General features: G+C 43.8%; 2 protein-coding genes across 2 annotated transcripts; one reads left to right on the top strand and one right to left on the bottom strand.

The window, feature by feature from the left end:
* Nucleotides 1-30,153: 30,153 nt before the first annotated feature.
* On the bottom strand, nt 30,154-50,361 carry Etfb (Electron transfer flavoprotein beta subunit). Its single transcript, XM_080272458.1, has 5 exons — nt 50,223-50,361; nt 46,552-46,710; nt 40,963-41,202; nt 32,847-32,987; nt 30,154-31,878 (listed from the first exon to the last, which is right to left on the bottom strand). The coding sequence occupies exons 1-5, from the start codon at nt 50,274-50,276 to the stop codon at nt 31,708-31,710; spliced, it is 765 nt and encodes a 254-aa protein (XP_080128584.1). The 5' UTR covers nt 50,277-50,361; the 3' UTR covers nt 30,154-31,707.
* A 622-nt stretch (nt 50,362-50,983) lies between these two features.
* PTPMT1 (protein tyrosine phosphatase, mitochondrial 1) lies at nt 50,984-65,042 on the top strand. The gene is made up of 5 exons (XM_080272457.1): nt 50,984-51,051; nt 53,555-53,705; nt 56,972-57,052; nt 60,657-60,854; nt 64,658-65,042. Exons 1-5 carry the CDS (start codon nt 51,032-51,034, stop codon nt 64,778-64,780), a joined length of 573 nt encoding a protein of 190 aa, XP_080128583.1. The 5' UTR covers nt 50,984-51,031; the 3' UTR covers nt 64,781-65,042.
* The last annotated feature ends 79,137 nt before the right edge of the window (nt 65,043-144,179 follow it).

Below are 144,179 nucleotides of genomic sequence, written 5' to 3'. Positions count from 1 at the left end.
ATGCAAGCGGGGTTAGGTGGGGTGCAGTGGGATAGGATTAGGGTTGGGTGGGGTGCAGTGCGGTAGGAGTGGGGTTGAGTGGGTGCAGTGGGGTAGGATCGGGGTCGGGTGGGGTGCAGTGGGATCAGATCGGGGTTGGATGGGGTGCAGTGGAGTAGCATCGGGGTTGGGTGCAATGCGGTGGAATAGGATCGGGGTGGGGTGGAGTGTGGTGGGGTATTGTCGGTGTTCGGTTGGTTGCAGTGGGGTAGTAGCAGGGTTGGTTGAGGTGCAGTGCGGTAGTTGCGGGGTTGGATGGGGTGCATTGGAGTAGGAGGTGGGTGGGGTGGAGTGTAGTGGGGTGTTATCGGGGTCGGGTGGGTTGCCGTATTGTAGGAGGGGGTTGGGTTGGGTGCAGCGGGGTAGGATCGGGGTTGTGTGGGGTGCAGCATGGCAAGATCGGGGTTAGATTGGGTGCAGTGGAATAATGGAGTGTTTGAGTGGGGTGGAGTAGGGTAAAAGTGGGGTTTGACGGAGTGGGATGGGGTTGGATCGAGATTGGGTGAGCTGCAGTGAGGTTGTACAAAGGCTGGGTTTGGTACAGTTGGGTAGGACCAGGGTTTAGTGGGGCACAGTGTGGTAGGTAAAAGGTGTTGTGGGGTGCAGTGGAATAATGGCGGTGTTTGCAGCGGGGTAGGATCGGGGTTGGGTGGGGTGCAGTTGGGTAAGATTGGGTTTGTGTGGGGTGCAGTGGGGTAGGATCGGGGTTGAGTGGGGTGCAGTGGAGTAGGATCGGGGTTGAGTGGGGTGCAGTGGGGTAGTATCGGGGTTGGGTGGGGTGCAGTGGGGTAGGATCGGGGTTGAGTGGGGTGCAGTGGGGTAGTATCGGGGTTGGGTGGGGTGCAGTGGGGTAGGATCGGGGTTGGGTGGGGTTCAGTGGGGTAGGATCGGGGTTGGGTGGGGTTCAGTGGGGTAGGGTCGGGGTTGTGCGGGGTGCAGTGGGGTAGGATCTGGGTTGGGTGGGGTGCAGTGGGGTAGGATCGACGTTGGATGGGATGCAGTGGGTAGGATTGAGGTTGTGTGGGGTGCAGTGTGGTAGGATCAGGGTTGGGTGGAGTGCAATGGGGTAGGATAGGGGTTTGGTGGGGTGCAGCGGGGTAGGATCGGTGTTGGGTGGGGTGCAGTGGGGTATGATCGGGGTTGGGTGGGGTGCAGTGGGGTAGCATCGGGGTTGGGTGGGGTGCAGTGGGGTAGCATCGGGGTTGGGTGGGGAGCAATGGGGTAGCATCGGGGTTGGGTTGAGTGCTGTGGGATAGGAGTGGAGTTGGATGTGGTGTTGTGGGGTAGGATCGGGGTTGGGTTGAGTGCAGTGGGGTAGGATCTGGGTAGGGTAGGGTGCAGTGAGGTATGGTCGGGGTTGAGTGGGGTGCAGTGGGATAGGATCAGGGTTGGGTCGGGTACATGGGGTTGTAGTGGGATTGGGTTGGGGGGGTGGGGTGCATGGGGTTGGAGTGGGGTGCAGTGGGGTGCAGGGGGTTGGAGTGGGGTGCTATTGGTTGGATTGGGGTTGGATGGGGGTGATATTAATTTGAACTAAGTAATTAATTGATCGTTCACAGTCTGGGAGTTATTGAAGTCTGTTTCTGTCCCATCATCTCGACAGGGTTTCCTTAAGCTGCTTGAAATCGTCTTAAAAGCAAGAATGAAAAAATATGACGTCAAGAGATGGAATGCGCTGTGTTCTAGGCGCCAAGGATCGAGTCCCCTGAGGTGGCCAGATGATTTTTATACCAAGTGAGTGTTTTATATTTTATTTTTGAGATCTCCAGACGATTTTGTTCAGCTTTAGGTAGCCTTGCCTTATGGAGGACTCGTGAAATATTTGTCTAACTCTTCTAGTTCAAAAAATTACAGATATGTGTCCTCGTACTGAATGGTGTTGAGTTCTCGCATTCCACGCACGAGATGGAGCCACCGCTGCTTTGCTGCGACGAGAGGAGATCAAGCTAACTACACCTCTCTTTTTACTCTAACTTGGCCTAAAATTGCCATCTCTGTCTATTTTGGAGGCTGAGTCGTAAGGATGGATTAACTGGGTGGAATTTCTCGTTCTTTTGCAGGTTATTTCCCGTAGCTCAGAGGCAGAGTGAGACATTACTAGGGCCCTGCATCCTTTCTAATGCATTTCTTCGTTGACTAGCATCGTATTCTAGTGCTGATGTATTGCTGCAGGGTCAGAAATGGAGATGGGGAGATGGCAAGTGCATTTTTAGCCAGGTTAAAGTGTGTAAAGAATCGTATTATCTCTCCCAGGCTCCTATGAATCTCTCTCAGCCGAACAACATAGTCCCCCCCCGTCAGCTGGACATAGAGCATTCCGAGCATTAGAGGGTTAGCTTGGGTATGTATTAATCTCTTGATGCTCGGGACAATTCTAGTGACATTCCAATTAAACCAGACGATTTTACTGAGCTGGGAGTGAATCGTGGGAGCCTTAGAGAGTCAATACATTGCCAGCAGTAATTCCCGCTTGACTGGAATAACTCTAGCATTTCTTTACGGCCGACAACGGGTGATTTGGTCCAGCCGAGTGTCATAGGAGCCTGAGAGACACGGTAAATAAAAATAACACAGGGAAGGTAAGGTAAGTATTGTAAATTATTGAAAATAAAAAAAGAGAAATGAATACTAAGTCTCGTTTTTCTTTGCTTCCTATGCTGTATACAGGTAGATACACGATACTCTTCACTGTTTCATGACCAGCATTAAATTTCAGTCTTATGTATTCTAAGTGGTTCTAGATCATAACAACACTTCTTTAGCAACTTACTCTGCATGTTACACTTCACTATTACCTTGTTTTTTGCAGGTAACAAGTAAGGAAAATACAGTAGATGTTCCAGACACTATAAGTGTGACCGTGATGGCTAAGTTTGTATAGGCTTGGTCTGGCAATTCACATGACCCGGGTTCGATTCCCGGGAGGTTTGAGGTATTTAAAAGTATTTGTGGCTGGTCCGAAGTGACCTGCTAAGCGCACACGCATACGCTGAGATACACACAAAGACATACACTAAGAAACGCACATGGGACATATTGCATAAGGGTAGGGCGTGGAAGGGTGGGGGTTTTATTTCTAAGTCGAAAAAAATCCAATTGGATTTTTTCGACTTAGAAATAAAACCCCCCAACCTTCCACGCCCTACCCTTACGCATATGTTATGTGTGTCTGTAGGTGTATGTGTGTGACGTGACCTGTGTGAATGTGTGTGTGTTTAAGTGTAGACTTTTACATTCCCCCCCGACAGTCAACTACGTGACTGCCCACACCCCCACCAGGCAGGCCACTAAGTGACTGCCAAGCAACCATCAATTAACCCCTATAACAACCGGGAGTGGTACCCGGGTACAAATGATAGGCCACTGCGGACCGTGTCACATTTTTAAATGTACCTCTATCTCCCAGGAATCGAACCCGGGTCCAGTAGATTGGCATGCCGCCTCTCTACTCACTCTGCCACCATGGCCCCGCTAGGATTGCGGCTGAAACTGGTACTGTATTTTAGTTGTTTGGTGTCAGTAAGAAACAAGGGGAAACTGAACTGTATTGCATTACTTAAGTTGCTAAGGAAGAGTTATTGTGATATCTCCACAGCCATTTAGAATATTTAAGACTAATGCTGGTCACGAGGAAGTGAAGGGTATCGTGTATCTGTTTATATGTATGGAGAAAACAACACTGGAATTTTTTGTTTTGTTTTTCTCTCCTTTTCCTTCTCCATGGAAAACCCAGCCTCACTACCACTCCCTAACTACATCAATCCAAGCGTCCCATCCATCCATCCATTCACCCATCCATCCATCTATTCATTCACTCATCCATCCATTCATTCACTCATCCATCCATCCATTCATTCACTCATCCATCCATCCATTCATTCACTCATCCGTCCACTCATCCATCCATTCATTCACCCATCCATCCATTCACCCGTCCATCCATCTATCCATTCAACCATCCATCCACCATCTAAATAAGTTCAGATTTACTAGTTTCTGCGTCACATTCAGAGCTGGTGATAAGCTTTCATAAGGGGACAGTGCCTACCTGACTGGAAAAAAGAAAAAAAATGTATTTTGGCAAGGATGACAATGAAATAAGCTTGGAATTTTGAGAGTTTAATGTTCCAGAATGGCTTTAAAAACAGGGTTAAAGGAATCGGTATTTAGATCTCATTTAATGCGTTAGTAAAAGGAAGAATTATCAACTACACTGAAATAGGCTTGGATAAAAGTGTCGGTCTCTCTCTCTCTTTCTCTCTCTCTCTCTCTCTCTCTCTCTCTCTCTCTCTCTCTCTCTCTCTCTCTCTCTCTCTGTAGGCAGGCTCCTTAATCCTGTAAGGGGTGGCCACAGACAAATAGCCTCCATGTTGCCCAGTCCCCTACCCTGTCGCTGCCCTCCTCCCAACGTACACCTCTCTCTCTCTCTCTCTCAAATCTCTCTCTCGACTGCATCCCTCCATCTAATCTCGGTCTCTTCTGCCCTCATCCCTCTCTCCACCTCACTCATACATTCTCCTAGTTAGTCGCTCTCTCCCTATCCTTTCCAATCAACCTCCATCTCATCCTCTCCCTCATTTTCCCTTACTCTACCTCTCACATACTGTACGCTCTCATAGTCTTACTCTCCATCCTCTCCTAGTTAGTTTCTCACTCCCCATCCTCTCCAATCTATCTCAATCTCATCCTCTGCCTCCTCCTCTTTCTCCCCTACTCTACCTCTCACATACTGTATACTCTCCTCCTCTCTCATTCTCCTCTCTACGTGGCCAAACCATCTTAGTGTATTGCTCCTAATGCCCTCTATAACAAAACAGGCAATTCTGTTCCATAGGCAGCAATGGACCTTTTGGCGGTATTTTTGTTCCACTCTAGACCTAAGTTATGACATTCTGTATACACTAGTGACTGAACAACTTTGAACAGGAGCTTTGATACACACAAATGCAACTGCTGAAGAGTCCGGAGAACCTTACTGTACTGGCACAAAGCACGTTAGAAATAGTGATGGTATGAAATAGTACTGTTAGGCATAAACCTGAGTAAGAGAAAAGTAATTAGGGGATAAAGGTAACCAAGATAAAACTATGAGAAAAATAACCGATCTAAAAGTAACTAAGATAAACACAACGGATGAGATGAAAATTAGATAAAAAATGACCTGAAGGACTAGTTTACAGGAGCATCACTAGGTACCTCCCCTATTCGGTATGAAATAAACCTGGTACTGGCAAGAAACGCTGCTGGGCCTGCGTGAAACTAGCCTTGTGGAGGATTATAAAGTTTAGCCAAGACGAGGCTATTAGGGCTAGTCACTTAAACATGCCAGTAAGTGAAACCTGGGACTGAAGAGGTCATAACTTACAAATTACTAGTTAATCATTAAGTAGTGGAGGTCCCAGTTTTGCTATCCTAATCAGTGAATATTTAACGCTTTTTAGTTGAAAGGGTTTTACACCCGTTGGGTTTGTACCACATATCACTGGGTCACGAAAAACAATCTTACCCCAAGTTGAAATGGGATGCAAAAATACTAACCATATCATAAAAGGTCGAATAAACTTAGTATACAACTTTTTATTATTTTACACTTTCATATCAATGTTTACATGTGCAATGCATATTTGCGAAGTTCATTAGTACCTATGGCGGCAGCATGTAAAGTTACTCTGCGGGGATGTAGTGTTATTATCTAAAAGTCTATTGAAAGTCCATCCATCCATCCATCATCCAATCCTATGTTGCCTCATTAGAAGCGTAGGAGCCCGGTGCTAGGCAAGTTGGTCCTGACATTTAAGATGAGAGTGACCAGCCTCACTCATCCCCAAGGCGCATTACATGAGCAATAAACCCCAACCACCCCTTGGATATAAACCTTCACATGCTCAGTCCGATTGGAGAGCCTTAATTACCCACTAAACCAGCAGGTGCCATAAGTTGGTTATATGGTTACCACCCAGCGAAGTAAATGGCTTCCTGGTCGTACAGGAAACCATTTGGCTTGTCACTCAGTGTAGTCACCCATAGGCTGAAGGGAGAGAAAAGAACTGAAGGAAAGAAAGACAGAAGAGGGAATGTAAAGTCACCCGTAGGCAGAAGGAATCTGGAAAGAATGAAAGCAAGAAAGACAGAAGAGGAAGGAAGAGAGGAAAGGGCAGTCACCCAAAGCAGCACTACATCGAGTGAGTGGATGGTGGACACCCCCCCCATTTACCACCTTATACCGCAAAGAAAGAGATTAAAGTATGTCGCAAAATAGTTCAGGTATTATCAACGTATATAAGTGTATGTAGTGCAATAAGCTATATGCATCTCCAGCTCACTTCTCTCTTACTCCTCCCTACTCTGCTCACTCTAGAACAGCGATTTGTAACCAGTGTGCCGCGGGAGTTTAAGATGAACACTGTGAAAAGCAATAACAGGTCGTGGCTTCAAACACTGGAGGAGGACTTGAGGGTATGCCTGTCAGCCATTCGACCTCGGACGAGGAACGTCATGAGACAATACCAAACACAGGTTCCCACTGATATCTTTATGTATGCAAAGGCTTTTTGTCTTTACTCATGTTTGTATTTGAATACAATCCATATATGAGAGTTTCATATTATTTCTTAATGAATGGCATCTTTTTCAATGATATCTTGTTCCAATGAGTAATAAAAAATATGCACAAAACTTTCAAACTCTTTTGAAACCACGATCAACAATATACTTTTGGTAATACAATGAATATATTATTAGCTTTTTTAAATTACGAACACGTTCTTATCTTTCATTTTCTTTTAAATGATCAAAACTATCCTTACATAGTGTTGTAGTGCCTCGATCGTTGTAGTGCCTGGCTCGCTGTGCCGTGAGATGAAATAGGTTGAAAATCACAGCTCCAGAACAACACACACACAAATCACATTCTTAAGGGAAAATACAAAGAAAATACAACCTGCAACCTGTCCTGACTGGTGTCTCTCAGCCGACTCAGATTCCCTCTCTCCTCTCTCCCTAGCATCAGTCTGTCAATCGTCTGGGGAAATACAGGCACATTAAAGGTGCCTAAGGAGTGGATTGCCTACCAGAAAATGGGAGAAATGGAGTTCCCCCGAGCTAAGCCCTGTATTGGACTATATAGCCCCGCTAGGGTTACAGGAGCGAGCTACCACTCCCGGCACGGCAGCCCGGGCGAGGCTCGAACTCGCAATCCCCCGATTACGAGTCCGGCGCGCTACCACTGTGCTACAGCGCCCCCCGATTGCCTACCAGAGTAACGGTATACAAGTGCCGCCATAACTGCGGCAATCATTCTTACTACATCACCTACAAATACACACTACAGGTTCGTATTCTATGTGGCTTTGAAGACTTCATAACAACTCTTCTTTAGCGATTTAGTCTACATTTTTCACTTTAATCTTGTAACTGATGCAAACTATCGATATTAAAACTATAAACAGAAAGCGAAAGAAAACTTGGCTGTAAAGGAAAATGAATCGCTCAGGGAAAGATGCTTCGAAGCCTCCTACGTCACTCTGGACCAAGAAGCTGATGTCTTGTCTGGGTTGCCAGTGTTGTTCTCCAAGGTTTTCCATCTTATTTTCTTGAGTTTTCTTCTGTTGTTGCTATCTCGCCATCCAAGGTTGCCATTTGTCATCCTAGGTTGCCACTTGTCATCCTAGGATGTCATTTGTCATCCTAGGTTTCCACCTGGTCTTCTGCTGTTGCCGTCTCATTCTAGGGTGCTATCTCTGTCTGCAATAGTTTCGTTGTCATGTAGTAGTAACAGTAGTAGTAGTAGTAGTAGTAGTAGTAGTAGTAGTAGTAGTAGTAGTAGTAGTAGTAGTAGTAGTAGTAGTAGTAGTAGTAGTAGTAGTAGTAGTAGTAGTAGTAGTAGTAGTAGTAGTAGTAGTAGTAGTAGTAGTAGTAGTAGTAGTAGTAGTAGTAGTAGTAGTAGTAGTTCTTTAGGCAGTCTGGCTGAACAGCCCCGAGTCCCTAAGGAAGGCTACGGCTGTCACCGGGCTTTCCCACAGAACTCTCAAAGAGTGAATATTGAGTTGTTGGCGCAAGCGATTGTGTCCAATGCAGTCTTCCATAATGTGCTTAATGGTATGGGGTGCTGTGTTGCTTCCTGGACAGGCATCAGCGACTGCGTCATCCAGCCTCTGATAACTCAAGAAGGCTGCATGATGACCACATCTCAGCCTGGCCAGGTGGACCCTATCCTCGCGAGGGAGGTAGGATTCAGAAGGGTGGACATCAGGAGGCCATAATTGCAGTTGTGTGTTGTCTTTGAGTGACTGAACGGAGCGGCGAGTGATCTGAGCATGGATATGCTTCTGGATGCTGGTCGCAGGAGGGTGAGGGGAGACAGATGACAGTATTTGTGTATGTTATCGTGTGCTGGGTGTTGTTTTTGATGTTCCTTGTGTGTGGGGATGTGCTGCCATGTAGCGCAGTGGAAGGTGTGGGTTTATGGAGGCTGCGGCAAGAATTTGTGTGCCTCTCATGTCTAGATGATCCTTGACTTTGAGGACTTTGGTTTCTTGGTTTAGGTGGTCTGTAGGTGTAGTAGCTGTGCAGCCTGTGATTATCTTAAGGACCTTGTTATGTATGGCCTATAGAGTGGTGTTGTGTGCTTTAGTGAGGTTAGAAGCTCAAGCAGGGTTTGCATAATTCATTACTGAATGTACATATTGTTTGTATACTGTGGTTGTGGATTCTTGGTTGTGTCCGAATGTTGTATGGGCAAGTGACCTTAAAGAGTTGAGTCTTGGTGTTAATTTATTATTAATGTTTGAAATCTTTAAATGAAACTGATGTATGTTACACCAAGGATTTTGTGTGTGTGTGTGTGTGTGTGTGTGTGTGTGTGTGTGTGTGTGTGTGTGTGCGTGTAATTCACCGGGTCGGTCAGGATCACTTGATGGTCGTGATGGTCAGCTTTTACCCTGCCGGAAGGGAGCTGAGAGCTCATATAGTCCGATCTAAGGGCAAGGCTGTGACCTTCACACACGCACCCACCCGTCCCCTTGCTCAAGGGGGACAGTAACCACCCACTTCGTCAGTGAAACTTTTCGCAACCTGAGCGAGGCGCGAACTCCCGTCCACCAGTTGGCAAGCGGGAACGTCACCACTGCACCAGCGAGCGGTGTGTGCGTGTGCGTGTGTGTGTGTGTGTGTGTGCGCGCGCGTGCGTGCGCGTGCGTGTAAGTGTGTGTGTGTGCGTGTGTGTGTGTGTGTGTGTGTGTGTGGTGAGGTGTTGAATGTGACTGTTCTGCTGTCCAGTTTGTGAGAAGGGTCACTGTAGATTTGACTGGGGTTATATGGAGTCCGTAGTGAACCATTCATGTTGTGTGTTGAGGTAAGGTTGGAGGATGTGTGCGGCTGTGTTTGCGTTTTGGTGTGTACATGTAAGTGTTATGTCGTGCATGTATAGGTTAAAGAGTGTAGGGACAAATCAGATCCTTGAGGGACGCCTTTTGTGAAGTTTCTGATGTTCAGTGACTGACTAGTAAATGTTACATGTGCACATCTGCCTGCTAAGTAGTTTGCCAGCCATTTTTTTGTGTTATCATGTGTGTTTGTGTTGAACATTTTGCTTGTGAGGTTATGGCGGGGGATGGCATCAAAAGCTTTGCTAATGTCTAGTGTGACTAGGAGTGTTCTGTGTGGTGGCCTGGCTGAATTGATGCTATGAAAAAATCTCTGTGTAAGGTATGTAGGAAGAGTGTTTGTGGGGTGTAGCGGCTAAAACCATGTTGTGATGGGGCTAGGGGGATGTGAGGTTTTACTAATTGTAATACTAGTCGTTCAGTGACTCTGGTAGGGGTGCAGAGGAGTGTGATGGGGCGGTGTGAGGAAGGCAACGTGGGGTCTTTGCTGGGTTTGGGGATAATGATGATAGTACCATGCTTCCAGATGTTGGGTATTATGTTGTGTGAGTAGCTGTAGTTTGATATGTTAGTGCGTGCTTGTATGCCTTGTGGTCCAAGATGTTTAAGGTGTATGTTGGTTATGTTGTCTGGGCCACAGGCAGATGAGTGCTTAAGGTTGCTAATGATGTGCTTCGTCTGGTTGTAAGTGAAAGGTGCGAAGTCTGGGTCTATAGTGAACTGTTTCTTGCGCCCGATGACATGTCGGTCATCACGGTGGGGGTTTAGATGACTGACGTGTGAAAAGTGATTGATGACAATGTTTTCTTGTTGTCTGTTTGAGGGTATGGTGTCTGTTGTGATGGCACCGTGTGATTGTGTAGTGTTGCTGTTGGTGAGTGTGATGCTGTTTAGTGCTTTGTAGAGTTTGCTGGTGTTTGTTTTGTGATCAAGTGTTTGGAGATAATTATTCCAATTTAGTGTTTGCTGCTCTGACATTTTATTGTTTAACTGAGTGTTGAATGCTTATATTTGTTGTACGGTGTCTTGAGTATGGGGTGCTGGGGAGTGTTGCAGTGTGTCGCGTTGACTGATGAGACCTTGAATATCTTGTGTGAAGTTTGGATTGTGTCTCTTTCTGTGTCTGTGTCATATGTCAGCGTTTTGAATAATTGTATTGAAAGTGTGCACAGCTGTGTTGATGTCTGTGATGGGTGTACTGTTTAATGATTCGAAGTGTTGTTCTGTTTCAGTTGTGAAGGCCTACCAGTTGGTTCTCTTATAATTTGTTTATGTGTGTCTGTGTCCAGCTGGGGTGATTCTAGTTTTGGTAGTGATGATGATCGGGAGGTGATCAGAGCCAAGGGTTTTGACCACTCTCCAGGATGTTGGGGTGAGGTTTGGGGAGCAAAAGGTAATTTCTGGGGATGATGGGAGGAAGAGGGTTTCGTGTGGGATATATGTTGATGGAGACTGTTGAAGATGAGAAGATTATCTGTTTAGAATTGTAGTACCAGCCCTCTGTGTGTGTCAGGGTTGTTGACATGCCAGGCCGACGCCTTGGCGTTGAAATCAACACCCAAGATGACGATGGGTATGTTAGTGATGTGTATTTGTGGAGAAGAATTGTGTGGTACTGTAGAGGACGATTAGGCGGGAATGTACTGTATGTATTGGCGATTGTTACGTGTGATCAGTTGCCAGTGCGTATTTAAATAGACTATTTCTGTTGTAGTGTCATATGGTGGGAGACGTGATTTCGTGTTTGCACTAGTATCTGAAAAGTTGATAGTTTGGTGTACCAGGGTGATGAGTCCACCGTCACCGCCGTCGGCCCGGTATTGTCTGATGGTGGTGAAATTATGAAATGTAGGTGTTTTTTGTGTTCTGCGTAGTTTTGTTTCTTGTAAGATGGCAAAGTGTATGTTTTGTTGTTGAATTGTGTGAGTTCTTGTTTTTTGGTGTTCATGCCATTTATGTTTTTTTTGAAGAATGTTAATGTTGTGTGAACGATGTCTGTTGGGTGTTGCAGCTCGAGGGGGAGGTGGGGGTGTGGGTGGAAGGTTGTCTTGTCTTCTGAGGTTTCGATCTTGTCTTTGGTTGCCGTTCTTCTAAGACTGAGGGGTTGATACTCTGCTGTTGCTGTCGGTTTCTGTGGGGGAAAATACCAATTAAGCAAACACTTTCCTCTGTCTTATGTTCTACACTACAGGTACTTGACACACCACACACTGTACCCTACTGTGTCACAGGGGTTGACACCAGCATGGGGATGCGGCCAGAAAATTGTCCCCGCTATCTAGTGGTGGACCTGACGAGAGGCGTGATGCAAGCTATGCCGGTGCAGTTCTGGGGTCAAGATGGGATGGGGCTCAGATCTGTGCCAGAGGGTACAAGGCATTGTGGTTTCCGGACTGCAGCTTGTACCCAATAGAGAGGGGTCCGAACCTGGGAGTAGTGCGGCAGGATGCTGCGCTGTCAGTGGGTGTACAATGGCAGGGCAGCTACAGTGTCAAGGTGCTCTGGGGGTATTCCTGTAGTTGTCCTGGCAGGGTGCCCTGAGGCCACTGGCAGAGTGCCCTGAGGCCACTGACAGACACTGGCCACGGCTGGTGGGCTATGGGTCCTTGACCCCCTACCTGGACCTGGGGCAGTGTTGGTGGGCAGGGCCTGCGCTCCATCCACTCCTTTACTTACCAGTCATGACTAAATCAAAGCAGAGGGTAAAAAACAAGCCTGAGGAATCCAAATCACCCAAGGAATTCAGAGCGGCATCTTGGAAGGTAGGTAGCTTGAAGGGTAAAGGTGGGAAAGTGGTGAAGACCTTGACCAGGAGGTAGGTAGATGTCTGCTGCTTATGGGACGTTAGGGTCAGGGGAGGGTCAGCTAAGTTGATTAATAGGTAGGGTTGTAGAGATAAGTTATTTTGGAAGGGGAGTGTGGACGGATATGGTGTTGTGGGTGTGCTGGTCGAAGAGAAATGCGTGGAATATGTTATGGATGTAATGAGAGTAAAATGAAAGGATAGTAGTGTGGAAAATATTGTCTGGAAACCTCCAGGTTATATTTCTTTTGGCGTATGTCCCACAGGTTGGCTTGGATGAAAAAGAAAACGACAGATTTTGGGATGACGTGAGATATGGAGATGGTGGTATGGAGGATGAAGAGACTGTCATTTTGGATGGGGATTTCAATAGTCATGTGGGTGCTGCAGCTCATAGATATTGAGGGGTGTAAAAAGAATGCGCAAATGGTACGAGAAATGTGGAAGGGGAGAGGATACTATACTCTGAGGAGGTAAAGAACATGACTGTGTGCACCACGACTATTAGGAAAACAAAGTAGACGGACTACATATGAGCCTGGGGGAAACAGTAGCCAGACTGATTATTTCCTGGTCAGGGGGGGTTGATTGGTTAGGGAAGGATGTAAAGGTTATACAAAGCGAAAAGTGTGTGCAGCAACACAGATCACTGATATGGGACATGGTGCTGAAGGAGCGAATGGTGAAGAAGAGGACTTACGCACCAAGGAGGAAAATATGTAAGTTGAAAAAGCAATCAGTAAGGAATGCCCTCTATAGCGAGATGAGTAGTGGCTGAACACCACTAAGAACAACTATTTAGTATTTTCCTGTTCAGTTCAAGTTGTTTTACCCAGTATAGGAGAAAATACTTTGTATTTGGAATTAAATGAATGTTAGAGTGGGGGATGGAAACAGAAAAGGTGTTGAAGGTTGAGGTTGAAGGAGGAAGTGGTGGCAGCAGTGAAGTTGGAGGGGGAGGTGCTGACAGCAGTGATGTTAGAGAGGGATGTTTTGGCAGATGATGGGTGAGGTGGTGGCAGCAGTAAAGCTAGAGAGGGAGGTTTTGGCAGTTGGAGGGTGAGGTGGTGGCAGCAGTGAAGTTGGAGGGTGAGGTGGTGGCAGCAGTGACGTTGGAGGGTGAGGTGGTGGCAGCAGTGAAGCTAGAGAGGGAGGTTTTGGCAGTTGGAGGGTGAGGTGGTGGCAGCAGTGAAGTTGGAGGGGGAAGTGGGAGCAGCAGTGAAGTTGGAGGGGGAGGTGGTGGCAGCAATGACGTTGGAGGGGGAGGTGGGGAGAGTGTATTGGGGGTGAAGTTGGTGAGAAGACATGAAGTATTGGATAGGAGAGATGAAGAATATATTGTTTTCTGCCAGTTACTAAGTGTGTGTGTGTGTGTGTGTGTGTGTGTGTGTGTCTGTGTCTGTGTCTGTGTCTGTGTCTGTGTCTGTGTCTGTGTCTGTGTCTGTGTCTGTGTCTGTGTCTGTGTCTGTGTCTGTGTCTGTGTCTGTGTCTGTGTGTGTGTGTGTGTGTGTGTGTGTGTGTGTGTCTGTGTGTGTGTCTGTGTGTGTGTCTGTGTGTGTCTGTGTGTCTGTGTGTCTGTGTGTGTCTGTGTGTGTCTGTGTGTGTCTGTGTGTGTCTGTGTGTGTCTGTGTCTGTGTGTGTCTGTGTGTGTCTGTGTCTGTGTGTGTGTGTGTGTGTGTGTGTGTGTGTGTGTGTGTGTGTGTGTGTGTGTGTGTGTGTGTCTGTGTCTGTGTCTGTGTCTGTGTCTGTGTCTGTGTCTGTGTCTGTGTCTGTGTCTGTGTCTGTGTCTGTGTCTGTGTCTGTGTCTGTGTCTGTGTCTGTGTCTGTGTCTGTGTCTGTGTCTGTGTCTGTGTCTGTGTCTGTGTCTGTGTCTGTGTCTGTGTCTGTGTCTGTGTCTGTGTCTGTGTCTGTGTCTGTGTCTGTGTCTGTGTCTGTGTCTGTGTCTGTGTCTGTGTCTGTCTGTGTGTGTGTGTGTGTGTGTGTGTGTGTGTGTGTGTGTGTGTGTGTGTGTGTGTGTGTGTGTGTGTGTGTGTGTGTGTGTGTGTGTGTGTGTGTGTGTGTGTGTGTGTGTGTGTGTGTGTGTGTGTGTGTGTGTGTGTGTGTGTGTGTGTGTGTGTGTGTGTGTGTGTGTGTGTGTGTGTGTGTGTGTGTGTGTGTGTGTGTGTGTGTGTGTGTGTGTGTGTGTGTGTGTGTGTGTGTGTGTGTGTGTGTGTGTGTGTGTGTGTGTGTGTGTGTGTGTGTGTGTGTGTGTAAGCACGTGCGCGTGCGGAGGGGGCGTTGTGTTGGATGTGTGCTTAAAAGTCCTTTCATAGTGTGTTAAAATTGTTCGTTGTGCAAAGGTAGGTGATATACAAAAAAAATAGTCTTATTGAATAAAAACAAAATGAAAAGTCAGTTCTATAAAAATTTATGAAAAGCAAGGCCAACCCAGAGTACAAAATACCAGCGTGTGGCTCTGGCGATACAACTCACTTCTACAGGTGGTGGTGATGGTAGCGGGTGATGGTGGCGGGTGGTGGCGGCGGGTGATGGTGGCGGGTGATGGTGGTGGTGGTGGTGGTGGTGGTCACGGCAGCTGTGGCGGTAGGTGAGGTTAGTCGTTCTTCCCTATTTCTCTCCTCCAGTCTGTCATCTTCAACTCTTCAGGTCCAAATCAATCTGATAGAATAGTCAAATTAATGCTGGCTCTTCAGTGACCTTACACGAGCATGATATCTTTCTCCATAACCATCCTTGCAAACTCTTAGTAAATTTATACTTTGTCCTACTTTAACAGAGCTTATCATTACGACACTAATTGTTTAATTTAAGTGACAGGTACAATAACCATCTAGAATCCACTCGCTTCATGTAGTGCTGCCAACTTCATCTTTATCATTCTTTTTCTGTCTATCTTTCTCTCTTCCTATGTCTCCTGTCTTTCCTGTCAATTTTTATTACTCTTCTTTCCTTTTCAGGTGGCTTTACGTTGAGTGAGAAGCTTAATGGTTTCCTGTGAACCAGGAATCCATTTACAATGCTGGGTGGTAACCATATAACCAATCCATACGTGTTCCTTATGTGTCAACTCGTGGGTTGGTGGAAGGGTTAGTGCCCCTCCCCGTAAAACTAACTGAAAGAAACGGCCACCTTAGGGGATTATGGCCTCTGGCTGTGGATGGTGAGTAGCAGTAGTGGACAAGTACGGAAAACAATAATAGTAGTGGTAGTAGCAGTAGTAATAGTAGTAGTAGTAGTAGTGGCAGTAGTAGTAGTAGTAGTAGTAGTAGTAGCAGTAGTAGCAGTAGTAGTAGTAGCAGTAGTAGTAGTAGCAGTAGTAGTAGTAGTAGTAGTACTATTACTACTACTACTGCTATTACTACTACTACTACTACTAGTACTACTACTCTTGGAATGATACATAAATCCTAGATAAAGTAGATATCAAAGTAAAGCACCATAAATGAAGACCCTTGCGTGTGAAAATCCTTAGGAGTGACCCACTGAGAGGGCCGCTCCTCTAGGTGCTCCCTCATCTAAAAATTTTCTACAATAAAGGTATTAAAGGTGACCAGAGAATGATGATGATGATGATGATGATGATGATGATGAGTGATGATTGATGATGATTGATGATGATGATGATGATGATGATGATGATGATGATGATGATGATGATGATGATGATGATGATGATGATGAGTGATGATTGATGATGATTGATGATGATTGATGATGATGATGATGAGTGATGATGATGATGATGATGATGATGATGGTTGCCGTTCTCACTTCTGTCCTGTCACCTCTTTTTCTTCTCTTCTTTACTATCGTCTTATCCTCATTATTTTCTTCTTTAGTTTTCCTGGTGTCAATATATCTGAAAAAGAAGGAACAATCAGCATCGGAACTATCAATAAAATTAACAGTAGTAATAACAGTATAACAGAGGTATTCAGTGCAAAATCTGACTTTTACCGGATAACCTGAATAGCACTGAAAGGAAACATACGGTCTTTAGGGTGGTAAATCAGATGAAGAGGGAAAACAGGGATATCATAGGTGAGTAGTGTGTGAAGAAAGTTGAATATAAGGTAGTGGTGGACAGTGAGGCTATTAAAGACGCCTGGAGAGAGAGCATTATAACCGGTTGTTGAATGAGGAGTTCAACTGGAAATGGGAAAGTCTGGAGTCAGTGGATCCAGAGTTTGGGCCTCGGTCTTTGATGCTGCTACTGTGAGCAGGGCAATAAGCAGAATACAGCTGGGAGGCGGCAGGTGTGTGTGGGTTGACTACTGAAACGCTTAAGGCCTCAGGAGATGTAGGAGAGGGCTTAGTTGCTGAGTTGATAAATACGATTATATACGAGTGTGTTGTCCCAGATGATTGGCTGAAGAGTGTGATTGTAAATGTATACAAGGGAAAGGATGATGCCCTGGAAAGAGGAAACTAGAGGTATAAAACTTTTGGACCTGATAAGGAAGATAATGGATAGAGTCCTAGAAAGTATGATCAGGGAAAGAGTGAACAGTGATGAGTTGCAGTTTTGGTTTATGCCAGGCAAAGGGACCACTGATGCCACATTCATTAACCGACAGCTTCAGGAAAAGTATATAGGAATGAAACGGGAGCTGTACTTTGATTCTGTTGATCTGGAGAAGACCTTTGACGGAGTACCGAGGGAGGTGGTAATGTGGGGAGTGAGAAATCTTGGGATCGAGGAATGGCTGGTTAGAATGGTTATGACCATGTATATGGGTGCTAGTACACCGGCGAGAGGGAATGGAGATTTGAGTGATGAGTTTCCATGAATGCTGGTTGGCATCAGGGGTCAGTACTGACCCATTAATTGTCATGGTGCTTGAAGCTCTCTCACGTGACTTCCAGAAATGGACTCCCATGTGAAAGGCTGTATGCTGATGAATTGGTATCGACTGCCGAGAAAGAAAGGGTGGCGGAGGAAAGATCTAGGAAGTGGAGTGATGGTATGGGGCACAAGGGCTTGAGCGTGAATGCGGATAAAATAAAAATAATGGTGTTTAGAGCTGGTGGCGGTACTGTCAAAAATGAGGGAGAGTGGTCGTGTGCGGTTTGCCACAAAGGTGTGGGAAGTAAATCCATCGAGCAGTGTTTGTGATAAGTGGGTGCATCAGAATTGTACTGGTATTAGAGGTAGGCTGAGAGAAATTGCTGATTTCCAGTGTGCGGTGCATGGAGCCTCCATGGTGCGATGTGTCGGGGAGAGCAGGTGGAGATTGTCAGGTGTGAAAGGGCTGATCTTGCTAGTGAGTCTCGTGTGTGAGGAAGAATTCTGTTACATGGGAAACATGTCATGTGCTGGAGGTGTAGCTGGAGTGAGGAGTGGTTGGAGGAAGTACAGGAAAGGATGCTGCTACCTCTCCTGACACTGAGAGGGCTCTTCTTCCGTGCTAAGGGATCGTTGCATGCGGCATATGTTTAGAGTGTAATGCTGTATGGTAGTGAGACCTGGTTAGTAAAGGAAGAGGATATCTGTAGGATATACAGGACTGACAATGACTAGGTGGATGTGTAGTGCGCTCTTGAATGCGAGGCCTGGGGGGGCTAGGTTTACGTCAAACGTTGAGAGGAAGGATGGGACTGGAATGTATTGGTGTTGTGCTGAGGAGGGGTAGACGGAGATGGTCTGGGATGTGAGGGCATGGAGGGTGACAGCTGGGTGAGGAAAGTGAGAAGTGTGAACGTCAAGGGTATGGCTGAGGGAGGCAGACAGAGAAAAACCTGGGACGAGGTCAGTGTGTGACCCCAGGGATAAGGAACTGAACAGGGAGGCTGCCAGAGACTGAGTAGCTTTGAGAGCCGCCATTAGGTGACCAAGGCCGAAACATGTAAGCATGCTGGAGCCTTAATAAACAATATGATTAATAGCAATGGTAATAAAAACAATAATGGTAATGAATGACGCTAGCAACAGCAATAATAGCAGTACCAGTAATAGTACAGCAGTAGCAATAATAGCAATACCAGTAACAGAACAGCAGCAATAAAAGCAGTAACAATAAAAATAGTAATAACAGTACTATCAACAGTAAAAGCCAATAATAACAGTAACAGCAACAATACCACATTCTAGAAGGAGCTTTCAGAGTGCAACACCCGCGTCCACCAACTGGTTTAAATGCCGAATATTTGACTTTGACCATAGGCAGATTAACTCAAATTACTTCGTTCTTGCCCAGCTCCTTAACCCTTCCACCATTTTGGGTTCACAGCAGATAAAGGTCTTTTGAGTTGGATTGCCCTGTGAAATTGATAGTTGGCCCTTCCCTGTGATCTTGACCTTATGCTGCTTGTTCAGTTTTATGTTTTGTAAATCATGTAAAGGTAACTAAAGATGTAATAATTCAAATAAATCGCTCCGCCATAGGTGCTACGAAACCTCCAGTGCCACGTTCAATACCCACTATGTAACTACCAGACGACCATACACCGCCACAAGCTCCTCTGGCTTTCAAAATGCCGCAAGACAAACTAACCCAGTAAGACACCTTTCGTCCTGGCTTAAGTCCATCTATATTTACTCAGTTGCATATCAGTCAGCTCTAAGTTAATATATCCTGATTATCATGACATATACTTTGCCTTTAAGGAAGAAAAAATGCCCCGGAAAAAACCTTCACAGTTTTCCTCCTTCACAACCCGGCTTCAGGTCAAACTAACCCACATTACACCTGTCTTCTTGTCTTAAATTAACCCCTACTGGCTCACACGTATATTAAACTAGTCTAGAATAACATGCTATGAATTTTTGTTCATATATTTACCGCCAGTGAAGAAAAATGTCCCGGAGAAGCCCTCAGCATCCTTCCACCTCCACAGCTCGGCCTACACCGGACACGTTACCTGAAATTTACCTTATTTCTTGGACGCCTCTCTCGGAAAATCTAAATTTAACGCCAAACCAGCAACTCAACCAGGTGACGAGAGAAAACGGGAGGTTACGGGAGAAAATGGAAGGTTGACCCCTTAAATCCTGAAGAAAACGTAAGCTTCGACCGCGATCTAAAGTAATTCTCCATCCAGGCGTGTTCAAAAGCTATCTATCCATTCAAGTATCTATCTATATTTCTATCTACCTACATATCTATCTATATGTCTATCTATATTTCTGTCTATTTATTTATCTATCTATCTATCTATGCATCTATCTATCTATCTGTCTATAACCAGACACTTTTAGGGCAAATTTTTTAATACAGAGTGCAGAGGTGTGGAAACAATCATCTTTTATTTAATTTCTGAAAAAATGTGATGATGACTGAACATGTCTGGCTTTCCTGTGTCGCTGCTGACCACACTCTGTAATGTGGGATGCAGGCTAATCCCATCTAGCTATTAAAAGTGGTCCATAAGTCTACCTATCCTAATCCTGTGAGGCAGGGGTCGGCAACCCTTGATGGACTGGGGGCCGGAACTGCACCGTTACTCAGCAGGCGGGCCAGATGTTTTGAACTGGTTAGAGACTACACCTCTCTCCTCAATAATAATAATAATAATCATAATAATAATAATAATAATAATAATAATAATAATAATAATAAACGAGAAACAAAATAACATAGCAAAAGCTCATGCAAGTTGCTTACCCAGGCTGGCTGACAGAATGATTGGTGGGAGCCAATATTATCTTTTTTTTTGGGGGGGGGGGCCGCAGCATTTTTAAATTATAGTTTTTTAGCAAAATTATCACATCAACTTAAATAAAGGCATTTCTTTTAAATAATCATTAGTTATTAAATATACCGCATGCATGTTATCGTTTATCGCACAGGCCAAATGAACACACTGGACAATATTTTTTGCACATCAGACAAAGCTGGATCACTGAGTGCTGAGCACTGGGTGCAGCACGTCATAGCCTCCTAATGTGAGCTCAAGTCTGTTCTAACACACACATTTTCAAACACACTAACTAGTGTTTGCCATTGTGATGAAAAGCCAGCATGACTTCCTGGGTTTTCACTTACTGAGTATGTGAAAAACTGGAATATTTTAGTGAATTTTTGGAGCAGTTACAGTGCCAAGGTGCGCTTGGAGGGTGTCCCTGCGGCTGTCCTGGCAGGGAGTCCCGAGGCCACTGCCACAGCCACTGGTCACCACGGCTGGTGGGCTATGGGTCCCAGAACCCATGCCTGGACCTGGGACGGTGCGGATGGGTGGGGAGTGTGGTAGGTCTCCCCTCGTTATTTAAAATACCGGTTATGACAAACAAGAAAGAAATTCAAAACAAGCCTGAGGAACCTATATCACCCAAGGGGATTAGAGTGGCGTCATGGAATGCGGTACTGTCAAGGAAGTGGGAGAATGGCAATGTGCTATTTGCCACAAGGGCATGGGAAGTAATTACATTTTGTGCAGTGTTTGTGATGTGGGTACATATGAGATGTAATGGTATCAGAGGTGGACTGCGAGATAATTGTTCATTTCTTGTGTGCGGTGTGTCAGGGAGAGCATGTGGAGACTGTTAGGCGTGAAAGGATTGAACCTGCTGGTGAATTTCTTGAGTGTGTGGAGGAGTTCTGTTATTTGGGAGACATGTAATGTGCTGGAGGTGGGGCTGGTGCTAGCTCTGTGGCTAGAGTGAGGAGTGGTTGGAAGAAGTTCAGGGAGCTGTTGCTTCTCCTGACACTGAGAGGGCTCTCCCTCAATGCCAAGGGATCTTTGTATGCGGGATGTGTTAGGAGTGTAATGCTATAATGGGCAGTAAAGGAAGAGGATATTCGCAGGCCTAAACGCACAGAAATGACAGTGATTATGTGAATGTGCATTGCATCCCCGGGTGCGAGGCCTGGGAAGGCTAGGTTTGCGATGGAAGAGCTGAGGGGTAGGATAGGACTGGCGTGTATTGGTGCTGTGACAAGGAGAGGTAGACTGAGTTGGCTTGGGCATGTGGAGAGGGTGTGGGATGACAACTGGGCCCAGAAAGTGAGAAGTGTTAACGTTAGGGATAGGGTTGCGAAAGGTGGACCGAAAAAGACTTGAGATGAGGTCATTGCGCGTGACCTCAGGGATAAGGGACTGAATAGGGAGACTGCTGAGGAGCATGGAGAGCCGCCATTAGGCTACCAAAGCCGACGCATGCAAGCACATTGGAGCCTTCAAAAAAAGAAACGAAACGAACTTTTGGAGCACACTGGCGGGCCGGTTAGATTAGGTTATGGGCCGGGTCAGGCCCGCGAGCCGAATGTTGCCAAAAATCGCTACCATATTTCCATACCCACACCATCAGACAAACTGCCCTCCCTCCATCCCACACCACTGTCATCCACATACCTCTCCACACCGTCCCTCCACCTCATTCTGTCTCCCTCTCCCTCTCACCCCACTCACTCATATGCCTCCCCGTCACATTCCTTCACTCCATCCTCGGTCTATCTCTCTCTCTCTCTCTCTCTCTCTCTCTTTCTTATAACTATCATCATACTCTAGTGTTAATCTTTTGTTACAGCACAGATGCAGTCGCGCTGGGGACGTGGTGAAGTGAGGGTGTGGGAGTTGGAGTGAGCAGCAAATATATCATCATCATCATCATCATCATCATCATCGTCACCACCATCATCAACATCATCGCCATCATCATCGTCACCATCAGTACCACCACCATCATCATCATCATCATCATCGTCATCATTAGGGCAACAGCTCGACAGGCCTTCCACTGAGTCTGCTTCACACGTATGTCAAGTCACTTTTTTTTCGGACGCATCATATGAGAGAGAGAGAGAGAGAGAGAGAGAGAGAGAGAGAGAGAGAGAGAGAGAGAGAGAGAGAGAGAGAGAGAGAGAGAGAGAGAGAGAGAGAGAGAGAGAGAGAGTCTTTACCGTCATCACCCGCTTTATATGTGGAAAATTAAGGATAATTACACACATTCGTCACGACATTCAAAACTTGTCTGGTGTGGGGGAGGTTCAGGGTACTAAATTCTGTCTGTCACACACACACACACACACACACACACACACACTCTCTCTCTCTCTCTCTCTGAGGTTCCGGTCCTTATAAAATTATATGAGCCATCACTCTGGGTAATTATAAAAACATATGATCTAGTAGAAAATCGAGAATAAGATAAATAAATATATAAATAAATTAATAAATAAAGTCAAAGAAAGGCTCTCAGTACGGAAATCATCAGTTATATAATCAATGTATCTTTCCTTTTTAAACTTACGGATCAGAAATGAAGTGTCTTAAAAGATAATTAGAATGTATACTTTGGAGTGCTTAGAGACGACTGAGAAATATTTTGTTAGACGTCACATGGAGAGATAAAAAAAAGAGCATTCTGGATAAGAGAATAGACGAAAGCAGAGGACATAATCACTACCATCACAAAGCATTTATGGATATGGGAAGGTCACGTCCTTCGTAGAACCAGTAACAGGCGGACAACCAGGGTGAGTAAGTGGCGACCAAGAGATGCAGTGACAGAGGCAGACAAAACAAGATGAAATTCGGCGATTCGCTGGGACCGGATGGAACAAGCTAACAGCCAATAGATCAGAGTGAAAAGCAGAGTGAAAAGCAATGGGATGAAGAGATGTGTTGTAAATCGTCTGGAAGAAACTAGATAAAGAGAGAAATACGTGGACCTAGGATAAAATCATTCATAAATCGTCTGGATATAGCAAAAATAGAAATACGTGGTGGTATTCAACAAGCTAAGATAGTTTATAAATATCCCCTAGAAAATCTAAAAAATATTCATAAATAGTTTGGATACAGCAAAAATAAGCTAGAAATACGTGAATCGAACGAAAAAAGCTAAGATGATTTATAAGTATCTCCTCCAGTTAAGATGATTTATAAGTATCTCCTCCAGCTAAGATGAATTATAAATATCTCCTGCAGCTAAGATGGTTCATAAATATCTCCTCCTAGACCCCATTAGTGCAGCAGAGGCCATCACCCAACCCTATAGGAGACAAGAGGAGACGTCACAACATAGCACTGTCCTCCCTCTCTGTCCACCTGATCCACCTCATCTCTGTAAGTACTCTCTCTCTCTCTCTCTCTCTCTCTCTCTCTCTCCTTATCAAATTCTTTCTCGTTCTCTTTGTCCCTCTGTCTCTTTTTCTGTCTGTCTGTCTCCCCTTTTAAGTTTACTTCTCTTTCTTCTTTGCCTACTTGTCTCTGTCTGCCTGTCTGTCTCTATTAGTACAGGGGATAATGGAGGCTGCATCATGAACGGAACTCACTAATGAAGCCACTATGAAGCCTGGATCACTATTTACTGCCTCGTTAATATCTCCACACAAATTTCACGACGAACACCTAACCTTATTTTAAAGAAGTTTGGATGACTCTTTACTGTCGCGTTACAATCTCTTCCCACAGTACACCGATTTCACCCACACGTATGTTTTGTATTTTGTAAAGCTCGGATCTTCTTTTTACTGTCTCGGTAGTCTCTTTCAATATGGATTTCACATAACGCTCTGCTCTCCCTTTGTAATCTCTTGCTACATAAAATTCACTAAATTAGGCTCGTGGGCTTTGTATGTTGTTGAGTATTGATCATTATTTACTATCTCGTTGCCATTTTTATTTTTTATTTTTTTACGCAGATGTCGCCTAATTAAAGGGTATGTTTTTATTTTGTGAAGTTCCGATCAATGCTTAATGACGGTGATCAGTATTATCTTGACTTCTTTTCCCACCCAAGGAAGGAGTTAGATAGGGTTCAGAAAGCAGAGAAAGAGAGAAAGTACGGTAAAAAGACATGCTAACTAAAATGGGCTACACACTTATTCACTCACCATTCGGGCTCCCGGAATCCTGACTCCCCCTCACAGGCCTAACCATCTGCACATATTTTTGGTATTTTTCTTTACAGGTTCGCTTCATATTACCTATTAGAGGAAGACAGTCCAATGGCTGCCGAGATTAAACTGTGTGAGACTGTAAAACACGAAGGGAATAGTTAGAGAAAAATTAGCGGAGTCATACAATAGCAATTTTCACTCTGATTGGTAAAGGAGTGTCAATTAAGGATTAGTTATGTTTTTTCGGTGGTTGCTACCAGCATCCACTCAGCTGACGTAGTGCTGCTTGCTTCTTCCTTCACCTTTACTAGTCAGCAAGTATTTCTGGGTCTGCATTTCTCTCTTCCCAGTTCTACATTTCCTTCCTCTCGCTTTTTACTACTCTGCTTTCCACTTCAGGTGGCTCTGCAATGAGTCATAAGCCTAATGGTTTCCTGTAACCCAGGAAACGGTTGACAAAGCTGGGTTCTAACCATATAACCAAAAAAAAAGAGGTGAACTGGGACCTACAATAGTGTCCTTGTAAACTGGGTGGAAAGACCCAGTTGAGGCGTCTCTCCAGGAACCACACTTCCATGCTTTTCCCTGCACCTCACAGTCATGAGGAGCTGTCGACCACAAGGGAACATCGGTCCATTGCATGGGACGGCCCTGCGGGGGCAATTGCTTGCCTGCTGTTGATGGTCACTCTCGACCAGACAGACTGGAGTTACTCAACAACAACATCGGTAGTTATCTAAAAACAAATCGGTATAAGGGAAGATGAAACTCTATTCATAGTTTTATTTCTTGCTTTGCATTTGTATATTTCTGTACGCCAACCGCATATATATAAATTTGTGTGCCTGTCATTTTTTTTTTTTTTTTTTATATAATTTTTCTGTCTGTCTGTCTGTCACCTCTAGTCACAGTCCATCTCTCCGGCAGTGGGGAAGTTAACAGTGAACGAACAAGTTACACTGGAGGAGGTTGAGGCCCAGGAGTCAGGTCGAGTCAGGTCCGGGGGCAGATGGTAGCCAAAAGGAATGCGAAGCCAGGTGGAGAGTGGCGGTTATCGTGCCCTACAGAGACAGAGCAAGCCAGGTGAGTCACGTCAGGAATCATTAACATAAAGTTTTCTGAGTTTAAGTGTTATCAAGGGGCGAAGTCAGGTGCAGGGTAGGGTCAGGTTCGAGGGCAGGTGGTAGTGCATTGGTTAGCACGTCCAACACGCAGCTGAAAGAGCCTGAGTTCGTGTCTGGGGTTGGTCTGACTGAAGGACCCTGTTTCCTCTTTGTCCTTATTAGACCAGAAGAATAAAGCAGACCTAGATGTAAGAACGACCATTACGATTAATTCTAGGGGGAAATAGAAATCAGTAAACACTACTATTCTTACTTAATGATCCCCGTGCAGTCGATACGTATTATTTTAGGTCTCTTTCTCCTCCTCCTCCTTCTCCTCGTCCTCGTCCTCCACCTCCTTCACGAAAGCTTCTCATCCCCAGGTGGCGCGTTCCTCGGCCACATGCATCCCTTCCTCCAGCAGCAGCAGCTCAACTACTCCATATACCTCGTGGAGCAGCAAGGTGAGGCAGGGGTGAGGCAAGCTGGGGTGAGGTAGGATGACGGTGACAGGTTGGAGTGAGGCAGCAGAATGAATATAAATACCTTCAATCCGATGACGAATTATTCTTCCTGCTTACAAACTATTTTACCCAGTACTTATAAATGCGCTCCTTGTGGCTGATAAATGGTCTCCCTGTGTGTGAGAGGGAGACACCTATATAACTGGGCGGCTTTCAGACTTTCTCCTCCTCCTCTATTCCCACAAAGAAGGACGGTGGATGACAAGAAATGAACGACTCAAAGCTGCAGTCTATTAGGTTCCCTTTCGGATAAGCCAACAGCAACAGCACCACAACAACAAAATAACAACAACAGCAACCACAACAACAAAACAACAACAGCAACCACAACAACAGCAACCACAACAACAACAACAACCACAATGAACACCACCATCACCAACAAAAATAGGAACAAGAACAACAAGAACAATAATACCACCACCACCACCAACAACGACACCACCACCACCACCGATAAAACCACCATCACCTCCACCACCAGCACCTTCAACAACAAAAGCACCACCACCACAATCCCCCCTCATCATCACCACCACAGTCACCACACCACCACAATCATTACCACCACAGTTCCTCTTTCTCCAGGCCAGGCCCCATTCAATCGAGCTAGTCTTTTCAACGCTGGGTTCCTTGAGGCTTATAAGGAGGGCCCCTGGGATTGCTACGCCTTCCACGATATTGACATGATACCTGAGAATAACCACCACCTCTACCACTGCACGCCACAACCACGACACCTCTCTGTCGCTACATCCACGCTTCAGTATAGGTCTGTAGTGATATAATTAACCCTATTCAATTAAAAGCCATAAGGGGTTTGTGATAGTTAATAAGAACGACCACCATCTGTACCACTGTGCACCACTACCACGGCACATCACTTCATTCATGCTTAAGTGTAGGTCTGTGTGTCTATTTAATTTACCCTCTCATGATGGGGGTAACTCTGGCAACTACTAAACTGGGAGTAAGTTATAGGAGCTTAACCCTCTCTTCCACAACTCCCCCACGACTCTACCTGCGGACTCCCCTGCACCTAGTTTTCCTTACCACATTCAAAGCTTTGTTCCTCTTCTCCATTGCTACCCTACATCAATCATTATAGTGTCCTTTTCCTTTTCAAATGTAGCTCCATATTTGGGAACATATTTACTAACACCCTCAATGCATGCTTTCTTAAACTGAATAATATATATATATATATATATATATATATATATATTATTTACAGGCATATCCCAGCTCAATGATGCAATTGGTTAGGTAAAAACCTATCACTACATGGGGTATCATATCTCGGGGTAGATTTAAAATGTCAAGTATAGGGATGTGTTTTTGAGCCTTGGGTTTCCCCCCCAACCAAGCCCTAAAACCACCCAAATGAGTCCAAAAACAAGTTTCTAGCTAACCTAGACCCTGAAATAGCTTTAAAACAAGCTAAACTAAGCCTAAAAGTCGTTTATAACTCAACTAAACCCAAAAATAAAATCTGAAAATCATCAAAAATAAGTGTGGAAAAAGTCAGACTTAGTAAACTGTACCCCAAAATGACAATGTTCACCCCACCCATGACTAAAACACATTAATCTTAAGTCTAAAAGCAGTTTATAAATCAACCTAAACACAAAATTTAAATCTAAAATATCAAAATCAGTTTTGAAAAAACAAAACCAATCGTTATACTGGGGTTCGGCCATCGTTCGGCGGGGTAGTGTGGTATTTCTATCACCACTGCTATGCCGGGGTATCGCATATAGGGTTACCATATCTCGGGTTCTGCCAGTATATACCAACAATAATCCCTCATTTATCCGGACATAATAGAGCCAAAGACGTGTCCAGGTAGTGGCAACATCCGGATAATTAACATTATTCCCTTACCACACCCAGACCCTACCTTTACCCACCTCCAGCCTATACCTAACCTATTTGTACAGTACCTATGCTTAATTTGGCAGTGTTTTCCAGTCATTCAGGCATATTTAGACATCAAAACACACAAAGGAATGTCCAAAGTAACAATAAACACCAAGATAACTTTGCAGAAAAAACACTGCGAACTGAAAAACACCCTACACATATATTACTGGATGTACAGTACCCCTCGTCATTTTGCCAGTGTTTTCCAGTCTTTCTGTCATATTTTGACATCAAAACATATATAGGATTATCCAAAATAATTTTCAACACCAAGAAAACCATGAAAATAAAAAACATTGAAAACCAAAAAACACCCTACCTATAAACCACTGTCTGTACAGTACCCGTCCTAATTTTGGCACTGTTTTTAGGCCAATCTGACATATTTAGACCCCAAAACACACATAGGAATATCCAAAGTATTGCTAAACACCAAGAAAACCATGAAAAAAAAAATCAAAACCAAAAAACACCTAACATATATTCTACTGTATGTACAGTACCCCTTGTAATTTTGGCACTGTTTTCAAGTCAATCTGCAATATTTAGACATCAAAACATACTTAGGAATATTCAAAGTAATGCTAAATACCAGCAAAACCATGAAAAAAAAAAATTTTAAAAAAATGACACTACCATATGTACAGCATCCCTCCTGATTTCAGCACTGTTATCTGGCCATCCTGTCACATTGAGGCATCAAAACACACATAGGAGCATCCATATTAATGCTACACATCAAGGAAACAATGCATAACCAACCAAAATCCACAAAAAAACCTGAAGACGGTTTCAAAATCTGTTATCTGTGATGAGTGATTTCTCCTGGGACTAAAAAAATTCCATGGTGAAATAAGCCACCGGAAATTGGTTATATTGGTATACATGTATGCCAACATCTTTGCTGGTGTTTATACAATATGATAAGCTAATAAAAACATATAAAACTGATAAGTAAATGTACAGAAATACAGTGAGAATAAAGTGTTCAGGAGTATATATATATCCATCATCCAATCCTACATTGCCCCATGAGAAGTGTAGGAGCCCGGGGCTAAGCAGTTGGTCCCGACATTTAAGATGAGAGTGACCAGCCTCACTCATCCCTGAGTGGCATTACATGAGCATCAACCCTAACCACCCCCTGGCTATAAACCTTCACCGGTTCAATCCAACTGGAGAGCAATAATTACTCACTAAACCACCCGCCATAATTTGGTTAAATGGTTACCACCCAGCGTAGTAAATGGTTTCCTGCTGTACAGGAAACCATTTGGCTTGTCACTCAGTGTAGAGTCACCCACAGGCAGAAGGAAGAGGAAAGAATGAAGGAAAGAAAGACAGAAGAGGAAGTGTAAAGTTACCCATAGGAAGAAGGAAACGGAAAGAATGAAATAAAGGAAGACAGAAGAGGATGGAAGGAAAGAAAGATGAAGAAGAGAAAAGGGGAGACACCCGACAGCAGCACTACAATGTGTGATTGGATGGTGAGCGCCCCCACCTACCACAAATATATATATATATATATATATATATATATATACTCTGTGTGTGTGAGACAGACAGACAGAGAAATGAAGGAGTTGAGCACAAAAGCCCCTGAACATTTACTCAAAGAATTAGGCAGCTGAATAATGAAGAGGGAGCCTATAAGAGCATCACAGAAAAAATCACAGGTTGAGTGGGGTTCCCATAGCATCCCACAGGAAAATTGTCATGTGGTACTAACTACAAATATTGGGCAACATACTGACAATATCATGATAGGGTTGCAGGGACCTGTGAGGTATTGTAACTGGACACAAACAGCAATCCACTTTCTCCTCTGATCTCTGAGTCTGGAGTGATTCCTTACATTACCAATTAAAATGCCTCCATGTCATTCCATGAAAAAAAGCCTCATCTTCAAGGTGCTTTCAGAAAGGAAGTATAGATAGAGAGACATTACTTTTCTGACGTATATTTTTACCCTCAGGTTACACTGCTATTACTGTGCATGACATCTGATATTAGAAATTTTTATTTAATGCTTTTTACCAATCATTACCAGCATATTAAGCAGTACAAAACATCAATTTTGACTATGTCAGTATATTATCAAGACTTACCCATTTAAAAATAGTACAACTTTATGTACAAAAATATTACAGTACATAACAAAGGGGGTCCCAAAGAATACAGGACAAGGAATTCTCAAATACATTATATATATTTACATTGCATTGACAATACCAGCATGACACAAAGACTGGTCAGGATTCTAGCTGGAAAACTCCTATTTGGTTGGAAATAAAAGAGGTCACAATCACTATGTATATCATGTTAGGTTTTTTATTTTCATATTTGGGAAAAGAAAGAAAGAATATACAGGGTGTCCTAGGAGGAAAGGGTATAACTTTGGGAAATTATATATGAGTTCATTCTAAAAAAAAAAAATGCTATATCAACATGTGCCGAACTCCCAACCTTTACGAAGCTAAAGATACTGATGTCCTTATGGGGAAATTATGAGGGAGACCATTTTCACCCATTAGGTCATCAGAAATTGTGGCTGCTGAATGGTTCAGATTTCGACACATGTTCATAGAACATTTCGTTAAGAATTCCCTCACCAATCATTTACAAAAGTTATACCCTTTCCTCTCAGGACACCCTGAGTGTGTGTATATACAGTATATATACTGTATATATATATATATATATATGTATTCTGGCTTTGGGTGTTCTGGCACCTCTTACAAAAATGGACAAAATTTTTGAAAGGACACCTAAAATTCCTGAGCCCATCAGACTAGTTCACTAGGCAGCCACAGAATGTTGGAGTGCAATCACTTTCATTGCTTACACTGCATGTCTTGGTGGTGACCCCTGTATTTTGTGATTCCTATCTCATTTTACTTACATTTAACTCTAGCTATGGCCTCCGAGAAAGATGCAAAACGCCCATCTGTTCCATTACAGACAAACCTCCTTGATCCTGGTTAATTGGTCCACTAAATTACTGCAATGATGAAACTACCTCAACCAAATTATACAATAAATGGGAGTGTTAATTTGTTCAGAGTCCACAAGTTTACACTACTATTTTTTTTTTCCCCTACTACCTGAATAAAATCCACTAAAAAGACTGGATGGATGGGATCAGCAGTCTTTACACTGATTCTGCTAGTTCCATTCATGAACAGGCAATAGTTTTCTATTTCTCCTAATTAACTTTGTGAGCCTGCACTGTTATCAATGCATTTTGTCTGTGAAATAGAAATTCTCACAATTAATTATACAAAACCATCAGTATTTGTTCTTGTAAATATGACACTTATCAAATTTCTTATTCTTTTAGTTAAGTTTACCTTTAAATACTATATTACCACTTCGGTTTATTCTCTGTTACTACCATAATCAAATCAAAAGGTTATTTCCATCAATGATATCCACTGAGACAATTTATGAGTAAGGAGTAAATAAAACGTTATGACATTTCAGGGTTGTTTGCGTGTGGCAGCAAATTGTCACAAGGCATGCCATTACCAGAGTAACCAATAAAGAGCTACCCAGTGACCTACAGCACTGGCCGTCCATATCTTTACCAACAGTTTCACTTGCCTGTCTGATTACACTGATGTATTTAAAGCTCTTTGGGGGAGTTAAATGCATTAAGACATGAATTTGTGCAACGCATATGGTACTGGTTCATTGACTGCTTACAATACACAGAAGCAAATGGAAAAAAAACAGAAATTCTATTCAGACAGTGATTTTAAGAAGCAAATGAACATTAGGATAAACTAAGAAAGATGGCAAGAATACTGACCATGACTGAGTCATGATGGAATGGTGTTGATAGTGTCTGATAAAATGGAATTGTAAGGTAGCTTGATAACAAACCAGGCTCAGCCGTTACATAAATATTTACATTAGAACACCAGTGTGAATACAATGGAGGATTGTCGGTCAGAGATGTATTGGTTAATTATCATATATGTCTTATGCTGGTCCCTGTTGAATTTATCATATGTGACATGTGACCTAGGTTAGTACAGCAAGGCTCTGGAATCACGGATGCTGGAAAATTGTTGTTGTTTTATACATAGTAATTATATAGCAGTAATTTCTTTAAATGAAGTACAGTTAAATCATCAGTGCAAAGAACTAAATACGACCAGCTTCTTTGAGTTTGCCAATGAGACTATCTACATCTTCAACCTTGATACCAGCTGCTCTTGTAGGTGGATCAACTACCTCCACAACCTGGAAATGAGGAGATGTATCCACACCAAGGTCTGCAGGTTTCATTTTAGCAATTTTCTTCTTCTTGGCTTTCTGCAAGGAAAATAAAGATGTATATGTAGTGGATTACAAATATGGGCCTTAAAAATAAATAAATAAATAAATAGTGAGGTCTTACTGTATACTGGCACTCTGACGTTTACTTAATATTTTCTGTAAAAATTTTACAAAATAGGTTTCACCTCGTAAAGATATAAGCAGGAGTATGTGCATCATCGCTGACTGATAAGATGCATACTCTGTTGTCACTTCTTAGGGCAACTGTATACTGATAAACATGTCTTTTATTTACCTTTTCGTGGTGAACAAAGGAGACGTGGTCAGGCAGTCCGGACTGCTTCTGGCTTTATCGGACTTTCTCTAACATACAGTATAAGAATTTAGTCTGGCAGCTCCTCAATTTCAATAAGAGCGAATTCCAGTATACTGAAGTCCATCAAATTGAAGTTTTACTGTACTCTGCATTTTATTCTGGCTAATACACCTGACCCACAATATTTTATTCATCTCTAGAGAGACCTCATGGGATGAAGGGGTTAAATATCAGTTTTCAATATTGTACTATCACCAATTGTTATGTCCAGATTTAATTAACAGTAATGCTACTGCATGTTTTAACTGTAATATCTAATACAGCATTATGAAAATATATTAGTCATACTTCAACTTACCTCTATGTGGCACAGGCTAACTTGTTTCTTTACCAGTCTTCAGTACTGCTAAGTACAGTGCAAGTAGTCCTCATTACAGTTAGCCTTTTTTGACAACCCCCCCCTTTCCTATTTTGCTGTAAAGTCCTCAGACTAGTAAAAAAAAAAAAAAAAAAAAAAAATGCCTAATAAAGCTTCACTGCTGCCCGTGAAGTTGATCTGCTAGTTCTCTCAATTTACAGTATCAACAATATGTTAAAAAGTTTGATATTTCAGAAATCATTTACTGCTTATGAGGACTGCTTGTACTGGGTATGATTATTAGTGTAACCATCTGACTATGCCACATACCATAATGTTAGGGAGGGTGGCATAACGGGGTTCATTGAGCCTTAGGTCAGCTGAAATTACAGCTGGAAGCTTCACCTTAATGGTTTCCAGGCCACCATCAACCTCTCTAGTTACTTCCAACTCTCCATCCTTCTTCTCAATCTGTCGAAACACATAGAACTCATATTGAAGCTCAATATTAAGCATTTCTTTTTAATGGAATATCAGTTTGTTAATCAAGAGAGACCAATTAGCTAATGACAGTACTGTGCACTGTATGGAATCCTAATGTCTCTGACATGAAGATATTAAAACTAAAGATTGCAACAAACTGTAAGCACTCCATTAGCTAGACACTCAAATGATGGTTGTCCTTCCCCCTTCCCCCCCTGATCTCACCACTCATTGCTGCCGATAATGGACAGGAGTTTAACAGATTGGTGCAGTATTTTGCAGATGTCCATGGTGCTGGGATATAAGAGAAGGTTACTCAAGTGATATGGTGAATGCAGAGACAAAAGGAAAGGTGAAGTTCTTGACTGCAATGACAGAGAGTTAACTATACAAAGATAAGGCAGAGCAAAGTAGCACTGGGAATGATCTGCTGGTGGTGTGAAGGCCTTCATAAGAGAGATGGTTGGATATGGTGGCTGTGACAGATCTGTTTCCACACTGCACGGCATATGGGGTCATGGCAAGGTGCACAGAAAATGAAGGACGCATAGCCCCCAGGAAGATGAGCTGTGTATCTGAGATATGTATGAGTAACAGTCTCAGCCTGGACACTGACTACTTGGTAAATGTGTTTGATTTCCTTGCCTGGGAGGGAGCGTTATCCAAGCCCAGCTACCACACCTTGGCTTCGTGTCACTCCTGTGGTAGTAAAGTAAATCCTCTTTAAATCGAACCTCATTAAACTGAACTTCAGCTATACTGACCACCTTCATTCTGTTATATACTGAACCATGCGTCAATACAATGAGGGGACAAAACTACCAGACCGAACAAAATGCAAAGAAGGAGTAGTTTTTGTTACATTTCTGTATTACTGATTATTACTGCAGGAACTCCTCTACGTACATAAATTCAAGTAATATAAGTTCGGATATGTAAAAACTACAGAAATTTCAAAGCTAAAAATAACAAAAATAAGTATTCTACCTATTTAAAATGCGTTCCAAGTCCTACTACTTCATTAGTGAGGCATCAATTCGTGTCCGTGCATGTCCTGCCTCTCAGTTAGTTATGCCAGTACACATGTGGTAACTGCTGTAGCAGGAGGTTCAAGGTTGTTTTTCGTTATCTTGATCTTCGGCATGTCGCAAAAACGAAAGAGTAGTGGTGGTGGGGAGAGAAGCAGCAAAAAATTACACACTACAAGTATACCCCGATACATGACACCTCTAGATGCAATACCTCAGCTTAACAATGGGAGTAGATATACAGTAATCCCTCCACTATCTGACGTAATAGAGCCAAAGGCATGTCCAGAAAGTGGTCCTGTCCGGATAGTGGGCACCAGCCTCCTGGACTTGTACTTATGGACCCTAACTCAGAAAAACACCTATACAACTCCCTCTGGACATGCATAGCACCTATTTAAGAACCAAATCACACCAATAAGGGACATAAAAGACTGAAATAAATGCAAAAGATCCATAAAATGAGTTTTTGAGGTAGGTTTATACAATATTAAACATTCAGGGTACTTACAAGTCCCTGGCTCCTGGACTGGTAGTTATGGACCCTAACCTAGCCTAACTCAGAAAAACACCTCCCTACTGCACATGCATAGCACCTAAGACACTACATATTCACACCAATAAGGGACATAAAAGAGTGAAATGAGGTGTTTGAGGTAAGTACAGTATGGAAAATACAGTACAGTAGAGTACAGTATGAAACATTCTGCCTATTTACAGCAAGTCCATGGCCATCTCGATGAATAACTGCCTCCTCTCAGACTCTGACAGTAAGAAGGATTTCCTGAAGCACTTGCAGTACACTGTTCATGAAGTCTTGCACTGAACTTAGTCATTCACACTCAGAAGTCCATTCTCTTCACATTGCGCACTCTTGTCTTACTTATGCTCCATTGTAACTTAATAAGTGTTGCACTCTCCACTTTAAGTCTTTCCACTCATAAAACTAATTTCAGAACAAAACACACAAGTTAATTTACGTTAAATTTAGTTCAAAAATTGTTTGTCTTTTCACTCAAATTTCTAATTTCTTAACAATACTGTACTGTATGCACTGTTTTTCTTTCACTGCACAACACTAAATTCCTGTGTGGTCTAGTGGAGTTCTTGCTGTTTAATCACTGTCAGAGTCTGAGAGTATCACTGGCAGGTGACCTAGGGGTGCGTCGCTGGGTCGTGGTGACGGCGTACCCACTGCAGACGACTCAGAAGACAGACACAAACTCACGTCGAGCGGTGACTCCACCGTGGCTGATGTGCTGGGCTGTGGCTCGGAGCATGAAGGCCTGTCTTGGGGAGGCAATGGAGTGGAGCCAGGACTGGGCACAGCCGGGGTCACGAGCATGAAAAAGCTGTCAATCGTTGATTGATGCAAGGAACGACAATTCTGACGATTTATGATGCGCTGCCTGAAAACATGCACTTCCTCCACAAGTCCCAAGGGCCCCATCTCCCTGTCGCAGTCTGGGTGTTCCAGGTAGTCCAGAACGAACTCTAGGTGTTCCCGGAGTGCTCTCAGCTTGGGGATGGCTGGAGTTGTGTCATGCTGAGAGGAGACTGCATCATCGTCGCCGTCCTCGTCGGAATCTTCAGGCTGGGTACTGACACCTGCAACTGAAGATGAGATCTCAATATCAGACAGGGTCTGATACCCAGGATCGCCCTCGTCGTCATCCAACCACTCACGCACTTCATCCACATCAACATCGTCGCCGTGCGCACGTAGACATGCATGGAAGTCATCCACGTCAAAACCTAGGAAATCGTGCTCCACATCCGTTCCGAGAAGCAGACGAGACCAAACCATTTTCTTGAGTCTTGACAGGGATTTCCTTCCATGTACTGGCCCTGATGTAAATGGCAGACTTGATGTTGTAGCGGCGAAGGTTTTCCAAAGTCCGCTGACCTTGAGTGTCCCGTCCCTCCCTGCGCTCGTCCTCGTCCTTGAGAACAACCATCACCTCGTCCAGGAACTTCCGTCGGTATAGCCGCTTCGTTGCCACAATCACTCCTTGGTCCATTGGTTGGATGAGAGCAGTAGTATTAGGTGCCAGAAACATGCACCTAATGCGGTCATTCTCAACCACCAAGTCCTTGTCGCACAGGTGGGCAGGTGCATTGTCGAGGAGAAGGAGGGCCTTTACCTGTTCACGAGATTCCCAGTTTCTCTGTCTGGTAATGTATGACCTCCTTGACGAAGTGACGGTGAAACCAGTCTTTGAAGATCACAGCTGTGAACCATGCCTTCAAGGAATGGCACCTGACGACAGGAAGGACATCCATCACCCCACGAAGACACTGAGGCTGCTTTGCACGGCCAACAATAATGGGCTTAAGCCGGTGCATGCCGTTAGCATTGGCACAACACAAAGCAGATAGCCTTTGCTTGGAGAGCTTGCGGCCAGGTACACACTTCTCCGTCTCCTCGGCCAGAGTGTTCGTAGGCAAAAAGCGATAGAATAAACCAGTTTCGTCAACGTTGTAGACTTGACCGAGAGTGAGGCCCTCTCTGTCGATCAAGCTCTTCACCTTGTGCCGAAACTCCTCTACTCCATCCTCGTTAGCGTCCAAAGCTTCGCCTTGAGACTTACGGTTGGTAAGGCCATGTCATAACTTGAACGTGAAGAGCCAACCTTCGGATGCCTTGAAGTCTAGGGCGTTGTGAAGCCTCGCGAACTTCTCAACAGCAGCCTTCAGCTCCATACCACGTACCATCACACCAGCAGCACGTTGCTGTCGATTACAAATCAACGTGGAGCGGTCGACTTCAGCAAACTTGAGAGTAAACATCATCTTCCCCTCCACGTTGCGTTTGCTTTTCGACGAGAAGTCAGCCGTGTACTGCGTGAGTTTGTCTCGGGATCTCTTAATATCAAACAAAGTACATTGGGCCAGGTTGAACTCACAAAGGATGCGTGATGAAGACCATCCCGCATCTACTTTCTCCAATATCTCCCTCTTCTTCTCCAGAGTCAAAACGACTCTCTTCCTCTTCTCAGGCGGCGGGGCCATCATCACTCACACGAAGGAGAGGCACGAGAGCAGCAGGAGTGCCTGCAGCAGGTAAAGCACCACCACAAAAGCGAGCACGTAGGCAGCCATGACAACGAGCGTTCACTCACGACAAGAGACAGGCGGAAAGTGGGGAGGATGCAGGGGCACTCTAGCGGACATCGGAGGAATGACGCACCACAACAAAGCTGTCCTGCGCCATGTGCGCTAAGTTCAAATTATGGGCGGGAAAAAGTCGGATTTTTTTCTAATTTTTTGCAGTTTTCGGACCATTTTGGGAATATTGGATCCCGGGACAATTATGTCCGGTAAGTGGGGATGTCCGGAAAGTGGGCGTCCGGAAAGTAGAGGGATTACAATACAACCATACCCTGCCTATCGATGGGTTTTTATTTTTTTTTTTTTTTTACCAATTTTGAGGATATTTTTGACTAAAATTGTGTATTTAGGTTGATTTATAAACTGTTTTTAGACATAGATTAATATGTTTTAGCCACAGGTTGGGTGAACACTGTCATTTTGGGGTATAGTTTACTAAGCTTGATTTTTTCAAGACTTACATATGACAATTTTCAGATTTCAAATGTTGGTTTTGGTGAGTTATTTACTGGTTTTAGGCTTAGGTTAGCTTCTTGTACAGCTGTTAAGCCATTTAGATTGGCTTTAAAGTTGTTTTTGGACTCATTTGGGTGGGTTTAGGACCTGGTCGGGGGGGAAACCCAAGGCTCAAAAACACATTACTATACTTTACGTGTTAAATCTACCCCGAGATATGATACCCTGCCTAATGATGGGGTTTTACTTAACCAATTGCATCGTTAAACTGGGGTATACCTGTATAACTATGGAAACAAAAATGAACTTCATTAAGAGAGTGTAGTGAGGAGAGAGAGAGAGAGAGTTATGTGGCATGTGTGTTTGGTCTAATGCACTTATGTAAAAATTTGATTTATGTAAAAGCAGAAGAAACCAATTATAGTAAACCCTCAATATAACGAACTAATTGGGGATAGGGGTGAGTTGTTACATCCTAAAGTTCGCTATATCCGATGGTCGTTAATAACCGAGGGATTACCGACCCAAGGTCGCTACAGCTATGGAGCCGTTCAGTCATACGTGTGCAACCACAATTTACTCTATGAAGTTTCACATGGAGAATTCAATGGTTTATGTAGTTATAAGGTACATGTACAGTAAATACTGTCCTGTATGAAGTTGTACATATAAATACAATGCCTATAATGTAATGTAGTACTGTTGCAGTACACTTACCATGCCAGGGAGCAAACTTCCACTGGATAAAGCGACCAAAGGTTGCTATATGTGGCGGAAGGTCGCTCTGGAAATGGTGGGTCGTTATATCCGAAGTTCACTATAAAAGGGTTCGTTATATCGAGGGTTTACTGTACAGTAATCACTCATATCCAGACGTTAGGCTATGGCACACCTAATGTCTGACTTGGCTCGTATCTCTGACTGGGGTAAAAATAATCCTGTTGTTTTCAATGCATCAAAGACTCAGTTTTTACACCTATCAACTCAACTAAATCTTCCACACGAGTACCCACTAATGTTTCATAATATCCAGCTCAATCCTGCATCATCCTTGAACATGCTTGGGGTTTCATTCACTCGGGACTTATCTTGGAAAGATCATATTACATCTCTTGTAAAATCTGCTTCCAAGAAATAAGGTGTGCTAAGCCAACTCCGTACCTTCTTTACCCCTGCACAGTTGTTGACTTTATACGTGCGTGGGGAGGCTCCCCAAATACAGCTCTTCTCAATAGCGTGCAGTCAAAGGCTTTTTGTATCATTAACTCTTCTCCTCTTACTGGCTCCCTTCAACCTCTGTCTCTTCGCCGCACTGTTGCATCTTTATCTCTTTTCTATCGCTACTTCAATGGTCAATGCTCCTCTGAACTGTCTGCTTGCATCCTTCCACCTTTATGATGGGTGCATAGCACCCGTCTGGCCACAAACTCACATCCCTTTTCTGTCCATCTCTCTAATGCAAGAGCAAACCATTACTCCCAGTCCTTCATTTATGCAACAGGTCAACTCTGGAACTGGCTCCCTCTTTCTGTATTTCCTACTTAATATGACTGCCAGTCATTCAAACACAGTGTGTCCAGGCATCTCGAAACGAACAGATCTTGAATTTGGCTCTCTTTTGTATTGTGTTTTATTTTCTCTTGGAGGGAGTGGTTTGTGGGCTCCTGGCCTTTGGTTCCTTCTTCTTTGCATTAAAAAAAAAATCAAATCAAATTATAGCATCTGGTAATAGATAGATAGATAGAGCGGTGGCTCTTCCCTCCTCAATCAACTAGTCTAATGTTGATGTCATGTTATTGATGTCACTTGAATATGCTGATATCACTTAAACAAGAATTGCCTTTTGGTTAGTTCATTTATTCATTCATCATCTAATCCAGTGTTGCCCCACAAGGAGCGTAGGAGCCCAGGGCTAGGCAAGTTGGTCCTGATATTTAAGATGAAAGTGACCAGTCTCACTCACCCCTGAGTGGAATTACATGAGTAGTAAACCCCAACCACCCCTTGGATATAATCCTGCATCGGTTCAATCTGACGGGAACGCCTTAATTGCCCACTAAACCACCAGGCGCCATAATTTGGTTATACGGTCACCACTCAGCATAGTACAGTAAATGGTTTCCTGGTGTACAGGAAACCATTTGGCTTGTCACTCAGTGTAAAGTCATCCATTGACCTAAGGAAGGATGGAAAGAAGGAATGAAGAGACGAAAGGGTAGGCACCCGAGAGCAGCACTACATCGAGTGAGTGGACAGTGAGCACCCCCTACAACCACTTTCTGGTTAGTTTATTATATAAATTTCACATCAGTACACATTTTGCTTATGTTTCTGATACTTACAATTACTGTAACCATACTAGTTGACTGTATAATCATATTTCAATAAAAATCGCACAAGTAACAGTTCTCACTTTTCCAGTAATGTGTCTGACAGTCACATTTTCCTTAACAGCTCAACAGTTATTAGGAATAATCACATTTGCTGGGTACGGTTATGATCCTCATCTACTGACATACCATATTACTGATATGAAGCACTCCTTGCTTGAACCAGCCAAATCACAGACTTATTGAAATTACTTATGCCACATACAAGAGGGGGTAGCATCTCGGTAACATTCCTAACGCAACTTTTGAAAATCTATATTGCATCCACATTAAAACATATAAACAATCCGACCTTGGTATGATGTACGGTGATGCACTGGTTATATAGCTCACAAAAACCATTTGTTTATATTGCATACTTTTGCAGATAAACTGAGAGTAGTTCAATAACTTGTCTCCGAATGTAACGTTCCTCATGAAGGAATAACCCAAGAGTGAGAGCAGTGGAAATGAGTTATCTGAGAAAAGCATGTGTATCTACATGGAAACAGAGCCTGACAAATGAGGAAGTGAAGGAGCATTGTGATGTGGATGTGGATCTGATAGCATGAGTTAGGAGTAATACACTGAGGTCGTTTGGACATGTGGAGAGTATGGACAGCAAGAAACTAACAAGGAGAGTGTATGTGAGTGAGGTGGAGGGGGGGAGATGGAGGGGGAGGCTGAGGATGGGATGAAGGGATGGGATGGCATATGAGAGAGGCAGATGTGGGCTGAGGGGAGGGCAATGAAATGGCAGGGGACAGGGGGACATGGAGGCGATTTGTTTGTGGCCACTGGGATTAAGGCATCTGGTAATAGATAGGTAGACAGACAGATAGATCATCATCATCATTAATATTACTATGATTGTGTAATTTGTGTTGTCTTTTAAACATTTAGTGTGGAATGCAGAGGTCCGTACTGATAAAAAAGATTGTAGTGAACAAATGTACAGAGGCATTCCTTGCAATTTACTGATTAAAATCATGATCTTACCTTGGAAGCAAAAGTTGCTTGTGGCCAGTTGAGGATAGCAGCAGTCATCTGAGCTGTGGCATTGGCGTCATCATCAATTGCCTGCTTGCCGACAACCAGAAGCTCTGCCTGCTCCTGTTCTGCTAGCTTGGCTAGTATCTTTGATACATGTAGAGGTTCCAACTTCTCCATCTCTTTGGCTGGTACTTCCACATGAATCCCTCTATCAGCACCCATTGCCAGTGCAGTACGGATGGTTTCCTGCATATAAAGATATATATTGCTGTAACAGAGATGCTGGCATGAAACTGATGGCAATGATTTTCCAGATCAAAAATTATATACATTACTGTATGAGTTGACAATTTCCCACACCACAACCACTGAGAATACAACAGGAATGCTAAACACCAAAGATAAGGAATGAGAGGTGTGGTTAATGGTCAAAGTAATAAGCTGGTAATTCTGATATTAAAGGTTTCAATCTCAATGAATCAAGGGAAAGTTGGATTGGTATTTGAGTTATTATTCACACACATTCATAAACCCATCAGCATGGCATTTCCACACCTGATGCTATCAATACAATATCACACTCCCTAGTCTCAAGAAATGCAAAAGCAAGTAGTATACAGGGTGATTCACGAGTTTTTCAGGAAACTCTGGGAAACGCAAGTTTATGCAATTCTAAGTATAAAATACTCTATAAGTATAGGTGTTTAATGTAATGGTTTACACGTGGGGAAATTTTCAAATCTGACAGACGTCAGACGTACAGAAATGACAATGATTAGGTGGATGTGTAGTGCGTCCCTGCGTGCAAAGTCTGGGGGAGCTGGGTTTACGATGGAAGAGTTGAGAGGTAGGATGGGACTGGAGTGTATTCGTGTTGTGATGTGGAGAGGTAGATTGAGATGGTTTGGACATGTGGAGAGGATGGGAGATGATAATTGGGTGAGGAAGGTGAGAAGTGTTAATATTGGGGGTGGGGTTATGAGGGGTAGACCGAGAAAGACGTGGGACGAGGCCATTAAATGTGACCTCAGAATTAAGGAACTGAACAGGGAGGCTGCAATGGATCATGCAGCATGGAAAGCCGCCATTAGGTGACCAAGGCCGACGCATGCAAGCATGTTGGAGCCTTTAAAAACGAAACGAAATGATGTCAGCGAGAGACAGCCGGGCTGGCGGCGACCTTGCTGTGTTGCCAAGTTACTCAGTTTTCTTTTAAATTTTACACATTGTTCTCATTCTGAATTACACTATTCTTTCATTAATTATCACATAAGTAACTGTTCTACATAAAAAAGTATGTCACTTTAAAATGACAAATAAATCTACTACTGCAGGAGTAAACGTGGCATATCAGTGATACAAGATGAGGTACCTCAGAGCTCAAACTGACAGTTCCCGCCAAGTGCCAGGCGAGTGTGGAAGGCCTGTTTATTCCAGGGATGGTTTCACCCACATATCACTACAATGCCATTCACTTTTACAAACATGGAGTATGCAGATATGATTTTTACCTGTGGGTTCTGCAATGGCAACGCTGAAGCATCAGCAAGGGAATACACACGGAAATATCCAAACAGAAGGAGCCCAGATGTAAAAGTGTTTTACCAAGTCTACCAGCATCTCTGGGACAAAGGTTGTTTTCCTGGAGCTGGAGCCACAGCTGAACGCATGGAGAGGCAAGATGAGGTACGACGCATAGTAGGAATGGTACATCGCAGCCCTAGCATCAGTACAAGAAGAATTTCATCCCGACTTAGTGTTCCACACGCAAAGGTACGGAGAACATTAAAGCGGGAAAGTCTGCACCCACATCACATACAACAAGTTCAGCATCTGATTCTGCTCAACGACTGGATTTCTGTATTTGGCTAGTAGATCATCCTCAGCCATGCAAGTACATTTTATACACTGATGAAGCCATATTTATCCACAGTGGATCACATAATACTTGTAATACACATTGGTGGTCAAAACAATTTTTTTTTTTTTTTTTTTAATAACAGAACAGAGGAAGGAAAAACAAATGAATAAAAAAATTATCCATACACCAGATTACTGGTGTCCTCTGTTCATAAAATATCTGTAACAGTTAGACTTGAACAGCTGTGGGCTGAAGTTTGGAGGGAAACAACTCTGGGGAAGCAAGTTCCAGAGAGATGCAGTTCGGAGAATGAAAGAATTCTGATAGGTAGAAGTTCTGAAATATGGCTGAGTGACATTCCAGTCATGAGCGCTACCAGATGCCTGTGTAGCACGAGGGATTGCATGAAGAGGTGGCACCATGGATGCAACTTCGTCCGAGCATTTGCCATAAAAATATCTGTGAAATAATGCAAGGGAGGCAACATTCCTTCTTACTTGTTGGGGAGGTAGTTTATTTGTAATGGCAGGGTTGTTAATAATTCTAATAGCTTTGTTCTGAATTTCGTCTAGTTGTTTTAATGCAACCTCTCCACATCCATGCCACAAGGGTGAGCAACATTCAAGCTAAGAGTGCACATAACTCTTATAAATAGCTAACTGCTCATCAGTGAAGAAGTTACAGACTCTGTACAATAATCCAAGTTTCTCTGAGGCAGTTTAGCAAGTGATCTAACAAGAGAGGTTCAGCTGAGTGCATTGTTAAGTGAGACACTGAGAATTACAATACTTTTGGAGATGGGAATATTACTAGCACTGAAGGTAATATATGAATCTGGCAATATCTGTCTATTAGCAAATTGTATATACAGTACAGTATATGGTAAACACTTTCACATAAATCCACAAGAATTTTATGAAATATGGTACAGGGCTAATACTTTGGCATGAATCCGCTAAAGTCAAAATTTGATATGTAAAGTCGCTGGATTTTGCAACTTCTCTGCCAAGCTGGCAACACTAGAGTGGACTGAGCAGGACAAACAAGGGGAGCTCAAATGCAAGCCATGGGAGAAAACACAGGAGGGGTTGTGTGAATGGGAAAAAAAAAGTCATGTGGAACCCCATCAATGTTTTCTGGCACTTCTCAGATGCTTTTGAAGAATGACCATCTGCTCTCCGTGAATAACCGAACCTGGCAATGGTGGGCCCTGCAAAAAGGAGGGACTACTGTAACCCCCAGGTTCCCCTCAACATACCTTGCCAGTGTCCGGGGATTATCCCAGTGTTATATGAGCAGGGGTTTCAGCTTAAGGTCCCCCTCTGCATTCACACCATAGAATTGGTGAGGCAGTTTTTGGCTGCCATAAAGGCTGGCACTCATTGTGCTTCCTTGCTAATATAAGTCTTCCAGGAGATTCGTTTTTATATAGGCCCATAACATCAAAGATTAAGACGTGTTTGTGAGTGTTCCTCTTCCTCAATGCTCGGTTTCAGCTTGGCAGAGAAGGCCTCAGCTGCCATGTGGTCAGCACTAGCAACCTCCCTATGCATGGTCACATGTCTAAGGCCAACAACCTTAAACTGCTTGAACCACCCTGTGCTTGCCTTGAACTCCTCCTTCTTCTCCAATCCTTTCTCCTCTTTGAGATCCTTTCACAGATCTTGACTTCCGGTGCAGATGAAGCTACAATGCAGGGGTAGCTTAGCTCTGTTAGGTCAACCCACAGCGTTAGGAGACGCTCCAGATACTCCATAATTGGTTCCCTATTTTTTGTTTGCCACTTAGCAGTCATGGTAGGCACACTGTGACACTGCTGGGACAGCCTCAGATTTTTAAATTACATCAGAGACCATGGACTGGGGCAGCTTAGGGTTTCGGCAATCTTCCTTGCCCCCTGCTCATTCTTATGGTGCTTAAGAATGTCCAATTTCTCACCAAGAGACAGGCTATGCCCTACACTTTTGGGGTTGCCCTCAGTAGCATCACACTTTCCACTAGTGGTAGCAACAGACATGATCTCCAAGTCACAAGTTTTACTGTAGTATTTCTCCAACAAAGAAGTTTTCTCTCCCCTTAACGTCACACGTTGCACTATATGTAGCACTCTTGCACTGATGTTTGGTGACAATGATGGTGTTTTGATGGCCTCGTACACACAAGATGGTTCGTGACACAAGGAACACTAGGTAGACAATCACAAGCGACGGACACGTAAGGAAGTGGCCGAATGAGACATAGACAATCACAGCTGCGGGACATGTAGGAAAGTGGCCAAATGGGAGTCTTTTCAAAAGAATGGCCCGAAGGAGGTCGAAAACACAGAGGCCTAAGATGGGTTCTGCACATGCGAGCACTAGGTGCCCATCTTGGGTAAAAAAAATCTGACTGTCGGCTTGCATGAAGCACTGTGTCCACATAGGATTGTCGTACATGGACATCACAATTAACATACTGTATAAGCAAATTCCACCACCTTTATACCAAAACTGGGTATAATATTTACTTCACCATTCTATTAATTTATTACATGCCAAACTACAGTATACAGAGACGTGACTGTACTGAAGTGGGCGGTAACCATATAACATCATGGGATGAAGTGAAACCTGCTACAGTAAGGTACCATGTTTCACAGAATCCAGACTGGCAAAATTGTACTATGGCTGCATCCATCAAATGTTCCCGTGATTGCACATTTGCAACAAAAAAAACACTCTCGCACCCTCTGGCAACACAAGTTTCAGATTCTTGCCATAGCGATGCCAGCGCCAACACTCAGTTTTGGCCAGTTTCCCTGTGTTCAGTGTGTCCGCAAGTTGAGCGTTACACTCTCGCGTCCTTGCATGGTAACTGATGGAAATATGTCATCTTGTGCTGCAAGTGGAGCTGGAGGTGGACTGGGTGACAGTGGAAATGGTGTAAGTATATGAACCTGGAACAGCACGTGGTAAAGGGAAGGCCAAGCATGACTACCATAAAGGGGTGATAAAACACAAGTATGATGATTAGTTTTTATGTTTTATCATATATTAAATGTTACTTTATGATTTAATGTGCTAATAGCAACAATTCAGGTATCTTTAGAATATATTTAGAGTTGGAAATACATTAAGGGGGGTGAGTTTTCTTATGGGTCTAAGCCCTATTAGCTTGTTTCCCATAAGGTCAATGCCCCAACTTCAGAGGAATCAACTTTGGTGGCACTTTTCACAGTCCCTATTAGGCACAAAACCTGGTATCGTACTATAGTTCCCCGTTTAACTTCACGGAGAGACACAAATGCACCAGCTATCCAAGAACCAGACCTCCACACTTTTTCTCCACGCCTTGCTGTGGTGAGGCGCTGCCAACAGAAAAGGGAACATTGGCTCGGCACAGGATGGCCCTGCAGGGATGGTTGCATGTCCGTGGTGGATGGGTCTGCTCAGTCAGACATAGGGTGTTCAACAACAACAACCTCTCTTTCCACTAACCACACCTAGGTACTTGAACTCTCTCACCAATTCAGGACTTCCTGTATTCACCAGCCCATCACCAGTGTGATGAGCAACAACTTAACTATACTACTGTATACTTATGTATGAACAAGTGGCTTTACAACCATTACTATGTAATGCATAAGGCTTAAACCTCATAAATACTGTATATCCTTCATGTTACTGCAATCAGTTGGATGGCAAACAATTACACAGCAGTGAATCAATATACCATGACAATGCTGAAAACCATACCTGTGCCTGGGCTGGTCCACATGACACTGCAATAACTTCTTTGGCAATTTTCTTCTCTTTCAGTCGGACAGCCTCTTCAATGGCAATCTCATCAAAGGGGTTCATGGAATGCTTCACACCATCTGTTACCACACCTAATTTGTCTGGTCGCACCCTAATCTGAAAATATCACACAGTGCAATAGGTCATCCAATATGTTCAGTCATAAAGTATAGCTATTACTGTAGTTATATGCTTGGCCTAGAAGGGTGAATGGAAAGTATTGAAATGAATGGAGAAATATTTAGTGGGAAGACACATGAGAACAGTTATAAGGGACAACGTATTCTCAGTTGAGGAATGTAATTAGTGGAGTGCATCAAGGTTCAGTGTTGGCTCCTATTGTTTCTGATATATGCAAATGACATGCTGGAAGGGTTAAGTTGTTATATGAAAATGTCTGCAGAAGTTGCAAAAACTGTGAAAGGTATCCATGATAATGAAAGCTGTCAACAGTTGCACAATGATCTGGATAAATTGTGTAACTGGCAGGAAACTTGGGGGAAAAAAAAAAAAATGCAATGTCCTAGAAAGGAGAGTGTGAGAGGTATCAAAAGAGCAAGCTATAAAATGAAGGTGAAAATATCAGTAGAGCAGAATAACATGAAGTGACCATACAGGATGACCTATCACTGATAAAACATAGAGCTAAAGAAGATTGCTGGAAGCGTATAAAAACTGATGGCCTATATGAGTGTCTTTTAACTATACAAATGATATGCTGAGGGACACAGCACCTCCCATGATAAGACTGTGATTAGAATCTGCAGCAGCAGCAATATGATCACATCATCAGTTAGCAAGAGCCCTGTTGAAAGGGTACAACAAGAAAGGTTGCTGCTTCCTTGAAAGCAGTGATAAGAAACAGGGAAGCGAGCATGGAAGTGAAAAAGTTACTACACGACAGTATTGTGATACCAACTCTAACGTATGGACGTGAAGCTTGGACATTGTTGGGGGGACAGAAGTCAAGAGTGAGAGCAGTAGGAATGAGTTATTTGAAAGGAACATGTGGAGTCACATAGAGAGACAGACTGACAAAGGACGGAGTGAAGAAGCATTTTGGTGTGGATGTGGATGTGATAGGAAGTGTTAGGAGAAATACACTGAGGTGGTTTGGCCATGTGGAGAGGATGGTGAGTGAGAGACTGATGAGGAGAGTGTATATGAGTGAGGTGGAGGCCAAGGATGAGATGGTGGGATGGAGTGAAGAGGTATATGAGAGAGGAGAGTGAGAGCTGGATGCAGGGCAGTGAAATGGCAGAGGACAGGGCGACATGGAGGCGATTTGTTTGTGGCCACCCTGTACGGGATTAAGACATCTGGCAATAGACAGACAGATAGATATTCATATTGTAAAACCTTTAGCACAACTTATTGCAGGATACACCAAACCAGTCAATTAGATAATTATCATTAGAACTTTTGCCTTATGTCATCTGACTGGAGTATCCTCAGTTTCTTGGGCCATGCATGTTCCCTCAGCTGTCTGATTGCCGGAAGGTCATGGCCCTACCAGGTGAGTGACAGGGTAACTGGAGTGGCCCAGAATGATCCTCTCTAGTGAAGCGCCAAGGAACTTCAGCCACACTACCTTGGACAGGACCTCCGGACCACCGTGGTGTTGGCGGGAGGCCTCTACAAGATCCCCCATCTCAGGACCCAGATAACGAGCTTCTCGCACCATATAATCCACCCCAGACTCAAAGGAGACAGGCCTTATCTTTCCATAAAAAAATTCCCCGTCATCCAATGAGAATGCCCTCCAAAATCAAATCTCAACCCTAGCAAGGAATGATATGGATTCAGGGGGAGGATGAAATTTAGACAAACTAGCCATCTGCACACGGAAACTGAGGGCAGCTCCACTTCGCAGGAACTTGGCATGGCCCTCAACACTGTACTTTGCCTTTGGACTAGAGTTGATGGCAGAGAAGAGCACCTGAGGGTTGTTAAAGACAGGGCATCAATTCTTGGTCTGGACCAGGAAGGTTACCAAAAACTAGCCTGGGCCAGCAGAAGAGGGGGTGGGGAAGTCTGAGAACACTTCTGTGGGTGAATATCACCAGAGTGATCCATCTGCCCGCCAGACGGACTCCTGGGCCTCTTGCTGGTGAGGGGACAGGGCTCAGGCAGGTCTGCAAGGTCCATAGCTGTATCTCCGGTACCGGGGTTGGCCACAATGACAAGCTCCTCTATCCCCGAAAGGACGGAAAAATGGCTGCCGCACTCCAGCTGCTCTCCTCACAAAACCACCGGAAGAGCACAGTGGAGGAGGCAGTGGCTCAATCGGCAGGGACGTGGCCTGCAGTCTTACCGGACCCAGGTTCAAATCCCAGTTGGGGCAGGGAACAGTTTAAGGATTTGAATTTCATAAAATCAGACTTTACTGATCTTCCAGAAGTCCCACCAACAAGTCTTAAAAATACCCCCACTAATACCAATACACCAGTCCTGTATGAGACAGCCCTAGCATGTATTCAATATGGACAGTGGATGTTAGTGCTGAAGTGGTGACATGTAGAGGTGTATGGTATGTAGGGGAACTACTGGGCCTTGGGAGCAGGCTGTGAAGCCTATGAACAGAGTTGGACAAATAAAAATAGAAAGAAAAAAAAAAAAAACAGTAAAGACTTGGGGAAGGAAAGGAAAGGGCAAGGGAAGAAATGTGAAGCAATAAGGTTGCCCAACAAGCACATCTGACCAGTATGAGCTCTTGATGAGGAGTCTATTGGCACACATTAATGACCCGACAGTATGCTTTCGGTATAACTTTAGAAGTAACCAACGTTACCAATTTTCATTATATTACGTCCCTGAACTATTCTAACTAAGACTTACCTTAAAATTTTAAGCCTAGTCTGAGTTGGGGGAGCAAATTTTGTAGGAGTAGTCATATAGTGGTTTAGGTTAGGCTGTCGCTCAGTAACGGATGAATGTTGCGCCATATTAGCTGGTGCAGGCGTGTGCATTTGGTCTGTCAGGCCCTAGGTTAGGCCTACCGTAGGTTAGGTTAGGTTAGTTTGGGTTAGTTTAATGCAAAATAGTGTGTTTTTAATTAATCTTGATCTTGATTTTGGGGGATAAACCCACTTTTGGAAATCTTACTCAAAATTCCAAAAGGGGGATTTTCCCCCCAATATGAGGGTCAAAACTAATCAAAGCACAGTATTTCGCACTGGAAACCATAAAAATAATAATAAAAGGAAACGTTGGTTACTTCTAAAAATTACCTCGCTTTCTTATTTAGAGAATGATGACTTACAACTGTCCAACAAACTGAATCTGTTGTTATTTCTTAGGAATGCTGGTGTTATGGTTTTGTCAACATTATCCATCATATTAGCCTTTAGGGAAGGGTGAATGCACCCTAGACTAGCATTTCCACAAATATTAAAATTTATCTTATGGTAACACCCTGATAATCAGTAGACTAAAGAAAAAAATACATTAACGCATTACCTGGGATGGAACTCTCCCTTTCCCTCAGTTATGTTAATATAATCTGGCTATTCTTAAGCATATGAAGTTATATAAAATAATTATCAAGAAATCTACCCCAGTCAACCTGGCTTAAACAAATTTAACACGTAATAGTTCAAACAAAAAATTAAGAAAAAACATACAGTTACCTTGACAGCATAGTCAATTACCCTCTTGCAGCCAACTAGAACACGTAAAGACATTTCGCCAGTGCAACAAGTTTAGGTACCAACGTAATTACAACCCCCCGAGTGCTGACCGCTGGCACCGATAACTCCGGCCTCGTACACACTCCACAGTTGCCAAGTCCAGTCTATCTTAATCGGTTTATTAAAAAAAAGAAAAAAAAGAAAAGGGGGGGGAGAAAGTATGAAAAAAAAAAGAAAGTCAGAAAGAGGTCAAAATCTCTAGAACATTGTGCAAAAAATACTCAACCTATGATTACTGAACTATATCAGGTTGAAGTTTCACATATCCGTGGTATTAGTAACTTTCTATTACACATCATATATATATATATATATATATATATATATATATATATATATATATATATATATATATATATATATATATATATCAGCCTCTTGGAATAAGTAGTTTCTCTTTTGCAATATTACCAATTCCAAACCAGACCATTTTGTTAATTATATTGATGTTGTTGTTCAAGCACAATACCTTATAAACTAACATTTCTTGATATCATATCCCCCCTGAATTTACGAGTTACAACTTACATCTAAGCATTAATGTTTATATACTGACTACAGTGAAGGTGAGCCTAAGCATCCGAACACCATGGGGCATTTCCATGGTAACTGAAAGGGACGCCGGTGTGGACAACTTTACTCTTATACAGCACAGAAGGATACCCTAAAACATCTTGCTGAGTGGTCAGGAAGACTTCGTTTGTTTCTGCCATCATTTTAGAGCGATCTATTCTAGCTTTTCTTGCTTCATGACTTCTCAGGCAAGCGAGTAAGTGGGTATGGTGAAGGTGCATGGAATTATTGGTGTTGGCTACCGGTACGAGTGTCGTTGATTTCCTCCATTGTAGACCTCTTCTGTATGTACTTACAGATCATAGAGCAGATCATGATTAATTTCTGATCAAAATCCAGATTTTTCTATTTCGGTTCATAAAAGAACAGGATGATCCATTTCGGATCACAACTAGCCAGTTGTGAGGCAGATCTTATATGTAGTGTGTTTCCACACCTCTGCATGGCCATACTTGCCATGGATAATGATGATGAATTAAAGTACAGGATTAATATTTATTCTGTGGTCAATTTTTTGTCAGATATGAGGTACCATATAAGTATTGCTACATGGCAGACAGGAGAGTTAATCATCAAGGAGACATGAGACCACTTTATTTTGCCATTTTCATTTTTCTTTTTACCAAAGCCCATTTATTTCTATTTCCAAGATTCCTGTAAATGGGCACCATCGTACAAAGCTGTGTCAGCATAAATCTTCCCCTGTCAGTACTGATTTATCCAAACCCAACCCAAATGATCATGACAACCTCATTTATTTTTAGCCTACCCACACCTAACCACATGGGCCACAATAGCTCAGTGGTAGTGCTCACGCCTCACGACAGTAAGGTTGTCAGTTCAAGCCCACACTAGGGTAGCACCGTAAAACTGCCTAACTTCAGACCTCAGTTCAACTTCGGACATTTGAGGAAAAAATGTAATGAACCAATATAATGGGAATATGGCTTTGTATTTTGAAAAACAAAAAATATAGACAGTTAGGTGAAGCATTGAAGTATATCATATTAAAACCACATGAACCTGACATGAATGGAAGTGTGTGAAAAAAAAATTGCAAAGCTGGTTGAAAAAAATATATTTTTTTTTTGTTCCCCAGAAAACTTTGTCTGTGCAGAAATTTTGTTCCCTAAAGCCTAGCAGTTTTCTCACATACCACATCACCTTGCACTTGCCACCATCAGTTTACAAGTCTAGGTCTCAGTTTCATATGTAAATGTGAAAAAACTGGGGTAGTAATTGTAGTAGTAGTAGTAGTAGTAGTTGTTGTTGTAGTAATAGTGTAGTAGTAGTAGCAGCAGTACAGTGCTGGTAACACTGGTCTCTCTGGCTGAGCAGTTGCCCCTGCTGCGCCATCCCATGCAGTGAACCGATATTCCCCTACAGTGGATCGTACCTCACTGTGTTAAGGCATGGGGAGGACTATGGAGGTCTGCTTCTCTGATGGATGCCACATTTGCATCTCCACCAAGTTACCAGGGGTACCGTAACGGGCTCCACTTCACTTCATTCTTTGGTTACAGTGTATGTGGTTACCACCCAGTGTTGTAATTGCATCCTGGGTTAGGAAGGAGCAGGCAATACTACATCAAGAGTGTAGGTGATTGTTGGTACTGCATGTCAGCAAAAAGCTGGGGTAATGAGACCTTGCTCAAGCATCTTGTGGATATCCAGGGAATTGAATATGAGGTTTTATGGTTGTATGTCTCTGTAAGTCAACCTCCTCAGAAGGCTTATACTATGCAAAATGATTGCTAACAGCATCTAACAGCATATTAGTAGAAATGCATAATTTTCAGTGTCATTTTCTGTTTCTATATCTGTATTCAGGTAACAGAGAGAGAGAGAGAGAGAGTGAGACAGACAGACAGACAGAGACAGAGAGAGACTGGCAGGTAGATAGCCTATAACAGTTAGTGGATGATGGTATTTATACATTTCTATTTGTTGAGCATGGAGTGTCTTTTGTGCTTGCCTAGCCCATTGTGTTATGGTCAGTTCATAGTTATTAATAGAGGCAGTGATAGTAATCCCTTTGTTCTTTATTTGGTGTTTGGGGCTACTTACTCTTCCTGTCTGACATCTTTCCCTGGCAGATTGCATTTAGTCTCAGTGCAGGTAAGATGTGGTCAGTACAGAAACTTCCTGGATAACTGCATGATTGTTGTCCATCTCTTACAGGCTTTTATTTGATCATAATGTGGAACTTTTTTGACGTAACCAGTAATGAAGGTTCCCTGAAGTAGATAACTTTAGTACGTTAGCTGTTCAGTAACTGTGGTCCATTAATTTTTCCGGTGTGATGATACTTTTTCATATTTTATTCACTTTACTGCCAGATTATTTTTCTTCTCCTAGGAAGAGTTTAGAAACACCCTGGTAACCACTTCAGTTTAATGATGCTTTTCTTTTTCTTTCTTTCTTTCTTTTTTCAGTGGTTTAATACTGCTTACAAGATACCCCTGTTGTTGAAGGGTGTAAATTATTCACCACCACCACCACCCCCACTTTCTCATTTTCCCATTTAAGGATGGTGGTATAGGATATACAAACGAGGACGGAAAAATTATGAACAGAGGAAAACTTTCACCAACATGTCCAGTGAGGTGGTCCACACAATCATTTACATTTCATTCAAACCCATCACAGTTGTTGTAAAGGAAGTATGGTAACTGATCATGCACTGGTATCTGATTCAGAGTGATGGGCCGTGTATTTGCCCGTGTCACATTCCTGCCAACGCTTCTGTACAACTTGGCACTGGAGCGAGTGGCGTTGCGCTCCTGGTTCACACACATAGATGCTCGAGTTATCCTTGGGGCATTGCCTCTCAGACATATGACCAAGCAGGTAAGGCATTTCATTATTTGTTGTACACTTGATCAGAAAACCAACTTATCATATTCAGTCAGAAAATACTTATTATCATTTGTTGTAGACTCAGTGAAAAAATATGGTAGTTATAATGATTTGTTGTGCAGAAGTACAGTACATGCAATGAAAAAGTAGTTATGGTACCCTCATTTGTCATGCAGTAGAATATTATAAAGAATTAGACCTATCGTCATTTGTTGTAAATTGATTGAAAAAAGAATTGGTGTACACCATGTAAAGCAGTCTGAAACCACTGATGATGGGTACTGCAAAATGGTCATTGATCTTACCCCATGTTGCTAACCCTGCTTTCCTGAAGATGCCAGATATTTCTTGTTTGATCAGGATTCAAGGGGTTTGAATAATGAGTGAATGGAAGCATGGCCCATTGGATTGGGCAAACATAGACTGTCTGGATGTGCTACTCCTTACCCTGCCCTGGAGTGGGAAAGGAGTTCTGGATGATGATGATGATGATGATGATGATGATGAGATATTTTCTAGTCAGTATTATCATCATATGCACATTCAGTTGATGCCGGTAATAGGTTAATGGTCTTGGGACATTATGAGCCATGGTGATCATTTGGGATAGGCTGTCATTGGACCCATTTTTTTTTTTTTTTTTTTTTTTTTTATACAGCTAATGGTTTAGTAGTTTAAAGCTCAGTCAGGGTAAATGTCTTGTCCCCAAGAGGTAACTGGACATTATTCACAATTATAATAGATTCCCAGCATCATGGGCAACATCCAGCATTCATGATATGTTTCATTTATGGATTAATTTCAGTGCAGTTATAGTAAGGCTGCAGATAAGTTTGTACAGAACAAATACAATAGATTTGTACATATACTATATGGGATTAAGGCGTTTGGTAATAGGTAGATAGACAAAGAAAGATTCAGAGCAAAACCTTGTTAGTGGAAGTGTTTCACCTTTAGCTTTCAACTTACCTTGACAGATTTTTGTTTTGCTAAATGTAGATTTATAATGCAAGTACTGTAAGTACATTTATTTGAACTTTAAATGAATATTTATGCAAAGCAGAAGTTTATCAAGGCATGCTGATGATTTAAAAGGGAAACACCTGCTAAGTTAGCGCATTTTTGCTCTAAACCCTGACTTTTTTTAAAATTAGTAGTAGTAGTGAAAATAAGCACAGTTTTTTTTACCGGATTCAGATAATAAGGTGTGTATGAACCTGTATGGTGATAAAGATTATATTTTCCAATTAAAAGTGCCGATTCGGGAATTCGTCGCACCACTGCCTGGCCACCAATGCGGGTATGTCGTGCTTCCTCTATCCTCGTGCAACCACATCACCCTTCGCTGCCATACTTCCAACCTAATAAAATAACAGCCACAACACTGTACTAGGTGATTTTTTTTCTTCATATTGTCAGAAAATAAAAGGGAGAATGGGAAATGAAAATGAATGGGAGAATAGGAACAAGTCATAATATTTGGCAGTTTCCTTACTGAAAAAAGTAGCCAAGAAAAACCTAACCAGTGGTTTGTAAATCACTGTAACAGCTGACAATAAATATTCACACATAGCGGTGATCTAAAAAAAAAAAAAAAAATCAAATCCATTACTTACCGTAGTACTTTCATGGAGACACCTTTGTCATATTTCTTTGATATCTCCAACTTTTTCATTGTGGAGTGATATGTGCTTCTTCTTTACACCACCAAGGCCCTCACTCTTTTCACCAAGTCTTTTAGGCATGATGAATTGATGAATATTGATGAGATATGCAGCACTACAGACGGGCAAACATACAGCATAATACAGCTTCGTGACTCGAGCCTTGACTGAGGGAATGGTAGGGAACAACTAAGGAAGTGTCTGCTTGGGGGGAAACAGAGAGGCCACCCAGTTACTGTGTGAACCTGGTGGGAAATGCCATAGTGTCACCAAAGCAGAGTGGTAAACATACTGCCTATCATAAGACACCTCAGTCCAGTAAGGGATGGCCACACACAAACGGCCTCCTTGTCGCCCTGTCCAGTGCCATTTCACGGCCTTGCTCCCAGCTCACACTTCCCTCTCTCATATACCTCTCCACTCCATCCCTTCAATTTTTCCTTCAAAGTTAAATGTTTTCATTGTTTATCTGAGAAAATGACAGATTTTCAGTGAGAGTCAGTTTTTGGCTCACTGTTTAAATGATCGTGTACCTAAACCTATAACCTTAGCAGTCAGTTGGTTTTGTATTAACCTTTGGCCTGCTATATGTGTGTGTGTTTGTGGAGGGTGGGGATTTTCTTATATACCATGGACCTATTGTGTATATAAATTTGCACAAGGAGAGGTGGCCTGGTTATGTAGGTACAACATCCACAGTCTTTGATGTGTGGTGGCTGAGCTGGCCAACTTGGCAGTGGAATGCAACTAAAACCATGGTATACCTTTGTTCACCAGGGAATGCAATTTTGGTAACTTTGGATTTCCTTGTAGATTTATCATTGCTTACATTGATACATTGATGTGAGACTTTGGAATTGGATGAAGGTGAAAGTTGAGAGTAAGAGCACTGGAAGTGGGACTGTTGAGGAATGCGTGATATACATAGATTGAATAGGAGAACGAGAGGATGATTGTAAAATAGGACAACAAAGTTCCCAAACTTTTGAAAGGTCCTGCTCACAAAGTCAGACACACACAAGTCATGATGGCTGACAACGCATGCAGGGTTGGCAAGCAGAAATTTTCAAAAGCGCTAAGCTCAATGTGAAAACACACTAAGCTGTAAGTGAACTGTTCAAATTTTTGCGTTAAATTAGAATTCAAAATGCTAGATATAGAAGAAAATCTAATATTTATTTGTGCCGAATTAATATGAAAAGTGCTAAATATTATGAAGAGCGCTAGATCTAGCGCCAACAGTGCCAAATTGGCTGATCGGCTCAGCATATGTGCCAGAAGAGCAGAGAACTTTCGTAATGTGACTATTTATGAAAACCACTGAAAGACCAGATACCTAATGAGAGGACTTTTACTGTACTGTTTGGAGGACAGTGCTAGGGTACTGGTAAATTAAAGTATTTGCTGAGAAATAACTTACTGTACTTGTGGCTGATCTAAGCAAATAGTGTTTCTTCAGCATCCTAAATAATCAAAATCTGGAATAAACCAGGTTACCATACTTTCATTTGCATAGATCTCACATCTGTGGTCATTGTGCTTTCAGTTTTGAATTTTTTACTAAGCACATCTATGCTCTATTTATGGTTTCAGCTTGTGGAAGAGGAAGAGGTGCGTGGTGTAGTGTCCATGAATGAGGACTATGAATTGAAGTGGCTTTCTAATATGCACAAGGTTAGTTTTTGTTTATATGAATTTTCTTTAGATTGGAAGCTGAAATTTCTGACAAACATTTACTGATCTTGCCATTATGGGTACCAGTTGGCCTGATTAAGTTGAATACTGTACCATGATATGTGAAACAAGATGGGTGGGGGCAGGGACTCTGCACCTCCTTGTGCTGATTCACCATGATCTCCCAGCACTTCAGATGCCGGAATGCAGATTTCATAGATTCTAACAGAATATGCATTAACTTCATGTTATTTTCAAGAGGTTATCACTTTTGTCTTTTGTTTTTGGCAGTAAGGCCAGAGAACAGCTCTCAGTTATGTAATGAAGGCTGTATAGCATGAATATAATTTTCTAGCCCTTGATGCTTGATAACATTTTTCTGTTTTTCAGTTTCAGTGGCATTGTTTCATGCTTGTTTGAGTTAAGTTTACTTACTGTTATATGCTCTGTATATCCACTGGTTGGAGTAGTGAGTTGCTACTTTAGGGTTTTGAACCATCATTAAAGGATAGAAGTAGTTGTCATCAGCTTCCCACTAAACCACAGTTGGTTAATATCCAGAAATGTGAAGGAGTATAAGGGTATTATTTAGGGATTCTCACGCAATACACACCGAGATGGTCAAGGGAGACAAAAGAAAAAAAATTATACACATTTATTTACGCTTATAAATACTCACACATCAATATAAAAGATATTTAATAGATAATTCCCGGGTCTCTTCCCATAATGAAATGCAAGATAAACTTCGTTAATATATACTCCCCGGGAGCTTTAGTAGAGTCCTCCACTGGAAACTAAACAAGTAACACCAGGCACGGGATCAAATAAAAAGTTGTGGCCGTGCATACACCAGGCACAGTCTCCGTGGTGGAAGACGTGCCAAATACAAGACACGGCCTCAGTAGTGGAAGTTGGGGTGGTGTACACGTTCAGTGCCTGGGCGCAAAGTACCAAGCCACGCCTCAGGGAACTTAGATGACCTGGGAACCTCTTGGCCTAATTTGAATGGATTCCTCTCCGGCCTGGCCCTCGGCAGGAGGAGGATCCTCAGCCAAGAAAACAACATAATAAACAATAGAAATCATATACACTTAAATATTTAAGCAAACAAATACATATATACACCATGTATAAGTATAATACAAATACTAGTCCCACCAGTCAAATTCCATCCAAATTCCTCATCCACTTTCTTCTTGCTCTCTCTGAATAATCTTTTCACCCTCCCTTCCTTTCTACATATGAATCTCTCTTTCATCTCTCGACTTCCTCCACACCCCAGTTTCTCATCCACTCACAATATGCTTTCTTCATTTGTGCCACAGCCTGTCTCTCCTCTTCATTACACCATGCTGTTCCTTGCACCCCCCTTTCGTTTTTTCTTCTCTTCACCCTATGCACCACCTCACATGCTGCACAGATGTCATCTGTAAATATCTTCCATACCTCTTCCACATCCCCCATCTGCTCCAAGTCATATTTACCCAATCGCTCCTCCACTTCTCACTTATATTCTGCCTTTTTTCCATCCTCTTGTAACCTTTCCACCCTCCTTGTATGAACTACTTCCTCCTGTCCTTCCCTTCTATTCCTCCATTTCATTTGAACCTTGACTTTCACCACCAAGTGGTGGTCAGAAAGTCCACCCCCCCAACCTCTATATGCTCTTGCATCCATCACACACCTTCTCACTGTTTCATCCACACACATATAATCAATCATTGCTTTCTGTTCATTCAGTTTACCACCCACCCTTCTCATCACTCACCATATATACCTGGGGATCAATTTGTGTCTGAAGAGGGTATTGATTATCACCAACCCCCTCCCGGCACAAATATCCACTAGAGAACTGCCATTTAGGTGCTGCTAAGGCAAATTTGGAGCCCTCTCACAAGAAGTCGAAGGGGAGTGGGGTGACTCAGTGGTAAAGTGTGTGACTGTAGATTGCGAGCTCGAGAGTTCGCGCCGTGCCCAGGTAGCTGCCATTGCTGGGAGGGGCAGCACTCCCCTGTAACCCTAGCAGGGCTGTATGATATGTCTAGGTCTAGCTTGGGGGAATAATCCCTTATCCTTTATCAAAAGATGTCAAAGAGTTGGTATGGAAAAAGCAAGCAGGCTAAGGTTAGAGTGTTTCACTGAAAAATTACAATGCTAGTACAGGTACGGCACCAATTTTCCAGCATTGGTTGGTCTGGCACCTCTTTTAAGCTTTACAGAATTATGAAATTGTACTTGAAATTCTCACACCCACCGGACTAGTTTACTGGGTGGCCACAGATAATGTTGAGTATAGTATGTGATCACGTGGATTGTTGACAGTGCTTGTCTTGGTGGTGATCTCAGTATTTTGTCTGATTCATATCTCATTTTCCTTACATTTAACCCTAGCTGTGACTCCTAAGAAAGATGCAAGTTCAGTGATGCTGTTAAACATTTTCCTGTATAAATTTCTTTCCTCAGGAAAGGTGTGTTATTTGCCATTATACTGGTGTTTGTCTGTGTGAAGTTCCATTCTTGGGAACCAGCCTTGTGAATGTTGTTCTTAGTCGCAGCTTATCTCAGTCGACCCTTGTATTGGCGTAGGTGTCACCCAGTTTGGAGCATGACATAATTATCAGCAATGATAAGGGTCAACCTGCATTGAATTACAAGGAGAGGAAGGAAGTGGAGCTGAACCAAGGTGATGAAGACTGCCCACATAGAATGCAGTTGCTAACCCCAGCTGAATAACCTGATGTGATAATTCTCTTAAAAAGATTATTGGAGAAAGATGTTATCCAGCTGTTAGACATAGTCATTGGAAGAAAAAGAGGCATGGCTACTGGGATATATCATTAGTGGCTAGAAGTGGAAGAGTACCCCAGTATGTTGAGTTGTAAATTAAGAATTTGTATTAGTTAACTTGTACATAACAGCCTAGTAATGTAACTGATCCTGTTTAGTACTCTATTAGCTGAAGTGTATGATTGATCTTATTTGAGTAAGTATGTTAGTGATTCTTGTTAAGTTAGGAGCATCCAATTGTGCACCTGTTTATTATATAGTAGAACCCAATTCAATGTTGTACCTGTACTGTGTAGAAATTTTTTAAGATAAGAAAGGTTTATTTGTTTGTGTCATTGCCTTTGACTGGAACCCCCCAAAACAGAAGCCTATCTTCACAGTCCACAACACGGGATTGAGCTGGTTAAATGAATCATGTATGTAGGAGTACATGACAGGGGACTGGCACCTCATTTTTAACATATTAGTTGTCTGGTTGATGTGGTCTGATGGGTGCAGTGAAATGCTTATGTATGATGGTTTGCCTGTTGGAGGCTTGAATGATGGGTGAGTGAGTGTGTGGCCCATTTCATTGGGCATGCTATTGATTAGTTCTTCCTCCTTCATATTTTTCTCTCACTTTATGGACCCAATATTCCATCATCTTTAGGTAGGCAAAAGAAATTTGGATGATAGTGATGGTGATGTTAGATAGTCTTCATTAATTTCTTGAAATTAATTACTGTAATTCTTTTTAATTCATGTTTGACTAAGGGAAAACCCATGGTTCTGAAAGTTTTATTACACAGGTTGCTTTGCATAATGTTTTTAACAGGAGTGGAAGAATGTTGGTGTGAAGTTCCTGCAGTTGAGCACAGTGGACATGTTTGAAGCCCCATGTCAGGAGAAACTGCACCGTGGTGTGCAGTTCATACGGAATTTTGATAATGAGGGCCGAAATGGCAGAGTGTATGTCCACTGCAAAGCTGGCCGCACCAGGAGTGCCACACTTGTTGCTTGTTATCTCATGGCTGTAAGTGATGTTCCTTACATTATATCAAGCTTGAGTGTAGCTTAGAAATAATTTTTTCAAGTTGTATAGCAGTTGATGCTTAAAAATCCAAGAAACCAAAAAAATCCATGCAGATGGTAATTTGATATCCCTTACCTTGCATAAGTTTAAGTGTAGCCATTCTCATTTTTCCTCTTTTGTTGCCATACAATATTCACAAGAAAGTTATTATTCTTCTGTAACACACAGCTTAAAATCACCCATAAGTTTATCCTTATAGTTTGTGAAATGTGTTCTTACTTTACAGGCCATCACAAAAGCTGGATGTACAGTAAATCCCTGATATAAAATCCTGATTTCGTGAACAAAATCTTAACCATTATCACTGCCAAATATGACAACCAAACATGGGGTAAATTGCATTAAATCACATAGGTATGCATTAATCTCTTTCATTCGTTTCATTTTTGAAAATTTTATTACATAACCTGCATGTAAATATAATATATATGTTACAGTGAGAATGTGTTGTTCAGAGAAGGCTATTCCATGTCCTTGTGTTACTCTGTATGTTGTTTAGTGACAGAGATATGTAAATTTGAGGCCAAACCTGAGTCCCCAAGGGGTTATAGATGAGTTTAAATTTCACTTATTACCATTATATTTGTGTCCATTCATGTTTCTTAGGCCAGATGATGATCAGTGTAGTGAGTGGGCAGTACCAGTGCATGTTTCAGGAGGGCCAAATGTGGGACTTGGGGTAATTTTTGGATTATCTTAAACACACTAGCCAAAAAACTGTTATTTTGTAGAACAATTTGCACAATTCAGTTTGGGCAGCAATCATTCATGATGCATTGATCATGCAAATCGATGGTCCACTTTATGGCATTCCTCTTCACGTCATCCCTTCACCTTATTTTTTGTTGTTCCCTGTCTCTCTGCCCCTGCACATCACTTATGTATACTCTCCTACTCAGTCTCATTTTCCATTCTGTCCACATGGCCAAGCCATCTTTGGATACTTGCAAAACTTTCCAGAACATCCACAGCACTGGCAGTAGATAGATAGATAGATAGATAGATAGACATCATTTATCAGTGTACCTCCACAACTTCACATGCTCCTTTCAGATATTTGATTTCCACCTTTTTTTTTTTTTTTTTTTGCCAACAGAGTTCATGTTTCACTTCCATACATTAGAGTAGGGATCACAGTGCAGTACAGTGATCCCTTGTTTATCACGCATAATTAGTACCACCCCTAGTACATGATGATGAAATTGTGCAATAAAGAAAGCACAGAACTTATGGGGTTTATCCTAACTGGCTCTGGGCATGCCACTTGTGAACCCAAATTTTCCCTTTTACAACAGTTTAGACCCAAAAATACATACTGTACATACCATTATGGTAAGTATCAGAAGCACACATAAGGATGGTTAGGTTAGTAGAAGCTGACAAGTGCTCATGGGCCCTTTGAGCCCTCTCGCACTTGCTTCTGCGGAGGGCTCTCATGCTGTGCACTCGCTTTCTCGTGGCTCAAGTAGACTTGATTTCTAAAAGTCCCAGTACCAAAGGAACAGTTTTCTGAACCAAACTTTGATTGCTCTTAACTCTAATAAAAAATTATAAATCGAGATGGGACCAAGTTTTTCGACATCAGCGAATTTTCTGCGATTTTCATGCCAATTTTGGTGCACCAGGACGCCTCCATACCGAAGAAAGGCGTCCTCACCTCGCTTCGGGAATGGAACCCAAGTTGTCCGGACGCAAGTCCAAGATATTAACCACTCGACCACGGCAACCAACCAGGCGCCAGGAGCGGCATTTTTTGGTCAAAATTTGATCGCGCATTAAATATAGTAAAAAATTTTCAATCGTGATGGGACTAAGTTTTTTCACATCAGCGAATTCTTTGCAATTTTTGTGCCAATTTTGGTGTTATATGAATGTGTAGTTTCGGCTGCCCAAAGTACACACACACACAGACACACGGCTGCTGCTATAGTATATTAGATGAAGAGGACATAATAAGGAAGAAGCACTTACCATAGTATAGAGACCTGAGACTGGCTGAGGTAAGGGGCTTTGAGGCAGTGGGATGGAGACTTAATGGTCTCCATCACCTGGGATTAACTCCTTGAGTAGGACTTCATCCTTGAATCCCTCAAAGCCATCAGAAACCACAGATTTTGCACCATCATTGTCAGCAGAAACCAGTTCGGGTGCATGATAATGATGTTTTTTTAGACAAAAAATGCGTAATAATGACAGAAGTGTAGATTCTCATCTAACAGTGGGAATGGAAATTGCTATAACTAAGTGCATGTGGAGAGGATGGAGGGTGAAAGACTGACAAAGAGAGTGTATCTGAGTGAGGTGGAGGGGGGAAAAGGGAGGGGAAGGCCGAGGATGAGATGGAGGGACGGGGTGGAGAGGTATATGAGAGAGGGGAGTGTGAGTTGGGAGCAGGGCAGTGAAATGGCGGGGGACAGGGTGACGTGGAGGTGATTTGTTTATGGCCACCCCGAACGGGATTGAGGCGTCTGTCAATAGATAGAAAGATAGAGAGATAGATAGGGCCCATTAAATGGAGCTGGCAAAACAATTATGCTCTCTTGGGGAAAAAATAATATCCAGTGAAAATACCTTCCTTATGATCTTGAGATCATCCTCTCCACATGGCCAAACCACCTCAGTGTATTCCTCTTAACGCTTCCTATCACATCCACATCCACACCACAACGCTTCTTTATATCCTCATTTGTCAGCCTGTCTCTCCATGTGACTCCACAGGCTTCTCTTAAATAACTCATTTCCACAGCTCTCACTCTTGACTTGTGTCCTTCCAGCAACATCCAAGGTTCACTTCCATACGTTAGAGTTGGTATCACAATACTGTCATGTAGTAACTTTTTCACTTCCATGCTCACTTCCATGCTTCTTATCATTGCTTTCAAGGAACCAGCAACTTTTCTTCCCTGCTGTACCCTTTCAAGCACTTCACCCTCCAAACCTCCATCCTTACTCATCACACTACCTAAGCACTTAAACGTACTCACATTTTCCAATTCCTCACCATCCAACCTCGCTGTACATTCACTGACTTTACCTCTCTCAAAGACCATCACTTTACTCTTCCCTACATTCACCTTTAGATTCCATTTCTTACACACTCTCCCAAACTCATCCACCAAGCCCTGCAGCTCCCCTTCATCTTCACTCAACAACACAGTATCATCTGCACACAACAGTACAGGGAGTTTCCAAACACTACCCTCTCTCACCAGGACCACTCCAACATCCACTACCCTTCCATGTACCTCTTTTATTACCCCACCCATGTATAGATTGAACAACCATGGAGACATGACACATCCCTGTTTCTACCCAACCTTCAAAGAGAAAAATTCACTCAGTTCACCATCCACACGCACTGCAGCCTTAGCACCATCATATATACTCTTCACAGCATTCAACAACTTCCCATCTACTCCTTATATTCTTAATACTTTCCACAATCTTTGTCTATCCACCCTGTCATATGCTTTCTCCAAATCCATGAAAGCCGCATACAACTTCTTTCCCTTCTCTAAGAAACTTTTCCACTAAAGATCTAAGAATGAATATCTGATCTACACTACCTCTTCCCTTCCGAAAGCCTCCCTGTTCTTCTCCAACTACTGTAATTCCTCTGTTCTTTCTCTAACTCTGTCAATAAGTATCCTACCATACACTTTTCCTATTATACTAAGAAGACAGATGCCCCTACCATGTCATTAATTCTAGATTTCCTTTTGTGTGTTGGTTGTAAAATGCAGACATACAAGTGGAGTCCAGACACTGCTGTAGAGCACATGCGAGCGCACCGACCCCACATCTGGTTGGGTCCACGGCAGCACCAGGCCATCCATCAGTACTACAAGAGGCTTCTGCAAGACTGACATAATGAACATTTGTTATTACTGTTGGTTCTTCTCTGCTTCATCATGTTGCTGCAGGGAAAGACTCCTTTGGAAAATACTTCATCATTGTGTAACACAGCCCATATCACAAGTCTGCCATGTACTCCAGTGTCTGAAAACAGTAGAGCTTTCAGGTAAATTCACGTCCACAGAAATAATGGTTAATTGTCATATTACATTTACAAGTGGTATAAGGTGGCAGCCATCAACTACTCACTTGATATAGTGCTGCCTACTTCTTCGTTCACCCTTATTGGTCAATTTCTGTGTCTGCTCTCCTCTCTTCCTATTTCTCCCTTTCATTCCTGTCACTTTTTGTAACTCTTCTTTCTAATTCCGGTGGCCATACACTGAGTGGTTAATCTGTTCATTTTCCTGTAACACAGGAAACCATTTACAACACTGGGTGGCAGCCATGTACTGTAGCCAGATCATGGGGTGAAGTGGGGCTTTTGGTGCCCCTGTTAACTAGGTGTAGGGACACAAATGCAACATTCACCCAGGAACCAAACCTCCACAATTCTCACACCTTAATGTGATGAGACATTGTCAAGCACAAGGAAACGTTTCACTGTATGGTATGACCTTGCAGGGGCAGTTGCTTGACTGTGGTTGATGGGTCTGCTCAACCACACAGACTGGGGTAGATCAGTAACAACTGGGGATTTATTGTGTGAAAGAGGAGTGCCTATAAATTGTGGCATTGACATTTGTGAGGAGAGAATATCTATGCATAGAACAGAATTTCAATTACTTGCATTACTTTCTGTTTAGATAAATGTTGGATTGTTGAATATTTGTAGATTATGTGGACTGAAAGGTATTTCGCTGCGTTATTGTAGAATGCAGTGGTTCAGAGTTTGTTTAAGTAATTTATAGTTTAATCCTGTCAGCTGTCACCTTTGTTTTATTATTGCACACACACACACACACACACACACACACACACACACACACACACACACACACATGTATACTGTACTGTGTATATATATATATATATATACAGTACAGAAGATGCTTGAGTTAACAAACTAATTCAGCCAACCCTCATTCTGTTTTCGCAAATTTTCTGCTAATTCGAGTTCCATAACCAAGGCTCAATATGAGGGAAAATTTTCCGGTATTTCGAGGTACAGTAACTTTCTGCAAAATCCTTGAAGGCAACCAAACTTAACAAACAGTGTTAACTCTCAGTGCTAGACACAGCAGTCTGAACCCATTATTAATACCCCCCACAAATGCATTATTGTGTGGGGAATTTCCTTAATGGAATTATACTTGTTTTTACGAAAAATTTCCCTTAAATGGGGCAAAAAATACTGGAAAAAAATTATTCAGTTATCTTGGGCTTCCACCAAATTGGTGTTCGATATATCAAGCATCTACTGTATACAGTATATGCTTTTAAATATTATACAGGATGATACTTTGCTCATTGTCTTCCCTCTTGCCAAAAGAATTTAATAAAAAACAGTATGTATGATGTGTTTGAATTTATAAAGCAACCCTACAGCATAGCATTTATGAGGTAAGCAATTATTTGAGCTGTAGTTCATATAACATGAGGGAGATGGAATTGGCTTCCTTTTCAGATTAATGTTTTGACAAATTTAGAGAACCTTGATATAAATTTTTCCTTCCTGATGTTCAGTAAATCATCTTCACCATAACAGGTACTCCATAAGCCCTTACATGGTACCACTTGGGCATTAACCTGTGGATTGCGCAATTACCATTTGTTATCCAACCCCATGGTGTGCAAAAATGAAGGAATTTTTTTTTTTCTTTTTTTTTTTTTTATAAACTTGAAGATAAACATCCAGGATATCATCTGGTGAAAAGATAAAAAATCTCTCTCCGCCGTTGTGTAGGGCCATGCGTAAGTTTACGCACGGGAGTAGAGAAAAAAAAAAAAAAAAAATGTTTTTGTTTATTATAAACTTGAAGATAAACATCCAGGGCATCATCTGGTGAAAAAAAAAAAAAATCTCTCTCTGTCTTTGTGTAGTGCCATGCATAAGTTTGCTTAGGGGTTGAGTTGTTTACAGTGATTCACAGCCAGCACAGCCTGAGCTGTGGCTCGCAACTCGACGCTACCCAGCTTGAGCTGTGGTTCGCAATCCACAGGTTAATACCTACAGTCTCTTAATATTGGGTTGGGTTTCTTATTCATGGCAAGTGATATTGGCAAGGATGGTTTTATGATGCATTACTGATGCCATATGTAAAGACAAAGAAAACTTTCTGAACCCATTCAGCCAGAAGCTATTTTGTATTTTAATGTACAGTACTTGGTGGTAGGTGGTGGCAACCATCATCCACTCACTTGATGTAGTGCTACTTACTTCTTCCTTCATCCTTATCATTCTTTTTCTGGTGTCTGTCCTCCTCTCTTCCTGTTTCTCCCATCTTTCTTGTCACTTTTTATTGCTCTTCTTTCCATTTTAGATAGCTTAACAGTGAGTGACAAGCCTAATGGTTTCCAGTAAGCCAGGAAACCATTTACAACATAGAGTGGTAACCTAACCATATAACCAGTCCATACATGTTCCCTATGTGTCAACAAGTGGGTTGGTCGAGGGTTAGTGCCTTTTCCTGTAAAACAGCTAATTCAAAGTCAAACAGTCTCCTCTTAGAAGATTGTGGTGTCTGCTGTAGTAGTAGTAGTAAGTATGATCCAGGTGTATGGGAGTAAAGCATGCTCACTTTTTTCTCTCTTGAGAGAACACTGTAATATACTGGAAATTTTCAGCATTCTCATACCACCCAGCCAACAGAACTCATCTGTAAAGGGTGTGCTGCCACAGAGGTCCCCACCAACTATCACAGTTCCCGTCAGTCACATCCAGCCATCTGTGCCCACCTTCCCCACATTGAACTTCTAAGAGAACTCTTTTTCTATCATGAGTTCCACCCATCATATAATCCTTATATAGATGTGGTATACAGTATGTGGTTTGGTATAGTGGTACAAGTAGCTTGTTCTACTATACCAAAACCACATACCGCCATCTCAGCCTGTCCCACCCACCCTTTCTGCTTACTTAACTATTCTATGCTCCCCCATTGAATTTCAAGGTGAAATCAATGACTTAAATCTTACTGGCTGATCTACAAAGCCTATCTTCATAGTGTAAAGTTCCCTAATCAGGCCCATAACCATTCCAGTTTATTCTGTTTATTCCTGTTTACCGGCCTTGCCCATTCCTGCTTTATTGTAAAGAATATTATAAAACCAGCCTTTATGGCTACTGGCTAACTCACAGGACCTGTCACCTAATTCCATCTCACCCACTTTTTTCTGCACTGCAGGAAATAAGGGCGCAAGGTAGTAGGGGACATGGACCCATACTGCCTGGGTAGTGCACACGCCCTCAGAGCCCCTGCATGGTCTCCTCCTGGGGTGGGTGTCCCCATACCCCGGTGGTGCTTCGCCACGGTGGGAATTTCACCACCGTCTTGGGGGGAAAAGTCATGTCCTCGTGGCTGGAGATCTAGTAGTAGGTTTCTGTGGTGGCGGTACTGTGGGCTGGTGTTAGGTGATGGAGGAGGGTACTCCAGTGGGGGGTGGCTAGGACTGAGTCTTGGTGATATGCATATGTGATATATAGGGTGGAGGTCTGAGGTGTTTCCTGGAGGAGTTGAAGGAGGTGATGTGTTCCACGGACGCGTTGTTTCTTTCTGTAGGTTGGGGCCCAGATGACACGCGGTACCTTCATGTCTGGTGGTGGTTGGTGGTCGGTGCTTCCTAGCTGAATGATGGCGACTGGTGAGGTGGTTGGGATTTTATGTGGCCACTGAGGGTAGGTGCGGCTCTTTTCCCTGGGGATAGGGGCTGGCAGAAGTTACCACTGGGCCTGGTATAGTGGTTGTGTTATAGGAGACATGTTGGCGTGTGGAGGGTAGGGATGGTTTGTTCTGGTGGTGTAGGTGAGAATGGGGACTGGGTGATGGTGTGGTAGAGTATCTGGCCGGCGGGCGTGAAAGGCGGCCAGATCGGGTGGTGGCGGTTTTGAGAGTGGGCGTGGGCGGTGAGGGGGGAGCGCGGCCTTGTGGTGTAGTGGTAGGGTATGGTGTGGTCTGGGTGTTTGGTGATGGGGCAGTGGGAGTGGTGGTTGGGGGTTGTGCTTGTGGTGTGGGGCGGGCTGTGGATGTGGAGCAAGGGGGGGAGAGGTGGAGGGGACGGTGTGGGTGTAGAGGTGGTGGCAGGTGGTGTGTGGTGCTGGAGATGTGGTGGGGTGGTCGGAGTGGGCTGGGGGCTCCTGGGCTGGGTGGTTGGACTTGTGGCAGTGGTGAGGTGGTGGGAGATGAGGTATGAGGTGTGGCGGGTGAGCGGGCTGGAAGGAAGGGAAGTGCGGCAGGATGGTAGGGAGGAGCAGGGTGTGAAATAGGGAGGTGTATGAGTCCGACAGGGGGTCCGGAGTGGCGGGTGGTGGTGAGTTGGTGTGGGTGGCGGGGTGGGAGGGTGGGTGTCGTGGGGCGGTGGTGGTCAGGTCGGGCATACATGGCGATTCCGGTAAGTGTGTGGGGTGTTATGATAATTGATGGTGACCTGGGAAGGGTTAGGGACGTGGGTGACGGTATAGGGTCCCATAAACCGTGGGGAGACTTTGCTGGGGGTGGGTAGCTTTGTCACTACTACCGAGTCACCTGGTTTGTAGGGATTGGAGGGGGCAACGTCTGGCTGTAGGTCCTGATGTTTCTACAGGTGGTGCAGTCGCCTCTTGAGGTGGTGCAAGGGGATGGACAGCAGGGACGTGGAAGGGAGCTGGAAGTGTTGTCGAAAAGGTAGGAGGATGGGGGTCTCCCTGAATACCCGTTCATGGGGGGAGATGCCGTTGTCTTGTGGGCAGGAATTCATTCCCCACTGCACAATCTTGACATGGGCTGGCCAGTCTTCATTCTTGGTCTCTTCTACCTGGGCCCACACCTTGTTGAGGTGGGTGCGATGGCTTCTCTCACATATTCCGTTCCCTTGGGGCCAGTAGGGGGAGGAGTGCAAGATGCAGTAGCTGAAGATGGTGGCAAGTTCTTGCCATATGGTGCTGGTGAACTCTGGGATATTGTCTGAGTGCAAGGCTTGGGGAATCCCAAAGTACGGGAAGACGTGGTGGATGAGGGAATGGCCACGGCAATAGGGTGATGTTCCGTGGCCGGGCAGGTGACGAGGAATTTCGAGTATGTATCCACGAAGATGATGATATAGTTGGCTTTGGGTGGTAGGGGGCCTACTACATCCACGGACAATAACTGCCATGGTTTGTGGGCAGTGATGCTTCCCGATGGACCAGGTGTGCAGGTGGTGTCTTTGCCTAGCATGCAGACCCGGCAGGCCTGCGTGACTTGCTTGGCCAGGTTGGAAGGGCTGGGCGTCCAACAGGCATCACTGAACACTTGCAAACGTTTCTTAGTGCCGAGGTGAATCCCATTGTTTGAGTGGAGGTGGATCATTGTGTCGAGGGCGGTTTTGGGGTCGAGCACTATATGCCTCTACTGGGTGAATAGGTGATCGCCCTGCTGGTGGAGTTTGGAGAATACTGTACCTATGGTGGTATCCAGTGGGGGTGATCCTTGTTGCGCCATTGTTGTAAGAGGTTGGATTCGACATGGACAGAGCTAAACGGTAGTCAGTATAAGGTGTTGGCATTGGGGTGTAGCGTGCCGGGGCGATAGGATATTTTGTAGTTAAATTCCTCGAGACTTTCCCTCCACCTGGTGAGTTAGGCGTTGTGGGTGCTGGACTGCCGTAACCATTAGAGTGACTGATGGTCAGTGATGATGGTGACATGTGTACCTGAAAGGTAGGCCTGGAAGTGTTCCAGTGCCCACACAATGTTTAGGTACTCTCGTTTGGTGGCAACATAATTCCTCTCCGTTTGGTTGAGGGTGCAGCTGGCACAGGCGATGATGTGCTCCCGCTCTTCTTGTGCCTGGGCGAGGACTGTGCCAATCACTACGAGGGACACATCTATATATAGGTGGAATGGCAGGGTATAGTCAGGGAATGAGACGATCGGGGCAGTGACAAGCTTGGTTTCCAGGTCATGGAATGCTGCTCTCTGTCTGCTGGTCCAGGTAAAAGGTTCACCCTTTTTGGTCATGTCGTGGAGTGGCTTGGCGATGTCTGCAAACCCCTTTTATGAAGTGCTGGTAGTAAGAAGTAAGTCCCAGGAAGGCGCAGACTTCGTGGACATCTTGGAGCAGGGGAAGATCTGTGATGGCGCGCAGCTTGTCGAGGTCAGGTGATATCCCTTTCTTGGAGATAATGTGTCCCAGGAAGGAGACGGTTCGTGCAGCTAGAACGCACTTTGAAGGTCTGAGTTTGAGGTCAGCCTGGTGAATGTGCAGGAAGACCTTTCTAAGGTGTTGAAGGTGGTCTGCCCATGTCTGGCTGAAAATAATTACGTCATCCAGGTATGCCAGGCAGATTTCCCAGGTAAGGCCGCCAAGGACCGACACCATTAATCGGGAAAATGTGGCGGGGGCGTTACAGAGTCCAAATGGAAGGATGTTGACCTCATAGTGTTTTCCATTACTGGTGGAAAAAGCTGTCTTACCCCTGTCCTTGGGGTGTACGGGGACTTGCCAGTATCCAGATTGGAGGTCCAAGGTGGAGAACCAGGAGGCTCCATACAGCGAATCGAGGGAATCATCTATCCTGGGGAGGGTGGTGGTATCCTTGGTGGTTACATCGTTCAGTCGTCGGTAATCCACACAAAAACGCGTGGTGCCGTCTTTCTTTTTGACCAGGATGAAGGGGGAGGACCACGGGCTGGTGAAGGGTGATATGAAACTGGCATCGAGCATTTTCTGGACCTGCCGGTCTTCCTCAGCTCGTTGTTTGGGGCCCTTCCGCCATGATGGTTGGTGATTGAGTGGTCCTGTGGTGCGTATTTCATGTGTCAGGTATGTAGTGTGGCCGATGTTGGCAGGGCCTGATGCGAAGAGATCTTGGAAGTCCAGGAGAAGGTGGCGGAGGTTGTCAGCTTGGTGAGGTGAGAGGTGTTCAGGTAGTGGGGGTAGGGCAGCAGGGGGGAATGGGGGGTGCACAGGGCTGGGCCTCTTCCAGTTTTCCCACCACTAATCCTTTGGGTAGGGTGAGGGGAGTGGTGGAGATGTTTGGGACTTGGACTGCCCCAATGTTGGGGGGGAGAAAGGTAGGGGATAGTAAACAGGCCGAGAGGGTTCCAGGTGGTAGGTTGGGGGAGAATAGGACGGAGGCTCCATTGGGTCTGTTCAGGTGTAGCCAGGCCTCGTGCTGGGGGGAATTGTTGGGACGGAGGAGATGGTTGCTGGGAAGGTGGAGTGTGGAGGAGGGGGGTGAGGGATGGGGTGGAGGGCAAGAGAGGGGGGTCGTCTGCACGTGCAGAGTGGCTGAGTGGAGGGATCCGGGGGCTTCTGGAACTGGAGGCGCTGCTTGTGACAATCGATGTTCATGCGTAGATACTGCAGGAGATCCAGTTCCAGATAACCATCATATGCACGGCAGATTGAGTCAAACATGATGAATTTGTGTTGAGCAGAGACTTGTTGGTGGGTGTTGGTGCAGGGGGCCCGGATTTCCCCACGTATGGGCAGGGGGCCATCCGCTGCATGTACGAGATGAGCTGAAGTAGGGAAAAGCGGGCTGAAAGCCGACTTGTGGCGGGAGTGAAAATAGCTGTTGAGGCATGATCTGGTCACTCCCGTGTCGATCAGCAGCCTTGCCTTCACCCCGTTCTGTTTCATTGTAGACTGGGGGGCAGTATTTCTGAAAGATGGCCCCCACCACCGTGGGGAGGTGCGGGGGTGGGCCTAAAAATCCAGCTGCTGCGGGATCTCGTCTTCCTCCAGCTCGGTTTCCCCAAGGTCGGCGTCTTTGGCCGGTGAGGTGTCATCCTTGGTGCCTTCGTTATCCAGGGAGGAAACTTTCCGTCGTCCCTGGGTGGCTGCTCTGCGCCAGGCAGTTTTTAGTTGTTCTCGGATGTCGTGGAGGGGACATCTTTGGCTGCAGGTGGAGACTTCCCATGGGTTGATGGAAATCAAGTCTGTGTTTTCCTTGAGGATGGGGCGTTTGTTGGTGGGGTGTGCCCTGTGTAAGTTGGGTGTTGATGGGGGGTTTGCGAGGGCTGGGGGCGTCTGTGATTTGTGGTATGGTGCCGGTCTTTGGGTGGGGAATTACTTATGACGCCGATCTGCTGCGGGGTTGGGCCGGAGGCTAGGAGACGCTGTATCAGTTGAATATCAATATCTAGGTCTCCTGTTGGGTCATGTGTTGTGAAATGTTCTCTGATGACACTGGGAGGACCCTTACGAGTGTGTTAAACATATGTTTTTCCCAGGTTGCTGCATCGGTCTCCAGGTATGTGGCAGTGATGAATCGCCTGTCCTGGATGAGTGTATCATCCAGGTTGCCGTCGTAGGTTAGAGTGTCGAGCTGAGACAGTGCCACAACCCTTCCCAAGGATGGTGTGATGGCTTGAGTCACTATTTGGGTGAAATTTGCCCTTGTCAGCTCCGGGACGATCTTGGGTGCGATACTGGCTACTTCTTTGCTCAGGTGAGGCAGGGTGACTGCTATTTTCTGCTTGTCATTTTCAAATCCTATGTCTAGGAGTGGTTTGATCGTGGATAGGTATGTGTGTATATCATACTGTTCTGGGTCAAATTTAGGTAATTGCACGTGAAGTTTGGTCGCCATTTTGCTGACTTCCCTGTTTTGCTCCTCCCTGTATTTTGCTCGGGTCAAGAACCACTGTTGGCCACCAGTGTTATGCTAGGTGTTTTTAGGTACAGGTAGACTTCTCATCCTAGAAACACTAGCTGTTGAGCTGGAGTTCTATTCGAGACCGGAGCTAGAACACGAAAGGAACAGGGCATAAAACTCTGGTCAATCAACCTTACACGTGTATCATCTTAATTTACAAACCACTAGGTACAACATGAGTATAAATAAGACACAATACACCATTCAGATACAAAATCACTATTTAGACAAAAGGACTCTGACCGGGCTGCTGAGGTCTTGGGCTTTACAGGTGTTGGCCAGGTGTAGGAGGGGTCCCGTCAGGTGTGCATTCTCTCAAGTGTAGACGATCCTCAGGGGTTGTGTCGTCTTCAGTGGGCTACTGGGTGGCGTGGTGAGGGGCCCTCTTCCAGTGGGACCTCAGTGGGGTGTATGGTTCTCACGGCTGGGACCGAATAAGGAGAGTAGGCGCACTTGTCTGCACCCACCTTGGGGAGGAGGTCAGAGGCTTTTGGGGCTGGGGAGGTGTTGCCCCGGGGTCTTGGGGGTGCCTCCAGGAGTTGGGGGGCTGCGGTCTCCCTCCAGTCAGGCTGCCATCAGGGGTTGTCTGTGGGGTCTCCTTCTGCAGGAATCCATCAGCTGGTGGTCTCGCCTGGGCGCCGACTGGACTGCACACACTCCCGGGGTCACTACGGGGCCTCGCCAAACCTCCTCCGGGCAGGATAGTTCCTCCTGGGGGCTACCTCTGTGGGGAGAACAGGAGGGGTGTCCTGCTTGGCCACAAGAGAGTTGGGCTAAGCCAGGGACGTCTTCCAGAAGGGAAGTTACAGGGGGCGAGAGACGGGTGGTGTGGTGTCTCTCCCTGGTGCAGCTGGTGGCTGTCGCCAAGGTCCCCAGGGCAACAGGGGGAGGGTGGCTAATGGCCGTCGCAGAGGTCCCATGGACAACAGGGGAAGGGTGGCTGATGGCCATCCCTCTCCTATCGGTGTGGCTGATGACCATCCCTCTCCTATCGGTGTGGATGATGACCATCCCTCTCCTATCGGTGTGGCTGATGGCCATCACTGGGGCCTGACTTCGGGACAGGACAGTGGGCGAGATGCAGCTGATGGCCATCACCTGTTCACAGGTGCAGCTGATGGCTGTCATTGAGGTCCTGTGAGGGGAGGGAACGGCAGCTGAGGTGCGGCTGATGGCTGTCACCTACCTGCTGGTGCTGCTGATGGCCTTCACCGAAGTCCAGCTCCCAGAGGGAGCTGCAGAAGGAGAGTGGGCAGTGCCATCTCTCCCTGAGTGAAGCCGATGGCCATCACCGGTTTCTGCAGAGGAGGAGGGGGATGCATCAGGTGAGTGGCCGATGGACGTCTCTGGTTTTGTGCGGCTGATGGCTATCACTGGTTTTGTGAGGCTGATGGCTGTCACGGGTTTTGTGTGGCTGATGGCTATCACTGGTTTTGTGAGGCTGATGGCTGTCACGGGTTTTGTGTGGCTGATGGCCGTCACTTGAGTGCTGCTTGGGACTGAAACATCAGCCCCACCCCGAACCTGGTGAGGACTGGTCTGGCTGGGGGGTAATGCACCCACACCACGTAGTCCTCACGGGGTCTGTTGCAAGGTGTTATGCTAGGCTTTTTTTAGAGTGGGTTCCCATCCTAAGAATGCCTAAGCTGCAGCTGGGTTCCCATTCTAGACTGGAGCTTAGACACAATATGAGAGGAACAGGGCATAAAACACAGAACAACAACCTTACATGTATATTGCCAAATTCGAATACAGACTGAGCTTTATCCAAATACAAACAACTAGATGGTACAAGTGTTTATGAGGTTCAGGTATCTCGCAGGATACTGACAGACACACACTACTCTTAAGGTGAGTTGAGGTTATATTCTTTTCTAGGACTGCTGATCTCTCCTCTGGTTTCAGGACTGTCCTGCAGTATGCACTCAGGGTGTATTCTCTAGTTCTTACTATGTTCACTGTCTAAACACTCTCACTGTGTGCATTCACTGCATCAGTCACTTTCACTTTCACTCGCGGGCAGAGGGAGAGTGGTCACTGTAGGGATAAAGGAGGCAGAGTCAGCCGTGGGGGAGGTGGCTCACAGGTAGTGGCCTGGGGTTGGTGGTGCCTCCTCTGGCACACTTTCGGTGAGGGGCCACAGGACTGCCCGTGGGGTGTCGCCCTCTGTGAGGGGCTGCAGTTGGGGATATGGAAGGGCCCCACACTGGAGGGGCTTGGTACTAGAGTCTGGCCCTTAGGACTAGGGCCGAAGATTTGGTCAAAGCACTCCTGTAGCCGCTCGGCATGGAGAGGGTGTCGCTTCTCCTTTGGTCTGGAGAGGTCATGCTCCAGGGGGTTGGGGGCAGCGTGGAGGGCCTGCCGGCAACGATCTCGCTCCCACTGCTTCGCTGTCAGGGTAAGGCTGCGGCATTGCGGGCAGCAGGAATCTGACAGGTTGAGGTTCCCCTCCAGTGCCGGCTGGATAGAGTGCAACCCCAGGGGTAAGACGGGTCCTCTCCAGTAGTCTGGGGTTGGCAGGTGCTCCTCCTGTAGATTGCCTCAGGTTGTGGAGTCGAGGGTGGGACTTGCTTTATTGCCGGGAGGGCGGCTATAACAGAGGTCTCCCTCAGGTTACGGAGTCACAGGGGGTGAAGGGCTTTGGGGCACCCTTCCCTGGTGTGGCTACCAGCTGTCGCTGAGGTCCCTTGGGCAACGAGAGGAGGGCGGCTACAGGCCGTCCCTTCTTTGTCGGTGCGACTACTGGCCGTCACCGGGGCCCGACTCCCTGACAGGGTCACAGACGGAGAGCAGCTACCAGCCGTCACTTGCCTGCGGGCACAGCCGAAGGCCGTCGTCAAAACCCCTGTGAGGGGCAACGTGTATTCGAAGGGCGGCGACAGGCCGTCCCTTGCCTACTGGCATGGCTATCGGCCGTTGCTGGTGTCATGTCCCTCTAGGCAACTGCAGAAGGAGAGAGGGCGTACCTTTCTCTCCCCGCATGAGACAACAGGCCGTCACGGGGTCTGCAGGGGGGAATAGCAGCACTGAGAGCGGCTACAGGCCGTCTCTGTAGGGCGCGGCTACTGGCCATTGCGGGGGCACGGCTACAGGCCATTGCGGGGGCACGGCTACAGGCCATTGCAGAGTCATGGCTACAGGCTGTTGCCTTTGTTGCGCAGCTGCTGGCCATCGCTGTGGTGCTGCTTGGAGCTAGTTTTCTAGCTCCACTCCAGTCCTGACGCAGGATGGGTCAGTGAAGGGATAATGCACCCGGACTGAGGTGTACGCGCCAGGTGCATTCCGGGGAGCTGGGGCGCGCGGCTACGAGGGACATGTCCATATTTCACAGATGTCCTGCGCGCTCGGTCTGTCCCTATGTTGTCGCCTCCTGGGGGTGTCGTGATGTCTCCTGGTGTCGTCTTTTCACGGGGAAGAAGGGCCCATACTCCCTGGGTATTACGCGCGCTCTGTCTCTTAGATCCCCTCCGTGGTCTCCTCCTGGGGTTTGTGTCGGCACGCCTCGGTGGTGCTTCGTCCTGATGGGTATTTCATCCTCCAAGAGGGAAGTGCAGCTCAAGACACCAAGAAAGGTGACATCATACTATTTATGCTACCACAACTACAAAAAAACAAAACAAAAAAACAAAAACAGGGAGGGGGTCTAGCTTTTCTGTACAGCTTTTCTCTGAAAGTTTGAGAGGTAATTTTAAAAGTTTCACACGCACAGCTTTATCATAAGTTTTAACAGTTTTATCTCATCGTTGCTTAGAACTCCATTTGCCATCAGAAATGAATTTTCTTTGATACCCCTTTTTAACTAAACAGAGAGAGTGAGAGAGAGAGAATACTGGAATTGTTTGGGACCGTTGGTAGTGAATTAGAAAATAAATCTCGAGATCGGGCCTTAATTCTGGCCTTATGTACAGTCGTGATATTACTGTTTGGAACTATACAGCTTTGCTTTCAAGGCTTATTAAAAATTTATGTTTTTCATAACGTTCTCTTAGGCTTGAACTTACGTATTTTTTGCAACTAATGTTAACAACCCGTAAGGAAGATCATTTTCGCTGCGCTGTTGATTTGTTGTGGTATCCAGTGTGGACAATTTTAATCTGATTATCGTTGAGCCTTTGCAAATTAGTGACATTATACTCTGCATCTCAACAAGGTAGGTGAGTATCCTTAACCCCTTTTTTGAGCAATGATTGTGTTAGCTTTTCGTGTTGGTGGGGGGCGTGGATTAACTTGTTGCTCGAGCTGTTGATCAGATGCCCCGCCACACACTTGTTACTCTAACTATGACCTTCACACACTTCCCCTAAATATCGCATTAATCATGTTAAAATTATTTTTTGGTCGCGGAATATTTGCTTGTGCACGAGTCCACAGGGGACCCCCATGGCGAAAATGTTACCTCGGCCTTGGCCTTGGTGTTGTGTTGCCTAAAACATTATCGTAGTTGGATTAATGGCTAACACAGTACGACAGTGACACTGATGCCAGCCCTTTTCCTAGACACCTATGTTGTTAAGGAAAATAATTTGGTCAATTTCCAGAAAACTATATTTCTCCATTTCAAAATCAGATATATTTTTTCTGGTCAATTTTAGTGTGAGTTGAATGAATTTGACCTTCATTTTTGTCAGAAATCACTCGTTGTGGAGATAGGGCTGCCCAAGCCTGTCTCCAGAACGAGTGATTTCCAGCAAAAGCAAGGTCAGATTCATGCAAATCACATGTAAAATTGACCAGAAAAAATAGTTTTGGTTCCGAAATCGAGGATGTCGGTTGAACCGTATACCGGTATCTTAAATGGGGGGGCCTTCGACCCCCAGACCCCCCATATTATTAATTTAACCTCACCTAACATTAACCAAGCCCAACCTAACCTAACCTTACCTTAAATGCCATCGAAGGAGGATGAGGTGGTAGGGTCAGATACACTAAACCCACATACCTTCTGCTTCTTTGAATTTGCGTAACTCTTATAATTCTTGCGGTACCACTGATGAAGGTCCTGTTTATAATGCAGGTTGCTTCCACATTTCTTGCACTTCAGGGAGGAAGGCAGAACACCGTGAGTGCGTAGGAAAATTATGCTTTCCTGAATATGCTTAAAAAAACAAGCGATGGCCTTGTATTCAGTCACAGCACACCCACTACAAGTGGAAGCCATTGAAATAATTTTATGACATTAAACCATATAACCAGAACATACGTGCTCCCCACGTGTCAGCAAGTGAGTTGGTGGAGGGTTAGTGCCCCTCCCCGTAAAACAAATAACTCAAAGTCAAATGACCACCCCTTACGGGATTATGGCGTCTGGCAATAGATAGATAGATAGATAGAAGTAAGGGAGGCAGGTTTATAATTCTTTGGCTTTCATTTTGGTCCTCCTTTATAAATAAGCGTTCTATAGGCTTGTTTAAATATTGATGCGATTTTCTGTGTGTCTAATGAACTTCTTCAGAGTATCTCTAGTGGTATGGTATTGATAGGGATGACTAATACTCGTTGAGGATTTTCACACCAGTACCATCTGGTCCAGGTGAAGCTGTGGAATTCATCTTGTTTATAGCTGTGTCAATATCCTCTCATTCCATTTGGATGTCTGAGAGTTTGTGCTTGTTCTCAGTTTGTCCTTTCTTGATCTGACACTGGTATATTCGGAGTGGATATTAGAGAGCACCAGGCTTTGATGTACTGTTTTGAGTTTGAAGAATGTTGGCCATTTCCTTGGGTGAGGATGTGGTGGAAATTCTGTCTGGAGTGATTAATGGTCCAGTTTTCCTGCTTAGTGTTTCGTCTTGGCATAACTGAAGAAAAATTTGCTGTTGTTCTTTATAGCATCCACAGCATTTTCCTCTATGTCTTTCAATTCCCTTTCATGTGAGTCTCTTATTTTTTCTCTAGTTCAAGCACCTGGGATTTCTTTTTTAGCGTTGTAAGCTGCTTCCATTTTGGGATTAATTAGTTGTTAGCGAGCATTTGTGACACTTTCGTCCTTCTTCTCATTAGCTTTCTTCTATATTTGTATTTCTTAGTCCTGAATTTTCTTTTAACAATTGATACCTTCTTTAGAAAGTTACTGTATAGTGCTTTACTTAAATTGGTGATGTATTTTATATCAGCATTCCTCAGGATGACTATTGTTAAGCTCTTCACACCAATTTACATTATAAAGAGCACATTTGACTTTATTTCAGTCTGTTTTATGGAGGTTTATGTCAGAAAAAGCATCATTAGTTGCTCATGACAGACTGTTTCTTGACGTGGTATTTCGGTGGAATCATTATAATACTGTGGCCAGAGTACTGAGTCAGGGATATTAAGGGTTCATATAGGAGACTGGGATTGTTGGCAAGTATCAAGTCCAATACTTTATACTGCTTTGTCTTGTTGGGGAATGTATTATTTGTGTAAGGAGTAGCTTGTTCATCATTTCATGGAGGAGTTGCCCTTCAGGATTATTTCTGCCCATTTCCATTGTTCCATAATTATTATAAGTACAGTATGGAAGGTTGAATTCCTCCATGATAATTACTTCCTCGGAGTGGTCGACAATTTGGGGGCAGTGTGTGATCTTGTCCAGGGCTTGTTTCATTTCATATGGGGAACCGTCAGGTGGGATGTAAACATTTGCAGGTATTGCTGTTTTATCACTGATAGTGACTGAAATAAGTATTAGGTCACATACACCATTTGAATATTCAACTAAGGGGACACCAGGGGTGTATTTTGCAATATACAGTATAACATAACCCCCCCCCCCTTTTGATCTGCCCTTGCTCTCCTTTCTGAAGCTTGTGGAGCCTTTTATATTTATTTCCAAATGCATAATCGTCATGGTTGGGTATTCTGTCAAGGCTATAATTGTTGGTGCCTCCTTTATTAAGGTTTCTAAGTATGGAATTTTACAGTGATTTATGTTTAGATACAGACCCTGACTGTTGGCATATATTCTTGCAAGGTTGGCTACTTTGGTACTGGTATGGCCTTCTCCCATGTGTTCATCATTTGGGGGGCTTCTATTTGTGGCTTTATTATTCTCATTAGGTACGTGATAGAATTTTGAAGGTCTTTTAACTGCATTTTCATATCTTGAAACCCCATCAGATTTTCTTGAGGTAAGTTTGAGTGACAGAAGTCAAGAATGAGAGCAGTGGAAATGAGTTATTTGAGAGGAGCATGTGGAGTCACATGGGGAGATAAACTGACAAATGAGGATGTGAAGGAGCATTATGGTGTGGATGTGGATATGATAGGAAGGTTAGGAGAAACACAGTGGGGTGGTTTGGCCATGTAGAGAGGATGGAGAGTGAAAGACTGATGAGGAGAGTGTATGTGAGTGAGGTGGAGGGGGGGGAGAGGGAGGGGGAGGCCAAGGATGAGATGGAGGGATGGAGTGGAGAGGTATATGAGAGAGGGGGGTATGAACTGGAAGCAGGGCAGTGAAGTGACTGGAATTGGGTGACATGGAGATGATTTGTTTGTGGCCACCCCTTATGGGATTAAGGCATCTGGCAAGAGATAGATAGCTAGAAGTTTGAGTGAAAATCCTTAGGGTTTACTGGGGCAGTGTTACAGTTAACTGTGTTGGAGTACGGTACTGGTACTGTAGTCTGCTAGGTTTAACTTGTTAGTTAGGTATTTCTGAGTTTCTAGGCATAGTAGGGATGGCAATATTTAATGGTACCTGCCTCTGGGGAAAGGTTCTCGTCCTTTTTATACCTTTCAAGTGGGGAGAACTATTTTTTTTGTTCAGGCATTCCCTATTTTGCCAAGAGCCACTAGAGATTTGTGGGTGTAGATATTTGCAGCGCCTTCCCTGACTACACTCCTGTTCACCATTCACATCTCTAATGAATTTCTCACAAAATTTAGGGTGACTAAATGGACAGAGTGACCCAGAAATGCCAAATTTACAGATACCTTTTTGTAGTACTGTATTTGCATACCAGTACCTACTTCCTGGGTGGTTGGTTTCTGTTCCTTGTCTCTGGATTGTGTAGGCCATCCTCTTGCTGGTTAATCCTGTGGTCTGGGTCTCGGTCATAGTGGGTGTTGCTCCTGCAGTCTACAGTAGGTCTCGGTCATGGTGGGTGTTGCTTCTGCAGTCTACAGTAGGTCTCGGTCATGGTGGGTGTTAATCTTGCGGTCTTGGTCTCGATCAAGGTGGGTGTCACTCATTAGGCCTGGTAGAGTGCTGCTGAGATCCATATCCTCTGGAGTGCTTCCTAGTACTTATGAAGGGTTATGTCTGTAGGAATTGGTTGAGGTATGGGTGGATGTCTGTGGGCCTACTTGGTTTGGAGGGATAGGTTGGTTGAGTTTGGATGTCTTTCGTTTTAAGGCTGCTTGTTTTTCAGCTGCATGTTGGGCTTCCCTAGCTTCCTTTTCCCATTCGTCATCCAAGTATTTTGATGTACAGCACTTTTCACAGGTGTATTTTCTGTTTAAGTAAACATATCAGTTGGTAGAGAGGCAATTGTGTAGCTGCAAAAGAAATAGATCAAGTCCTTACAATCACTACACTGAATAGTGTGGGTCATATCATTACCCAGGCTACAGACAGCACAGTTGTTGTTTGTTTGGGTTGTGGTGGCAGCCATGTTGGGTGATGCTGGTACCTTCGTATTCATTTTCACTAATATTATTCACAGGTACTATTTGAGAGGTAGTCTCATGTCTCTGCAGTGTCACGTGATTTTCCGTTTTTTGCACAAAACACTCATGCTCTCATGTCTTTCAGTTTTACAGTCTGCCTCTCCTGGGCTTTGCTCCCCAGACCATCCAATGATTATAACCTACCTCAGCAATGCAAATTATAACGTGCATTAGGTAAAACTTGCTCCAAAACAGTATTGTACATTAAGAGTGTTTGTTAATCATGGGGCTTTGGGTATCGTCACCAGACCGTACAGTGGTGAAGGTAGGTTTGATCATGATGTAAATCTCTATATGCATCACACAGGAGACATCCATTCAATTATGGTAGCCTAATGGTTAGCAGAGTAATTTGCAGCAATTAATTTAAAGCACCTCATATTCCTTAAAATCCAAGATACGTGTACAGTACATACTATGAAATACAGTACCGGTAATAAAATTGAACACCTTATTTACAAACATGTGTAAGAACAAACATTTGTGAAAAGCTCCTATATATGCTGCTCTGTAAAAGATAACAAAGGATCCTGTCAACAATTCATTCCAAAAGGGAATTTTGAAATACCATATCACTGATGGAATAATTTAATTCACTTTTTTTTTTTTTTTTTTTTTTTTTTTTTTTTTTTTTATAAACAGAACAGGGGAAGGAAAAACAAATGAATTAAAAAAAAAAATCCATACACCAGATTACTGGTGTCCTCTGTTCATTAAATATCTGTAACAGTTAGACTTGAACAGCTGTAGGTTGAAGTTTGGAGGGAAACAACTTTAGGGAAGCAAGTTCCAGAGAGATGCAGTTCAGGGAGTGAAAGAATTCTGATAGGCAGAAGTTCTGCAATATGGCCAAGTGACATTCCAGTCATGAGTACTACCAGATGCCCGTGTAGCATGAGGGAAGGCATGAAGAAGTGGCATCATGGATGCAACTTCGTCTGAGCATTTGCCATAGAAATATCTATAAAATAATACAAGGGAGGCAACATTTCTTCTTTTTTGTAGGGGAGGTAGTTTATTTGTAATGGCAGGGTTTTTATTAATTTTAACAGCTTTGTTCTGAATTTTGTCTAGTTGTTTTAATGCAACCTCTCCACATCCATTCCACAAGAGTGAGCAATATTCAAGCTGAGAGCGCACATGACTCATAAATTATAGCTAACTGCTCATCAGTGAAGAAGTTACGGACTCTGTACAATAAATCAAGTTTCTTTGAGGCGGTTTTAGCAAGTGATCTAACATGAGAGGTCCAGCTGAGGGCATTGTTAAGTGAGACGCCTAGAACTTCAATACTTGTTGTAGTACTTCGTCCTTCACCTTTGTCATTCTTAATTCTTTTTCTGTGTCTGCCCTCCTCTCTTCTTTTGTCTCCCGTCTCTTCTGTCACATTTCATTACTCTTCTTTCCTTTTCAGGTGGCCTTATATTGAGTGACAAGTCTAATAGTTTCCTGTAAGCCAGGAAACCATTTACAGTGCTGGGTGGTAACCATATAACTAACCCATACGTGTTCCCTGTGTGTCAACAAGTGGGTTGGAGAAGGGTTAGTGCCCTTCCCCATAGCTAACATATCTAACTGGAAATCAGTTGGCCACCTTTTACAGGATTATTGTGTTTGGCTATAGATAGGTAGATAAGTGTTGACAGTAAAGCAAGGCAAATGTTAGTTTATGGTTTTCAGTGACTTCTGAAACATGAGATTCTGGGGTAAATATTTACAAAATCATAACACTAGACTCCTATGGAACAAGAACACGGATAAATTCGTGGCACAGATTAATTCAACTTTCTGCTTTCTTGTGACGTTTCTTCCGCAAATTAAAAATAGCAGGATACTGTGGGGTCTTTAGTGTGATGTTAAGACTTGTAAACATTAACCCCGCCCTGCTTTTTTTTTTTTCCCCTTGATTGTGAAAATAAACAGAAAAAAATAAATTTTAAGTCATTTTAGGAATTAATCCACCCAAACACCAATTAGTGTGACCTAGATCCATGTCGTTTGAGTCTAACCGAGACCAATTTCCACTCTTTTTCAAAAGTTATCGGCAGAGTTCATCTTGACTTTGATATCAAATTGAAAACACATGACAAACCCACTTGCAGCCCCCAGATTGGCCGAAGCAGGACCATAATGCACCAGCAAAAGCAAAAACATACAGTCTATAACCACACTGCACCACCAAGAAATACAAACGCATTGCCTTTAGTAGATGAAACAGGCAGACCTCAAGCACAGGCACACATTAGAGACTCCACAATATCTTGTTTATTTTTGCTTTTTGGAAGAAACATCACAGTAGAAAGTTGACTTAGAACTGTGCAACGAATTGATTCACTCTATTTCACAGGAGTCTGGTATTATAGTTTTGGAGACATTATGTGATTTTTATAGTTACCGTGTAATGGGGTGACTTTAATATCATGAGGTGCCTTTGATCCCTGATCGATTTTTACTAAAAAATAAGAAATAGGTGAAGATAATATTGCAATTTTGAAAAAGTATGTTATTACGTGAAATCCTTGCTGTTTTTAGTATATAATGCTTACAAAAATGCTGGACAACGTTGTGTAGAAATATGCTAAAAAAAATTATTACAGAGACCACGCTAAAAATGTAGATCATTTTCCACTGGGAAACTTTTGTGACAATGAGTACTACAGACAAGCCACGAAAATCTGTTATATGTAGTTTGATAGAGAAATTATCCAGGAATATTTCAGCAAAATTTGACATGTACACAATGTTTTAGGTTGGAGGTAATGATCAACAACTAGAATGGGGTGACTGTGATCAGTGTTTGGGTGTGACTTTGATCTATTAACAGTAATCACTCCAATATCCGACGTAATAGAGCCATAGGTAGGTCCGGATATTGGTTCTGTCCGGATATTGGGCCCCAGCTTATGGACTTGTACTTATGGATCCTAACTCACAGAAACACCTATACAACTCCCTCTGGACATGCATAGCACCTATTTAAGACCCAAGTCACACCAATAAGGCACATAAATGACTGAAATAAATGCAAAAGAAACATAAAATGAGGGTTTAGAAGTAGGTTCATACAATAATAAACATTCTGGTGACTGGCTCCTGGACTGGTACTTATGGACCCTAACCTAGCCTAACTCAGAAAAACACCTTCCTACTGCACATACATAGCTCCTAACACCTTATTCACACCAATAAAGGACATTAAAGAGTGAAATGAGGTAAGTATAGTATGGAAAAAAGTACAGTATGAAACATTCTGCCTACTTACAGCAAGTCCCTGGCCACCTTGATGAATAACTGCCTCCTCTCAGACTCTGACAGTAAGAAGGATTTCCTGAAGCACTTGCAGTACACTGTTCCTGAAGTCTTGCACTGAACTTAGTCAGTCACACATAGAAGTCAGTTCTCTTCACAGTGTGCACTCTTGTCTAAATAATGCTCCATTGTAACTTACTAAGTGTTTCACTTTAACTTTTCCCATTCTTATGATTTTCCAAAGCCAAAACAAACAAGTCTATTTACGTTAAATTTTTTTTTCTATTGAGTCTTTTCTCTCTCAACTGTAAATCCTTAACACAACACACTGTTTTTTTCACTGCACAACACTCAAAATTCCCGTGTTGTCTAGTGGAGAAGTTCTTGCTGTTTATTCACTGTCAGAGTCCGAGAGTATCACTGGCAGGCGACCTAGGAGTGCATCGCTGGGTCGTGGTGATGGCGTACCCACTGCAGACGACTCTGAAGACAGCCGCAAACTCACGTTGAGCGGTGACTCCACCGTGGGTGATGTGCTGGGTTGTGGTTCGGAGCATGAGGGCCTGTCTTGGGGAGGCAACGGAGTGGAGCCAGGGCTGGGCACAGCGGGGGTCACGGGCCTGAAAAAACTGTCAATGGTTGATTGACGCAATGACCGACAATTCTGACGATTGATGATGCGCTGCCTGAAAGCACGCACTTCCTCCACGAGTCCCAAGGGCCCCATCTCCCTGTCGCAGTCCGGGTGTTCCAGGTAGTCTAGGACGAACTTTAGATGTTCCCGGAGTGCGCTCAGCTTGGGGATTGTTGGAGTAGTGTCCTGCTGAGAGGAGTCCGCATCATCGTCGCCTTCATCATCGGAATCTGCAAGTTCGGTACTGACACCAGCAACCGAAGACGCGATCTCGATATCAGACAACGTCTGATACCCAGGATCGCCCTCGTCGTCATCCAACCACTCACGAACATCGTCCACATCTACATCGTCGCCATGCGTACGTAGCCGTGCATGGAAGTCATCCACGTCAAATCTTAGAAAATCGTACGCCACATCCGTTCCGAGAAGCAGACGAGACCAACCATTTTTCAGAGTCTTCACAGGGACTTCCTTCCATGTACTAGCCCAGTTGTACAGCACAGACTTGATGTTGTAGCGGCGAAGGTTTTCCAGAGTCCGCTTGCCTCTTGTGTCCCGTCCCTCCCTGCGCTCGTCCTCGTCCTCGAGAACAACCATCACCTCGTCCAGGAACTTCCGACGGTATAGGCGCTTTGTTGCCACGATCACTCCTTGGTCCATTGGTTGGATGAGAGCAGTCGTATTAGGTGGCAGAAACGTGCACTTAATACGACCATTTTCAGCAATCAAGTCCTTGTCGCACGGGTGGGCAGGTGCATTGTCGAGGAGAAGGAGGGCCTTTACCTGGTCGTGTGGGATTCCCAGTGTCTTCGTCTGGTAATGGATGACCTCCTTGACGAAGTGACAGTGAAACCAGTCTTTGAAGATCACAGCTGTGAACCATGCCTTCAAAGAATGGTACCAGACGGCAGGAAGGACATCCATCACCCCACGAAGGCACCGAGGCTGCTTTGCGCGGCCAACAACAATGGGCTTAAGCCAGTGCATGCCGTTAGCACTGGCACAACACAAACCAGATATCCGTTCCTTGGAGAGCTTGCGGCCAGGTACACGCTTCTCCTTCTCCTCGGCTAGAGTGTTCGTTGGTATCGAGCGATAGAATAGGCCAGTTTCGTCAGCGTTGTAGATTTGACTGAGAGTTAGGCCCTCCGTGTCGATCAAGCCCTTCACCTTGTGCCGAAACTCGTCAACTCCATCCTCATTAGCGTCCAATGCTTCGCCATGTGCTTTACGGTTGGTAAGGCCATGCCGTAACTTGAACACAAAGAGCCAACCCTTGGATGCCTTGAAGTCCAGGGCATCGTGAAGCCTGGCGTACTTCTCAGCAGCAGCCTTCAGCTCCGTTCCACGTACCATCACACCAGCAGCACGTTGTTGTCGATACCAAATCAACATGGATCGGTCGATTTCTGCAAACTTGGGGGTAAACATAACCTTCCTTTCCACGTTGCGTTTGCTTCTCGACGAGAAGTCAGCCGTGTACTGCATGAGTTTGTCTCGGGATCTCTTGATATCGAACAAAGTAGACCGGGCCAGGTTAAACTCGCGGAGAATGCAGGAAGAAGACCACCCCGCATCTACTTTTTCCAATATCTCCCGCTTCTTCTCCAGAGTCAACACCACTCTCTTCCTTTTCTCAGGTGGTGGGGCCATCATCACACACACTAAGAGGAGGCCCGAGAGCAGCAGGAGGCCCTGCAGCAGGTAAGGCACCACCACAAAAGCGATCACGTGGGCAGCCATAACGACGAGCGTGCACTCGCGGTGAGAGACAGGCGGAAAGTGGGGAGGATGCAGTGGCGCTCTGTCGGACGTTGGAGGAATGACGCGCCACAACAATGCTCTCCCGCGCCGCGCACAGCAAGTTCAAATTATGGACGGGAAAATTTTTTTTTATTTTTTTATTTTTTGGGGTTTTCGGACCATTTTGGGAATATTGGATCCTAGGATGATTATGTCCGGGTAGTGGGGATGTTCGGATATTGGGTGTCCGGATATTAGAGTGATTACCTATATATATATAAGTTTTCAAAATCGAGCTTCGTTTTCGGGGAAATAAAACAATGACAGCAATGTATTCTCCCTTGTTATATTTTTTTTTTACAAATTTTTTTCAGTACTTCAGTAGTGTATGATGGTATTTTGCCACATAGGTTCTCACATCAGTAGAGAAAAATCACGGTAACTGAACACGCGCTGGGGACAGAGAAGCTGTTAACAGTCAGGGACGTCTGGTGGCAGATGATTTCCAGAAGTCCCCCATTGTTGGCATATCTACCTAGCGTGCCTGCCATCGCCCCCAAAGGTCTAGGTCACAGTAAAGAGTGATATACTATGGTTGCTATTCATTTGCGAAAGTACTTATATTGGAATAAAGTTAGTAGAAGGTGAGATCTGTATACTGTCTGAAGGATATTTCCTGATTGCGTGTTTGTCCGAAACGGCAAATTGTCCTATTGGGGGTGGTGTTTGTTTCCTTTGATATATGTGTATTTTTTTCAATTGCTTTTTTTGACAGTTCATGTTTTTGTTGCTTATAATCAGTGTGTCTTCTTTCCTGCTGGGCATGGTTCCAGCTTTGTTTATTAGGGTTGTGAGTTGATGAGGGTGGGGTTTTCATGGTGTGGATATAATTGTTTTCCAAAATTTCCTTTTCGTTCCTTGATCAAAGGAACTAATGTGTGTGTAACCAGGGTGTGTAATGTGTGTGTAACCAGTGTTGTAAGCAAGGTATTAGAAAAGCTTATAAGAAAAGCTTGGGTAAATCACCTAGAAGAACACAGTATGATAACAGAAAGACAATTTGGTTTCAGAAAAGGAAAATCATATGTTACTAATCTGTTGAGCTACTATGACAGAGTAACAGACACATTACAGGAAAGAGAAGGATGGGTGGACAGTATCTATTTAGATTTCAAGAAAGCATTTGACACAGTACCACACCAAAGACTTTTATGGAAACTGTACCATCAAGGAGGAATTCGAGGCAAACTGTATTGTTGGATGCAAGATTTTCTCATGAAAAATGAGAATAGTACTAAGGGGAAATTACTCATCATGGAAAGAAGTGACTAGTGGAGTACCACAGGGCTCAGTGCTGGCACCAATCATGTTTTTAGTGTATTTAAATGATATAGACAGTAACACTGGAAATGAAAGCTATCTAAATATGTTTGCAGATGATGCAAAAATACAAAGGAGAATTACTAACACAGACTTTTGTAAAGAGCTACAAGAAGAATTAAATAAACTTCATGAATGGAGTAATACATGCCAATGGAATTCAATGTGGACAAGTGTTATGTAATCAAGTTTGGTAAAAGTGGTAAAAGACTTGATTGAGATTATACGTTAGGAAATAAAACCCTACACACATCAGAAAGAGAGAAGGACCTAGGTGTGATTATCAATAACAGACTATCTCCGGCTGACCACATCAGTGAGAAGGTTTGTAACATGTATACACTGCTTGCAAATATGAGAATAGCATTCACATACATAAATGAAGACATGCTAAATAAGATAATAACATCATTCATCAGACCAACCCTGGAGTATGCATCAGTAGTCTGGAGTCCTCATCTCAAAAAACACATAGACAAGATTGAAAAAGTTCAAAGGGCCGCAACATGATGGATACCAAGCTTAAGGGATCTAAGCTACGAAGAAAGACTAAATAAACTGAATCTACCAACACTACAGGAGAGAAGGAAAAGAGGTGACATGATTATGCTATATAAATGTATATCAGGGAAGGAGAAAATAGACATAAACGATTACTTAACGTATGGGGAAGCATCAGCAAGAGGACACTGCAAAAAACTGCATAAGAAGAGAGGAGATAAAGACGTAAGGAAATTTAGTTTCCCAAATAGAGCAATTGATCAGTGGAATGCACTGCCGAATGAAATAGTGTGTGCCAAAACAATTCACAAATTTAAGGATATGTACGATAAATATGGTTTAAGACACGGGACAGTACGAGCTTGACTCATTCCTGTAAAGATACAATTAGGTAAGAACAATTAGGTAGGTAAGAACACACATACACACCTTAATTCCTTCCACTGTTTACTGTCTCCTTCATCATCACGCCTTTCTCTAACTCTGAGCTTTCCCCGCCATTTATTTTCATCCCTTTCTCCGGCACTCCTTCCAGTCGTTCTTGCTTCATTTCTTACCAAGTTCGTACTTTATCATTCCTCTGCTCTTCCTTCCTGTCTTCTTACCCTTTTGTTTCTGTTAACACTCTTTTGTCTGTCTGTCTATCGCCAGACGCCTCAGTCCCGTAAGGAGTGGCCATAAACAAATGGCCTCCATGTCCCCGTTTTCCAACGCCATTTCACTGCCCTGCTCCCAGCATACAGCCCCCACTCTCAAGTACAGTCACTCATAAAAGAAACGACCCCCCAGCCAAGACACCTTTCAACCAATATGATATCGGTCCTGGTAACACTGTAAATGACGTCAGGTGTGGGGGTTTGAAGCTGCGTTTGGGGGAAGTTCATTCAAAGTTCATTCTGAGTGTGTCGAGCCCATTCATTTAACCCTTGAGGCCGGGGGTTTCATTTGCATCATGTGCGGCATTAATGCATAAATGTTTCGGGTATGGGATTGTGCTATCACCTGAAAGTTCTTTGTTCTTGTAGCATAAAGTTAATTTTGTGTGAAGGACAACATAACAAATCAGATATATTGTATGTTTGACTCGAAATGTGGATTGAAGCAGGGTTTCGTGCAGATTAACTCCGCCCTCCTCTCAAACACCCCTCCTCATCCCCCCATATGGCTGACGTCAAATATACTGTTGCTAACACTGAATACTCTGAGTTATATTGCCTCTAACGCAGGGGGAGTCTTTTCTTTTATGAGTGACTGTACCTTTCCACTCTTTTTAGTCAGGAAAAGTCGACGATTTTATTCAGTTAGGAACCTGGATGTTAATACTGGCACCATGAAATGCAGCCTTGGTTTGGACAACACAAGTATGTTATTCGAGCCAACGCTGTTCACACTTGTTCAGCAGGGACTGTCGGGAGTCTCTGTTAATAAGGGCACCATTAGCTAAGTCTCTTGGTCGAGACAAAACTAGTGTACAGCAAACACCAGACCATTTTATTCTGCTGAAAATGATTTTCGGGAACCTGACAGCGTTAACTTGCCGGCATCCTCCTCCTCCTCCCCGTTTGACTTCTCTCGTTCCCTCGTTTGACTTCTCTCGTTCCCTCATACGATTTTGTTTTTCTCTCCCACCCTGGATCTCTCTCTCTCTCTCTCTCTCTCTCTCTCTCTCTCTCTCTCTCATTTTCCACATCTTCACTTCCTCCTTCACTTTCTCCACCCCTGTTAATTGATCGATCCCAGCTCCTCTTCTTCTCTTTCTTCTTACGTTTCTGTATCGCTGTCATTTTTCTTTCTTCATCTCTCCTCCAAGTCTTAAATCCCTCTTTCACACCTACTTCTCCGATCTTCTCTCTCTGCTCCGCTTTCTTCTCCTCCCCTTAGTCATGTTTTCCTCACTCTCCATTCTCCTCACTTTCCTCCTCTCTTTGTATTTTTCCACTTCTCCTTGTCTGTTTCCTCTTCTCTCCTATTTACCACGCTCCTTTTCTTCCCTCACATCCTCGTGTACTCTTCTATCTTACTGGATCTTCCCATTTTCATCTTTTTCCTCTGGGTCCTTCGTAGCTATATTCTTTAAATTTGCTCGTCCCTCAATCCCCTCTCCATCCCTCCATCCCCCTGATTTCTTCCCTCCTCCCTGCCTCCTCAACAACCTTTTCTTTATCTCTCCTTCGCTCATACTTTCTTTCTTCCCCCCTTCCTGCATAATAATTTCTTTTTCCTTTCCCCCTTCGTTCTGATTTACTTCTTCCTCTACCATCATTGCCTGATCTTATGGTTCTGTTATCTTTCCTCCCTCCATATCTTTTCTCCATCTCCCCTTGGCTTTCATTTCTTGTCTCTTCCTCCTAAAAGCTTTTCTCTTTCTCTCCCCCCTCTTTTTCATCCTTTTCTCCATCTCTCCTTGGCTCTCAGTCCCTTGCCTCCTGCCTCCTAAAAGCTTTTCTCCTCTTCTCCGCTCTTTTCCCTGTTTCTCCATCCCTCCACCGTTCATATTTCATCCCTCCTTTCGTCACATACATATCTTTAAGTATTCTTAGCTCTCATTCCCCATCATCCTTTCTTCGCCTGTCCTTGGCTCTCATTTCTTTCCTCTCTTCACATTCTTTTCTCCGTCTCTCCGTGGTTCTCCCTTCTCGTCTGCTCTCTCCACATTCTGATCCGTCTCCCTTGGGCAGCGTGGTTGTGAGAGCTGCTTGCGGGCTAAAGAAAGGATGAATATAGACCCTCTGTTGCTGAATGGTGGCCGACCGAGGCTGGGACGGAGGCAGGGAGGGAGAGACAGCAGGAGAAAAGAGGGAGGGAGGAGGGGGAGGGAGGGAGAGAGAAAAATATGGAGGGAGGGAGGAAGAGACGAAAAAGATGGGGAGGGAAGGGAGGCAGGACTGGAGAAAGAAGTACAAGCTCGAGGGTAGGGAGGGAGATGAAGTGAGTTTACAGCAGATGAAAAGGATGGAGAGAGAGAGAGAGAGAGAGAGAGAGAGAGAGAGAATGTGATAAACGGAAATCGGATCCGAAGGAAGAATGGAAAGGGAGGTAAAAGGGAGATAACTACCAGCAGGGAAGATGAGTGCGCGGTGAGGCAGGTGGATGAGGAAGAAAAATTGAGAGAAAGGGGACAGGTGTGGGAGGGAAGGTTAGAAGGAAGGACGGAAGGAATGTTACGGGAGCGAGAGAGAGGTAAGGAGGAAAGATTGAGGGGAAAGAAGAAACAAAGGTTGAGAGGGGGATGAAGGAAAGGTTAAAGAGAGGGGAGAGGGAAGGAAGGATGGCTGAGGGAAGATTGGTGGTAAGAAGGGAAGGTTGAGGGAGGGAGGGAAGTTGGCGGAGGAAAGGGTGTGGAAAGGCAGAAAGGAAGGAAGGAGGGGAGGCTGAGGAGGGGGAGTGGATGGAGGGATGACGGAGGGAAGGTGGCAAGGTTGAGGCTGGGGTAGAGGGAAAGGGGAAGGGTACGGGGAAGGCTGAGGTAACGAAAGAGGTAGGAAAGGTTGAGTGAGGGAGGGAAACAAGGTTGAGGCAGGGAGGGAGGAGGGGATGGCAGCTAGGTTGAGGGAAGGATGGGGGGTAAGGCAGCAAGGTTGAGGGAGGAAGGGAAGAAGTAAATCTTCAAAGCTGCTTTCGAGAGGATGAAGTGTACAAGAAGTGAAGTAGGGTGGTGTGGAATAAAAAGGGAAACGAGGAAACTGAAAACGGGGCAGAATATGAAACGGGGATATTAATTCTTATGGTTGGAATAAATCCGTTTTTTTTTCTTTTTTACTGTTGCTTCTTGAATGGTCACTGCTCCTCAGAACCGTCTGTTTGCATCCCACCACCACTACAACGGGCGCGTAATACCCGAATAGCAACAAACTCTCATTCCACTTCTGCCCAGCTCTCCAATGCAAGAGTTGATCTTGGCTCCCAGCCCTTCATGTATGCAACAGGCCAACTCTGGAACTGTCTCCCTCTGTCTGTATTTCCAACTTCCCATGATCTCCAGTCTTTCAAATGCAATGTGTCCAGGCATCTCATAATGAATGGATCTTGAATTTGGCTTTCTGTTGTTTTGTTTTTGTTTTTTCTTGGAGGGAACGGTCTGCGGGTCGTAGCCTTTGGTTCCTTCCTCCTTGCATAACAAAAAAAGTAAGTAAAGCTACCAAGGGTGGGTTGGTAGAGGAAAGGTGCATCTGTAAACAAAGGGCAAATGAAGAAAAAAAAAAATAGCCTGGGGCGAGCTTGTCTGTCATTTCACATCCATTTTTTGATTTTTCCATATGTTGGCCAGTACTCCTACTTAGATAGAGCCTTGATACCGTGTGTTGCACTGCCCGTAGATGATTCTAATATGAATTGTCAGGGAGGAAAATGACGGACATGCCTAAAGTGCGAAGTAGACGCCTTGAACCTGTAGGAGAACTTTTATGTCTGACTGTACAAATAGGGAAAAATGGGATGGAAAAGGCAGGAAGCAAGAGAGGAAGATCCATCTTTACAAACCTTCTTGAGCTTATCTTCCCTCATATAGCAACACCAACTTCACAGTAAACCTGGAAGGGATATTGAAATGAAAGGACCCCCAGAACGAAACTGCTGTATCTCTGTTAATAATAAACTGCGATGGAACAGTGTTTACCCTGGTAATTGGTCAAGATTCCTGATCATTTTCATCCTAGGCTTTGTACTTTTGCTGATGACGCCGAGGAGATTGTAAAAGGGGGTGAAGTGATAAGGGAATATTTGACATTTCACTCCAATGTCGCATCATTAATTCTTGTTGCGTCCAAACATTATAAAGGATAGGCATCAGGTACGGAAGAGGTTATTGAAGACTGTAGGCCTATCTTATCTTTCCAGTTTGAAAAATCTCATACGCAGATATAGTTGTTAGTTGGTGGCAATCACACACACACACACACACACACACACACACACACACACACACACACTAGTCATATCACAAGTACAAGATGGCAAGAAATGAGCTGCATCACGACAACGCCCCTGCCCTTTATTCTCAACTGATTCAGGAATTTTTGGCCAAGCACAACATCCCGCAGGGTCCGGCAGGCTCCCTACAAACCAAACATGGCTCCATGCGACTTTGGGTTATTCCCCAGACTCAAAACTCCGCTGAGGGGTTCCCAGTTTGAGGCGAGAGAAGCGATCATGACGAATGCAACGAAGCACCTGCGGAAGGTACCAAAAAAACAACTTTTAAAAATGTGCATACATGTATACAAATACAGACATACACAAAAGCCAGCTTGATGACAATAGCTAAGCCTTCCACGTCGCTAGTGGTGAAGGAAGGGGTAAGAGCTGCAGTTTAAATATTGCGGGGAAAGACTAACGTGACAAAAAGTGAAGAATTTTTGGCAAGAAAAGTAAGGAAGGGCAGAAAGACGTGTGTGTGTGTGTGTGTGTGTGTGTGTGTGACAGACAGACAGACAGATGGACAGAGAGAGAGAGAAAGACACTGCGATAGAGACCGCGACAGCATAAGAGTTAGCATTACAGACAGGCAGTGACGTTAAGAGTGAGTGACAGACGAACAGATGCATATGCAGAGAGAGAGAGAGAGAGAGAGAGAGTGTGTGTGTGTGTGTATGTGTGTGTGTGTGTGTGCATGTATTTTCGCGTGAGCGTGTGTATGTGTGTGCATGTATATGTGTATACTGTGTCGATATTATAATATACATAACGTACATGAGTTTATTATGTAATATGCAAAATAAATGGCATCCTGTGCCACTTAGAGTATTAGCCAAGCGTGTGGAGCGTCGTACGCGCGCGCTCGCGCATTCGCGTGTGTTCGTGTTTGCATTTGTGAGTGCAGGAACGTGCGTGTGCGCGTGTGTTGACCCAAACATCGGAGACAGGACGGCAGGTCTATAAATACACATCGGCTAAAAGTAGCTTCCGTGGCGACTAAAAATAACTGAGAGACATGCAATAGCAGAAATAAGAGGACGAGACGGTAGGAGGCAGGCAGGGTGAGTTGCATGAAGGATGGAAGGAAGGACAGGAGGGGGAGAGACAGATATATACCTTGGCACTATCAACTCATTAACACCTTCAGCCAGAATACCTTATTTGTCTACTCGTCTAGCTACTTCCAAACGATTTCGTGTTGATTAGGGGAGAGACATCAAGTTGCGAAGGGTCAGTGGTCTTTCGAACCTTTTTACCGCAGTGCAGATGGCTTCTCCAAAGTTTAACAGATTGTCTGCAGCCAGCAAGTATAGAATTAAGATTACGGTCTCGGCCCAGAAGGGATGATCTGGCAGGGAAGCAGGTTAACTGATGGTGAGACAGGGAAATATGAGGCAGGACAGGGATGAAGACAGGCAGGCCGGAGGCGGGAAGGCTGATGGACGGGCTGGAGTTGTGTGGAAAGTGGCAGGTAATCAATTGCTGAAGCAAACTGAGGATAAAGATGGTCACATACGTTAGAGGGAAGGCGCACTGTGAGGAACACGGCGAGCCATGAGGAGGAGAGGGAAAGACTTATGAATGTGGGAGGAAATGTACAGTCAAGGGCTAAAGTTCGTCTTCTATTCCGCTGCCTCTGCTTCACATTTAGGGCATCTGTCATTTCCTCCGACACATCAGGAGAATCATGTGTCGGCAGAGGCACATACCAGACTTCTCTAAAAGTAGGAATATGAGCCAGCAAAGAGAAGTAGATGAGGTGATACATTAGGCAGGGTTTTAGTCCTTGAATGTCGATAAAGAGAGAAGTGATGAGATCGGATGTGATGGAAGGTTACAGCCAAATAGAGTACGAGGGAACACAATAATGGAAGGAGGGTAGATTTGGCTGTGCTTAAGGTGGCTGCGAAATACGGTAGGCAGTTATGCAGTTGCGGTCAGTAATTCCTATGCCCCATCTCGAACTTGTATTAAAAAAAAATGAGATCATGCTAACCAGTATTATTCTTGCGTATTGAATGAGTTTGAAGTTTTGCTACATCAGTATTGAACACAGTTTGCGTAAAGTGATTGCTGACTGCAGATATGCCGTACTTTAGCTGTAATCACAGTGAAATATATATATATATATATATATATATATATATATAATGGATGTGTGTGTGTGTGTGAGAGAGAGAGAGAGAGAGAGAGAGAGAGAGAGAGAGAGGGAGAGATTCGTTGCGGGGGGTGGGGGAGGGGACTACACCGAGTACGTCTGCGGTGGAAAGAGAGATTAAGATAAGATTAGGTGCCAGGTTATCAAATCCGATATCAATCCTTTTGCTGTTAGGACATGTTTTTACTGCACAAACTCGTCTTTCCAAGTTTTACCAGTATTAGTGAAGTGGTTACTAGAGGAAGTTTGTAAAGCCTCTGTCTGGCAGGATTTCTCTGACTTAAACACTATCGTCTGATGTTAGCCTAACCACGATAACGAGGTGCACCAACCGCTGTGTAAAGGTTATTGTGTAGGTGCACATCACAAGGAGGTGAATGGAAATAGCGGTCACATGTTAAAGGAGTAAAGTAAACCAGAACTGTGGAAAACATTCGTAGGGGAAGTAGGGGGAAAAGAATCCAGGCACGGGTGAAGGTGAGAGGTGAGGATCCACGACAGGGAGGAAAGATGACGAGGATCCAAGGAAGGAGGGAGGGAGGGAGGCAAGGATTCCGGGCAGGAGGGAGGAAATCGACGCCGGTGCTCCAGGTTAAAGACGAGAGGATGATGTGTGGCAGGTGGTCCCTCCATCTTTCCTCCTTGTCGCCTTTAGTTCTGCCTGGCATGTTTCTCTCTTCTTCCACGCCTGTATTCTGTCCACTTTAACCTGTACAAGAATTGTCGTCTCTCGATCGCCATTGCTAAACTCAGTGAGCTGTAACAAGAGATAGTGGCTACATTGTGGTGTTAAGCACAAAGATTAGCTTCCTCTGTGTTGTTTTATTTTGCTGTTGAGCCGCGGAAAGTAAGCTGAACATGATGAAAATATCCAGGTTATGGCGGACGAACTTCAGGATTCCAGTCTTCCCTCTCAGTGCGTCGTCCTCCCTCATCTAATATGCATCTTTCAAGCAGCGTTCTTCACTTTGCATCTGAACACTCTTTTCATCCTTTTATGGAGTTCATTCATGAAAACTTATGTCCTCCTTGCAGCATAACATGAATGTTTTCATTGAATATTGTCCTTTACATTTATTGCTTTTCTTTTGCGCATTTTCTCTGTTTCTGATGATCTTTAAGTTCCTGCCTAGCAGTAGTCAGGGCAGTTCCGATAGTTACAGTTTCATCATAGTTACAGTTTCATCATGTTCCAAAGTCCGTATAAATTACAAATCGAGTTCCATAACTAACTTTTATTTTTCCTGTCACACACAGTATTTTTATTTGATCTGGACGGTTTTATGAGAACAAAAGAAAAATATAATAAACTTTCAGAATGAAATAGAATAGTGTGATGGAGGATGTTGGTTTGGTGCAGTGCTGACCACTTCATGCTTTGCCGTTGCTGCAGGACTGTGCCTCTTACTGAGCTCTGTAATGTGACTCTGTGGTCAATGTAAGCATGTTTAAGAGTTGTAGTCTTAACTCACTGATGCATCTGCCGTAGGTTTGTAGTCTTTCTTGGATCATTTTAATCAGCTAAGGAAAAGTCTTGCTTAAAGGGGCCAATAAATGTTTTATGTAGCTATCAGATCGAAAAGTCTTCAGATCCGAGTACAGTCGCCAGGGGATGGCAAGAATAAAGTAAAAAAACAAAAAACGAAACGTAATCGGACTGAGGTTAAGCAGTTCCTCAACAAAATCGTCGTTTTAACAGTAACGTTCGCGTATTTTGCCGATATTATGTAATGTTTAACTCCTTCAGTCAGATGACATGCATTTTAATTTTTGTCACTACCAGCCGATTTAATTCAGATTAGGGGTGACTTCGAAGAGAAGCTTTCATTGATACCAGCACTAATAGGGGGCTCTGCAAAACTGAATAAAATACTCCGGAGAGGGCAAGAATAAATGTAAAAGTTCGTCATCGGAGTGAAGGGTGTAGCCTGAATAGAGATTTAGAATTTGATCCTGCTTTATGACAGAGAACGGTCAGATTATGTGAATTTCTATTAACCTACTTATCTCCCACAAAACCCTCCGACGTGTTACAAAAACGCACCTTTAAAACCAATATCACGAATGGTGAATGACTCAGCTCTAATATTTATTCGGTATAGTCGGTCGGGATTAGCGCCGAAGTGGTTACCTGAGTATGGTAGTAAGTGGAGTGCGGGACCCCTGCAAACGAATCGTCAGGTTTGTGGCCAGAGCTGGACACATTAAAAAGAGAAGAAAATGATGTTAAGATGGTAATGGTTCCCCCTTCCACGTAAGTTTCTCTATAAATCCTTCCTCTCCACGGTTCCCTAGTTCCCTCATGAATGCCTTCCTCGCTATATTATTGCGTCTCTTCTCCTCATCCAGATTTTATTCTCCTGCCATGGGTATAGAGTTTATTTATTTGCCTTTGTTGCCTGCCTCGCTATTCCTCATTTTACCCTCCAACTCTCCAGCCCACTTCTTTCTTTTCCTATATCATTCTTGTTCATTCGGTTCTCCAATATCGTATCTCTCTCTCTCTCTCTCTACAGATTTAGAGAGAGAGAGAGAGAGAGAGAGAGAGAGAGAGAGAGAGAGAGAGATGGTGAGGGGCGTGCATCATATTTGTCAACTTCCAGTTTACCGGACAATATTGTACTAACTCGACGTTACACTTTACTTCTCGTCTTTCATGTCTTCCAGAGTAGTGTTGGAAGGGAAACAGCAACAGGAAATTATAGAATGTTCTTGGTGAATACCGTATTGTACGGCAGACGTTTTGTGAAATTAATAGCAACTGCTGCTGAGAAGGTTTAAATATTTGCTTATGGTGTATGTCAGTATTCGTAATAGAGTATCAAGGTCAAGTTTTTGTAAATTGGGGTGGAATGTACAGTCGGGGAAAGTTCCGCATTACCCACCTCCCGAAGCACAGGTGAGAGACAGGTGAATGTGAAGAGGCAGCCAGACCTTATATGTCTGGTAACTGTGAGTGTGGAGGGGGAGGCGGAGGGTTGGGGGCAGAGGAGGGTTTAGTGATAGATTGGGAATTACGTGTAGGTCTGCAATATATGACTTGGACGGTGTGTTTGAGGTACCGGTACGAAGAGTAAGTATAGTTGACAATATAATGCTAGCTAAGATGCGAATGAATGTGTTTGAATGGATGAGTAAATGGAGAGTGAGTCGTCCTGTCTCGGCTACCTCCCTTTCCTTGGGGGAAGCAGCCTAGGTATATAGATAGATAGATAGATTTTTTGAAAAAGATTACGTAGATCTCTGTAGAGTTAGTGTTGCCAGGAAATTTATGGAAGTTTGCTGGGTCCTGACAGAGGTTTGAATACTTTCATTCCCTCTCGACTTTAACATGAGACGATTCCCCAGGAGGTATTCATAACGATATAACATATACCCGTAAAATGTGTTGACTCGAAAACAAAACCTCTGTATTATCTTTCATTCTATCTCTGTGTATATCCATCTGACTGTATGTAAATTCTTATAAATTTATTTATTTATCCCTTGTCACCCCACTATAAACATCCGCCTGCAAACGTTTCCAGTGTTATGTTGGTAATTATTCATCTCAAACTTGGAGTCTAAGGCAGTGTGTAATGATGGTGATGATGATGATAATAATAATAATAATAATAATAATAATAATAATAATAATAATAAACAATCTATATGAGCGATTAACAGGTTTTTCGTTTTCCTTTGGACAGAATGACAAGTCCTAATTATAAGATCGGTCTCAGTAACACTCATTCCTATCGAACATTGCAAAACGAAGGAATAGAAGCGTACCTTTGACAGTAAACATGTATTGTTACTGTGACATGAGCAACTCTCCAAACCCTCCCACCCCCGGCCACCCTCCCTCTCACTCACAGCTACCAGACATGTTGGTCTGGCTGCTGCGTCGTGACTATTCGTCCACCACCAGTGCTCCGAACAGTGGGTAATGCGGAACTTTCCCTGATGATGAAGCTCTCTCCAGAAGTTCAAAGTAACAAAACTGGGAGGAGGAACTGAGTGTACTAAACGAGCGTCCAGAAGGTGATTGACCAGGTGAAACGTGTTACTGACCACCAGTAGAACACTGTCGGTATTGATAACGTATTTAGCCCTCTCATGGTCGAAACAACTCTGGCATTCTATTTTAGACTATGCCAGACGGTTTTATTCTGCCGAGTCTTTGAATCGTAAGAGAGCTAAGACTGGTAGTATACGGTTAACCCTCTCATGTTGGGGACGACTTTTGTATTCTATTAATGGTAACGCCAGCCGAGTTTATTCAGCTGAGTGAATCATAGCAGCTGTTGAATGTTATGAAGTTTTTATAATTTAAGACAGGTTTAAGCGCCTTATAGTTTATTATTTATCGTGGTACTTGAAGCTCTGTCTCGTGTCTTCAGAACTGGGCTCTCATGGGAGGTGTTGTGCGCTGATGACTTGCTGATCACTCATCCACACTCTCGTCCTCTTATTAATTATATAATCACCTCCATCCGGTAGTCCGGTACACGTGTCGTTACAGTTAAATGATCTAATGTTACCAGTAAGTGACTCATAATAAAACGTCTTTGTACAAAACGGATTATTTTTATTTATTTTTCTTTAGCGCTTCAGTTGGGAGATCATTCCTAAAAAGTTAGGTGATCCAAAGAATAATTCAGAGTTCGTTGTATATTGAAGGATTGAAGCAAAATTGTAGCTTCATTGTACAGAGAGAGAATTAAGTATCTTCGTAAGCTTGGGCGAATGTTTAGCGGAAAAGTCAAGCCATCTGAAACGCACACAGGTGGAGACTGGGTTTTCGTTGTATGTCACCAGTTGTAAATTTTTTTCGGATGGAACTGGGAAGATAGTTATTTCTCTGTCAATGTTTGATGAGGTTGAAGTATGCTATGTACACCTTACATCGCTATAATCTCAGCTTTTGCACCCTTTCCACTTTAACCTACCCTAAATTCCCTTTTCTTCTTGATGAATGTTGGGCTGTAAGAAGAGATTAACACTGGTATATGGCTGTCTTGAAGAAATATTGTGGAAAGGATGTAGAATATAAGGGATGTGTGATTCTACATTTGATCTGCTGGAACGAACTGCAAAATGACAAAAAACTCCAAGTTTAGGTTGTCGCAGTAAAGGAAAATTACAGTCCCATCCATGCACTAATCAGATTAGAAGCGGAGCCTAATATTCCGGCCCAAGACTTGAAACCATGAGGTAGCTTTCACTGTTCATTTTTTTTTTTTTTTTTTCATAATTGAGTAATTTTATAAGCGAATATCCAGTTCGGCAGTTCTTTACGACTATACTCAGCCTCGTAAACAGATGATAAAATCTGTGTGTAAAACCAGTCAGTGGCAGCTTTTCTAAAACTATAAGTATACCCGAACACTCATGCTTTTGAAAGCTGGTATTTACTTGCAATGTAACTTGTTATTAACGGTACCTTTCACTACTCACTACACACACACACACACACACACACACACACACACACACACACACACGTGCGTGCTCGGAGAAGTTGGTGTGTGTGTAATGCACAAGCTCATGTTATTTAATTGTACTCATGAACAACTGCAGCCACAACACCTGCACTGATATAATTGCCTTTCGTAACAGTCGTACACCATGTCGCCTCACAACACCCCACAGTATTGTTTCTGCTAATATACACTCACTTCATTGCCATGCTCTCCCTTCATTGATAATTTTAGGCATATTCTTGGAGTCCACTCAGGAATGATAATGCCTAAAGCTGAACCTCACATACCATGCCATGATTCACGGCGCCTGGTAGTATTGTCTTTCAAAGTCTGCACACCTTCCATTCCGGGTGTTGTCCGCCGGTATTGTTGATTGGAGCCGGACTAGTCTGGGTGTCAGCGAGATGGGCGGCAGTGGGCGTGTAACTGATGCTCTTGACATCTCATTAGACGCTGCATTCTCCACTGCCAATTGACGGCGGTGTGTTCTTTATGTGGGTCCCGCACTGCTTTTATAGCCTATTTGGGTGTTTTTTGGCGGGAGGGTGGGTCTTGTTAAGGGCGGCACGTTTAGACGCACATTTCGTTTTACCCTTAGATTGCTTTTGCACTTAGAATGATGTCCACTTAACTGTTGATTGCACCGTCCTCCCGTGCATGAAAATTACTGTTGCGGAATGAAGTAATTAATGACTGTCTGAGGCGCCAAGACTTTTTAAAGATTGGTACTGAATATCGAATATCTCCACCATGTTTAGTTTATTTGAAAATACACCAGACCATCGATGTTCATTTATTAAGGATCTCGACCGGATGGTATTGTTAATTCTACTTATTTTCCACATCCATACAAACACTCTACAGAAAAAAAAGTCTAGGACAAGAGTTTGCATACTATTTCGCATACTCTGTTTTTCACTTTCCTCAGCTGGCTAGTATTCTTAAGCTGAGAGCCCGTAGATTACTTTGAATCGATGCGTCAAGGAGGAGAGTGACGGGCATGTACCCAGTTTGAATAAGCAGTGGAAAAGTAAGCGTGAAATTTGTGTTTTAGAAGTTCATATGGAATTTAATTTTGTAATGGTAGTGTTATTTGCATGTTTTCATCAGGCACGCAGCGTCTGAGCCTCGCATTCCTCCCGCTTAGGTTTTGGTCATGTCTCGAATACTTGGACGTTTTAAATTTCAGTCAGGTGAAATGCTAAGACGAAATTATTCATATTTGATTAAATATGGTCCTCACATCATCAGCGAGGAGTGTTCTGTGCCTTACATTAATCCCCCCCCCCTTTTTTCACCTTGTTCTTTGTTTTCGTGTATTAATTATTCTTGCTGACAATACTCGTGTTGTGTGTTGAGGGGAGGGAGTGCTATAAGCGGAAATAGGTTGTAGACTTGTTAAGGAAAACTCACCATAATGTACTGTGGCACAAGCCATGTTGTCAGTAGTATTTGCTCAGTGTTTCGTAAACGCAACATTTTCGAAGCGATTGAGCATGTTTTGTACGCATCTGTTAAGTCCGTCAGTAACTTCCTTTAAGTAAGTTTGCTGCTTCCATTTACGTGTCAGCTACTTAATAGTTGTCATGAACTTTGATAGTTTTGTACGATTTAGGCTACTGAAAATAAGAAAATGCCGGTAAGTTTATTTATTTATTTATTATGTATCCGGAATACTGTCTGCCTACCCTTTGTAATGGTGTTAGAATGTCGGTGAAGATTCAGGACTTCTTAAACCTCCCTTCACTTTGTTTCTACTTCTTACGTCAATTACCGATAGTTTGTTTTCCCTTAATTCTGGTTTTTGCACATTTTCCCTCTGGCAAAGAAAGTGTGATGTATCTTTTGAGCTTTTGGTTAGTGAAGCAGTGGGGGGATCCACAAGATATCCTATAGATGGTCAAAGTATTCAGCAGTCGAGTTCTGGCGTCCAGTGCAGCCAGACTCGAACGGATCATAAACTACCCCAGGTAAACGCGTGAAACAGCGCTTCTTCAGAGCAAGATGAAGCGGTCGGAGATCATTGTTTTCAACCCTCTACAACTTTGCATCTCTCCGTCGTGGATGCTGAGGAGTAATAACAGTTTACAGTAGACTATGGTGCTCGTCACGAGAAAGTATAATGGAAAGGATATAAAGCCATATTATTATCATTTGCTTCCAGTGACGTACAGGAAGTAAGCTGCAAACGTACGAAATTTTCCGCCAAGTTAATTTGAACGAACCATAATATTTTAATGACTTCTTAATAATTCTGCTGAACTGTCCCGTACTTGTTTTGCCCTTCCCTTACTCCAAAAAGTTCGTGTGTGTGTGTGTGTGTGTGTGTGTGAGAGAGAGAGAGAGAGAGAGAGAGAGAGAGAGAGAGAGAGAGAGAGAGAGAGAGAGAGAGAATTTAGAGTTAAGGGCCTATGATTTTTTTTCCTTTAGAATATAGGAAGTTGTTTTGGAACAAGGGCAGAAATCGTCATTTTAGTTGGTGAATGTTCGGAGAAAGTAATGTGGTGATTCTTCATGAAAAGAAACAAGTAGGAGCAATTATCAAAGAGTGCAAGCCGTTCCCTCGCAGCCTCGTACTGTTTGTGATGGGTGTGAACAGGGCAGTAAAAGTCTGTGGTACCCGCTTGTCATGTTTCTCAACCAGCTTTACGGCTGCTGGGATGTACAGTAATTATGTAATCTGTAAGAGTTGGTGTACGCCTCTATCAATGTAGAAGGTTGCTGAGTCATCCTACTACTGCTGAGACAGCACTTTGTGGGTGGTTGCCTGGGGTATATTGGGAAATTAGATCCGTGAAAGGGAATAAGTAAGTCATCCCATGGGTGGAAATTAGGTCCATTTGGGTCGTTATGCGTAAGTTCTTTTATGGGGGCAAATATGTCCTTGGGGGAATAGGTCCATGAGGGAATAGGTATGTCGTCCATGTTAGGACACTTGGCCATTAGGGATAGGTAAGTCCACCTCATTAAGGGAAAACAGGTCCATGGGACATTAGGTAAGCCTCATGTGGGAAGGACCCAGAGGGGAATACAGTAGGTGCATAGGAGAAATAAAACTCAAGCGGGAGAAGACCACGGGGTAAAAATGGGTTTCACTGGAGAACGTTGTTCCACGTAGTGAGTAGGTGTCTCCTCCGTGGGAAGACGATAAATCTGTGGTGGAATGTGTCTGTGGGGAAAATGGGTCCTTGGAGGGAATCCATCCACACCTATAAGGTGTAGTGGGGGACTTCTTATAAATATGAAATTAAAAATATAGTTTCTGTTTCTCTGCCATCTTCACAGTCTAAATATTGATAAGAAAGTATGTGTGTGCGTTGCCAAGAAGCTACTCAGCAACACACCACCCTCTCGGAGTTTATGACAGTAAGTGCATATGGATAGAATATTTTGAAATGTAGATAAATGAAAGTGATGAGAGCAACGTAGATGTTATTATGATCGGATTGGAATGTGGTCAGTGGACAAGAAATGAAGTGCCTGTAAATATATCGGCGGCAAGTTTGAAGGAAACCGTGAAAAGGTTGAGGAATGGAGGGTCTGTAAGTGCAGGTGAGGTTTGTGGACGAGTCATAAAGTGTTACTGAGCGAACGCAAAGAAATACTTCTGTTAACCATACCCGAAAGCCTGGACCGAATGTGTGGTGTTAAACTGAGTTGGTTGATTGAAAAAAGCGACAGGGATTGTATTCCTGCACAAAGTAAAGGTGTCGGTTGTACTGTAAGGTGCAAAAACGATAAGAAATGCCTGTTGTTACTAAGCTTTGTATGGAAATGCAGTCGTAACTGATAGGATATGACAGACCAGAGTGCACGTGGAACTATGAACATGGTGATCACTGGAATGTTACGGGGCGTGTGTATCATCTGATTACAGCGAGGCAGCTCATAGAAAAATGTGAAATATTGTTTGCATTTAAGTTTCCTTATCAAGCCCATTCGTTGCGCCAGCCGAAACTTTAACCAGCAAAACAGCCGGTCCGTCAAACCGCGAGAACAACAATCAGTGTGGACCCAGTTTTCCTGCGTGACCTGGGTAGCAACAAATTTCCGTGGTCAGCTTGCCGTTCCAAGATCCATGGAAATTATCCGTTTCGTACAGATTCGTCTGTTCCAACCCATTTAGTTCATTTGGGACCATCCAGGCTACTTCCAGGTCTTCTTAGCACAAATTAGACTCCATTAGGTCCATTCCAGTTAGTTCAGGACCATTCAGGTTTATTAGTTCATGAAGGCGACAGAGACTACCAGAGTCGAGTCCCAGGCATGAGCTGCCCCGGTTACCCTGTATGTGACCAGTACTTAGGCTTTTATATCTCTGCAGAATTATTTCACCCTTCAGCTTCCCCCCCCCCTCTCTCTCTCTCATTTTGCATCCGCGTCCTCTCTGCCTGATTCTCCCGCTTCTTCATCTTAATACCGTGGCATCCAGTGCATTCTTCGTCTTTCTCTTCCCCTAAACATTTATCACTGTGTAATCCTTCTTTTCGGTCTGTTCTCTTGAAGTAGCCAAAGTGTCATTCTCTTTAATTCCACTTATTTGTTAAAATCGGGGTTTTTATTTCATTTCTGTTTCCCATCCATGCCTTTCCCTTCGTTAATAATGTCTTTACTTTTATTGGTCGTTTTATATCATTCCTCTTGCCTGTATATCCCTATCTCTCCCTGCACTAATTGTCTCTCTCCTTCCCCTCTCCCCATCCGCTTTTTCACTCCTTTCTCCTCCCTTCCTCTCACATCGCTGCTGAAGGTAATATCCAGAACTCGTAACCTGCGGCCATGATGATTAATTTTCGTTGCAAAGAGAGAGGGAGAGAGAGAGAGAGAGAGAGAGAGAGAGAGAGAGAGAGTCTAATTTAGCCGGAAATACGTCAGGGAAGGAGTGGCAAGGGTGGAGGGGAAATGAGAGCAGAGCGTATGATCCAGGAGGCTGTGGAAGGAGGGAAGGAAGGAAGAGGTACCGTATCAAGGGACAAAAGTACATATACCTATCTCTCTATAACCCGACGCCATAATCCCTCAAAGGGTGGCTACAGACAAAACGCCTCCAAGTCGCTCTGTCACCCACCATTTGTCTGTCCTCCCCCCAGCTTACTTCCCCCTCCCTCATATACGTCTCAACTCCATCCCTCCACCTCATCCTCGGTCTAACCCTCCCTCTCCCTCCCTCCACTTCACATACATACACCCTCTTAGTCAGTCTTTCATTCTCCATTCTCTCGACATGTCCAAACCACCTCACTGTATTTCTCCTAATTTTCTCAGTCACATCCACATCCACCCCACAACGTTCTTTCACTTCTTCATTCGTCAGTATACAATAAGGAAAAATACAGGAAAGATATGAAGAAAGGAAAAGGAAAAGGAATAGAAATCACAGTTAATGAAAGACGTGAGTAAAGAATGAAGTTATTTTCTATACTACAGAATGTTTTAATACTCACTGTATCTCTGTGTAAAGTTAAAGAAATATAAAAAGAACTATGATAGTAAAGGAGAAGTTATCTGACAAACTGAGGGAAGAAATGGAGGGGAAGGGAAGACGTGGAGGAAAGAGGGGATACGAGGTTAAAAGTGATAGCACACTCTCTCCCCTCCGATAAAGAATGAATTGCGTACATAAGCACCAACAGAGAGAGAGAGAGAGAGAGAGAGAGAGAGAGAGAGAGAGAGAGAGAGAGAGAACGGGGGGGGAGGGTACAAAGAGCGAGGAAGATGACAAGACTGACAGGAATGAGAAGGAAGAAAAGAGAGTGGAGATCAATAGCGAGGTAACAAAACGGACAGGAAGGAAATGGGAAGGAAAAACACAAGAATGCTGAAGGGAAGAGAAGGAATTAAAAAAAAGAAGTCAGTGATAATCAAGGGAAATGGAGAAGAAATTTAAAGAAAGAAGACAAAACAGGAGGAAGAGTGATATAAAAAAAAAACGAGAAGGGAAACGGAGAGAAAATGGGAAGGAAGATGATAGGATTCGCGGCGAAGTAAGAGGAGAGGGAAGAGAAGAAACGTGAGGAGGAGGAAGAGGAGGGAAGGACCGTGTTCCACCACCGGCTGGAATATTGGAGTAAGAAATGCAATGATGGCTGATATGTGGAAATCTCGGTCCTGACTCTGTTAGAATTGGAACCCGGAGGACGAATGAGAGGCAAAAGGAAGGAAGGAGAGGAGAGGAGAGAGAGATATAGCTGGGATTGGCCACGGATAAAAGAAGATTTGTTGAAAGGCAAAGAACGCACGAATGGGGACGAGAATTAAGGAGAGGAGAGCGAAAGAAACGAGGGTTGAAGGAGGAAAGTTGCTAGATGTGGAAGAGGAGATGAAAACTGGGAGGAATGTACAAGGGGAGGAATTGAAAGAAGTTGAAGAGGTAAGAAAAATGCTGGAAATAGAGGAGGAGAGAGTATCATTAGAAACGAAAAGGGAAGCTGGGGTAGAAAGAGATGCGTCAAAAGAATGTGAAGGAAGTTGAAAATAAAGAAACGGAAAGGCTATCATAAATAAAAATGCTTGAGTGAATTAAGCGATTAGGGAGGAAAGAGACTGAAAAGAGCTGTTGTTGTTGATGAACCCCGGTCTGTCTGGCCGAGCAGTTCCATCAACCGCAGGCAAGCAGCCTGCCATGCAGTGAAAGGCATTACTTAAGGTACTACCCCCGTAACGCATTCAGTTTTGATCAGAATTTAATAAAACTTGGTGTAGGGATTGAGGGTCAGGCAGGTAGTAACCCTCTTGTTTATAGAACAATAGGTCAAAGGTTATAGTCATGAGGTAGGGTCTGGTGAAGCAGTTTTTATGTGATTTGGACTTAACATTGTGGAAGGGTTGAAGACAAGGCAAGAATAAAGGAGTTCGATTTTGAGAACAGTCAGAGGTCAAGGTTACAGGGAACGATCAGCTTACACAGCCATGGTTGATTTGAACCAAACTTGGTGGATGGGTGTAGTGTCAGGCGACAGCAGTGGGATTCAGTCTTGACGGGTCATAGGTCAAGGTCACAAAGCTGGGTCAAATTTCGACCCGTGTGTGTGTGTGTGTGTGTGTGTGTGTGTGTGTGTGTGTGTGTGTGTGTGTGTGTGTGTGTGTGTGTGAACAAATTTACCGCAGCAGTTTTGATCCGATTTGGATCAAACTTGGTGGATGAGTTGATAATTCTAGAAGTTTAGTTTTTTTTTTTTTTTAAATAGTAGGTGGAAGGTAAAGGTCACATTGGCCGAGGCTAGTCTAGTGCAGTGCAGATTATGTTTATACCGGAGACCACCTTACGTCCCCGGCAGCGTGTCCGTGAAACTCCGGCGGGTTAGCGCTCTTTCTCTTGCCAGCACGGACCTCTAACACCAAGCCACTGTCGCCTCTGTTACCCGCCTGTAAATTTACCTTCTTTCAAGTTTCTCACTGTCTTTCTAATACCTCCTTAACGTCTTCATATTTCCTTTCTCTGCTTAAAACCATCATTCCCATCCCTCCCTTCATGAAGTGTTCCATCGCTTCCTGAATCCATCCGATGACTTTTTTTTTTTTACTTGCTATCCCCGGACGATGGTGGTTACCTTCAATTGATTTTCCACACTGGAGCGGTTAGATACAGCTAAGTACTGCATGTTAATTTGAATTTGAAGATAACAAGATTATTTTTGTAAGAATTAAGTCGTTATAGTGAAGTGGTTCAGTGCAATGTGGGGGATATGAAGGAGGAGGAAGGTAAAGGAAATGTGAAAGTGATTTAATGGGCAATTAAAACGATGATGAACAGCATGATTTGGAGAAATAGTGGCCGAGGGGAAGGACTAACGACCGTCGAGGCGGATTTAGTAGGTTGACGAGGATTGGGGGAGACAAAGAAGGCGGCTGAGGTTAATGCCCACCGACTGTCTTGGGGCCATTACGGCAAACAATCACTGTTTTGCCAAATCCCTGTGTTTTTTTGAAGTACGGTCCGCCACAGTCTGATTACATGGATTCCCGGCTTGTACTGCTGGGTGAACGAAGGAGGGGAAACCAGTGTCCAAGAGTGTGACCGATCAGAGAGAAAAGGATTTGAATCAAGAAATTTGTGGAAGTTGTGATAAACGGGAAGGAAAAGTGACACCGAGAAGACAGCGCTATAAATGGAGAGAGAGAGAGAGAGAGAGAGAGAGAGAGAGAGAGAGAGAGAGAGAGAGAGAGAGAGAGAGAGAGAGAGAGAGAGAGAATTAAAATGTTAGAAAATATGAGCGATGAAGAAAATGATGTCATAGAAGACAGGTTGCGAGAAGGAAGAAGAGACAGCGATGGTTACGGAACAGAGTAACGATGAAGAGGTGAAAGAAGAAAGAGTTGAAGACAATTTGGAGAACGATAGAGAATGAGGGAGAGAGATGGCGTGGAATGACGTAGGCACAAACGTAATGTATTTTATTGATTTATTCTTATCATCAAACGATTTTATTCACATTTCGTTGTTAAAGGGTCATTAAAACGAACTAACCCTTCCCAGTTCAAAAAGTCTCCCATAAGCCATGCATAGTCGTGTGGAAGCAGCAAGAAGAGTAACAGAATAGAACAAGAAGGAACGTTCAGGGAGTGCAGCATTCGGTTTAAGAACCAAGCATTTTCCCCGGCGACCTCTGCTTTAGGCTCATTGTCCTCGTGAATTGAATTACTTAATCCTTGCCAGACTCTCTACCCTTCCACCAACCTTGGTCCAAACCGCTTCAGAGATGTTTAAGTTGACTTTGACCTTCCACCTGTTATTGTGATCAAGGCAGATGTAAAGCGAAGACCTATTATCTACTCTCTTCATCCTTGGCTGACCCTTAACCATTCCATTTAGTTTGGTCCGGATCGAATAAAAGCAGTTCGATGTGTAGGATCAAACCTGCTATCTTGTTCTGTGACCTTCAGCTTTTACCGATTGTTCTAAAAAACGCATTACTTCATCCTTGCCTTACCTTCAACCATTCCACCAAGCGTAGTCCAAATCGGATCACAGCTGTTTAAGTGGGCTTTGCAGTGTGATCTTGACCTTTGACCTGTTCATAAAATCGGTAGGTCAGCCCGCGAACTGACCAACTCACACACACACACACACACACACACACACACACACACACACACACACACACACACACACACACACACACACACACACACACACACACACACACACACACACACAACCAGTGTTACAATAGCCGCTCCGTGCTTCCGCCGTGCGGATGTACTGAGATGGCTGGCGTGTACAAATGAATGACACAAGACAGCGATAATTGGATAAGAAAACAGAAACAATCACAATTCATAGATTCTGTAAAAACTTACTTGGGTCTTCAGTTATAAAGTAATTCTGCATCACAGATGGCAAAACTAGATTATGTATAAAAGAGACAGCGTAATGACTCTGAATTAGGTATTAAAAATATAATACTGTAATCCAGTAACTTGATGTTTTAAGAAAAGTGAACTATAAATTAGGTGACATAATTACAGGGGATATTTTAGTAAGAAATTCCTGAGATTAATTTTGAAAGTATTTAGAGTTTTAAACCTGATAATAGGCAGCTGTGGTAGAGGTGCTAGACTGATGCACCGCAGTTTGCAGTTATAACCCCATCAGTACGTGGACGTAAATTTCGTTTAATTCTTGCCACCGACATGAAATTTCATACGGGTTTGGAGAGTTCGAAATGGAGGGCTGAATATAACTTTTATCAACCCCATCACTACCTGGGTGCTCTGCTAAGCTGAATCAAATCGTCTGGTAGCAGCGGTAATTAAATATACCGTAGGTAAAGGTGCGCAGGCTGAAGGAAGTAATGAAAAAGAAAGGCAGAACGAAGAAAATTGATCGTAGGGTTAACCAAAATTTGTTGTCCACTCCCTGACTGTGTCCTTCCGTGTTGTGAGTAAAATCGTTTAGTACTGTTGTAAATACAGCTGCCTATAATGCGGTCGATACCAGCCACAGAGTTGAGGTAGTTTGTGATACTGTCAAAATAATGTCTCTCATTAACCACTTCAGTCAGGGGAGGTCGTTTAATTTAATTCATGCTATTCCCAAGTGATGCTTTACAGGTTGAGTGCCTGATAGTAGTGAACGGGTTAATGAAGGGTGTATTTAATAGCAGTTAAAAAAAGTTTGCCAAGCCGAGTAAGTCATATTTCTGAAAGTAGCTAAAATGAAGTAAACGAAAGGTCATCCGAATGAACTGGCTTAACCCGTTGACTCTCAGATTTCTGTCAGTACGACAAAAGTTGGACCAGTAAAGAGAAACGGTTATTTGAAGTGGTAAGAAGAAGCCATGGACTGTTATCAGTTCTCAGTTGATTAAATCATATGGTTTTAGCGTTAATAAAAACATCTGAGTAAAGCTATCGCTGCAAAGTATTTGAAATGAACGAGGCAGCAGACTGGGAAGAATGTGAGTGAGGTGAAGAAGTAAAGGAAGGGATAGGAGGAGACGGACAGGGTAAGGGACATGGCAGATCGATGTAGATGTGAGACAAGTTGACTCGATTGGACAAATTGGCTGCCCGAGTGAGGAAATTGGACGGTTTCTTTTTTTTTTTTTCTTGTATGTGTGTGTGTGTGTGTGTGTGTGTGTGTGTGTGTGTGTGTGTGTGTGTGTGTGTGTGTGTGTCTAGTGGAGAGCTACAGGGGTTGTATAAGTTTGATGGTGTCATTTGTGGTAGGTGTGGTGGTTGTGTGACAGGCTGGTTGGTTTTGAGGCAGGCTGTGTGGGTATATGGCAGGTTGGGCGGGTGTGTGGTTGCGTGAGGCTTTGTTCATATGTGGCAGGTTGTGTGGTTGAGTGGCAGGGTGGGTGGTCGTGTTAGAGGCTGCGTGAGTATATGACAGGTTGAATGGTCGTGTGGCAAGTTGGTTGGTTGTGTAAGAGGTTGTGTAGTTATGTGGCAGGTTGGATGGTTGTGTGAGAGGCTGGGTGGTTGTGTGAGTGGGTGTGTGGGTACGTGGCAGGTTGGATGGTTGGATGGCAGGCTGGTTGGTTGGGTGACAAGCTGTGGTTGTGTGAGAGGGTGTGTGGTATGTGGCTTGTTGGATGGTTGGGTGGTTGATGTAACGAGAAACTGGTCTCTTGAGTAGGTTAAGCTGGATGACTGGCGAGGTGGTTGATCGGGTGTGGATGGCTGAGTATGGGGGACTTAGAAGCAAGGTAATGTGTAGGTGTGTTTACTGGGTGAGTGTGTGTGTGTGTGTGTGTGTGTGTGTGTGTGTGTGTAACGGATCAACGTACGTACGAGATTACTGTGCGAGCACCTTTCACCTCCCGCTATTGCCAGTCGCATGTATTCAGCTTGGGACGCATCTCTGGGGGTGAAGGATTTGAGACAGGCTATATCATACTCTTCGTGTTCCACTGCATGTTGTCTATAAGGCTCAGTAAAAGTCACTGGTGTCAGCATTAATAAATTACAACACTTCAGCATTTTCAGTCCAAGGACGTCATTGTTATTTATTGGGTCAACGCTATTCGGTTTGTTTTATTCAGCTTTGGAGAGACCCCCTGGGGTGAAGGGATTGAGGGTAAAAATAATTATGTATATGGTGATGACGTTGGAACTTGTATATCATGAGGGTGTATATGGATGAAGGGATGTGAGGAATGATGGATATTCACTGGTTAGGTAAGAACAGCACATCTGCAGCATGCGATACTGAGATCACATATCCAGATAATTACCTGCCAACGATGGATATTGAATTTCCAGTCAGAAGTAGAATTTATCAAGGGTAATTGTGTTCGAAGACGATCAGGTACCTCTCTGGATTTGATGTTTGAGATTGGCAGTGTATTTCAGGTACGGTATATAGGCTAATTATAGCGGACCATACGTGAGTGGTAGAACTGTGCATAAGGGAGTGTGATGTATACAATACCTGCATCAGGTGGGCAGTTTCTCTGTGAGCCACAAGAAAGTGCTGAGTGAGCATGTGGTTATAGATGGTTAGGTGCTGCAATACATTCATTAGGTACAGAGATATATTGTGTTATAAGATTATAGAATGGTTGGTTGGTTATATAGTTGTGCGGATGATCGCTGTGCTAGTTGCTGGTTCGAGTGGCTGGTATTGTCGGTGGTTGTGTGAGTGGCTAGACTGAGTTGTCGGCTATTGGGATAAGCGGTGGCGTGGCTTGTGATCAGGTGATTTGGTGGCTTACTGAGTGCATTGGTTGGCTGTTGTTGTGAGAAAGTGGTTAATTATGTGGTAACCCCTTCCATACGATTACTTGCATACAGTTTTGTTCATGCCGCTTTCAGACAATTTAATTCAGCTTCGGTAGGATGCTTTGTAGCGAAGGTGTTAACAAAGGTCGTATCTAACCCTTCCAGTTTGCAGGTCTTTCCTAGTCAAATCAAATCGTCTGGAGAGGGTAAGACTAAATGGTATTGCTTCTGGCTGAAGGTTAGTTCGTAGACTGTGATGACACTCTTAGCATAATAAAATCGTCTGTCTTTAGTGGAATAGAATACTAGAGTTGTTTCGACTGTGAGAGGGTTAATGGTGACAATGTAAACTCTGAGAATCATCTGTGACATTACATACAGTCATTTTGGCGTTAGCTGGAATCGATTACTTGAGACTATTCGACCATGATAGGGTTAATAAGTGAATGGTTGAGTGTGAGTGAATTTGGAAGGTGGAGCGTTTGTCTTGAGTGACCATTAGATTAAGTGTTTAAGGCCTCGTTGCTTTGATGACATCATCATCGTCATCATCATCTGGACCTCCTTTCCCACCCTAGGGCAGGGTGAGGAGTACCAACATCCAGACAGCCCCAGTTTTCCCAATCCAATGGGCCACGCTTCCATTCACTCGTCATTCAAGTCTCCTTAATCCTGGCTTTATCTGACACGCCAAAAACTGTAACCATATTCTGTAGCTTCATATAAGCGTATCCGATAGAGTCAGTCCAAACGCTGCCACGTTAAAAAGGGATGCCAAATCACTGATCATGTGCTTCTTCGCACAACATTCATCCAGCCAGCTCGATCTCTTGTCAGTCCCCTAGCCTTACCGACTTCCATACCTCTCTTCCTCACACAGTCATCCACCATATTCCTTCATCTCCTCCTTGGCCTACCTCGCCTCGTCCATTCTTCAGATTCGGTCAGATATACCTTTTTCACCACTCTGTTGTTATCCATTCTCTCCACATTACCGTACCATCTCAGTACACTCTCTTCGATTCTGGTGTCCACAGACTTCCTCACTCCCAAACTTTCACGAGTGACATTGTTTCGTATCCTATCCACTCTCTGTACTCCACATACATTCCTCAGCTGTTCCATCTCCACTGCTGTCACTCCTGACTTTTCATTTTCATGCCACACCATAGTCTCACATCCATATTTTAAAGTTGGCACTAACACTCCTTTATGTAAGCCTCACGCAGCAGCAACACTCAAGCTTCTGTTTCTTATCAAGGCTTTCATCGCACCAGCTACCTTCCTTCCTTGTGTCAATCTACTTTCCACTTTTTTTGCACATTTTCCTATCATTTCTGTCACTGTATCTAGGTATTTGAGCTCTCGCCAGTTCCAGTCTCTCTCCATTCACTGTAACATTACACTGGGTGTCACTTTCTCTCGCGATTACCATCACTTAACTCGTTTCTACATTTACTCTTAAGGCACGACGCTCACGGACATCAGTAAAAATTCAGCACTAGTCTACCAAGTTCTTGTCCGGTATTTACAAGTAGCACAGCATCATCAGCATACAACGAATTTGAGATACAGTATTCCATCCATCACCATTCATTACAAGCGCCCATCCCTCTCTCCATTACTCGTGTTTTTACTTCTCTCATCACCCTATCCTTATAGTATATACTGATCAACCATGGGGACATCACACAACTTTGTCGCACACCCACATTGATCGTGAACCATTCACTTAGATGCCCATTAACACTTACACACGCCTCACTACCATCATAAAAACTCTTGACGGCACCTAGCAGCTTACCATCTACACTGTACATGCGCAAAACCGTGGTGACATAAATTATTTTGACAAGCTACCACCGGTGGGAATGTACTACGTAAGGACAGCCCCATGGTGATGAAGGGGATAATTAGCTCTGTACCCTGCCTTTTTATTTTTGAAAGATATTCCATAAGTTGAATACAAGTGTATGGAGGTAGAAAGGAGAAAAACTTGCCTACTTAAAGTAAAAGGGGTTAATGTCATATCGTTATAGTTGAGTGTCTGCGGGTAATATGAGCTACTTACTTAAAATTTAGAATGGGAAAGGGAAGGGAAGCCCCCAGTATTTTTACCGTAATTTTTAAAGCACCTAACGAAAATAGAACAGGTTTGGCCTCTGTGTCGATGTAAGCTGCACTTTGTAATGCGGAATGCAGGCTTTAACAACCACAGTGTACTGCCTAATGCAAATCATGGGTTCTCAGACATTTTCCTTTTACGTACCCCCTGAGGATTGAGGTGATGCGCCCAAAACCCCACTATGAGGCAGCGAATATAGAAAAGCACTCCGTCAGCACTAATTCATTATACAACGGTAACACACTAGCTGTTGTAAAATTACTGCCATGGTATTTACTTTGCCAAGAAAATAAATATTAACACATCGCTACAACACTGTCAGTGTGTTAGTACTTTAATCATGACATCCTTTATTATAACGGATGTCATGATTAAAATACGCATGTTTTATGGAAACTAGTTTATCAGTTCTCAGTATCATATGATGAATTATGTTAGCAGAAGTTAGTTCATTCATTCATCATTCATTGCCAGACGCCATGTATCCCAAACGGGGTGGCCAAGGGCTTAGAGTTAATTGTTTTACAGGGAGGGGCACTAATCCTCCACCAACCCCACTTGACACGTAGGGATGAAGTTAGTACATTCTATATTTATTTTTCACCAGCCATTGAAGTACATCCTGGTATCCCACTTTCTTACCCCTGGGGGTTGCGAGGCCCAGTTTGAGAACCCCTGCTCTAAATGTTCGTCAGATTTTAGGGAATTGCCATCCCGTTCGAGGTTTTTGTTTGAAACCATTCAGTACGAGGACGGCGTATTTATATCATATGTGGTATCTTGACCCACCGTAGGAGACGGGTTAGATACAGCCTTCACTACCGCATGGTGCTCCTAAGCTGAGTAAAGGCGTCTGGCAGCAACAACCGTATACAATAGAAAGGCGTCACTGCTGAAAGGGTTAAGCATCGGACCGTATAAGTAAATATTTGAGTGGCTAGATGGTTGAGTGTGAGTGTGTGGTGTGGGGAGTAGTTAGTGAATGATTGAATGATTGGCTGCTGTAATTGTCTGAGTGGATGGAGGAAGAAGGTTGTGACTGATGACTGTTGACTGCCCGAGTCACTAAGTTAAATAGTCAGGATTTGCTAGGTCTTAGTCTTGCCCTGGAATACGACCACAACAGTCGATGTTATATCCAGGTCCTTAATTATACTATTGGGTAAATAGGGACAGGGGGAAACAGACTGTCTGAGAATCACTTAAGATCGAGAATCGAACTCTAGCTCTTTCAGGTATGAGCTGGACGTGCTAACCATTACACCACCGTAGACGGAAGGTAAAGTGGCTGGTTAGCGGGGCAGAAGCCTGGTGCTTGGGTGTAAGTGTTTGGGTAGGTGTGTGAATAGTAGGGAGTGTTACCAGGTGGTTTGGTTAAACGTTGTGGGGTATCGTAATTATCCACAAGTGGTGGTGAAGTTACTGGAGTGGTTAGGTACGGTGTGTGTGTGTGTGTGTGTGTGTGTGTGTGTGTGTGTGTGTGTGTGTGTGTGTGTGAATGGTTAGGTAAATTGGTAAGCGTTTAATGGTAAGGCAAGTGTCTGAGTGGATGATTGAGTTTAGGAGGGTCAAGTGATTTGTTAAGTGTTAAAATTACCAGATGGGTATTGGTTAGGTATGTGTATGAGTGTTGGTTGAGCCAGTGAGCTTGTGAGTGGCTACGTGGATGGGGACATGAAGTTAGGGGCTAAAGTTCGCTTAATATTTCACCTTATCCATTGCCTATTTTCCTCAGTTGGTTAATATTCCTAAACTTAGACAGGCATGCCATGTTTCTGTGCCCCTATTGGATTCATTTTCACATGATGTGTCAGGGAGGAAGGTAACGGAGATGCCTTCAGTTTGTTATAGTAGGCGATGTTTTTGTTCATGACCACATACCCGAGCAGACTGTCCTTGTGCTTCTGTGAATGTCTGAAGTTAGTGGTGGATGAATGTCAGTATATACTTGGCGCTACATTCGTTTCATAGCATTTGTTTGTGACTGGCATCACAGACCAGTGTTAATATCTTGTCACAGCGCAACACTGGAGATGGAGAGATGAAGCTGGCAGTATAAATTAAAGTGAACAGGGTATAGTAATTTTTTTAGTGGTTCAAGTGGAGGTTTGGGCGAGTGATGGTCGTTGCTTGCTAGGTAAGGGTAGTGGATGTTGCTTGCTGCTTTGTGGAAAGTTTAGGTTAATGAGCAGCTGGATGAGTTGATTGTGTTGTTAACATTCAGAAATTTATGGCACTTCAGAACTGATTAAAATAATCTGACGTTAGCAGGACTGGAATGCTAGTATTGTCCTGACCATGAGAGGGTTAATGATGGTAACATAAGCTTGTGGTGACTTAGGCATCCTAAAAGTCACTCTCAGCTGCTTAAAGTCATCGTACGTTAGCAGGATTAGAACACTAAATGTATCTGAACCAAGACGAGAGGCCTAATTATTACAGTATCAGCATTCTTAGGATCCTGTCCACCCTGGATACTAAAATAATCTAATGTTAGCAAGCATACTGACGCATTTGGTGACTGCGTATGATTGACCTAAGAAAAAAAAAAGAAAGAGTAAAAAAAAAAAGGAATGAAAACTAGGTTGTGCTTGGCAACAGGCTAGCTCGAGGCAGCAATACTCGGCAACCGCCAGGATTATGGGCTGGAGCTGAGTCCTGCTAAATTTTTAAGAAAAAGAATAATGCGTCCTGGAACAAAACTGAGAGGCGCGGACACCATTATCACACTGACCCATCAGCTTTCAGCCTCCTCTAGACATTTTCAAAAATTAAACCATATTCCAAATGTTTGAAAGCCTCACGACAGAACGAGTCCCACTGTATAGCAACAGAGGAATGCCTTCAGGAGCCAGGCACCGGGCTGGTTGATATATGTTCATTAGCTCGTCAGTAACGCAGGAACTCAGTCACTCAGTAAATCAGTCTCAGTGTGTGTGTAATAAAGGTACCTGGTAGTAATATAAAAGACGTCGTAGGGTTGACGGGATAGATTTATCGTGGGTGTCGCCAATGAAGGCGGTAGAGGTGTTGGGTTAGCCAGAAAAGGGGAGGAAACGGTAGGGCAAACAGCGAGAGGCCAGCAAGATGAAAAAGTTGGGAGGTTGGCGAACAGCTGGTTCAGGTGGAGGGCTGCATTGGAAGGCTGGTGGGTGTGAGGCTGCATGATATGGAGGGAACGCTGGCTTGGTGGGTGAGTTTGAGATGGGGGAGTGGGTGAGGCTACACTTCCTCATACGGGTGCGGTAGTTAAGCTGAATATAATAAATAGGTGGCTTTAGGATAGTAGAGAAGCTAGGTGGGCAATTGTTTGGTAGATGGAGTGTACAGGTGGGCTGGAGGATAATACAGGTAGAGTACTCAAGTGGACTAAAGGTTATTATTAGTGGGTTGGATGTGGAAATGAATACTTATGTGGGTAGCTTAGTGCGTGGTTAGGCGGGCAGCAAGGGTGTATAGGTGGGTTGGAAGATAACACAGTGATTACTTGGGTTGGTGGTCTGAGGTGTAGTTAGGTGGATTGAAGATAAATAGTTAGATGAGTTAGAGGTTAATGCAGTAGTTGGGTGAGTTGAAGGTTAATGAGTAGCTCTCTTAGGTGGGTTGGAGGTAAACATAGGTGGTCTGGAGGTAGCTAGAGTAGGTAGGTGGGTTGGAGGTAGCTAGAGTAGGTAGGTGGGTTGGAGGTAGCTAGAGTAGGTAGGTGGGTTGGAGGTAGCTAGAGTAGGTAGGTGGGTTGGAGGTAGCTAGAGTAGGTAGGTGGGTTGGAGGTAGCTAGAGTAGGTAGGTGGTCTGGAGGTAGCTAGAGTGGGTAGGTGGGTTGGAGGTAGCTAGAGTAGGTAGGTGGGTTGGAGGTAGCTAGAGTAGGTAGGTGGGTTGGAGGCTGGGCAACGCGCAGAGTAAGATAAATAAGCTAGTGCGAAAATTAGTTTATGAATAGAGTGTGGGCATAAGGGGTGGCATATAGGCTGTTGTGTAGATAGGTGAGGTAGAGTAGTAGGGATGGTGGGTGGGAGTGATGGAGGAGTGGGCGGTGTGGAGGGTGGGAGGGAGCCAGGGTAGCGAGGAAAGTCCAGCTTTAAGAGGGAGGGAGGACAGCGTTAGAACATAGCTACAGCGCCTCCCCCCACGCCATCCCAGTCTGTCTCGCCCTCCCCTCTCCCTGCCACTCTGTATTCCCTCCCTCTTTCCCTGCCATTCTCTACTTCTCGCCTTCCTTGCTACTTTGTTTACCACCCTCCCTTTCCCTCCATTTCCTTCGTCATCCCTGCCACACCATCGTTCCTTCCCTCTCTCCCTATCATTTTCCTTCCTGACATTGTCTGTCCTTTCCTTCCTTCCTTCCTACTCCTACTCCCACCCCCTCTTCTCCTACTTCCATCATCCTCTTTGCCACGGTTTCTGTTCTTTCCTTCCTCTCTGCGAAACTTGCTACCTTATCTCTTCTTTCCTCTTTCCCTGTCTGTGTCCTACCTTCTCTACCTGCTGTTTTGTTTACCACCTTCCCGTCATCTCGTTTACCATGTTCCCTTTCCCTTCTCCTCCCTGTCAGTTAGTTTTCTTCTCTTCCTTTCTTTTCATACTCCCTACCAGCCCGCTTTAGCGCTGTCCTACCCTGTCTTTCCACCTCCTTACCCTCTAAAAATCCGTCACTCCCTGACTTGCGCACTCTCCCTCTACGTTTTTCTTTCTTCTCCTCTCTTGTTATCGCTGCTGTCATTCGGTAGTTGCCAGTGTCCCAGCTTGTTCGTACCTTAAACTGCAGTAGGGATATAAATTGTAAATTTGACGGTCGCGTGTCGTCTGAGGGAAGACTGAGACAGCAGAATTGAATGTCTGTCTGAATGACCGTCATACAGTTGATAAATATTAATCTAAATCTTTTTCTGCAGCCGGTGCCTCCAGCCTCCCTTAGCCTTCTGCTGCTGACCGTCCTCCCTCATTCCTCCCTGCTAATCAGGTCTGTTTTCCGGTCTTTCTCCAAACACCTGTTTGTCATGTTGACCTCTGGCTGAGCAGCACATGACGTCTACCCCCTCCGTCTACCAGCCAGCACTTTCTTAGGGCGCGTCCACACGTGTGCTCGAACAAGTGCTGGCAACGTGTATGCAACACAATAACGAACACGCTGCAGACATGTTGGGAACAGCAGCGTCCAGATCATGTTGGCAACCTGATGATGAAGTCCCAGCTGCCTTGTATGAATACTCATATCCCATCACCTTTGCTGCCAGTGTTCGAAACATGTTTGCATACATCAGTCCAAATATTGCTGCATACGTGTACTCAAACATGTTGCCAGCTGTGTTGTCAACATATGTTCGAGGGCACGTGTGGACGCGCCCTAACAGTATGTTTTTCCTCTCTCTCTCTCTCTCTCTCTCTCTCTCTCTCTCTCTCTCTCTCTCTCTCTCTCTTTCTACAGTGTTGTCTACACATTTGCCTTGATGCATCTTTCTTCTCCTACCCTGTTTTTCCGTCCTCTCCATTCCTACCATACAAGTATTTCCCCTTCCATCCCAGTACCAGAAAGCATTTCACTCTCCCATCCCATAACATCTCATTCATACCTTATGTATGAATGGCAGGTGGAGCTTAGTAAAATAATAGGTATTTGTAATATCCTTACTACGAGCGTGTCATTTGTCTTATATTCTCGTCACTGCCAGACAGATTTATTATGATTATGAGAGACTTTTCAGATTGGAGAAGCTAAATGTAGCTGTTAAATATAACTAATATTTCGTCTGTCCCTACAAGAAGTCTCCTTGTTCAACTCCCTTTCCACACAAAACCTCTGCCTCCAACACAGCCTACCCTTTTCAACCATCCCTGCCCCACCCCAGCCCTCCCTTCTCCATCCCAGCCATTTACTCTCCACCACAGCCCTTCCCTCTCCACGTCAGCCCTTTCCTCTCAACCTAGCCCTTTCCTCTCAACCTGAGTCCTTTCCTCTCAACCTGAGTCCTTTCCTCTCCACCCCAGCCCTCCCCTCTCCACCCCAGCCCTTCTTTCTCCTCCCCAGCCCTTCTTTCTCCTCCCCAGCCCTTCTTTCTCCTCCCCAGTCCTTTCTTCTCCCCTGCCCTTTCCTATCCAACCCAGCCCTCCCCTGCACCTAACCTGCCCACTCCATCCCAGCCTCCCCCACCACCCAACCTGTCCTCTCCACCCCAGCTTCCCCTCTCCGTCCATCCTTCCCTCTCCATTTCATCCTTCCCCCTCCACCCAGCCTCCCCTCACCACCCAATTTTCCCTCACCACCCAGCCTTCTTTCTCCACCCCAGCCCTCCCCCTCCTCCACCCAGCTTCCCCTCACCACCCCCTCCCCCTCAACTCAGTGTTCCCTCTCCACCGACCTGCCCTTTTCCACCCTAGCCTGTCCTCTCCATCCGTGCATGCCCTCTTCATTAGCGGGCTGTGGGTTCTTCTCTACTGCCTCCCCTCTCCACCCCTTGTCTCCCTGTCTACCTGTTGGCCATCGTCACCCAGGGCTGGTGGAGCCTACCCTCTCTGAATGACTGGCATACGGTGATGTAAACATTGTGGTGGCCTCGCATTGATTGGCCATTTATTGCCATCCTCTCGGGCTCTCTGTTGCCGTGATGCCCTCCGTTGCCATGGTGCCGCCTCACCACCTAGTGTTGCCAGGCTTATGTTTCTGCTGGGTCGGGGTCCATGTGGTGTGCAGTGAGACGTCTTTCATTCATATTTTGCATCTTTTATCCCTTTATGTTGCCGTTGGAATATTTGTGTGTGTGTGTGTGTGTGTGTGTGTGTGTGTGTGTGTGTGTGTGTGTGTGTGTGTGTGTGTGTGTGTGTGTGTGTGTGTGTGTGTGTGTGTGTGTGTGTGTGTGTGTTACGGTACTGAAGGCACTCACGGCCTCTTTTGCCAATACATTGGTTCACGGGGTTCATACCTTCATTATTACCTCCGCCAACGAAGTTGGAGGGGGTTATGTGTTCACCCATGTTTGCCTGTCCATACAATATCTCCAAAAGTTCTCAATGAATTTCAAATAAGTTTTGTGGAAGGGTGGTCCATGGGCCAAGAAAGAGTTGATAAAAGTTTGGGGCGTATCCGGAGTATCCCGCACAATATCTCTAAAAGTTCTCAGTGAATTTCAATGAAATTTTGTGGAAGGGTGGGCCATGGACCAAGAAAAATCAGTTAAATTTTGGGGCGAATCTGGATCCTCTGTATTCCACACAGTGTCTCCACGGATCCGGATCCGGATCATCTTTAATAGCATTGGCGGAGTTATACGCCATCAGAGTGCTTTCTAGTTGCTATTAACGTTTCTCTTTGTTACCATTGAGTTAGTTTGAATAAAGTTGCCTTTACTTTCAGTAGGTTGTGGTAATTCACCGGGGCGGTCAGGATCACTTGGTGGTCGTGATCGTCAGCTTTTACCCTCCCAGAAGGGAGCTGTGTGTGTGTGTGTGTGTGTGTGTGTGTGTGTGTGTGTGTGTGTGTGTCGTTAGCTGCTGCCTCCATTTTTGTTCCATGTCTTACTCCGCCGTGGAGGGTGACACATGGTGACTGTGGTGACATTTTCTTGTGTTTTTATCTGTGGTTTGGCCTGCTTTTCATTTGCCTTTTCTTTGTCATATTGTCAAAAATACTTTACCCCATTACCCCTTAAGGGATTGCCATGTGGTGAAAGTGACACGTGGCGGAAGTCGTAATGAAGTCGCTTCTTAGTGAAAAATGTTTTTCATTATCAGTTATTTTGAGTTTGTTTATTTACTTTAGAATACTAAAATTTCATTCAGCATTTTGTTCCTACTGTACATCATCTTTGGTGACGGAAAGGCGGCTCCTCAATTAGACGAACACTTGGTGTGCATTGAGTAACTGATGTAATATCTATCTATCTATCTATCTATCTGTCTGTCTGTCTGTCTATCTATCTGTCTATCTATCTATTTATCTATATATATTCCAGGACTGTGAGTGGTGGTATATATTATTAATCATTATTTATATATTTTTGAAATTTCTCGTCTTATTTTTGTATTATTTCAAATGTTTTTTTTCATTTCATAATAAGTAATGATGGTGTATAAGCTTGGGAATAATATGGCCATTGCCCCAGTGATAAGGTACAATACTTTACCTGTGGGACAGTCTTCATGAACGATGTAAGGAACCTATGAAACGACCCCATAGGGACAGTTGCGTATCCACGGTCAGCTGGTCTGCACTGTCAGGCAGACTGGGTTTAAGCATCAGCAACCTGTGGGACGGTAAAAAGTTAGTTACAGGCTAAGGTCATGCAGATCACAAGAAAACTACCAGTATATGCTGTACATTGTATGCTGGTAGTATCCTTGTCTTTTACCTGACGCCATATCATATTATGAGTGACACCAACAAAGAACCTACGAACATTTTTGTCCTTTTACAGCAACGTGCACCATATCCCGCGACATACCACCATCTCTCATATATACCAGAATTCGTCTCTGGCTTCCTCAACTGCGTCTCTTTTTACCAGCCACCGCACCCTACTGTCATCCATTCTTCTGGTAATTATCAGACTCACTCCACCATTTGTTCCATATGGCCAGATCACCTCAAAGTATTCTCTATGTTTTTAAGTACGGTACTTGAACTTCCATTCCGCACTAATCATGTCAACGTTCACTCATCCTTGCATCCTGCCAAACCACTCTGCGTGTGGTTGTTGCACGATTGAGCTCATTCCTTGCCGTTACTCTCGATTGGAGTCCTTTAAGAATTGCACAGTTTTCATTGTCATGTTTGGCAGGTCAAACACGTTTACTATCAAGCAGACCATTTGTATCTTATCACACCCACATTTTTACTCTCTCCCTAGTTAGAAGTTGATGAAATTTGGCTGGATGGTTGGAATGGGATCCCAGATGGGCCAGTTTCAGTGTCACGTCATTTAAAATTTTCTGAAATGGTGTTTTGCCCCTCAAGTAATTTTCCCTATTAGTGTTACAATACGCGCACGTGGGAGAGGCGGGGCGAGGGGGTAGGGGCATTTCCTTGGAGCTTCATATAGCTTTCAACAGAGAGAGAGAGAGAGAGAGAGAGAGAGAGATATGGGGAGGGAAGTGCTGCACCTCTGAATGATGTCTGTTACCTCATTGATGCTGCGAACAGACTATTTTATTCAACAGAAAATGATGATGGTGGTGTGGTAGGTGTGGTGATGATGGTAGTGGTGGTAGCTGTGATGATGATGGTAGTGGTGGTAGCTGTGATGATGATGGTAGTGGTGGTAGCTGTGATGATGGTGGTAGTGGTGGTAGCTGTGATGATGATGGTAGTGGTGGTAGCTGTGATGATGATGGTAGTGGTGGTAGCTGTGATGATGATGGTAGTGGTGGTAGCTGTGATGATAATGGTAGTGGTGGTAGCTGTGATGATGATGGTAGTGGTGGTAGCTGTGATGATGATGGTAGTGGTGGTAGCTGTGATGATGGTGGTAGTGGTGGTAGCTGTGATGATGATGATGGTAGTAGTGGTAGCTATGATAATGATGGTAGTGGTGGTAGCTGTGATGATGATGGTAGTGGTGGTAGCTGTGATGATGATGGTAGTGGTGGTAGCTGTGATGATGACGGTAGTGGTGGTAGCTGTGATGATGATGGTAGTGGTGGTAGCTGTGATGATGATGGTAGTGGTGGTAGCTGTGATGATGATGGTAGTGGTGGTAGCTGTGATGATGATGGTAGTGGTGGTAGCTGTGATGGTGATGATGGTAGTGGTGTTAGCTGTGATGATGATGATGGTAGTGGTGTTAGCTGTGATGATGATGGTAGTGGTGGTAGCTGTGATGATGATGGTAGTGGTGGTAGCTGTGATGATGATGGTAGTGGTGGTAGCTGTGATGATGATGGTAGTGGTGGTAGCTGTGATGATGGTAGTGGTGGTAGATGTGATGATGATGGTAGTGGTGGTAGCTGTGATGATGATGGTAGTGGTGGTAGCTGTGATGATGGTAGTGGTGGTGGTAGCTGTGATGATGATGATGGTAGTTGTGGTAGCTGTGATGATGACGGTAATGGTGGTAGCTGTGATGATGATGGTAGTGGTGGTAGCTGTGATGATGATGGTAGTGGTGGTAGCTATGATGATGATGGTAGTGGTGGTAGCTGAGATGATCATAGTAGTGGTGATAGCTGTGATGATGACGGTAGTGGTGGTAGCTATGATGATGATGGTAGTGGTGGTAGCTGTTTAGAAACCATTCTTATTAGGGCAAGTGCAGCCCGATAGGACCACATAGCACTTGCTCCAAAGCAAAGCACGTTTCAGGAACGACTGATTTGGACAAGTGCTGACCCGCTTGTCTGATCTATATCCCTTCCAAAATACCCGAATACATTCACATATGCCACTTCCATATCACATTTGTGATGCTGGACACGCTGCGAGGAACACTTGATTGATTTGTTAGTGATGTTGGCCACGGATGTATTATTAAACCAGATTATTGAAAGAGGTAGGCTACTGTAGTCAGGTAGTGGTCTGAACTTGCGGTGATGTTGCATCATACGACACAGATCAACATTGATAAAAAATATACCGTCGGCCACATAATTGCCCCGGACACAAAGCATCTAGTATGTGTGACAGCGCCACACAGTGAAGAGGTTAGAAAAGATCTCCATGATCCTCCTAGATTATGGAAGTTGTCACCAAGGCAAAAAAGAAATCGTCAAATGGGAGCAAGAATACACTGAGAGGTACGTCTCGGTAGAACCACGACGACTTGGTAATTGTGGTAGCATATATATGGGCTACATGATATTGTGTATATGCAGTACAGTGCATGAGCTATTCTGAAAAACATATTTGAGGAAAGGTTTATGCATCTCTCCATAATGGATTTATCTTAACGAATGGTTATAGTGAGAGAGAGAGAGAGAGAGAGAGCACACTTCAGGGAGGCTTTACTTTTTTTTTTAGTCACGTGTTATGCTCTCATACAAAAGAACATAAACAAATTGTTGGCTACTGAAGTTTGCCGCGCCGGGTGACGGTAGTAATAGCACAGTGCCCCGCTGCTTATCGTTGTTAATTGTGTCGGTATCGGTGCAGTGGTTTGTAGTCAGCAGTATTTGCCATGGGAGTGATGATGCAGCCGGTATATTCGTTTTGATCATGAAGTAGGTAGTGTTTTCCTGTATACATAATTATAATTGGTTTTTAATTGGGTGATAATGAAAGTCGTGGAGTTGTTAGATGCAGATGCATACTTAATGCTGTATTTTTTTATTTGTTGTACTAAGGATTTCTGTTTTGATCCTGTCCTGAAATTTTCATATTTTGGATTGGAAAATCAAACCTTTACTAATCGTTGTACTAAGAGTGGCCGTTCCTGAGCCGAAGAAAAAAATTTTGCGGGACGATGATGATGACGATAATTAGTCATTTATTTAAAATGCACCAGTTCCTCCAAATGAATTCTCTAGTTCTCGAAACACCTTGACATCTTTTGCAGTTACAAGACTTGTAACCTAATATACGTACGGTACAGTGTAAACTTCATCTGCAGAAGCGGCTGAGAAGTTATCGATATACAGTGTGTTATGGTGTTATCGGAGTTACATCAATTCTAGCCCCTTCACTCGGTAAGGTCTCAGAGCTGAATAAAAGCGTCTCTCGGTAACATGAGTTAGGCTAAGCGAAATGGGTATCTCACTGAGTTAATACACTATTTGGATTTTTTTTTGGGAAAAAAAAAAGGAATAAATAAAGGTACGTTTTTAGCCATGACTGAATGAATTTTTATCCTGGTCTTCAACACCACTTATGTGATAGCTGTTTTTTTTTTTTTTTTTTTTTTTTTTTAATGGGTAGTAACACGGACTCTACTGACTTACTCTTGGTTGACTATAATTGTCTGGCGTGTGCCGGGGAGTTGTCCCATTCATCGGTACCAGCCTTTAGGCCTGGGAGGGGCAGTCCTTTTGAGTCCAGGGAAGCACCTGTTTGCATGTGTGTGTGTGTGTGTGTGTGTGTGTGTGTGTGTGTGTGTGTGTGTGTGTGTAGCCGAAATTTGAAAAAGATTTTGATGGAACTTGACAGGATGGTTACAATTATGGGTCCGTTTCCTGTCGATTGAAATTTCCTAAAGGGGTGTTTTGAGCCCTAATTGTTGCCATTGGTTTAACAGTTGAAATGTCTACTAAGACCGCCAAGTACTTGCCTCTGCGGGGATGCATAAATCGTTGGTTTCGAGCAATTTTTCATTTTGTATAATTTCATCTGGTGGTAACGTGAAGGTATTTATTTTATCGGTGTAATATTAAAGGTGAATGTAGGGAAGAGTATAGTTATGATCTTTGAGAGGAAGTAAGTCAATGAATGTACAGTGAGGCTGGATGAGGAGGACATGGAAAATGTGAGTGCATTTAAGTACTTGGGTAGTGTGATGAGTAAGGATGAAGTTTGGAGGGTGAAGTGCTTGAAAGGGTACAACAAGGAAGAAAGGTTGCTGGTTCTTTAAAAGCAGTGATAAGAAATAGGGAAGTGAACATGAAAGTTAAAAAGTTGCTGCATGATAGTATAGTGATACCAACTCTAACGTATGGAAGTGAAGCTTGGACCTTGTTGGAAGGACGCAAGTCAAGAGTGAGGGCAGTGGAAATGAGTTATTTGAGAGGAGCATATGGAGTTATATGGAGAAACAGACTGACAACTGAGGAAGTGAAGGAGTGTTGTGGTGTGGATGATGTGGTAGAAAGCTTTATGGGAAATACACAGAAGTGGTTTGGCCATGTGGAGAGGATGAAGAGAGAGAGAGACTAGCAAAGAGAGTGTACAATATGTGATTGAGGTGGAGGGGGCGAGAGGGGGGGGGGAGGGAGGCCGAGGATGAGATGGAGGGATGAGTGGTTAGGTATATGAGAGAGGAGGGTTTGAGCTGGTGGGAAGGCATTGAAATGGCGGAGTACAGGGCGACATGGAGGCGATTTGTTTGTGGCCACCCCTTACGGCATCAGGCGTCTGGTAATCGATAGGCTAGATAGATTGAAAATTACGTTCCCTGTGTATTATAATCTCTCTTCACGGTACCATGTCTGACCCGTCAATGTCTTGTCAGTACGGAATAAAAAATCATTCCCTATTTAATACATGAGTTGAAGAAATGTTAAATGAATGGGCGAATGAGTTTGCTGTGGCACGTATTACCTAGAATGTGTAGACAGTGCTGTCCTGTTATGGGGAGAATCATTTACGCCATTAATAGCATGTTGATGAATGTGAGAGTGAGAGAGAGAGGAGAGGGGACGGTGTGGGGGGACGTGAAGTGGGTGGTGGTGGGATGGACTAGGGGCGCTGGGAGTCCTGATGGGCCAGGGTGCACAGGCACAGCTCCCTGTCAGTGCTCGACCAGACACGTAAGGGAATCGACGTTGCGCGCCTATTTCCCTCCTCCTTTACTAACCCACCGACCTACTCACTCCCGCGCAGGTCACCTTACCTCACCCTGACCAGGGATATCTTACGTGACTCTGCACGGTCGCCTCACCACAGTCTTTTGTTCAAAAACGCATCCCGTGTCAGAAAATACGGCAGGGAATTAACATCCCCAGGGACTGAAACTTGAATAAATACTGTGGGTTGGATTTAAGAGTAACCTAGCACATACAGAGACACAAACATGCGGTAGGTAGTGAGTGGCATATGTAAGGGTGAGGTCGTCCCCACCAGGAGTAACACGCCCTAGTAAAGGACAGTGGCTGGGTGTACAGAGGACGCTGCGCTCCGCTATTGGGTTTCCGGACTCCCTACCAGTAAGCGGCCCCACCAAGCAGCTGCTTCTTGCATCACAGTGAGTACGCACCGGAAACGTAGCACAGAGAGAGAGAGAAGCATAATGTACATCTTCTGGGGTACAGTAGTAGGTGTACAGTGTGTGTGTGTGTGTGTGTGTGTGTGTGTGTGTGTGTGAACGTCGATGCCAGAAATACATTTTTAATAAAGAAGGATATATATATATATATATATATATATATATATATATATATATATATATATATATATATATATATATATATATTAGTGTGATATTTTTTTTCTTATTGCTCGACTGTTGATACGTTTACTTTACCTGCACAGCGATAAAGTATATATTTATATACATTTGTTTTCTGCAGATATGTACGTAGTTATAAAGCCATGTTTAATAATACTAAATACCAATGTCTTTCCTGCTGCATAAGGTATCAAGATGGGTTTAAGGCACGGATCTCCAGGTGCCTAATTCTAGGAGTTTTTTTTATTTTTTATTTTTATTGTGTCAACCTGTTGTCCGGATAATTTTTTTTTTTTATAGAGGAAGAAACATCAGTGAAGAAGAGCGCTGTGTAGGAGGTTGTAGTTTTTTTGAGTTATTAATATCATTATTTTTATTATTATTATTATTATTATTATTATCATCATTATTATTATTACTATTTTGATGATGATGATGATGATTATTATTATTGTTATTTCGTTTCTCAAGAAGTGGAATGTTAGGTTAGGTCATGTGTGTAGGTCCGATGGTCCGTTCCACGCTGTAACTCAGAGACCATTTGTTGGATATTTGTCATATTGTGTGCGATTGTAGGGCCACACAGGAGGCTGATGGCTCTCTGTTCGAAATTTTGAAAAAGTCTAAGATGGCCGACTTATGACCAATTTTCTATTTTTGAAAATGTATATTCTTTATATCTCCCTTACTTTAACAGAGAGGTCTACAGGTTGTAACGAAGTGGAATATAATCTGAGAGAGGCTTATTATTATTATTATAATTATTATTATTATTATAGTTATCCATCCATCCCTCATCCAATCCTACACTGCCCCATGGGGAGCGTAGGAGCCCGGGGCTAGGCAGTTGGTCCCGACATTTAAGATGAGAGTGACCAACCTCACTCATCCGTGAGTGGTATTACATGAGCAATCAACCCCAACCATCCCTTGGATATAAACCTTCACCGGCTCAATCCGATTGGAGCGCAATAATTACCCACTAAAACCACCAGGCGCCAAAATCTGGTTATATGGTTACCACCCAACGTAGTAAATGCTTTCCTGGTGTACAGGAAACCATTTGGCTTGTCACTCAGTGTAGAGTCATCCACAGGCTGAAGGAAGAGGAAAGAATGAAGGATAATAATAATAATAATAATAATAATAATTATTATTATTATTATTATTATTATTATTATATTATTATTATTATTCCCAAGTGATCCATATCCACTTTACTCTTGTCTCCTTATTGGTATAGGTTACGCCAGCAAAAGAAAAAGTTAAAAGCAGTTGGCAGAGCTATTTTAGCACAGTCGTCCAGTTCTCACCGGACTGACTGACTTCTGCATTTTATAAGCCGGAGGTGACCTTAACCTGTGGCCTTCACGTCCCTATTATGGTGGAAATATTACTCGAAATTAGTTTAACGTCAATTTTTATTTTTATTTTTGTTTTAGTACATCAGTTACTAGTCCAAGAGAATCATCAATGGATGGGAGTGGAGGGGGAAGTGCTATTTGGGGTTGGGGTTGGTGTGGGTGAGCTTGGAAGACATAGGTAGGGCAGCTTGGGAGTGATGGTCAGTTTTTACGACGCTACATCAGTCCACTCACAACCCAGCGTAGCATCCGACTGGCAGCAAACTCTCATCCCTTTTCTGTCCAACTCTCTAATGCAAGAGTTAACCGTTACTCCCAGTCATTCATTTATGCAACAGGTCAGCTCTGGAACTGTCTCCCTCTGTCTGTATTACCTGCTGCCTATGATCTCCAGTCTTTCAAACGCTGTGTGTCCAGGCATCTCAAAATGATCGGATCTTGAATTTGGCTCTCTATTGTATTTTGTTTCTCTCTTGGAGGGAACTGTTACCGCGGGCTCATGGCCTTTGGTTCCTTCTTCCTCACATAAAAAAAACAAAAACAAAACAATATGTGTCAGATTTGGTACTGGTCCATCCAAGCAGTGTTGTGAAAGCCAATATTGTCAATGTGATACTGGACTGGACCCCTCGCCGCAGTGACCTCAAGGACGCCGATCCGTTTTCATTAGAGTTTAGTGGCGTTGTTTATTGTGTTCTTGTTCCCTGCACACCGTTTTATTTTTAGCTTCTGTAATCCGATGACGTCATCTTTATTTCGTTGTTGCTTCCTCCAGGCAGTTTTATTCAGTGTATGGGAGATGGGGGTTTAATATTATGCCCCTCACTCACCCCTTCACCACAGACTATCACCCCCAACATGAGTGAAACTGTCTGTAGGTAGCAAGGATAAGCCAACAGGATACGTCTCAGCCACGGTGACGGTTGGTAAATTTAGTCCAGGGACACTTAACTGCAGGAGTGGCTGAGGGTGAGAGGGTGCGGGGGAGGAGTAGACGGAGCAACGAAGGCCAGGTGTTAAGGCGGCTTCGGGTAGATAGCGGCTTCACAGGCTTCATAGCGCCTCTGTAGTGATTTATTTTGCATTTTCACCTTTGTATTTATATCATTTTAATACAGACATACAGTAGCTTGCATCAGTAACATACAAGGGATATATATATATCTCCAAGGCCCCGTAGACTTCCCACATCTCCACGTCACCACTTCGGCGCTAACACCCACCGTCCATATTGAATACATGCCAGGGCTGTCTCATACAGGACTGGTGTATTGGTATTAGCGGGAGTGTCTACGACATGTCGGCGGGTCTTCCGGTAGATCAGTAAAGTCTTTTTTTTATGAAATTCAAATTCATAAACTGTTCCCTGTCCCAGTGGGGATTTGAACCGGGGTCCAATAGGACTGCAGGCCACCTCTCTACCGGTTGAGCCACCACCTTCCGCAACTAAATTGCTAGGAAGGTGGTGTTACGAACTCTTTAGTCTATTAGGCAGTTGCTCAGTCAGTGGAGAGGTGGCCTGCAGTCCTACCGGACCTAGGTTCAAATCCCGGCTGGGGCAGGGAACAGTTTAAGGATCTGAATTTCATAAAATCAGACTTTACTGGTCAACCTAAAGACCCGCCGACATGTCGTAAAAATACCCCCGCTAATACCAGTACACCAGTCCTGTATGAGACAGCCCTAGCATGTATTCAATATGGACGGTGGGTGTTAGTGCTGAAGTGGTGACATGTAGAGGTGTTTGGTATGTAGGAGGACTACTGGGTCTTGGGAGCAGGCTGTGAAGCCTATGCCCGGAGTCGGACACACACACACACACACACACACACACACACACACACACACACACACACACACACACACACACACACACACACACACACACACACACACACACACACACACACACACACACACACACACACACACACACACACACACACACACACACACACACACACACACACACACACACACACACACACACACACACACACACACACACACACACACACACACACACACACACACACACACACACACACACACACACACACACACACACACACACACACACACACACACACACACACACACACACACACACACACACACACACACACACACACACACACACACACACACACACACACACACACACACACACACACACACACACACACACACACACACACACACACACACACACACACACACACACACACACACACACACACACACACACACACACACACACACACACACACACACACACACACACACACACACACACACACACACACACACACACACACACACACACACACACACACACACACACACACACACACACACACACACACACACACACACACACACACACACACACACACACACACACACACACACACACACACACACACACACACACACACACACACACACACACACACACACACACACACACACACACACACACACACACACACACACACACACACACACAGAGGTTTGAGCCATGGGTCCACTGATTGGCGATTATTCGATCGTGGATGATAGCCCAGGTGTAGCCAGGTTGCTAGAGTATATCGCAGATAATTTGAGACTGAGTAATACGGGACTTAAACCTCAGACTGAAGCACACATTTGGACGCGGTGGTCACAGCCAATCAGCATGCATTTTAAAAACTAACTGGGAATTGAAATTGGTGGGAAAACCAGCCGCTAGAGAAAAAATTACTCCCTGCCCAGTTAATGCATTAATACTGCAAAAAAATCAACCAATATTTTTTTTTCAAATAACAGAACAGAGGAAGGAAAAACAAATGAATTAAAAAAAAAAATGCATACACCAGATTACTGGTGTCCTCCATTCATAAAATATCTGTAACAGTTGGACTTGAACAGCTGTAGGTTGAAGTTTGGGGGGAAACGACTCTGGGGAAGTGAGTTCCAAAGAGATGCAATTCGGGGAATAAAAGATTTCTGATAGGCGAAAGTTCTGCAATAGCAGTGTGACATTCCACTCATGAGCGATACAGATGACCATGTAGCACAGGGAAAGGCATGGAAAGGTAGCACAGTGGATGCAACTTTGTCTGAGCATTTGCCTTAAAAGTATGCGTAAAATAATGCAAGGAAGGCAACATTCCTTCTTACATGTAGGGGAGGTAGTGTATTTATAACAGCAGGGTTGTAATTCTAAGAGCTTTGTTCTGAATTTTGTCTAGTTGTTTTAGTGCAACCTCTGCACATCCATTCCACAAGGGTGAGCAATATTCCTGCTGATAACGAATATGACTCTCATAAACTAGAGCTAACTGCGCATCAGTGAAGAAGTTACGAACTCTGTGCAATAATCCAAGTCTCTTTGAGGTGTTTTTAGCAAGTGATCTGACATGAGAGGTCCAGCTGAGGGCATTATTAAGTGATCCAGCTGAGTGCATTATAAAGTGAAACACTGAGAATTTCAGTACTTTTGGAGATCAGAATATAAGCATTGAAGATGATATAGGAATCTGGGAATACAATATCTGTCTGTTAGTAAATTGTATATATGAGGAGTTTGGAATACAAGAGGCGAATACACCAGGTTTCCTGTTCTCGTTTTATGTTGGATCCATAAACTTTAGTCCCACCTCTTTCTAGGCAGTGAGGCAGGAAATGTAGATTTGCCCATGCTTCGCTGGATATTATTCTGAGGCAGTTTTCTTTATTGCGCATCAGGGGATGTTTGTGTCTGAGGAAGAATGTACAACAGGTGAATCTACTGTCCGTTCCTGGGTGCGGTATCCAATCAGTGAGCCGTATGTTGTCCCCATTCACCTCACGGGCCAATCAGCGCCCATTTTGCCCTCCCTGCCAGCCTCAGTCCCATTCCTGTTCTGCATCCGACAAACTCTGCCATTTCGGTATTATTTACTCTCGTTTTGTTCAGTATTTTGTAGACAAGACGGTGGAGAAATGTGTGGCGATGATGGTAAAAATTTCCCTGGACCTTGTAGGCATAGTTGCAAGTGTGCATGTGTGAGGAGAAAACATAACAGTGGTGAGCAGTATGTGTCTTGATTATTCAACCTTGTTCCCACTAGGAAAGTTGGTGAAAAGTACAAGTGTTTCTGCTTTGACAAGGTGGGAAGTGATAAGGTGGAAGCTATTTCCAAGGCATTTTGGGATCAGCAGGAGGGGGAAGTTGAAGTGGCTAGCGACCTCCCTGATTATTAAGATAGTAACCCTCCTCTCATTAGATAAGCTAAGAAGTGTGCTTGGGAAGATATGCAATAATTTTAATGCCGTGTATTTTCATTGCTATTATTGTATCCGTCTTTTCTTATGTCTTTTTGATGACTTTCGTTTGCACAGGAATGATACGTTTTCAGGTAAACACACTTTATTAGGGCCGCTTGGGCTCAGTATTAATGACACATTAGCAAAACCTTACAGGCATGATCTAGACACATGTACATAGGAACCTGCAAAGTTTCATGGAGATAGGTTTAAAAATGTGGTTGCTGCTAGTTCTTAAAGGTTGCGAAACTTTAATTACTCATATCTCAGCTCTTGATTTTGGCATATTCGCCACTTGTATTCCAGACTCCTCATATTTGGTTTTACTAGCATTAAATAAGACAAGGTTATTTTGTCCCCATTCAGTGATCCTAGATAAATCTTGATTCATGGAGATGGCTCTACTGAGTTGTGAGTTAGAGATATTAAACTTTGTGAATGGGTGTTTAAGTCTGAATGAACTGTAAATTACTGAGTCATCTGCATGTGAATGGATGGGATTATGGGTGACAGACAAGAAATCATTAACATGAATTTGGAATAGGGTTGGAGCCAGAACTGATCCTTGTGGCACACCGTCATTTATTGAGTGGAAATTGGAATATACATCCACTTGTATCATTTTGTTGCTGAGATATGAGGAAATCAGAGGAACAGAAGATGTTAGTCTATAGCAAGGGGGTTTGGATGACAGGATATGGTGCCACACACTGTCAAAAGCTTTGGAAGTATCAAGGGTTACTGCATGAGTTTCCCCATGTTGATCAGTTGATTGATGGATGGTGCGAGTCAGAAGATTGAGTACCGTATATCAGTGGTGGATCTTTCGTTGCGAAAGCCATACTTTCTATCACTAATTAAGTTGTTGGATTAAAGATGTTCAGTTATGTGCTTATTACTTACAATCTCAAATACATTCCCAGGAGAATATGTGATACCTATTGGTCTGCAATCATAGGGATCAGAAGAACTTCCTGTAGATTTGGGTGGATATTTTCTTGTTTCTAAGAATCAGGGAATGAAGAAGTACGTATGCATATAATAAAATATCGCTGTAACACGAGGAATGAAAAACAATCCATTACTTCATAAATAATGCAGCAGTGTTAAGTGCTATAGTGGGGTGCAATAAACATTTCACATTTGCAGTTCATTATTTCTATTACCACGTCAGTTATCAGTGTCTGCCATTTGTGAATTTAATAATCATATGCCTGGGGACAGGGTGGCTCAGTGGTAGAGCATCTGGCTCGAGACCAAAGGTAGAGAGTTCGCTTCCCGCCCGGGTAGCTGCCCTCCTGGGAGAGGTAGAGCTCTCCCGTCACCTAGCATGGCTATATGATGTATCATGGTGTAGCTCGGGGAATTCATTTCCCCATATTAATAATTCAAGTTCAGTCGTTTGCCTTAATGTGATAGTCCTTATCAGTTGTTCGTTACTGATACGATGTAAAGTATCAGGTTGATGCAGATTGTCCATCCACTTTGATCTGCCTGCCCTGCGGGGGAAGGGGGATTTCTAAATAGCCTGTTTATATGTGAACTACCATTGGTCACGCTTCTTTGAAACAAATACAAATTTTTAATAAAGCCTATGTATTTTGGGCACTAGAAAAATAGATTCATTGATGAACATTTATATTACAGGAGGACGGAAGGTTACTGTTTGTTCAGCTGATAATTGTTATACAGGGTACTGTAGGCTACAGTTTGTTCAGCTGATAGTTTTGTTATACAGAGGCACTGTAGGTTACTGTTTATTCAGCTGATAGTAATGCAAAAGTACGGTTAACCCCTCCCTTCCAATGTCCTGAGGAAGCGCTCAGGCGGCCGCAGATTCATAGAAGTACCATAATTACGCAGTGTCGCCAAACAGAAATCTGGAGAAGCGCTAAACTGAATTTCAAAACGCGGTAAACTATAGGTGAACAGTTTACACGCAAGGTACAGAATGCGACCCAAGGCCAGAATATTTGCACAACTGACAAAAGTCTGCGACAGAAAAGTGAGTTATGGTAATAATAGACCACTGTTTGGTTTTAACAGCATTCCCAACGCGGAGAGGACAAGAAAGTTTGGTAATTGTCATGATATCACGCTTATCACCCAATAGTCTCCCCTCCACAAACTGTTCAGGCTGCAGAAATGTTTGGAAAGAATAACCCAGTAAGGATGATATGTTTGGAAAGAATAATTCCGTTAGAATGATGTCGTACTTACGTTTGACACTTGCCAACCTTGCTCTTCTCGTCAGTCCTCCCCCTCGAAACGGTTTAAACCGCGGACAGGCTAAACTAACCTCAGTAGGTCAAAACCTCGTTCTGAATGCCGGTGAGCTGGGATTATGCTGTAATCCAGGGTTTAAACTAGGGATTGGGTGCAAAACCGAGACACAGATTTGGGCCTTAGAACACGGCCGTATGTCACGATGGATTGAGAGAGGGAGATAGGGGCAGTTTTAACTCCTTCACTCCTGCGATATATATTTTATTCTTGCTACATTCAAGCGAATTCATTCAACATCGGAAAAATATCGAACGAAATGGTTTAAATACCTGGCATTAACACCTTCACCATAAGACTGGTGTAAGTTGAGGGGAATTGTTTTGTGGTAATAAAAATTGAAAATAAAAGTTTTTATAATAGGTGTTGAATCTGTGAGCGGAGTAGACGGGCCAGGCTGAGGAGAATGGAGAGAGGGTAAGAGAAGAAAATACGAACAGAGCGTATTATACGTATTTTAGCGAGTGCGTGAAGAACATTAATTCAAGCTTTGCTCTCCTTAACGGACTGTGTTTTGACTGTAGTTATAATCTCAGTAATCATTTCCCCGAGGCCCAGCTTGGCATTCCCGACACGTCAACAGGTGTTAACAAACCTCCTCGCACGTCAGCAGCTGGACACTAATACCAAAGTTTCTTGATCGAGGTGTGTTGGTGCTATCCGTTTCAGAGTTTGTGTCAGGGTATAGGGAGTGTTACGGGAGGTGACCCGCATAGAAAATTAATAACAAGCCGCTGTTGAACGTATTCACATTCTCAAACTTCTTTACCTCAGCCCGGGTCAGTCCTGCAAACTTGCTACTAATGGTCCACCACTTGACCACCACAGGGGTACTCAGCGTATGGTACGTGTACCATGAATGGCATATTTGGGATATGCCTCGGAAGGGGGTGGGGGGACACCTTGTGACTCTTGGCCTGTTAGTTATGGTAACAGCGTGCCTAACGTAGGGATGAGAATGAGGGAATGATGTTACGGGGGAGGTCAGTCTTCAGGAAACACTGTTTCATGTCTCGCTTCATCCTTAGTACATACGACGTGCTTGGATCGTAGCATAAATAACTATCACTAAGGACCGCGAGGCCTTCCTAGTTTCATCATTGAAACATGCATTATCATTCGTTTATTGATACATGCCAGCCGTAAGGCTTGCCTTGGAGGAATACCTTATGATGCAAATAAACATAGGTATTTACTTGGGAGGGCATGAAGCAACATATTAACTTCTGAAATAAACTTCAGTTCATCCCATGTGTAAAGAGTTACGTATACAAAAATCATAATAAACAGTATCACTCAGCTACATAAACAATCGTAGATATTGTGGATTTTTCGGGTAATATTTCGGTTTATTCCGTAATTATTAATGCTTGTAGGTACGAGTAGATATCACAAAGAAGGCAGTTAAGTATTGTCCCATTGTTCATAGACGTCGTGGATTCCCAGACATGCGTCTATTACCTTGTTGCCCCTCCTAACCAGTAATTGTATTCAGTTTTGTTATTATAACAATTTGCAATAAAGGCATAGTCCATGAACACTCGGATGATTAAAGGTATATGAAGCGGAATATGCGTCAAAGTGGAAGCAGGTTTTTGTGCAGGTGGGACTGACAAGCCATCCCCTAACACCGCTGATCATCGCCATCAGACGCCACGAGTTTACGAGGTGTACACGGTGTGATATCGTATCTATTCCCTAGTGACGATAATAATTAAAAAAGAAAAATGAATAGGGAGAAAAGGGGATTTTTTTTTTTTTTTCTGCACGCACCAAGTATCCTGGTGTTTATATTACAATACGTGTCAGTGTTATGAGGCTGATATTCATACATAGGTAGGTGTACAGTTATGCACGAACCAAAATTTTGTTGTGGGAAAGGAATCTCCTCGTTGATTGTGACACATCATGTGGGTTTAAGTCTGTGGATCCCACCCCCTCTTTGACCCCACTTCCATTATTTTATCCGTTGCTCCTGTATTGCTGGACTTTGCTTTAGCACGGTAGAGTATGAAGAAACACCTCAAATTGTATTGAGGAACATGACCTCCTTAAGTAGTAGTATATAACTCCTGAAATCTCTTTTTAAATCATGCTGTATGTACTGGATAATGTGGATTCGAATCCCAGTGCATGAGTGGAACTTGCAGTTGAGATTTAAGTTGTGATGTTTCGCAAGTTTCTGCATGCTTGCTGCAGATCCCCGACTTACCACAGTATTTCTCCTCTGTTGCCAGTACACCTGGTTTGAAATTCCTTGGTATCAGGGAGTGCTGTGGGCACAATGCAGTACCTCCTCCTTATAAACAAGGACTGCTAGGCTCAGGAAAAGGTTGCTTTGTCATTGATCAGAGCTGTTTATTTGGTATAATTAAAAAGAATAAACTAAATAAGTAGCCGTCAGAGGGAGGGAGGGAGTTGATCATAGGAACTGATAAGACATACAGGATGCAAGAGAAATAGTATCAACACTTCACAGTGAGAATATATGATAAAATACGGAAACCACTAGTCCTGCTTATCCCTCTGTGATTCAGGCCACATAATATTTCGGTAACATCACAGCCAGTGTGTGTGTCTTGATTTTACAATGCCGTGACTTATTCAAATTGAAGACTTATACTTGGATTTGCAAATATTGTTTAGTCAGCAGATACAGAATTTCCTGCACGATTTAAATCCTCATCAGTGTAATGGTTCTTGTAATTAAACTCGTATGCCAGTGATGAAATTACCATGCTCATGGATGGCAGTAGTTTTAGTTGGCGTGTTGAATGTATTGATAAGACTAGTGTTGCAACAGACGTAAGATTAATCTACATTCTAAGAGATAATTAACAGTGAATTTTGAACTACAGTACCTCGCTCTTACATCGCAGTCCATTTAACAAAAATCGTATGGACCTGTGGCATGTAGTACAATAATTTTGTAACTTTATTATTACTATTAAGATTCACCAGTAAAAATTGGCTCATTTCAGTATTTTTGTTTATTCTAAGTAGCTAATGTTACCTCAAAAGTATTTTTCTTACAACTGGTAGACGACTTCTCAACCGCGGGGAGATGTTTTGGTGTGAAGGGATAAACAGAATACAGTTTGAGACTATTTCACTGAGACACATCCACCTAAGCAAAAAAGAAATTGGTTGTAGGAAATTATGTAACAGTAATAACTAATTGGACTGAATAACGGTGATCATTCATTCATTCATTGCCAGACGCCATGTATCCCAGACGGGGTGGCCAAGGGCTTAGAGTTAATTGTTTTACAGGGAGGGGCACTAATCCTCCACCAACCCCACTTGACACGTAGGGATGCCAACAGCATCTGGTGTTCCCAGGCGGTCACCCATCCAAGTACTAACCAGACCCAACGTTGCTTAATAACTAATAACTAATAACTAATTGGACTGAATAACGGTGATAATACTGTAAATTATGGTTGTTAATTACGATGAAATATTGTCAGTCCTGAATGCGTCGTTGCAGTTAAAAAATTACAAGCGGAGTGGGTGTCAGTTGTACTAGGCTGCGTGCTGGGACAGGCCAGGGTAGGGTAGGGTAGGGTGAGGTAATGTTAAAGGAAAAGGGTTCACCATTATACCATGACCTTTTAACATTTAACGGTTGGTCTCACACACACACACACACACACACACACACACACACACACACACACACACACACACACACACACACACACACACACACACACACACACACACACACACACACACACACACACACACACATTTCCCTTCTCCCTCCCTGTTGGTTACTTCCCATCCCCCTTTGCCGCCTCTCGTTCCATTCCTTCCTCCCTTCTTTCCTGTCTCTCGTGTCCTCCTCAATATATCTCCATTCTCACCCCTTCCATTTCCTGGCTTGCCTTCATGTACCCCGCGCCCGTCCATTTTTCACTCTTCTACCACTTCCTCCGTTGCCGTCTCTCTCGTCCTTCACTTCTCATCATCATTTCGTACTTTATCAGACGCCTTTACGCCCTCCTTCCATCTCTCCCGTCCCTTATACTTCAGATCATCTTGCAGTACCGGTAAGCGACGGAAGTTTGCGTTGTGTTCTACTGCGTCTGTTTATAGAAGTGATGATTTAGGTGAACTTTTGGTTCCCGACTGTACCTTCCAAAAATTCGATATGCCGTCTGCTTCTTCTTCTGCTGCATGCCCCCCCCCCCTCCTTTTTTTTTTTTTTTTCTTCTTTTAGTAACTTGTAATTTAACACCACTCCTACTCGCTTATTCCCTTGCCAGCTTCCATATCCCCTTTCATAAGTACATGCCTTTCATATCTTCATTCCCTTTTTTTGTTATTCCACACTTTTCTTCTCATCCACTTCTTTTCTCACAACACTCAGGCTCGTGTGTTCACTCACTTGATTAACATCGTCTGGCTTTTAGCTGGAATAGAGCATTAGAGTTGTCTTGACCATGAGAGGGTTTACAGCACACCTAGTCTCCTATAGCTCGATTTTACTTGAGTAAAGTGTTAAACTCTCCCGATTTTCTTTTTTTTTCAGTTATTTCTGACTCCACTTACTCCTCCTCTTTCTTAAAATCCCTGTCCTCTTTTCCCTTCATATATATCTCGTTCCCTCCACACTTCCTCTCCCCCTCCCCCTCCCCTTCCCCTTCGCTCTCTCTGCTTGGGGACCTGGATATAAATTCGGTTGTCGCGTCCCGTATTCTGATTACCGCCGCCAAGGAGGTTATGTTTTACACCACTTTGGTTTGTCTGTCTGTCTGTTAGCAGGATTATTCAAAAAGTTATAAACGGATTATGAAGTTTTATGGAAAGGTCGGCCATCGACCAAAAAAGAAATGATTAAATTTTGGGGAGGATCCGGATCCTGTATCCACGGATCTGAATCCGGATCCTTTTCACCGGCAATGGCATTAGCGGAGGTATGCGCTCTCAGATCGCTTTATTGACGTTCACGGTCTCCATGATTATTATTTGAACCTTCTTTCTCATGTCGATTCTTTGTCGTTCTTCACAGCTCATCCTCCAGCAACCCACCCCCCCCATCTACCTCTTGTCCAGCTTTCCTTACTTGTCATTCTCTCTCGTGTTTCTTCTGTTTGTTTTACCGCCACCGTTCCTTTCCAATCCTCTCACTTTCCTTCCTCGTTCCCTTCCTCTCCTCTGCCTACCTCTGTCGTTCCTCTCGTCTGTTTACCTCCATTGTTCCTCTCCTTTCCACTCATTTCCTTTTCTTGTTCCTTTCCGGTCCTCTCTTTTACTACGTTGTCTCTCCCCTCCCCATTTCCTTTCGTTGTTCCTTTTTTTCTCTCCTTTTTTTTTGTCAGTCCTCTCGTCTCCTCTATTTTACCTTCGTCGTTCTCTTTTTCTCCTCTCCTTTACCTCTGTCATTCCTATACTCTCATATCTATACCTCGTTCCTCTCCTCCCTCGGAGTGTGGCGGCGGTGTGACCAGAGGTATATTCAGTGTGCAGCTATAGAAGATCCCGGGTTCGATTCTCTAGCTGACGGTGAGACCTGTGGCCACGCTCTTGCTTCTGTGTGGTGAAGACTGGAATGGCAAAAATAGACTGTCTTCGTCTAGTCGATAGTCATTCATCTATACTTCTCCTCTCATCGCCTTGACTTCCTTCGTACCTCACCTGCATCCATTATTCTGCCTCCCTGTCCTCTCTTCCTCC

Source organism: Coenobita brevimanus, chromosome 51, assembly GCF_032717465.1.
Source record: "Coenobita brevimanus isolate Jiangsu-jjx chromosome 51, ASM3271746v2, whole genome shotgun sequence".
Taxonomy (NCBI): Eukaryota; Metazoa; Arthropoda; class Malacostraca; order Decapoda; family Coenobitidae; genus Coenobita; species Coenobita brevimanus.
Note: the sequence above shows the minus strand (reverse complement) of the source record. Positions and strands in the feature narration are given on the sequence as shown.

Bases quoted from the DNA above. Each gene is read 5' to 3' on its own strand.
- Etfb (XM_080272458.1), bottom strand. From the start codon at position 50,276: ATGTCTTTACGTGTTCTAGTTGGCTGCAAGAGGGTAATTGACTATGCT. The intron at 32,988-40,962 runs GTAAGATCATGA...GTGTTTCGACAG, and splicing joins AAGCAACTTTTGCTTCCAAG to ATTGAGAAGAAGGATGGAGA. The intron at 31,879-32,846 runs GTATGTGGCATA...TTTTCCTTGCAG, and splicing joins CCACCCTCCCTAACATTATG to AAAGCCAAGAAGAAGAAAAT.
- PTPMT1 (XM_080272457.1), top strand. From the start codon at position 51,032: ATGACTTCTCAGGCAAGCGA. The intron at 53,706-56,971 runs GTAAGGCATTTC...TTATGGTTTCAG, and splicing joins TCAGACATATGACCAAGCAG to CTTGTGGAAGAGGAAGAGGT. The intron at 57,053-60,656 runs GTTAGTTTTTGT...TGTTTTTAACAG, and splicing joins GGCTTTCTAATATGCACAAG to GAGTGGAAGAATGTTGGTGT.